The sequence below is a fragment of the Battus philenor genome, unplaced genomic scaffold (genome assembly GCF_028537555.1).
Source record: "Battus philenor isolate CCGP_79_NKW_IND1 unplaced genomic scaffold, ilBatPhil1.0.hap1 SCAF_7, whole genome shotgun sequence".
NCBI classification, from domain to species: Eukaryota; Metazoa; Arthropoda; class Insecta; order Lepidoptera; family Papilionidae; genus Battus; species Battus philenor.
Genome location: NW_027181737.1, coordinates 282396 through 426574, shown reverse-complemented (window position 1 = coordinate 426574; position 144179 = coordinate 282396). Strand labels below are relative to the sequence as shown.

Genomic DNA, 144179 nt, shown 5'->3' with positions numbered 1-144179 from the left:
ATTGGTATCCTCAGGTTGTGCGCCAGTATCTGTACGGCGGTTACCATCGCATCTTGAGTCTCGTCCGTGCAATACACGCACGTGTGGCGTAATATTGCTACCACTGCGTCGCATGATCACAAACATTGATGGCTGCCTCGCTCTTTACCTTCACCTCGTGGATGGTAACGTTCTTGAACCTACCTCTGTTCCGTTGTCTTAGGCTAATGAAAACTTGTTTGTTGACTTGGGTGTGAGTCAGGTATAAAGTGTTTCTCTGTTTAGAATTATTTTCCCTGGAGTAAAGACGCCTACTTATTAAAATAGAAATCTACCAAAGGTGTATGTATACATATAAGGAATAGTATAAAGCCACTAATTGTATTGTTGGTGTAATGTTTCTGTGTTACGTTGATAAATTGTGTAATAAAATAGTAATTATTAATGCGTATGACATTATTTATCGCGCTGCCTTTACGCAAGGAAACGTTTAGATCCATAAAATACAGTAGCTAAAGCCTCCGTCGTGAGTAGAATCTCATTTTGCATCTTAAGGAGATTTCGACTTGTTACCCAGAGATTTGTTTGTTGGCCCCGCGAGCTCACAGCTGAGAGCCACCGCTTAGTTTTTTTATTTCTGTGTACATTTACTTCTAGCTTTCATTTTTATTTTTTTATTATTATTATTAGGGTCTATGTTCCACAGACATTAGCGTCTGTGCCTTTGTTTTTACTTTTTTGTTTGATATTTTCGAATTTTTTTTGCACACGTTTTTGCTTGTTAGTGTTTAAGTAAAAAAAATACGTATCCTATTTGAAACACCCTCTAATAATGTCTATATTTAAATATTACGTTTTATTCGATCGCTACCACATCCTTACTACATATTGCCATCCTAAGGTTGTAAAAATCTTTTATTATTTGTTTATACAGTGTGATTGATTATAGGTACATAAATTACAATGTTTTAAACCTCTAATTTGTCAGTAAAAAGCACGTAATTTAAATCACCATGAATAAAATGATTCCTTTTAAGTATGTTACTATATGTAAATTAAGGTTTTCTATTGAAATGTGACAGGCTAACAACTTCTTGAAGTACAGAGTCTACAGTAACAATAATTAATTTTAATTATTAAATTATGTAAATAATAATTATTTAATTTTACATGACATTATGTTAATTATCATTTCGAAACCTTTGATTTACGGATAGAGTGTACCATTAATTCCTAGCAAATGAGCCATTCATTTATTCCTTTAAAGGTTTTAGAACTAAACCAATCATAAATGAACTTGAAGCGAAATAATTACTGTTGTCAAAATGCTTTCGCTTATCTGTCAATCCATCGGTCTACGCATGCGCAAAATGTACCCGCGGCGTATGATGTGTAGGCGGTTGTCAAAACCGCGTCCCACGCCGAAAAATATTATGTAATATAATTATGGTGAACGGCGTCAAGTCACATATGTGTTGGTGTTTGTGAATTTGTATTAAATCTTCAGTCCTGTGATGGAATATGGAATTAAAGATTATCTTATATCAATTTTGAATTAATGTTCAATATGTACAAATAGGTGGTGAAATTTTTATGTAAAAATTATTTCATTCGCATGACAAATAATTTATCACGGCTCTGGTGTATCTGAAGTTGTAGGCGGATAACTTTTAAATAAACTGTGTCTATCGTTCATCCAAGCGTTTTTATTTTTGTGCTGCAGCTCGTTAGGTATTGTATCTAACAATGCCTACCTAACCTGTTAAACTCCACCACAATCTAAACATTATTTTCAACCTGAACAGGTAGACATCTCTCTCTATAGGTTTAACTGGGTTTTGGTGAATATATCGTATTTACATTTATTTTGACAGAGAACGCCTTTTTGTTTCAATATCGGTAAAAATAAAGCAATAAAAGATTGTAAAAAATTGGTTTATGTTTTGTTCAATATCTGTAAAATTGGTACGACCAATGAGACATATTTAAAAGTGTTTCATTCGACAATGCTTTATACTACACAAAGTCTTTGTTGTGAAACCATTATAATTAGTAGGAACTTTAAAGCTTTGCAAGAAGAAATATTTTTTTTGGGAATAAAACAACTATTTTAGAAGATAACACAGGTTATCATCATTATTTCAACTATGATGTTCTACATCCACTGCTAGATATAGGGCCTCTTTCATAGATTCCTGCAGGTCTAGTTGAAATTGACCTGTGTCTAGCGTCTCCCAAAGTCTTTAAGATCCTGATCTCCGGTCTGACCGTGTATCTAGTGGTCTGCAAGTGTATACATATTGGTTAGTAAATAAAAATATCGTTAAAAAAGTTTCACAATAATTAGTCAACGTTGCTATACGTCTCTTTCATTTCCGATCTTCGCCTCCGCGCCTGTACGAAATATATTTTCGTTGTGTTTTGGGTCGCCATATCAAAACTCGTGGACAAAGTTTGACGGAATATTTTTACATAATATATTCATAAAACGGCCTATATCCGAAGAGAAGTATTTACATATCTTAATTTTTCATTTTATACGTAATGATAAGCATACAATCGGAAGACAATTGCTATTATTTTCTTTTGATGTATTTACAAAAGTAATAACCGAATGTAGTTTATATTCCAATATATGAAGATAAATACCATCTGCGGTTATAAACAAAGGTTAAAATTCATTAATTCAGAAAACCTGAAAGTAGACGCATCTTAAACCTGAATAACTTCAAGTCATGGTTCAATATGAGCTGCATTGCTGTTCAAAGCTGATAGTCGAGTTCTGGCAGGATAACGCAGAAAAACTTACTGCTTTTAACTTCTTTTTGCAGTGGCCCTTTCGATATATCATCTCTTTTACAATGTTACGTTATCGATTACAATTTTCATATTTTAAGCTTAGGTTAGGTTTTTTCGCATGGTTTACACCTTTTTATTTGCTAATAATAACAGGCTTTTAAGGTTTATTGTTATTTAATACTATATAATGCCTATGTCTGCGACTTCGTCTGCGACAAAATTAACAAAAAATTGTATAATTTTTTACGTTCAAGAATTTTAATTTTAATTCTAAATGTACAGAAGTTTTATTTTAAAGTTTAAGAACAAAAATAACAATAATTTCTTAGTTTAACATAGTCAAATTAGCTTATCTTGTAAAACAAAGAAATCAAAATTAAAGGCTATATCTTCTTCTTTTGAGCCGATGAACGCCCACTGCAAAATATAGACCAGTGATTCCCAAAGTGGTCTATATCGACCCCTAGGGGTCTATGGGGTCTAAAATTTGGGGGTCCGTGAAATGAAAATGGGGGTCGACAATAGTGGATCTCAACACATACACTGATAGTACCTATTTACTTACATCATACTATCTTATAATATCAAAACATTTACATTATTTATAAAAGTACCTGTGAAGTAAAAAAATTATTATAAATGTTTATAAAATTGTATAAGTTGTAGGATGTTAGTATTCGCTTTGTGGTCGCAATACATTTTGAACTTGTAAAAACCTAATAAATGTATAGATTAACATGTGTTTTTACTTTAAGTTTTTAACACTAAACTTCACTACAGTTAGAAATTTACAGGAAATCAGTATCAGTTAAGTAGGGGGTTCTACCCAACACGGAAAAACATAGCAAGAGGTCTACGACACAAAAAAGTTTGGGGAGCTCTGGTATAGACCGTCCTCAAAGAGCGCCACGATGACCGGTTCTGCGCTGCCTACATTCACCCACTTCCTTAGACCCTACCTATGTCGTTGGGCCTCCTGCATTTACCGGCTCGTCGTCACCATTCAAAAATCTATCGGCTCCAAACAGCCACCTGGCTGCCCCGAGCGACTTGACCCAACCGCTGCCACTACGTACAAGCAATTCTTAGAGCTACGTCTGTGAACTTAGTTCTTCTATGGATCTCCTCATATCTAATTTCATTTATCGGTGACTTATAATCTACTTCTCTTTTAATAATCTGTGAAAATATTAACTTATTGATTGTTTTTTGTTTTTTATGAAACTGCATTATCTAGTGTCGGCCGCCACTTGTAGCGCCATCTATGGAGTACTGTTACAAACATGAACGATATATCCATCTTACTTATAATATTCTAGAAATATATCTTATGTTTGTATATTTTATAGCTTTATTTTAAGCCCATAAGTTTGTTGTTATAAATAAGCTTAATTTCTGTCGTTTACCTATCATGAATCCCTTATAGTCATTGTGTAAATTCTGAATTATTTAAACTCAGTAAGCATTTGACTTAATTTGTTCTCAAGCAAATCTCCTTATCTACTTAGCAGCTTACCGAAGGAACATCCCGAGGTTATTACCCCTTAAGCCTTTTCAACAAATTATATCTTATTTTGTTAACTTGATCTTAATTCAATTTCTAATTGTTTTCATTGCCTAGTGTTATAAGATCTATGATATTTTAAATGAAACTTTTATGCTAATTATACTAAGAAACATTATAATCTTTCTTTACGAGGATTAAACTTAAAATTTCTCAAGTATTTTGTTAAGTATTTAAAGCATTTATGTTATTAACACTTAATTAATTTTTAATTTTTTATTGAACTGCAATAGCCTAGCGGCAGAGGATTGAAACTTGCGATCGTAGGTCGCGCGTTTCATTCTCGGAATACAATCTCATATAATTTACGTTTTGTGAATAAATATATAGACTTGCCACTATATATTTATTCATTCACAAACAACTTATCAAAAGGTGGGTAGCAGTGTCCTCTGCGTACCATAGTACACCTATCCCCCGATTTACACGGTACTTGTTTTACACGGTTTCGCTTTTACACGGTGTTCCAAATAAATTTTTCTTTTTTAATATCCGATTTTATTACCATCTCTCATAATGTAAATATTTCTGCTTCAAACATCGAATCGGCACAAATAACTTCGAGTGATGAAAGTGAATTGGAACCTTCGATTCCGAAAAAAAGAATGAGAGTAATTTCTGACAGTGATAAGGGATAATAAAACACCTTTGGTTAAAATTTTTGTTCTTCTGTTTAATGTAATGTAATTACATAAAAAACAGTGTTTCCTTAATATATTAAATATTTTAACTTGTCAATGCATTTCATTTTTATTTCTGTGTACACCAAAAAATATTGAAAAAAATCACAACTGTTAAATAACAAAATTATGCATTTTCTGCAAGTTTTACGATTTACACGGTTTTGATTTGAAAATTTTAGATTTTCGATTTACACGTTTTTCTCAGGAACGTATCTACCGTGTAAATCGGGGGATAGGTGTATTATGCTGCGATCATCAACTCACCTGCGAGGTAGCGATTGTGATATATCTTCCATAAATATCTTTGGGGGAGGCCTATCCCTTGTAGTGGACGCCTGTCGGCTGAAACAAAGATGACTATTTTTTTTTATTTACGCCGTGTATTATAAGTTTTAGTAGTTTAGTATAATCACTGGCCTAATAGTCAAACTATGAAGTGAATTGTATTTTTTGTATTTTTTTTTAACATTGTATATATTAAGTGTTTAAAAATAAACATTCTTTTATATCTGTATCTTTTAATATAGTCAACCGTAATTATCACCATTTCAGCCGTAGAACGTTGACTAGAATAGATTTGGTTCAGACGCAGTCGGCATCCAACCTCTTCCGTTTATCGTAACTAGGTCGTTTATTCATATTGTGGGTAGAAGTTCGTTACCTTTGACCGTGGTGTCCGTTTTAGATGCTAAAAGCCCTGAAAGCCTTATTCTTCGCGCCATGTGGCCTGTTACCTACCACTTAAACAGACCACTTCGCTAGGCTATATTACTTACTCTAATTCGATGATGTTAACCTAATTTCAATGGGTTATGGGTTCCTATAATTAACTTCGTGTTAACTTTGAAAAAACAAAAGAGAATTTTTGCTCTTTTGTGAAAACTTTCATTGTAGTAGAAAAGTAAGAGGCAAAGTTTGAAGAATTTAGTTCCCATGTTACTCTTTAGAACTTTATCTGTTAGTAAAAGGCTCGATAGTTTACTTCTGCAACTTGCAGCCTGTACGTGGTGGCAAATGTCCTGCGAATGGCGATTCGTGGGTTTTTGGACAAGAAACGTGTCGATTTATCTTTTCGTGTTTTCCTTCATATTTTCTCAATATTATAGATAATATATAATTCATAAAAATCGTGTGTTGGTCATAAATAAAATCTATTACATACCTTTCTTAAAATAAAGATAAAATAAATTTATTCAACATTGAAACTTTTAACAGAACTGTCAAAGATCGTCATCTTTTTAAAAAAAAAATTTCTTTGACTCTACTCTACTTCGAAAGGTTTTATAGTTACGATTAAGAAGCAGTAAGAAACTCCACAACAACGAATCTTATAATAAAGTTTAACAATACAGATTTATACATATACACTTGATAGACACAGACTAAATGAAATCAAAATAATCAAGCGACTTCATTGCAAGGATACTAGTCGTTTAAATATACATTTAAAACTTAATAAATAAAACTATGTAGAGAAGAGTAAATAAATCGCATTAAATTCGTTCTCGGAACAAATGTTTTTTAAGTTCCCACTTCTAGAGTTAAATTAAAATAAAAGAATCTAGCTGCAGCCAGCGTCAGAGTTATTTATTCTTTATCAGATGAACGGTAACAAAGCGTACAGAACTAATTATGCGTTAATGAAATTCACTTCCGTTCTCGAAGGTTCCGCAAAAAAGTTCGCTAATTAAAACAACTTAAACGGAGTGTTCATTGTGTGCAGGCATTGCATTTTATCCCTTGAAAACTTTCCTATTTAGCAAATTCATTTGATACATTTCCTTAGTACCGACTTGTGCTTTAAAAACGCCTTCAAACTTTGTTATAAACAAAATGAAAAGCTTCAATCTGTTTGCTACGTGATTTAATATCACAGACCGCTCGTTCGATTTCAAATATGGTTCATTTACACAAATTCCTTAACGTATCCAGTAGAGCTAGATCATAGGTCACGGATTCGTTCCACGTTCTACAACCTTTAATTCACACTTTATACATTAATTATAAGAGATTACCACACAAACAAGTTTTCGAACAATGGGCAGCAACGTTCTCCGCGTACGATTATACCACAATGTGATCGCCAACCCACCTACCAAGCGTGGCGATTATGGTATATCCCGCACAGATATCCTTGAGGGATGCCTGGTTATAGGCGTCTACAGGCTGAAATCAAACAGCACTTGTTCATAATAAAAAAGAAGATACTTTTGCGTCGACCAACAAAATTATATGGAATTAGAAATAGCATTCGTAAACAAAAGTTTTATAGGGGTGAATGTATAGATCATCAATTAAATCTCTAAAACTTTGTAAACGTATTTAATCAACCTGTATAAATTGATGACTTTGAAATAAATTGTATTATTTTTTTTTTTCTATAGAAATGCGACTTACAATAATTTCTAGCAGTAAAAAGACAGCAGAACCAGATAGTAAACGACAAATAATTTAAAAATGTAGTTACTTAAATTTTTATAATGTTTTTTCTTCCTATATTCAACTAATATTACTGAAATGATTGATTTTGGTACTATACATTAATTAACAGCTAATGATCTCTACGTTCATACTTTGCAAATAACAGCCCTGCGAATATCTGTACTCGAGTTCGTTGACCTTAAACAAACAAGATTAGCAAGTTAAGTGACAACTTAGGCGTGCGCTGCGAAGTAGCAAGAAGCCATTGGCTGGATCTGTCGCGACTTAGTCAACCTTGTTGTATTTTAAAGAGGTTTTATATTCGTCTGAATAAATTCCACTCGAGCGAGTCGAATGAAGTTTTAAATTCATTCTACACAGATGTGTCAGACGAAACGTATGTTATGTAAATTATATATTAAACGTTTTAAAAGAATCTTATTTGTATTTTCTTCAATGTCATTTAGGCTATCGTTTCGACACCTTTACTGATGGTCACCGGTCTCTTCAAAATATTTACAATAAGACCGGTTGAAGGCGGCCAGTATTGAGCCTCTTCCAATAATCATAACAAGGCTACGCTGAGTTTGATCCTTGGTCGCTACAGATCCTCTGCGGCCATCTGTTGTCTTTCCAATTTACTGAGCTATGTCTATTGCTGAGTATTCAGGTACTTCGAGTCGTTTATTGAGTCCAAAGCTAAATTAGCTACCAAAGAACTGGGTATTGTGGGAATATTTTGGTAGTATTTCACACCAGGACAGCTCTTAAAACTGTATGTTGCATAAGTACAGTTATATGTTGAATAATACAGTCATCTGTGGTACGGATCGGCGAAGTACCAACTCGAAGCTGTACATTCCATACAGAGAAGAGCCAAGAAGTTGATTGGTGACGATGCTTTGGTGGGCGCTAACCTTTAAATTGATTAAGGATCACACCAAATAATTACCCCTGCTCTCCTTTCTTCCATCGGGTATCAAGACATACGGATACAGGACATCCGTACACGGTTTAAATTCCTTCCATCCGCACTAAGCGTTTTGCTAATACTCTTATTGTGCGAAAAGCCAAGGAGTGGAACGACGTACCAGCATTATTGTTTCTGGATAATTATAACATGTTCGAGACAAGAGTGAATAAGTTTCTTCTAGGCAAGTACCATCTTAGACCTCGTCATCGCTTAATATCAGGCGAAATAGAGGTCAAACTCTTCTCGCCTCTTCAAGCGAATAGTTTGACCCAGGATAAGGGAGACATAACATAAGTTATGTCAATATCCTGGATGTTCAAGGTTGATGCTATCGACGACGCTTATGATACATTGCAAATGTTGGCCGTACCGATTTTTACATATATAAGAACCAAAGTGGTCATTTGCGTTGGGTTTCATAAGAAGGCTTCATAGTTAATGCACGTGGAGTTCCGCAGAAGAACCATATAAGTCTAAGAATTGCTCATCTGAAGTTACAGCGGGCGGAACATATCACTCATGCAACTGATGGACGTTGGGGTCCAAAAATTCTCAAGTGGTGATCACAAGCCGGTGGACAGGGCGTTGGTAAGCCTTCTACGAGGTGAACCAACGACATAATTAAGGTTGCGGCAAGTCGCTGGATGTGGCCTGCGCAGGACCGGTCCTCGCGGCGAACTTTGGGGGAGGCTTAAGCCTTCGTCCATCAGCTGAAAAAAAGGATCGGCACCTTAGGTTTTTGAAAGGTTTTATTAATAAATAGGCTATCACTGATTGATCTTTAGTTTAATGGAATCAGGCGTTACCTTTGCTGAAGTCCATCCTAAGTAAGAAAAGGACCAATATACCGATTAGTGTGGAGTTATGTTACACTAATCGGTGTAACATAACTCCTGAAGATGCCCCGTGGAGGGGTGAAACACGTGTTGAGTGATTTGACGGTGGCAGTTGTGTAATTCGTATTGTTTGCCGCATACGCATTTATCAGCATGCTGGCGGGTGGTGCACTTTGTTGCACGACTACCACTGCATGTGCGGAAGTGACTAAATATTGGTCCTTTTCTTACGTTTCTTTCACGTTTATTGAACGTTTTTGTCTTTATCTTTTCTATCAAATCAATGTCATAGTAACACCTTTACTCAATTTTTCAAGTATATGCATGTTTTCATTTATATGTTTTATGAATAAACAATACACCGCTATATATTTCGAAATAATACAAACTTTACACACTATCGTTCGATGTTATCTTAGTAAACGGCTTCCTTGTTGCGGAAATCTACAACAACAACGGTGTTTCATAGTTACGTGTTACGAGTTTATAAATTCCTGAGCTATCTCACCTTTCACATATAAACAACTACATGCAATTAGAAATAGCATTAGTCTAATAAGCAATAAACACAGGGTGATTGGTTACAAGTGTAAACTTTATAGTGTTGAATGCATAGTTGATTTGTAGGAAAAACGCTTTAAAGTTTTTACATCAATTTCCAAAAGTGATCACAATCAAAACCCAATAAAGTGATCTCTTTGAAATGTATTACATTATTTATTTAACTAATTATTCTCTCCTGTAGCAAGATTCAAACAACAATAAATACATTTAAAAAACTTTTAAGTTAAACGGTTTTTTGATACCCATATTGTGGTGGTCGTGGAAAAATATGTACCTAGTCCGCCATATTGGAACGGCGTCCATCTTGAATTTTAAATTTTGATATAATCATCGTGTTTTACTAGTGTAGCCCTTTCATTTGATACCCATAAGGAAGGTTTTATAATCTTCCTCGTGTATATATATGTGGCAGAGGCTTTCGAAGGTGTATAAATGACCATGTAACTTTGAAAATACAATAATTTCATACAAACAGCCTTTATTTCACACTTCTTCTAGGTTGTTTATCTTCATTGCTGAAGTTTGCACCCTGTATGAAGAGCCTTGGTTGACGAATCAATGAGTTTCCTCTACAGGTCTCTATGATCTGCTTTTTTAAGTACATCTTCATTTTCACATCATCACCCGCACAAACTTGGTGACCGCCCTCGTAGTCTCATTCTATCTACTTATCCTTCGACAACAACCTTATCTAGACTCTCTTTTGGCCTCAGAGCTATATGATCGGGATAACCCAGAATCCGTTTTTAAGATAAGATTAAAGTTATTTAAATGAAATAAAATAAATAATGATAGTTTAATTATTTAAATAAAAGTGCTTTTTTATTTAAAAATAAAACCCCGTTTTTCTTGGTCACGACGTAACTTGGAAACCACTCTTATAAACAATTAAGTAATAATTTGTTGTAATATGTTTTATGAAAAGTAATATTTTTATTTATTTTTCGTATATATCATTAATATCTAAGACAGGATGTAATCTGTCAAACGAGGTAGTAGATATAAATAAAAATAAATAATAAGTATAAAAACCCTCTGTAAACGATTTTACAAGCAATTGTAGCTGTGAGTAGGAAATTATTTTTTATTTGAATGTAATTATGAAACAAATGAACTCTGTATTAGATTGCGCGAGAAAAGGAATTAATTTTTGTTTAATTCCCATCAAATAATATCCCGCGACGCACTCGCCCCGCCGTCCCGTAGTGAATCAAGCGAAGGAAGTCGACCGGGAATCTGTGGCGTGAGTTACGACCCACTTCCGCCCGCCATATTTGCTTTGCACACGCGACTTCCGGTGCCTTGCGTAACTACAGCCTGATAAATGCTTTGTAATCGGCTGCACGGACTTTGTGCGCGGCGTGGCTTGATTAAGCCTTTAATGCTCGTCGAATTACCAGCGGTAAATACGATGTTTATAAAGACTGTGTTTACACCAACTTAATTAATTTATATTAACGGCTCTTTTTACCGAATTGCGTTGTCTCAATGGCTTTGTAATGCTAACTTCGTCATCATTATTTCAACCACATGAAGTTCACTATTGGACCTTGGCCTCACACAAAAGTATTCAGCGTGTCCCGATGACAACTTATATGTGGACACCCCACACGACGACGTTCCGTAGATTTAACTCCAAAATCTGATACACCAAGCGGTTTTGCTCGTAGCTTCACTACTGACATTTCATTTTGTTGATTCGCCGGACCACCAACGCTGATTTACTAATTGTACAGTTGTATGCTTTATTTGATTATATGTATAGATTAAATCTTTAGTACGCTCATTGTCCGCTAGATGGCGCTGTACCATTGCACACGTTTTACAACGCGGCGTTAATGTTTGTCACTGATATTGTTGTTATGCAAAGTGATGATTGCACAAAAATAAATCTTCCGTTGAACTGATCTTGGTGTTTCATTATATATTTAGTTTTCTACGAAATCCGCGTGACGTATATATTCAAATATTTGTACATCAATAACACAATGAATTATTTGTGTAAATAAATAAGGAAAAACTATCAGGAAAAATATGGTTGATGAAATATTATTCCAAAAGTTGGCCGAGATCGCAAGCGACTTATAAATCATTATATATACACAGATCTTTACTCAGCCCTTCGAAAACTACGATTATTAGTGCACGAACGCAACCTATGGGCACAGGAATTTAGTTAACAACGTGTAGACAGTTCGATTTTTAATCGAAATATATTTTTAAAAGGGTGATTATATACTCATTAGTCAACTAAAAGATGTAAGGCTTTTTATGATTTAAATTAACATGTGTAAAATAATCATTCTAAAATATGTTACATTAATTTATTTCTTCTATAAGAATGCGACTATCGAATTACTTTTGAATATAAGGTTGATATTTCAGGAATAATAAAATATACAAAATTATGAAAAAGGTTTTAAGATAAGGCACAGCTTATAAATGAACTGCTTGAACTATTAGATTAGAGAAGTTTACTGAACAACAACGATTTATAAATATACAATTCCTTCGGATCAGAACCGAACCGCTGAATCCACCGAAAACAGGTTCAAAAGACGTAAAATAATATAGTTCAAAACAACTTAATATTTTTATGTATTGATTTTTATTACCTATCTGTGAATAACACCTAAATGTCGTTTCGACACACAGGATGGATTTGAAAAAGGCACGCACCGGTTTTTGTGTGTTTACCGAGCTTAGAATAAAGCCTTCGTTTTATTCACCAGTTTATTCAGTTTGACAGGCTTGCGTTCTGAAAGTTGTTTCGAACAAAGAGAATGTTATACCGTGTAATGATTATAACTCACGCTGAGGATGAGATAGGCCATAACGACTCCGCTTCGCACGCCCGGGAGCGAACGAGCGATCTGGATACGGGCTTATGGTAATGACATGAGACTACGAGACCCCGATAACGTTCGTTGGAACATCCTCACGCCGAAGGGACTTACCACTAACACTAGGTATTAAGTCCTAGCTCGTCGATATGTTCATAAATTCACTAGAATCTTCAGTATAGATATAATAATTCGTTGTCGACTTAGCCCATCGACGCCTACTGCAAAGCAAAACCCTGAGATATCTATGTATGTGGAATGGAACGTTATAGTGTACGTGAATAGGAACGTTAGATGGTGCGAGGGAGAGGCGTGTAACAGGAAGGTAGACGGACGACGTTTGAACGACGAAGGAAGCGCGCGCGGTTTAGGTTAAGAGTTCTTTTAGAATAAATGTTTGTGCTCCACGAAGGAGTTTAAAGTCAATCCCTGCATCCCGATTACCACATGTATACAATGATCGCCACGCTTGGGAGGCGGTTTGGTGATCAGTATGATATTTTGTTACGAAGAGGACGCTGCTGCTTATTCTCTGCACACTTATAACAGGTTGTCAAATATCTCCCTTCCGCTTTGTTGCTCTTTATTCAATGCTTTATAAAAAGTGTTACAGTGATCGGATTTAATTCAAATATGCGCCGTTTTGTTCGATAATCTGTTTCCATCTAGACGGCAACTTCATAATACCTCCCTCGTAGAAGCCCCCCTCCTTATTTGCGAAGAACTCGGACAGCCACTTTTCACAAACCTCTTTTGAGTTCAACTTTACACCACCAAGGGCGTTCGCCATGGACAGGAACAGGTGGTAATCACTTGGCGCTATGTCCGGGCTATATGGTGGATGTGATAAAACCCCCCATCCGAGCTCCCGTAGCTTCTGACGAGTCATCAACGAAGTGTGTGGTCTGGCGTTGTCCTGGTGGAACACTATACCCTTCCTGTTGGCCAATTCTGGACGCTTCTGGTCGATCGCCTGCTTCAAGCGGTCCAGTTGTTCGCAGTAGATGGTAGAATTAAGCGTCTGGCCATATGGGAGTAGCTCATAGTGGATGATTCCCTTCCAATCCCACCGAACACACAGCAAAACCTTCCTGGCCGTCAATCCCGGCTTGGCCACTGTTTGGGACGATTCACCGGCCTTCGACCACGACCGTTTTCGCTTGATATTTTATATCTATATATATATATATTCATTTAACGAGTTCAGAACTAAAATGAAAAGTCCAAATAAATTTAGACATCCACGGCTGAAAAATAATGAATTAATTGATGTTATCATTCATTAGACAAGGCCTGCTCTTAAATATCTTACAACGAAAAAGATATAACAACTGTTTATTCCTTATTTTAGTCGGATGTACAACATCCGTACACGATTGAAATCCATTTTACCCGTACTTAGCGTTTCACTTCTAGTTTTATAGTGCAAATAGCTAAGACGTGAAATAAACTTAGGAGTCTTCAAGTTAAAAGTGAATAGGTATCTTCTAGGTAAGCATGTAGCATTGTAGACCTGGTCGCTTAACATCAGGCGAGACAGACATAAAACACTTTTCCCATAAACGTTAAAAAACTGTTTCAACCTATAGGCGTCTAATACTAAGCAAAGATGTGCCTCAAAAATATTTATGGGAAGATACTCGTATACCATAATCGCTATGGCTAGCAGGCGGGTTGGTGATCAGTGTAGTCCTCTAAAAACTTATTGATGCGCAGGGGCGTGCTTAAAGTGTGAATTATATATAATTGTATTCCGAGTATCAAAATATATATATAATACTAGCTGATCCCGCAAACGTTGTTTTGCAAAAAAAATATTTTTAATTTTCAATTTAAAAATAAGGGTTGATGGTAGAAGGGTGAAAATTTAGGGTTGTATGTATTTTTGTATGTTGTATCATAAAAAAATAAAAACAAAAAATTTCGTCAAAAAAAAATTTAAGGGTGAACAACCCTTATCACTTAGGGGTATGAAAAATAGATAGTAGCCGATTCTCAGACCTACTGAATACGCATATAAAATTTGGTCAAAATCGGTCAAGCCGTTTCAGAGGAGTTCAAGTTCGAACACCGTGACACGAGAATTTTATATATTAGATTATGCTATATATAATATTATGTTAACAATAAAACCATGAAATATAATGGCCATTAAATACGTTATATTTCATTTGCATAAGCTTTCCAGTGTCCATTATTTATCTTATCGCACATCGCATTCAAATTGGTAAAGTGCGTAAATATTTACGTAGATTACTAGATAATGCATTGTATTAATATTTTGAATTAGTTAATTATTTACGATACGTGGAAATAGTGTATGTGTATTTTAAACTGATTTAATTTTAATATAGTATTAGTTTATAATATACAATGAATGCATACGTAAGCATATATCAGACGTTGATTTTATGTTATTATATATAAAAGGAAAGTAAAACCATTTTTAGGGCTTTTAAGTGGTTGTTATATTAGTTTTTAAGTTAGATATAAAAAAAAAGGAAATTATTGTAGTTGTTTGTTATTAATATGTGAAATCAATAAATAAAGTAATCAATTTGAAACACTTATATTGTCTTATCGGACGATTAGTTAATTTACTTTCTCTATAGAACTGCGACAAGCCATTAACTTTCTGTCGGGGCGACAAATGTAAGATAGATGAATATATAATTTAACCAGGCCAGCGCAGCCTGGGACATCCAAGATAAACAGACAACAGAACAGAAGATGATGGATAATTACAATACCGTCACAGGCACGCAAAGTGCATAATATATCCACGCAAGCCGCTTCCAAGTGGTTCTTTTATAATTCTAGGTTAAGTGACTAGTTTTGAACATCTCACGGCTGAAATGACCGTGATAATGATGAAATTTCCTCTTTGTGAAGTAAGAAAACTGGTATAAAATTTTCAAGTGTGAAAATAATACGGTTGAAATAAAGGAAATTCCTTACCAAACGACTACTGTGCTGAAATTTTGGCATGAAACGCTGAAATAATTTCCATTAACTGTTTCGGGAACACGTAAAACGTATCAGACGTAACAATAAACGTAATGTAACACGAAAAATACGATTGAGACGAGACGCGATTTCACGAAGATGCTACTTCGTTATCTCGGGGCAGTGACGTCAAAATCCTTGATAACACGTGGACAATTTTCATGGTTTTGATGTTTATTGAATTTTTTTAAATTAAGTTTAATTGTTTATATTAAACATGTACATAAAAAATTTGATTATTAATCTTCAAGACTAAATTTACAAATGCGTATTTAAAATCTTTTGTGCAGAGTTCTGAAATACTAGGTTTTTGGATCGTAACTTACAATTTTTCGAAATACTATAGAAAAACAGTTCATCAATAGTACAGAACAAATGGTACAAAATATGCAGGGACAAATTGTGAATAAAAATTTATTCTAGTACATAATATTTGTAATTTTGAAAACGTTTTTTCTTACTATATTATCCATACGTTATTTATTAATTCCGAAAGTTTGATTTTTAATAGATCATCAATTAGTCCTACGTCCCCAAGATGCAGAGGCAAAGGGCGTCCACAGTACTTCGCCATCCCGAGCGGTCTCAAGCCTCGCGCTTTACTTCGCTCCACGTCATTCCAACTGCCTTCACTTCTGCAGTGATCGTCCGCCGCCAGGTTTGCTTTGGGCGGCCACGTCTTCGCTTTCCTTGAGGATTCCATTCTAGGGCTTACTTCGGTATGTGATCAAGACTTGCGGCGTTTGATCTGCTGGTCGATCGGCATATCACCGCAGCGTTTCCAGAGATCTACGTTGGAGACTTCCTCAGGCCAGTATATACGAAGACGAGAACGAAGACTTGGAGCCGACGCGAGATACCTTTGGTGACCTTCCACGTCTCGCATCCATATAGAAACACGGTTTTCACATTGGACCGGAATATTTTATGCTTAACTCTCATATTCAGTTTCCGTGATTACCGTACAGAACGGAACCATCCGAAAGATGCCTTTTTTAATAGAACGAATCAAATATTAACTGACAGCAAATGGGCTATATATTCACCCCTTTTTATATATCTAACCAACCGCTCTGTATATAAAATATTGACGAAAATGAAATAACACATAAAGAAGTTGTCAAATTTCGACTGTGTCCATTTAAAATGATATGCAATATTATCGTTAAGTCGTAGAAGTAGCGTAGAACATGCCTTTCGTAGCACATTTCGCGTAGCAGAGCTTGCCAGGTGTAGACGCCAAGATCGCGGCTATAGAGCGGTCGCGCTGGAAAAAACAACAGACATTACACACATCACTTCCGGTGCGGTTCACTCGTCCGGAAATATTCGCTCATTCCGGCCAAAAAAAATAACCTAAGCCTTCCCGTAGGCGCCTGTATCACGACGTAACATATGACGCTCTTTGGTGAGCGCAACATAATATATTACACGCGAAATGTATTATGTAAATATGCGCCACATTGAACCAAAGAAACTTGGCCGCTTCTAGCGCGTTACACGTATAAATCAGGTTTACGTAAACGTTTTGGGGGGCGGGGAGGGGATGAGTCGCGCGGGGGGTGGAGGGTTCGCAGGGGGATTATAGATGTTTGTTTCCCGTTATGAAAAACTATCTCTCATATTGTTAGTCACGATTGAATTGTTAGTACTTAGTGCGTCGATGTCGGGGCCGTGCCGACGCCTTTTAATGTAACATTCCATACTAATACGGGCTATAGATGCGGCTCCGAACTAAGTTTTTTCTTTTTAAAGTAACAGGTAAGTGAATATCTTTAGATATGTTTTCAGACTTTTTTTGTGGATAGATTTAGATTGCATTTCGGTCGCCAAACAATACTACTAAAAATAATTTGTTACTTTTCTCTAGGGAATTTATATATATATAGCCGTCTATGTTTGTCTATCTTTTGATACTCAGATATCATGTTACATAAACTTTTTAAATTATAGTATTATTTATAACTTTACATTACCGTGGGTGGACCAATATGACTGTCTCGTCACTTTGTGAAAAGTTTCAACACAAATACTAAAACATTATTTGAGTTATAATTTTTTTACATCATTTTATCTATAAGTAGAGGTCCACTAGGTTACCCAGAGGATGAAACTTGATATCGTAGGTCAAGCGTTCGATTCCCGGTATATAATCTTATATAATTCACACTTTGTGCTATAATTATTTAGGATTGTCACAGCTCACAGACAAGTTACAAGAGGATGAGCAGCACCGTTCTCTGCGTGAGACAAAACGATTATGGTAAATCCCCCTTTAGATTTCTTTGAGGGAGGTCTATACCTTGCAGTGGGTGCCTAGAGGCTTAACCCTTAATAGCCTAGAGTTTCAATTTTGATACCAATCTTTTAAACCGAATGTTCACATTACTATTAGTTTTTTATAGGTATGTGGTACGTATTTTACTGTTGTATAATATTCTTTCCAACGAAATTAAAACAAAATCTAATATCATTATTGTTTTATTTTATCTATGAGTAGTATGAATATTAGAAAAATTACTTTCGCATATCAGGCTACTAAGGGTTAAGCGACGATTTTATAAATACTGTATACATATGTGTAAAAAACTACGGTATTCTTATTACACCTTATGCACATTTTTATTAAGCTTTCATTGTTATTATCTTATGTTTGACATATTTATGAATACAGTCCATAAATGTAACCGTATAGTTCCGGTAAAACAAATTGTTTTTTTTAAATATGGCTGAGTTGACAAGAGAACCAAACAAACATTGTTTTCAGTCCAATTTTTTCAACACACTGTAAGGCCTAGGCCTACTCCGTAGAAATCTATCGGGGGATAAACTATAATCGCCATGCTTGGTTCGCGGGTTGAGGATCTGTGTGGTAATATAGTCTCAGATCAACGCGATTTTTTTAATTCCTTAATAGTTTGAATATAGTTTCTTATGCGAATATATTGTGGCATAGTATTTCGTAGCGCCTTATAAAATTGAAGACTCAACCTTCGAATAGAAGCTACAGTCCTGTAACAGCTAGGCAACTACTCATAACAACATAACACGTAGCAGCGGTGGTGTTGCTTGGAGCTTTTACAACATTTCCGCCGGCTCCCTCTTTATCCACGCGTGATAAAATCGTCCCTGGATCATATTAGTTCATCATATTTTGTTATATATTACAATGGCATTAAGTTCTTTTTTGCATAACCGTTAACTTACGTGATCTTAATGTAATTTAGTACGAGAAATGCTCTGCGTTTATAGTTGCACGAAAAAAATCTCTTTCTTTATGAGCACTGGATTGTTTTTATGTTTATCTCACTGAATTTTTTAACAAACAAATTTATTTTATTTTTAAATGTCGTCTTCGTAGTTTAAGTTCTAGCCTACTGCGAGGCATAAGCATCCTCGAAGATATTTATAAGGAATATAGCATAAGTCGCCATTTTAGCGATCGTTGTAGGAAGACTATGCCTTTCAGTTACTGTTTATCATCTGAAAAGAATATTATTTTTTATATATCAATGATTCAAGTCAAAGAAATAAGAATGTAAATCTTTTAAATTTATTAACAACATCTTAACCATAGATACAGTGACATATAGAATCGCACCTTCCTGTCCATCTTTCTAAGTATGGTTTTGAGTGCAAATTCGCCAATATCAAAACTTTCTCTAGTGCTAGCCAGGTTGCACATTGACATCATTGGTAAAATACTTAAAAAGATTATAGATCGATTTTAGACGAATATTTTAATTTTTTTGTATAATTATCGTATTTTCATTTCTTTATTCGCTTTTATTTCGTGTTACCTTAATTAATATTTCGTATAATTATTTGTTTTATGTTGAATTTACTAGTAAAAAATTGTTGGTTGTAAATATATTATATATCACATATTAACGACATATATTTTCGAATAAGTGTAAACAGTATATTTTTCTATAAAATAACTAATAAGTCGCAAAATTAAATATAGATTTTATAAGAAGTTCCATCTTATGATCCTCATTATGAGTACTCAGCTAAGACAATATGACTGAGGAGAAGAAAGAGATTGATAGTATGTGATTAAGTTATAATTTGGTGCATCGCTGCGATTCAGTGCTCAGCGACTTGGGAAATGTTCAGTTGTAAAGATCTCACAGTGCTCGCAGCAGCTGCGGTGGAAGACAATCTAATGGAGACACATCGCAATATATTACTTGTTACGCGCACCGAGCGGGATAATGCACCGAGTAATGCACTTATAAATAAAGAGAAATTGCACTTCCGTGTTAAAGAAGCGAAATGTCACTTACATTCTTTACTGATGCTAATGTTTTTAGAAACAAAGCATCGGGACGTGCTTTTGTTTTTATTGCACTTTTTATCTATTAACACTTTTTTGAAGACCATAGATAATAACTAAAAAAAGAGGTACCAAAAGCTATGGTACGAGAAGCGGTATTTTCGCTAGAAGCGATCTCTACCAGACAACTATTAGATGGAGATGATAGACGTGAAGGAGAGGGCAGTTAAGGGTGTACGTACATACACACACATACATTACTATGCACACATATGTACAAACATACTCAAATATATATATATAGGCGATGTAATGATTTCTTTAAAATAAAATATGGTTATTAACTCTAATTAATAATTGCCCGTGTATATATATATATATATATATATATATATATATATGTGTGTATATATATACACAAAATATTGTTATAAAGAAAAACACCATTTTTTTTCGAAACATTACTATTACTGTGTTAGTATAATACATTAATATAAAACCATTAAATCATATAAAGAATATTGTAATTAATCTCCGTTGGCTGCAATACAGTTTAAACGTTCAGACCAAATTATCAATAGCAACATGCTCTTTATATGGAAAAATTCTTCGCTGACAATCGTATGGATTGTTTTAGACTCTTAATTGTCTTAGCGTTTAGATCAAGCCTTATTCTCTATAACTGACTATGAGTCCAGTGGATTATGATCAGGACTGGATAATGGTCAGTCTTCAACTCTGATGTAGTCCAGAGTATTCATTTATAACCAAGATGTGTGGTTTTAGATTTGTGACTCACCACCGAGATTTGCTAAAAGGACTATGCTTAGTTTTCGAATACGGTGTTGTTAAGAGACTTAACTACCTTCTCATTATTCGTATATTTATACACTTGTCCCGATGTTTTGATACTCATCATCCCTCATAGCTAACATTGTACCAAACCATCACTGAAGTCGGATAATGCTCATGTTTTACTCTGTTAACTAATTGGAAAGCTTCTTTAGAGCTTTCAGCATAAAACATCAGACATTTTAAGAAACATAATAATCGTAAATTTTATTTATTAAATCTCAATGGTCAAAAAATTCTGGGTAATTTTAATACACAAACAAAATTATCAAAATGATTATTATACCGTTTCGAAGCGGCTTATATCTACCTTATTAGCCGTAACATGTCTGACCGGAACCTTGAAGCCTCAGCTGTCATATGTTCCGCGCGATATGTGGTCTACCCAATGCCACTGCAGCTTACCTAACTGATGAACTGCGTTCATCTACTAGACTTCATTTGTTTATTTATGGTCTCCAATTTTGGGGACCTCTCGTCCTTTCCGCCGTGTATAGAGCAGGGACGTGACATTTGGGCAAATTATCTTTGTAAATTTTTAAATATTTATTTAGGTATTCCTTCCATCCATCATAATATCCTTTATGGCTACCTTTGTTTTTCACACCTTCTATCGTACATGGCTTTTCTTCCTTTATTTATGAAAGAAAAGGACCAATATACAGCTACTTTCGCTATGCAGCAGTAGTCGTGCAATAAAGTGCACCGTCTGCCAGCCCGCTGATAAATGCGCATGCGGCAAACAATGTGAATTACACAACTACCACCGTTAAATTACTCAACACGTGTTTCACCCCTTCACGGGACATCCTCAGGAGTTATGTTACACCGATTAGTGTCAAACAAAGAGTGGCCACTCTGTGTTTGACTGCTACATGGCGGAAGTAGCTATATATTGGTTCATTTCTTGCTTAGAATGGACTTCCACAAAATAACGCCTGAATTAGATATTCCTTCATTTATATTACTTTATCATAATTTTATACTTTATTTCTAGTTTTATCAATTAGAGTTAATATCCATACTTTATATTAAAAAAATCATTACACCGCCTGTTTTGTTTTTTGTATGATTTTTATCAATAGTTTTTTTTTATTTTCTGCGAGTCTTGCTGACCCTTTCAAGACTTTATTAGCTTTGTTAATAGACAAGTAATAACACGTCAAAGTATTATTTGGCGTGTTGCGGTATATAACAACTACCGATGTTCCAAGAACATATAAGACGACAAGTATAACATGAATACTCTTGCCCGTTACAAATTTTCGATCACCGGCACCGCGAGATGTATTTTATTACGAGTTAAGAGTCAAGTGAAGCGGGCGTGAAGGCTCACTCCTCGAATTAATTTCGGAACACGAGTAGTTGGTATTCCGGCGGGCGCGGTAAATCACTGGAGCAAGTCCACTAAGACAAGTTTAATTAACTCCGGCAAAGTTATTACGCGAGAGCACATCAAGGTCGGCGGTCGGAAGCCGACGAGATCGGGATGACTTCTTTGTATCGCTGCCTCCTAAGTTATTATTGTGTCTCATATCAACTTATGATTACCTATTACATAATGTATGACCTTATGTGAAAACCTTAATATATCTTCGTTCAGCTTACCGGACCTTCTCAAGAAAGAATCTTTTGATGAGTTGGCCCGGCACATTGTCCTAAATCTCAAGGCATTTAACGGTCTGTAGCGCTTGGGCAGCGACTTAAATAAAATAATGTAGTAACTAATATATAATTGTGTATTCCAAATTGTATTGTTAATATGTATAAATTTTAGCTGTATTTACCCGTAAGTGAAAATTGTGTAAAAAAAAAATAATAATAATATAAAACGCTGTCGTGCCTCGCAGCTGGGAGAAGAAAGATCCGTATCAAATAGCGGCAACCCTCTCCTAACTGTCTGCGTTTAGTTAAAGCGAAAGATAAATACTGTAAAAAAAAACACCAGCGATACAAATTAGAATTAATAAAAAAAAATTACATAATGTACTAAGATATAGGTGTTAAAGTTATGGTTGTTGAATGATAATTACTGTTTGGAACATCCTAAGGGAAAGTCAATGGTTTCAGATATATCAAATTACGTAATGACAATACAATAGAGAGAATATCCACAAAAGAACCAAGATTACCGACGTACCTCAAATAATTGATCGTATACAGTGGCAGTGTGCAAAACATATCGCTCGTGCCACCGATGTCCGTTGGGGCCGAATGGTTCTCAATTAGCTACCACGTGCCTATAGAAGCGACGTGGGAAAGCCCCCAACTAGATGAAAAGAAGACATAGTTGAAGACCAAAATCGCTGGACGCGGGCAGTGCAGGAGCAGTCATGGTGACGATTTTATGGGGGAAACCTTAGCCTTTCAGTAGGCTTCCATCGACTGAAAAAGAGAGTATAGTAAAAAATACGTTATCAAAAATTAATTATTATTTATTATCTCTCCCTGGAGATTTTGTACTGCCAGAAGTTTACACGCCTAATTATATTATGTCTTTTTCTAGGATTCACAAAATAGGTAACTTGTTTGTGGGCCACCCTGTACACAATACACTACTATTCAATGTCTCTTGATTATTATGGAATAAATTTAAGTAATACTATAAACAAAAATTTAAAAAAAATTGTAAATCGTACAAAGATTTGTCATTGATTTAAGCTATGACTAAGTCTAGGATTACACATGCTTGCCTAAAATAAACCTATTCACTCTTGACTTGAAGACTTCTAAGTTATACTTGGAAGCTACAACGCCATTAGGTTATTGCATACCTTGACTCTTCGTACTATAAAAGCAGTATTAGACCGATTAGTACGTGTTGAAGTGATTTCAAGCATGTAAGGATGTCGTGAGCTCTTGCGTATTATTGACCGATTTAATAAAAGAGATTGGGGAATTATACTCCGACGCACACACTCCAAAATGCAATCTATAGAAAATTCATAAACTGACAACTTTTTGATGCTCAAGGCTTAAATAAGTTTATCACTTTCATGTAACAAACTTCGAAATATAATATTTGCCTTTTGTACACAAGCACAATACACAATAAAAAACCAATATACATACACAACCCTTTCCGCATTTATGCTAGCTTATATCTAAACGCCAATAACTTAATAAAACACAATAAAATTGTGAAAAGTCTCCACAAATGAATAAACAAACTATATTAAATTATAAATAAACAAGATTTTACACTTTCGTAACAGTGATGTTATGGAACAACATAAGCCTGAAAATAATCTAAACTAAATGCGTATAATTTGAATAAATGACCTCTAAAGTAATGTGCTTTTACACCGCAATACGAGCAAACGAAGAAAGATTAAGGGAACAGTAACAGAACTTAAAATGCCCCATTTCAGATGACCCACGGCTCGGGAAAGCCACGAATAAAATTTCACTCGCTCCCCAGTTGATGTCGGCACACAGCGCCGCCGGTAATAAAGGGTGTTTCATTATCTGGAACACGGCGGCCGGTGTAACGTGCCCGGGCCAACGCAATACTGCCCGGTGCGGGGAACCTCCGAGAACACACGGCGCGATAATTGGATCCGACCAAATTATTATTTCTTTCGACTATTAACACCACGTTTTTCAATAATAACTTAATTTTTGAAATCGAAATACAATCAAGAATTTATTTACGTAAAAAACGTTGTTCGAGAATATCTTTAAAACTTATAATGAAAATATTAATTTGATTGTGTGTACGAAAGGACTAAGGCGTTCATCAATAAAGACATAAAAATGATTGAGCGTTGTAATCAAGGAGTAATAGCCCAGCGGTGGACTGAGATTTGCGAACGTCGCGGTTTCGATATCCACGATATTTGTGCATTACACTGCTCACAATTTTCCACAGGATGGACACCGTACCATAATACAAAATTGCAATCGTCAACCTTCCTTTCAAGTAGGTCAAGAAAGTATACCGCCGACGTATAGCGCCATTAATATCTCTGGGAAAGACCTATGTCTTGCAGTGAGCGTGTATAGACACGCTCACTGCAAGACGCTAAAACGACGATTAAACTTTTGAATACATTGAAGAGATCGGAATTTTGCAAATGTACTAAAATAAAATTGATATTAGACTATCTGCGTGTAGCGATTTCGTTCGCGTGAAATTTAAAAAGTATATATATTTAGTTTATTTTGTTTTCAACAGAATCTATTAAAACAAATAGGAAAGGTTTGGAGTTACCTTCTACATTGAAATGAATATATTATTACTTAATTAAATATATAACAAATAATATAGTACATTGTAATATTTCATATAATCCATAAGTATACTTTTAAATATTTTAGAGAAATAAAAGAAAAAGCGGTCGATTTTATTAATCAAATGGCAGTAAAAAACAGAGTTGGTTAAATACATATCTGAAAGAAAGCTATTTAATGGAATCAGGCGTTACCTCGCGGAAGTCCATCCTAAGTAAGAAAAGGACCAATATTTAGCCACTTCCGCACATGCAGTGGTAGTCATGCAATGAATGCACCGCCCGCCAGCCCGCTGATAAATGCGTATGCGGCAAACAATGCGAATCACACAACCGCCACCGCCAAATTACTCAACACGTGTTTCACCCCTCCACGGGGCATCTTCAGGGATTATGTTACACCGATTATGATTTTGAGGCTAAATAGCGTTTAGAACACATGGCCGCTAGAGCCTTAAGATTCTGGAGTGAAGATCTTCTCCATCCAATTTTGGATACTGGCCTTCGTCAAAGATAAATAAAAAATAATATGTTACAGATGTCAAAGTAAGTGCCCGTATGTTCTCTATAACTATCAGAACATAAGGCTGCACGAAAAGCTCCCGGGGCGGGCGGCCGGCCACACTACGTGCGGTGAGCTTTAATTACGCACTTAACGGCGGCCCGACGTCGCGTCGTAATGACGTCACTGCCGGTGCTCGCGTAGCTCATGATTACGCACTAGTTTTTGGTGAGCTCTTAAATGGGCAACAAATAGCACCAGTGCCCAACGGAGCTCACAGCCCGTGTACTAAAGTGTTATGTTACTTTTATTTATAAGGTCACTGACGTAGCTCAAAGAATTGCTCGTATGAAGTGATATACTATAAAGGCCATTGGAATCGAAAGGTTTAAGAAATATTATAATGCATCATATTTCAGTGTGATCATTTTATAAAGGGTGATGAAAAATAAGTGTAAATCTTTAAAGTTTTATAACAAATGAGCTGTACATTCATTCCTTTAAAGCTTTTATACCTGTAACAAATTACTCTGTATAACTTTAATAAAAAATGCTAATACTAATAAAAATGTAAAAATAACAACTAATTTTGGCGGTGTTTTGTGACGCACTTTAGATAATTCTAGCAGTTTTATTGTCTAAGAAATGTCTATTACACAGTCTAAACCTTCTCCGGCATCTTTGCTGTGGTAGTTACACTGAACATATCTTATTTAAAGTCTCCCTGGGCTTGCTGTGGTGGAAAATAGTTTTCCATTTTAATTTATCCCGAAATTGAAAGCGTCAACGCTCTTGGATGTGTTATATACTTTAGCCTTTTTCTAGATAGCAATCGAAAATCTTATTACTCGATTATAAAAGTTTTTCGCACAGAGTACAGAGTTTCAAAGTTAAATCAATTGGCTTTCAGAAGTGCGTTCCACTTCGAAAACATGTGCGACTTCTTCGTAAGTAATGTTTTAGTGATATTTTTTATCTTACTTAGTTTAGTTTTATTTTAACTCGATATTTTGAATTGTTTTTTTAGCCAATGCTTTTAATTGAATCAATTATTAATTATGAAACAAACTGAGCCGGCTGGACTCACTTTTACGTTTTCATGCATTTTTTTTTTTGTTTCGCGCAAAACTCGACGATGGCTCGACCAAGTCGTCTAAATATTTTTAAGTTTTTGTTAAGGTGCATGGAAGGTTACTAAGAGACAAATTCGGGATATATTCTGTACGAATTGCAAAGTAAATTATAATTCCTTTTCATAGCTGTCAAATATATAACTTCAATAAACAAAATTCATATTGTAAAGTTTGTCGGGACTAGTTGATATTATAAATTTCTTATCTTTCTTGATTATCGAAGGTTGTGTCCATCTTGAATGCTATCTACAAGGCCATGGGGTTTCCAATTATTGACTTGACATGATCAGACCAGCGGGTTATTATTTGTCTCGATATTTCAGCCCATAGACTTCTACTACCTCCATATGCCTCCCCCAAATATATCCACGAGGAGATATACCATAATCGCCACGCTCAGCAGGAGTATTGGCGATGGCAGTGTGGTATTATGGTACGCATAAATCGCTGCTGCCGATTCTCTGCAAACTTGTTTGTGAGCAGTGGCGACCCTATATTTATTGAATAATATTTAAGAACCTATCTAAGAAATTGAACCCGCGACCTATAATCTCAAATCCCAGTCCTTTGCCGTTAGGCCATCACTTGATCAAAATATGAGAATCAAAATAAAGTGTAAAAAGACGGGCAGTGACAATTCTTTATAAAAAAGAAAAGGACTATATTTAACCACTTCCGCACATGCAGTGGTAGTCGTGCAACAAAGTGCACCGCCCGCCAGCCCGCTGATAAATGCGCATGCGGCAAACATGCGGCAAACGTGTTTCACCCTCCCTCCACGGGGCATCTTCAGGAGTTATGTTACACCGATTAGTGCCAAACACAGAGTCCTTTATAATTAATACACAAAGTACAAATTATAAAAGATTGTATCCTGGGAATCATACATATGATTTACGATCGCAAGTCTTAATTTTCCTGTTAATTGTCTATTTGATCTTTTTCCACCTATCATTCTTTAGTATATTATTTTCAAATAATCTGATTGTCTGCGAGCGATGTGATCAAAATTATTCATTGACATTTTTCGAAGAGGCTAATTCTGATCTTGTCTTGGATATACTTATCAGTATGTATTGTTGTGGTGTTCGTATAGAATGTTTAATGCAATTGAATTTCGTAACAAGGCTTAATGAGTCATAGGTTTTTGTCATTGAATTTTCAAGCGACACGTCTACGCGATACGCTGTTCGGTTTGTTCATAATTCGTTGAAGCTATTTCCGTCCGCGGCTTCCGGTGCGATTCGTTTATGATGGTTAGTTTCGGGGACGGCCGGGGCGTTCGTGTTTTATTTCGACATAGATCAACTTGACCCGATTAGAGTCGCGTCGTGGAGAGCGTCTATTAGCGCGGTTGGTTGAATACACACGGGGGACACTTCCTGGATACGTTCGGTGCGCTCGTCTGCGATGTGATGATCTAAATATGTTTTATTTTTTAATGATCACGAATACATTTTTTACGTTTTGTTTGCCTATCTACAAATTGCATTTCTTCCATCTTATATAAACGTTTATTTCCACTCAGGATCGATTACTTTGATGAAATGTACGTCATAAAACAAGAGCGACAAGAACTCAATCATGTATCAAAATTTATCACAACTATAAGTAAATTAAAATTCAAAATATCTTCATTCAAGACGGAATTTACAAGCGCTTTTAAATAGTCAATTACATAACATTATAAGCAGTAAGTTACCACCTGCTTGCAATGGTAATCTGTTGAGAAAAGCCGACTAGAAACTAAACATTTGCTCTTTTAAATGAAATTTAGAAATATTTTAATGTATAAATTATAAAATGTACATAAGTGAACAAAAAAGTTCCATACATTTAGATTTTTTTTTTTTAAATGACCCCCGCTGTTGGGGGCCTCTCGTACCCCTATCTGATTTTTAGGACAGGGACCTTTTTTTACAAATATTTTTTCACAAAGTTTTTTATTTCCATAATCATCTGTCATTCATCTTATTATCTTTTATTCTTTTCTCTCTATCATGTTATATTTCTTTTCTTTTATGCCCTTTTACTCTACTCTTCTTTCTTTCATATACATTTAGATTAACTAATAAACTCTTGAATGCTATAGCATAAGATTTGTTAAATAATATTCTTTTAATTATTGATTTAATACTATGGAAAAGGAATGTCTGAAATGGTATAATATTGTCCATACGTATCACTTTCACAAAAGTGTTCTTAAAGCATGTTTTTTTTTATTTATGGCCCCCGCTATTGGGAGCCTCTCGTATTCTCTATCTGGTATGGGACAGGGACTTTTTGTTTTAATTTATTTAGTTTTTCACAATCTTTTTTTATTTTCTTACTCTTCATTTATACATCTTAAGATCTTTCATTCGGTTTTCTTCCACATTTCTTTTTTCATTCTCTTTCGCTTTGTGACCTTTCATTCCTCTCTCTGCGTGCAAGTGTTAGTCACCTCCTGAAATAAGAGAAACTAGACTAGATTTACCAAATGTAAAATCGTGTGTTCTTAACAGTTCATCCCGTGTGCGTCTATTGCATCCACGGGATCACCGCTCAAGTACCAGCGACTAGCACTTCACGCACTTTACAATCTACCTTCTTAGTTACGTAACAAAACAGGAACAGTAGGCAGACGTAAACATCTCGTGTGAGTCTTGTCAATCGTGTTATTCAATTCACTGCCCAAATAGCTCTGGCAATGACAAGCACTTTTGCAGATATTAATCCGCACCATCGTCCATTTTTTCGGTGATTAACACTCTTAAGCTTAGAAGCAGTCATCATCTTTCTTGAATATGCGACCGTAGGATAAAGATAAAAAGAAAAAAAAATATTTGTTCAACATTGGAACTTTTAACAGAACTTAACAAACTCAACGAAAACTTATTTTTTTATCTATTTTATTTTTCACTCTATGTACTCTGCTTTGCAAGGTTTTATAACTGTTGAGAAGAAGCAGGATGAAACTCCACAACAACACATGTTTTGTAAAAGTTTAACAATATAGATTTATTTATATAAATTACATCAGATATAGAATAAATGAGATCAAAATAATCAGGCGACGAATATTGGTTTATTGAACAATATATTGAAAAATATGCTTTTCCGTTAATTTAAAAATGAGATTTAAATTTCTCAAATGGTAGGCTAATAATAGATATCTGATTCCGTTTATTACAAACGAATGAAAAAACTCACTATATCACTTTGTCCATAATAAATAATAAACAAGCGAAAAATTTAATTGATTTTCAAAAATTTATGAAACCCTTAACCAAGTTTACTGGGCCTTAACAAACAAGACGTACCCTTGAAAATAATTTGAAAGTACACTCAGTAATTGCGTGGTGTTCTAGTCCGGGGTTCATTTTTACTCTTTGCCGCTGGCGAGGAAATTCAATTAGGGGAGGATGGCGCCCGTGCAAATTGGTAAAAGATTAGTTCACGGTGTTACGCTAACCAGATAGTTAATATTTTTAATATCTTATTAGTTAACCCATTTATTTAAGTAATATATATTAATGAGTTCTTATTTTTACCCATACAAGTGTGGACTTCAACTGAGATACATAAAAACAATGCTATTTCGTCGACGTCTTGTTTTAAGTCCAAAGACACCTCAAGGAGGCTTTCCTCAAAGATCTCTATGGGGGTGATGGGTGATTGGCGATCGCAGCGAGGTAATGCGGTATACAAACGCTGGTGCCCATTCTGTGAAAACCTTGTTTGTAAGGAGGCAATTCTACGTAATTAAAGAATAAAGTTTGAATTATATCTGAGATTGTGTCGCGGGCATCGAAGCCGCGACCTACCATCGCAAGTCGCAGTCCCGTGCCGATTTATTGTTAGATTTAAATTTTTTTAAGAAAAGTTTTAACTAATTTAAGTATAATGACAAAATTTGAATTAAATATGGATCAGACGTTTTCTATTAAAATTTATTTAAGAAAATTTTTTATGCCCGAATTGTATACCAAAATATTATCCAATATGTAAATTTATAGATTTGCTTTTAATTTGTTGTTATTATAAATTATTTTAGCAAATTAAATATTATCAATGTGTCTATTCGGAAACAGGACTAGATCACGATCTTCAGCGATGACAAAATAAATGATAAAAAATTATATACATTTATAGATCATCGTATAGTTATGCGGTTGAACCGTCTTCACGGCTAAGCCGACATATAAAGGTTTTATTGCCGTTAATACTAGTATTTATTAATAAAAATCATAACGGACGCGGGGCGACGCGCGCGTCTAAATATAACCGGCGCACGCGCAGAGAACGAGTCGCGCAGTCGACCGTCCGCTCCGGCGGGAGCATGCGCGAGACGGGCTTTAGTTCGCGTGTGTCCAACATGCGTAAGGAATGTTCTCCAGCTTCAAGCTGCAGAAGAAGGGCAAGGAGGAGACCGTGCGTTGCTATGGCAGCATCAAAGCGAAGCCGCCCAAGACACCAACCCCCTCCCGATCCCGCCGTCCCCGAAGACGTGAGTCCTTGTTTGATATCCCTGTGTTCGTGTGCGAAAATAAACAGTAGCTTAATTACTCCGACTCGTATACTCGACTCCTCCAGCTCTGCACCGCCAGAGGAGGAGTTATCTATATCATATTGTTTACTTAATATAGATTATTTAACTTGATTCCGACTTTGATGAAGTTATTGGTAATGTTATAGTTTTAATTAGCAACATTATTACAATTTGCGCTCGTTTATTTAACTTTCAAATCCTACATAGTGTTCAACTATTTATGTAAAAGGAGTCGAAGAGTTAAATTATAGCTCATTTAAAGTCAATAAATATATGGTAAACACTACACTACGTAATGATAATATAGCAAGAATATATAATTGTTTACTTTGTGTCCTTGTAGATTTTGTAATGCTAGAAGTCATTGGCCTAAGATAATGTTGATTGTAAATCAACAAAGATAGATATTTTTTGACATATAAGCTATACATTCACCTTTTTTAAAACTTTTACACGCATCATTATTTATTGTCGATAGGATAGAATATGTCTTTTGATATTTTATAACGTAGTAACCTAAATATGAACTTCTCACTGCTACAAGATATGTTTTTAATTATTTACGACTTACTTTTATAAAAGTTTGTATGAAAATATTTGCATATATCAACTTATTTGAAAAACGAACAATTAGATATATCGTCAATGGAAATTGTAACAATATCTCTTTAATTAAATGTTAATTTAACGTAATTAATTTTGAATTTGAGCTTTAAATTATATTCATTATTGATACAGCACACGTACGATGTCAGAATTGTAACATCGAAAATTATATGAAGTGCAGTAAATTAATGCCTTTGTCGAAATTGTATCGTCAAATTGCAATTCAGAATCCAATGAGATTTTTCCCATAGTTCCGTGCTTATGTTAAATTGGCATTGATTATAATATTAATTGCATTAATGATTGGCATCCATGGGGTAACGATAGTAGACTTAAAAATGTAACCTATCCAATAACTATAACAATGAAAAATATTAATTTTACAATTAAAACTTAATTACAAAATCGATTTATATTTGCAAATAATAATGTCAATGTAACAAATACGAAGTTCTTTTATTTAGCAATAGATGGCGCTAGTTGTATTATAAATCACGCACAACATACGCAGTCATATAGATTTCAATAAGACCGTTTAGAAACGGCTTTAAGATGACTTTAACAAAGACTTCTGTGAACCTTGAGGTGGATGGAGCTACACAGTCCATAGTGCTCTGTGGTTTTCTTCACTCCAAAGCCTTAAGGCTCCAGCGGCCATCTGTTCTGCATGCTGTGTAGCTTACTCATAGCCATTTCAACATACCAAACCATCACCATGTATTGGTTACTTTCTTTTGTTTACGAACGAAATCTAAACTAGTATTAAAGTAGAGGGTAGCATCACCAGCCAAGGCTCTTGCTTTATCAAATACACAGAATTTGAATATACCATACAATACACCAGGGACCATTCTTCACAAAAATAAACAAAAACAAAACAATAACTACGACAAGTATTAATTCGTAAGGTTCGTAAAAAATATGTTCATGATTTGAGCTATGGATGTGCCTTAGTACGTGTGTGAAATCCGTGTACAATTTAAACTGGTAAAGGTAAACCTAGTCTTAGAACCGGAATCTGTCTACTATTTCGATTCTATCGGTTATCAAAACTCGCGTAATGTAAGTGCTACCTCTTACAAAGTAATATTTCTGAAGCCAAACTTTGCGCTGTCCAAAGAGCTACACGTCGTCGAATGTCCGAATGATGCGACGACATTGACAAAGACATACATACATTTCGCCCTCATTTGAAAACAAGCCGCCCTCGCTGAGAGGTTGGCTTGTTCACAACAGGGAATTCCAACTCCTTGTCATATTAGATAGAAGCCTTACTGAAGCTTCTTTCATCACTTCTAAAAGCTAACTCTTTTCTTTGTGGTATTTGTGTTAGCTGGGCTTTGTTATCCGACCAGTTAAATGGTTTCCCAGGTGTCATTGCGTCAAGCCAAGGTCACCTCTGGGAGAAGCCGTTGCGCAGGCCTCACAATCTTGTAATAGAGTAGAATGCAGTGGTCTGTGCTGAAGCTACCGAAGGTTATCGAAGTTTTCCGAAGGTTACCGAAGGTTTCCGATGGTCTGGGGGTCGCCAAGAGTAGCCAAAATAGATTTAGATTAAGCTCCATGTATACCTTTCGCCTCGAACCTAAAACTGAAAACGTATTTAAAGAAACAGTGATTAGCCCTGAAAATAAATATTTACATTCTTATCTACTTACTCTTTGAAAGTATTAGTAAACATGATCCATTTTGGTTCTTTTGACCTGGCGTAATAAGGAAAAGCCTTTAGAACAAATTTCACCTGCTAGTACAAAACATATTATTCTTAACGTTGAGATTGTTTTTCACGGATTATCCGTTACATTTTATTTTCTTTAAAAAAACGATTTTTTTAGGCTAGCTTTAGCAATAACACAGCTGTATAAATAGCCTGTTAAATATAGCCGTTATTAATGCTATATATTAATTAAATGAAAAGAAAGCATACATATTTACGCCCAGTGAACGTCAACATAATTCGTTTGATTACCTTAATGTTGCAAGTGACTGGTTGGTTATAAATAGAGTCATTTGTAAACATTGGACCATTTTACGAGGGCAACACGTCCCTGCGACGGTGTCGGTCGGTGTTTTGAAAACACCTTCAGAGGCCTGCCTACGCACGCAAGAGCTTAAAGCCCCATAATAACAGCCTTCTTGACGTGTGCTCATTTTCTTAAGGATTAACTTGTAGGCCACTTCTTAACTTTAAATCACTTTGTCACTGTTTTAATTAATTTTTTTTTTATAAATCATAATCATGTCGTGAGATGTTGACAGGTGAACATACCGATGATTCTAAAGTTCGTGTACACTCTTACTTCAATAAAGATGTTAATTATTGTAACTAAATGCTGTTGTTTCTCACCCAGCGAGATAATTGTCACTCTTTATAAAACCATATTTGTAAAGAGCAACTGTTGAGTTTCTCTCCGGCTCTTACCAACGAAACTGCTTTCCGAGCCGGCGATAGCTTCCTGTAAGGACAACTATGCCGACATTTTATGTTGATTGACAATCCGAAAATGCTGGTAATATAGAATGTTTATTTTGAATTTGAATTTCTATTGCCTTTCCAAAAAATTCCAATAAGATAGATAAGACGAGAAGGCTATCTACGTTGCTCTTGCCAGTTCGTCCCTTTCAAAACCTTAAGGCCTCAAGCAGAGAAGAACATTAAAAAAGTTTAATTTGAATTACAATGAGCTATCCTATTTTGACACTCTTCATCTTGTGGAGTGATGTATAGGAATACTTTTATGCTACTTCTTGAAACACAGCGTGCTGTGTTGACGATCATGTTGTGAACACGATTCGGTTATGAAACAGGAATATTCAGAATAAGGGAAATTAAAATAAAATTAAGTCTGAAGGGTAGAATGCAATTGAGAGATTTCAAAACATTTTATAAAATTTGTTTTAGTGAAAAAGTTTCAGTTTAATTTACTACAAGTTTTAATTTATTTATCAAATATTGATTAAGGTTCTACCGAAACCATAATAAGCTCTTGGTAAATTTTTTAACGTAATTGTTCGTCTACACAAATACCTATAAAAACGGCCGCGCGTGTATACACCTATCCCCCGATTTACACGGTAGGTACGTTCCTGAGAAAAACGTGTAAAACGAAAATTCAAAATTATCAAGTCAAAACCGTGTAAATCGAAAAACTTGCAGAAAATGCATGATTTTGCTATTTATCAGTTGTGATTTTTTCAATAATTTTAGGTGTAATTGAAAAAATGCATTAACAAGTTAAAATGTTTAATATGTTACGGTAAAACTGTTTTTTTTTTTATTTAATTACAATACATTAAACAGAAGAACAAAATAGAAATTACTCTCATCCTTTGTTTCGGAATCGAAGGTTCGAATTCACTTTCATCACTCGAAGTTATTTGTGCCGAGTCGATGTTTGAAGCAGAAATATTTACATTATGAGAGATGATAATAAAATCGGTTATTAAAACAAATAAAAACTTATTTGGAAAACCTCGTAAAAGCGAAAACGTGTAAATCGGGGGATAGGTGTATTGTTCCAACTACAGGACAGTGCGAACTTCTTCAGCGTAGCAGGGACAAAACGTCGTTTGAATAAACGAAAAAAATAAAACACTGGGTAAGATTTTCACTCGATATATACATATGTTTTTTCCCGTCATCTTCCTCCGAATCATCTTCTCGTCCAAAATACCCGCATGTCGGAAGTATGAAGGTATTCGATCAATGTGTGTTGCCAGTGATGACATACGGATCCGAGTCGGGTGCCTCATAAAATGGCTCAAGGTCACTCAGAGAATGAATCTGAAAATATGAGATTCGCAGGACAGCCAAGACCACCGACGTTGCTCTAAGAGAGGGGCACATGACTCGTAGCAGCTTCAAGCAGAAGCGTCGTGAGTAGGGCCGCTATTCGTTGGACCAACGATATAGTTAAGCAAGGAGTTGGATATGGGCAACGAAAGACCGGTCCTGGTGATATTTGGGGAGGCCTGTGCCTTGAAGTGAACGTCTATCTAAATTAATTTAAGAATACAATACAAAAGCTACAAAACACTTTTTGGTTTAACACCTGTAATTTTAATTTATGTTACATTATATCTACCTTTCATGTTTTTTTCAATTCATATTAAATATCTATATTCATGTACGCATTAATATGCAGTCTTCAATCGTCGATTCATCGTTTCAGTCCATAGATGATCACTTCAAGCCATAGACCAAAATATGTCTATGGAAAGATATAACATAATCGCTACGCTTGGCAGACGGGTTGATGATCGTAGTGTGGTATTATGCTACGCAGATGTCGCTGCTGCACACCCTCTGGAGTTTTTTTTTATGAGTAGTAGCAATACTATACAGTTAAAGTACAAAGTGTGAATCATTTTTAGAAATGTACCCCGGGAATCGAACACACGACCTCCGACCCCACGACTAAGTCCTCTATCACTGGGCTACTTGTGGGCTTTTTTAGAGAATCAAAACAGAAGTAGTATATCAAACTAGACTACAAGTTTTATTTAATGTACTTTTTTTAATATACATTATTTCAGGCAGTTCATTAAATTCGTATAAAATTTTGTAAACAATTTTTTTAACAATCAATTAATATTTCTAGAACAATCGGTATGTTTTTGTTATAACTTTGTATACTTCACTGAATCAATGCACCGCACATCCGACAATTAAATTCCGGGTGTACGGATAAATTGTTATGACTTTTGTTAGATTTGTAACCTTTGTTACGAATAACATTTTGATTACTATACAGATATGATTTGTTTTTGGTGCAAAAACTCTTTTGCTGTCAATTACTGTATGGTACACTCTATCTAATTATCAATAAATTTATAAATAATACATGATGTAGTAATTACAGTAAGAAAACACGTTAACAAGAAAAGGACCAATATTTAGCCACTTTCTCACATGCAGTGGTAGTCATGCAATAAAATGCCTATGCGGCAAAAAATGCGAATCACACAACCGCCACCGCCAGGAGTTATCACAGAGTCTCTGTGTTTGGCATTAATCGGTGTAACATAACTCCTGATGATGCCCCGTGGAGGGGTGAAAACACATGTTGAGTGATATGGCGGTGGCATTTTATTGCATGACTACTACTGCATGTGCGGAAGTGGCTAAATATTGGTCCTTTTCTTGCTTAGGATGGACTTCCGCGAGGTAACGCCTGATTCCATTAAATAGAAAACAGGTTTTTATAATTTAGAAATTAAAGTAAATACTTGTTTACTATCTCTCTATTCAGACTTTGTACTGACAGTTAGTTAGGCTTCTGTCTGAATGCTTTATACTTGGTGATTAAAAATAGGTATAAGAGGTTTAAAGTTTTTCCTTAAAAATAAAATACAGAGCAATATATTTATTTTAAAATGTAGTTATTCGAATTTTAAAAACAGTTTTTCTTAGTGTAATTTACGTAACTACACATTAATTGACAGCAAATGACCATTACAGTCACCACTTTTAAACTTTTACATCCATAACCAATGACCCAGTAAATATCATTAAAACCATAAATCATTTGCGACGGGTTAATTCAAATGTAGTTATTATTTAGATAAGATTAAATATAAATGTAAGTATTAATCTATATACATATGTAACTAAACTTAAAGTTATCGGGCAATGAACTTTATACCTGCGCTATTCATAAAAGCTCGCAGCGCAGTGAGCTTTGGGAATAAATCACCGACAGTCGCCTGCGTCTCAAGCCACTCGGCCATTGAGAAGGCGCGGTTATATTTAGTTCCGTTACGTAAAACGTCTGACCCTAATTATGGGACCATAGTCAAAAGACGCAAAAACAACACACTAAGTCTAAATTTATTGAAGTAGTTCAATATGTAGTTTTTATTTATCAGTGCAGGTGCCTCTATAACATGGGTAAAGTGGTTGGTTACAGATGATAGTTTTAAAATGCTGTCTATGATGAAAATATTGGTGGTAATTTAAATATAATTTTAAAAAATCAGGTAATAGTAAAATAGTACGTTAAAACAGACAGACGAAACAAAACGATCACGAAATATTGCAAGGCGTCACAAGCTGTCTGTATAATAAGTATATAAAAGGAATATAAATATTAAAAAAGGTTCTAAATGAAAATTCCAATCAGTCGCCAACATACAGCTTTTATATAAAAAAATTCATTATTTTTTTTAATGTTGCATCCATTTTTAAACATCCTTTTATTAAGTGATCACTCTGAAATATGTTACATTATACATTTTTTTAAAATTTAGAATTAGGTTTATCTTACTTTAATTGACAGCAAAATAGCTGTATTCATTCCTTCAAAGCTTTTATTTCTATAACCAATCGTCCTGTATAAATAGATACCGTGTATATACGAGTATCGCTTATATTATTGTTATTAATTAGAGCATTAAAATGGGTCAATTTATAATTCTTCTATATTTACACCTTTCGGCTTCTTATAAATTTTTAAGGTATCAAATGTGTTCTGATTGGAGAAAAATTCACAAGAGACTCAATCGGATGTTTTTTTTATTACTTACATAAATGTGTAAGTAAGCTGTATTTTCTGTGTTGTCATCATCATTTGAGGTATAGGATGTCCACAGCTAGACTTATACCTCAATAAAGATTACCCACAGGATCTGAGCCTTATGTATCCTATCCTTTTTCACTTAAACCTTCTAATCTATTAAGATGTATCGAATTTGGCGAGAAATCAAGTAAGACTAATTATACCCGTGACCTTTACTGCATGGGATTTAACAAAAAAAAAAAACATTCAAGTGTTTTCTTCGTCAAAGAATTTTTCTTAAACAAAAGAAGCCTAAGTTACTCTTTATGACATAAGCTACCTGCGATTTAAAATCGGTTCAGCTATTTAAGAGATTACTTGGAAAAAGCAGAGACAGAGGGAAATTTAAAAAAAATATTTTGACACATGTATTGTAAATGCATATGCATGTAGTTAAAAGCTGTTATTTAAATATTACAGCTAGACACTTCAATTTTATTTATTTATTTATTTATATATTGTACCTTATTCATAAATTGATGATGTAACTAAATGGTAAGAGAATGAAAGGAAATATGAAGAATGGAAGAAGTTAATAGAGATTGTAAAGAACGGAAGATAGTAGTGATATGACGCCACAAACTGAAAAAAATATTTCAAATCGAAAAGTCTCTGTCCTCAATATAATATGACAGTTCGTTAAAAAACGTGGCCATTAAAAAATATATAGGTCTATGTAACACAAAACAATTCATCATAATATATGTAAATACTTTAATAATTCTATTACTTAAAATGTAAATAGAATCCAAAAACATAAACGCCTGTTTAATACAACATATGACATAAACATAGAGTGTCATCGACCCTTGTTTATCCACAATTATAGTCACGCTGTTCCACGTGGGTGTTTCATTTTTAAATCTCCTTGTACAAATAGATATGGAATGAAAATATATCTCCATTTAATTGACACGTTGCCTTTTCGTGGATTACTCCAGATTTGTTTTGTGTTGTTAACTTGTTGCTTTTTCATCGTATTTACATTTTGTACACACGAAGATTTGTTTAATTTTATTTAAAAAGAATGACTGTTTAAATTCTTGCCGGCTCTTCTCATCAGATAGCGTTTCGAGCCAGTGGTAGCTTGATACTTATTATAACATATTACTATAATCGAAGATTCAAAAGCATATGTAAATGCCTACTCGAATATGAATATTTAATGAAATCAGGCGTTACCTTGCGGAAGTCCATCCTAAGTAAGAAAAGGACCAATATTTGGCCACTTCCACACATGCTGTGGTAGTCGTGCAACAAAGTGCACCGCTGATAAATGCGTATGCGGCAAACAATGCGAATTACACTGCCACCATTAATTCACTCAACACGTGTTTCACCACTCCACGGAGCATCTTCAGGAGCTATGTTACACCGAATAGTGCAGACTCTGAGTTTGGCTTTTGGCAGCGGGCTGGCGGGCGGTGCACTTTGTTGTACGACTACCACTGCATGTGCGGAAGTGGCTAAATATTGGTCCTTTTTTTACGAATATGAATATTTCGATTTTTTTCTAATATCTTTGAATTATTATATACGAAATTTAAAAAGCTTATTTAACAAAAATTTTAATTTTTTTTTTGAAATTTTAAAAAAAATTAAGGCTATTATCGACATTTCAAATTATTTGATCTGCTATTGTAAAAACATATCTAGAGTGTGTTATCGGTTCTTTTTACATGCGTGATAGGGAGTCTCATACTTTTAATTTGACGGACAATTGACAATGTATTATGTAGTATATGTATATTATAAACATTAGGGGGTTATAAAATGAACAACTGAATACACCAGCGACTATATTCCGTGTCCCCTTTTTTAAAGTAAATCTATCTGTTTTAAATATTGTTTGTATGTAAATCGGATGAAAAACAGTGTGTAGCTTCAACGGAATGGATGCTATAAGATTAACGGAATTGGATCTGCTGCTATGTGTTAGGGTTTGTGCAAAAATATTTAGTGTGTTGTATGTAGAAAAGATAGCAGCTGTTTTGACTTGTTAATTTATTAACGGGGAGTAAATGCAGTAATAGAATAATATCGTTAGTGCGATCATCGTGGCGATCTTTGTGGGAAGCCAATGCCTTGCAGTGGGTGACCCTCGGCCGAAAATAGTAAGAAGAAGATACAGTACTAATACACTTGATTGTTCAAGTTACATAATTACCAATAAAAATTGTCAAATTGAATATGAATTACTTTTACTTGCTAATTGATGGACAATATAAATAATGATGCTCGGCACAGAATTGTTAAATATCTCAAATCCTCATAAAACTCTTGCTGTTTGCTCCTTAAGCAAACTCTCTCTCTGCCATAATGTCCTTCTCTACAAAACATGCGTAAGACCTCTCTTAAGCAAGTCTAGTCTTCCTCCACGACCCGGTGTCCACACTCCTACAACTCCAAGTTCTTCAAAACTATTTCACACAGATTGCCACTGGCGCGGAAAAGTACATAAATTTGTTTTCGACAGTGACCACAACGTCCAGGAATTCTTTTGAGGATTGCTCAAAGATCTTTTTTCAATCAGCTTCGACAAACCATTTGGGTTTTAGAACGCACACTACACCCTCCGCAACAACTCCAAGATGAGAAAGAGACGTCTGAAGAATGTCCTTACAGATCCCATCCCTGAGCTTACAAAAACCATTCACCACGCCACAGCCTCGTTAGTCATTAAGAATACAGTGTGTGCAGTAGTGCAGGCCTAAGTTTAACAACAACATATTTAATGGAATCAGGCGTTACCTTGCGGAAGTCCATCCGAAGTAAGAAAACAACCAATATTTAGCCACTTCCGCACATGCAGTGGTAGTTGTGCAACAATGTGCACCGCCCGCCAGCCCGCTGATAAATGCGTATGCGGCAAACAATGCGATTACACAACCGCCACCGTTAAATCACTCCAATGATTGATTTGAGAAAGTTATTTGCACTTTGTTGCACGACTACCACTGCATGTACGGAAGTCGTTAAATATTGGTCCTTTCTTCCTCCTTCCTTACTTCAACAACAATCACTCTTTCCGTGATACATCGCACACAAACACGCATACGGCGCAACAATATCGGACAGTGTATTTCTAACAATTCTCTTCGCGTATAGCGAAGGCGGTCCGAAGTAGTAGTAGCTAATAAATTTTATTTTACTAAAAAGTTTAACCTTGAAATGACATTAGGGTTATGTGATAACGCACCGGAGGCGCCATACGGGCCGCGGGGGAGTGACGCCTTGTCCCGTGACCCGGTACTAACGCAGGGTTAGGGGGCCCGCAGTCAGCGCTGAATAAATTCCCTGCCGATTTAACGGTTCGGGTGTTTGCTCGCGTCGGCACCTTCAAAAGGTTCTCGTCCTCTCGGAATGACGACAGCGTGAGCAATGTGTTCCACGTGTTGTACGGACTCATGATAATATTGAACTTTTTATATAATATTTCAAATTGAATTCCCAATGTAACTTTCACGTGAGTACAATATTTTTTAGTAAATTTTGTAATTAATATTATGCTGTGTCTTTACTTAATAATTATCAACAAAGTTTTAATTGATCAATAATGACATTGTTCAATGTATTAAAAACCTTTCTTATGTGTAAATACCATGTTGTCTTAAAACAAGATGAGAATGAATATAAATGAAGCTGCAAAAAATAGTTTCACTATTGAATTAAAAAAAATTGTTATTACTCCTAAATGTTCAGCGTACTATCTATCCTGACAGACTTTGTAGGCCAGAAGCTATTCACCTATAACATTACAATCATTTTTTTTATTGAATCTATATACGACACATTAGCGTCCAAAACATGGGCACGGACGTTAATGTCTGCTAACTGAACTATTGCCTAACTTATATCTTAAACTATTTTATACTAAATTACTAAACCGCTTTTTAATTTTTCAATGCTTTCAAATTCTGTGTTTTTTTTTTCAAAACGCCCCTGCAATGTCTAGTCTAGTCTTTTAACATTGCGATTTGCACGAATACTTTCTTTTACGTTTTACTTCAATAAATAAAAATGTCAGATTCCAAATTCAAATATTTTTTTATTTTTTATTTTTAATTATAACATTATTTATGGCAAGAATAGAAGTATAATAGATTGCTTACAATTCTTTAGTTTTCAATAAACACAATCATATAATATAAGAAAAAAAAAGTAAGAAAAGGACCAATATTTAGCCACTTCCATACATGCAGTGGTAGTCTTGCAATAAAATGCACCGCCCGCCAGCCCGCTGATAAATGCGTATGCGGCAAACAATGAAAATCACACAACTGCTACCGCCAAATTACTCAACACGTGTTTCACCCTTCCACGGGGCATCTTCAGGAGTTATGTTACACCGATTAGTGCCAAACACAGTCAAGTAAGTTGCTAAATATTGGTCCTTTTCTTACTTAGGATGGACTTCCGCGAAGTAACGCCTGATTCCATTAAAAATCAGGAACTTTTCGGGGTTGTGGCTGACGCGACAATATACAGATCTTGAATAGGCTGTCCAGAAATATAACAAATCGTCTCACGAACGACAGTAAGATATAAAGATCAGAATAATGTGAATGTTATACATTCAACCTCAGATGACACGGAGAGGGAGACACAATTTTTTTCGGATTTCTTGTTCACGACCCGCGACGCGGTAAATGGATTATTCATTCGATTATAGGAGCAGTCGCGGAGGAATTCAATTCAGGCTTCGACGAAATGAAATTTCTGAAACATCCTTTTCTCTTACGAAATAAATTTACAATGTTGCTACACAGCCGCTAGGTGTGCCGATTACTCGCGCCGCGGAATCTGCCTTCATAAATAACGATGATTGTTAACTATCAGAACAATCAAAATTATAATCATTTCAACTATAAAGGTTTTATATCCGTAACCAAGCGACACTGTGCTAATTTAGTTTTAGCTTTGGTTTAATCTAGTCAATCCTACTCCTCGGGAAGTCACAGCAGACCCTTGATGTGACCGGTAATATCAGAAAGGTTTCTTGTTGAACTGTACATGTGATGACAGTAGTTCATGCTATGCACAGAAGACTACCCGTAACATCTAAAGTGAAACCAGAATACGAGAGATGCCCAATTTCCCTTGACAAATGAGAACTCAGACTGGATACGCTTGGCAAGTGGAAATGGAGGTATACGGAAGGTACCACGGCATCCACAAGGAGAAATTTCGACCCGCACGCTGTATCGTAGAGATTGTAGAGGACAGAATAAAAGTGTAATATAAGAGATTGAGAAGGATAAAAGGAGAAAGTGAAATAAAAAAATTAAATGAAAAATACTTTAACTGAGTTATAACGATCGTGCCTGACACATAGCAGGAGGGACCAAAGGTCTCCAAAAAGGGGGGGCCATAAAAATTTTTTTAACACGACCATGTTCATCTAAGACCTCTATCACTAAACAAGTGTAAGCTTTCATTAATTGTATATTCCTGATCATATTTACTTTGAACAGCAAATGTATATATATATATATATATATATATATATATATATATATATATATATATATATATATATATTGCTACATTTACAATGATAGGTTTTATGATATGCGTCGAAATATCTCATTTAATGTTCCATCTCATGATTACCTTTGGTAGAAAATTATATATTTATTATTATATAGATTATTATGCCTGTGTCCAGCGGGAACGTTCGATTTCAAAGAATTTAATTTTATAATTGACCGCAGTTAATTTTGATTTCAATTGTAAAGAACATTTAAATTTTATCTTTTGTATTGACTCAGTCACAGCACCGTGATAAGAACCTACTAAAAATCTCATTTCACAATTCGGCTCATAATTACTTAGGATAGTAAATTTTCGCTGTCTGACGTAATGGACCATCAAAAGAGCGAATTAAACACAGCGAGGGCGCTGCTTAGCGAGCCACGCACGTTCAGGAGCCGTCTTGAAAAGTTTTAAGGTTTTTTCTTTCCCGATTGCTCGCAAGAATGGATTATTCATTCGTTTATTCGACGGCTGTTAGAAGGGAATTAAATACGGAGCGGGAGAAATTAGTTTCCTAATGGTTTTCACCTTCAACTCGTGGAGCAAAATGAGTAAAAACATTTGCAAGATTGTACTCCCTACTTCGACTTATTCTTCCCAATTATAAACTCCTTCGATGGCGGAATAATTTTGAACATATGTTTTTTTTTTTTAATCTATTCTCGCTGCAATGGAAGCCATATATACCTTATTTCTTTTCTTTCTTACTTATCAATTTTGTTAACATTTTCTGCTCTACATCTACTGTTTTAAATACAAATAGAAGGACTTTTTATAGTGCCGTCTTTCACTAGCATAACGTGGCCAAAGTGTTTGATAACGAATGATCGCTGAGAAGCCTTACTTGATCTTAAGGTCCTGGAGAATGAAGACTTTATTTAGAATCTATATTCCACAGACTTTAGAGTCCGTGCCATTGTTTTTACAACTAATTTTAATAATTCCGTTTTTATTTTTGCTCACATTTTTGCATGTTATAGTGTTTTCAAGTATTTTCTGAAGTACTTCCTAACTAAGATCGTATTTTATTATTTTTTAAATTAGTAGTATCATGTTTGTTTTTAACGACGCCTTAACAATGTCCAGTTTTAAAAATTACGGTACTTGCGACTATTCCACTTCCTTTTACCATATTGCCATCCTCAGGTTGTACGCAGATTTCGCCACATCGATGAATCTTGTGATCGCATCTTGAGTCTCGTCCGTGTAATACACGCACGAGTTCGTGTGACGTGATATTGCTACCGCCACGCTGACAATGTTATACAGCCCGAAGGTGTCTGTTGTTCGACAAACAAAGACGTCCGCCTCGCTCTTTTGCCACTGAGCTTCGTTGATGTGAGTGTCCTTGAATAAAATCTAGACCTGTGATTACCAACGTCTCGCTCACGCCTCCGGGGACGCAATTCGAATGTGGACTCGGTACGAGTTTAACCCTTTCGCAGATTAAAAAAAAATTATTACATATGGAGGCGTAAAAATTTTAGACACAAAAATGGTGGAAAACACAGATCTAGCTTATGCACACTTACTATCGAGGGAATCATCAGCAAATTAAGAGAGTACGTGGCTAAGTTTTAACTTGAACATTAAACCTAATCACACTCGCTGTGCGCACGAGAGAAAGTTTCAGTAGAATTAAATTTACGAACTGTAGAGTTACGTACTCCGCAATTGATAGCGCGCGGCGGCAAGTACCGAAGTCCGTAAAGCTGACAATTATGGCCGTCCCCGCCTCACCTGACCTAATCGTTATTACGAACTTTTTAATTGTGAAAGTAGATAGTAATATCACTTTAATGCAAGCGTTTGGCTCGCCTTCTAGAAAATTCTTTAGTTGAAACTATTATTAAATTTTACTACATTTAATTTCAGTAGTAGGCTAGCGGTAGAGAACTTAGATTTACCATCGTAGTTCGCAGGTTCAACCCCTTGGATATACTATTCACACTCTCTGCATTAATTCCTTAGGAATGCCACTGCACACAAACAAAAGCCAAAGGATGGGCACCAGGGTCCTTTGCGTACCATAATACCACACTGTTATTGCCAACCCGCCTGCCAAGCGTGGTGATTATTGTATACCTCATAGATATCTGGGGGAGGCCAGTGCCTTATTTATAGTGGATGTCGTTGTGGTAAAATGACGACGACATTTATTTTAGAAATGTTGTTAAAAAATAAATAGTAAGTATGTTTATCATTAGGTGAAGCCTTCTACTTCTTTTTTCATATCTCTTTGTCTGTGACCCACATGTTTTTCCATTTTGGTTAAGTTATCAGCTCACCGTCTATTTGTTCGTATTTTCTTAAGGTAGTCTTCATAACTATTTGCGTTTGGTCAACTGCCACCACATTTAAGGCATTTGTAAGTGCGTCCGTTATTTAAGTTTATGTCTTAGTAGTTTGTTTTCAATTTTGTTCACATGTTTTAGTTGTTCCAATCTTATTTTTTTACAAATAAAAGCTCATGTCTGTAGCCATACAAAGTGCGTGGTAAAAGGGACGTATCAAATACAATTTACTTTAAATTTATTTGTCGGTTTTTGAGTCGTTGTGTATATCAACAGAACATTTTCAGGTAATTCTCAACTTTTTATTTTTTTATTAATTTTTTATTGCCCGTTTCATTTTAAATAATTTATTTTTAGTTGCCAATTCAAATTCGAAATATCTTCATTCAAACGGGCATTTATAGACACTTATGAATCGATAGTCATTTTTAACATCATAAAAATGGCAATGTAGTATGTCCATGAGTAATATTAGCAGCTCGGAAAGCTGATCAGATGAGGAGAACCGGTCAGAGCCTCAATAGTTGTTCTATTCAAATAATTCGTACCCATTTGAATATTTTTCTTTACACATGGGTGTTAATATATAATAAAGCTGTCTTCCAGATAATTGATAATTTATGTAATTTATTTTGGATCGCCAACAAGACTTACAATATTACGTGCAAATACAAATCACATGAGAAACGTAAGACGGTTGCAACTTTAGTAACAGACAACTAAAACAAGACAAATACAGAATACCAAAAAAAAAAAAACAGAAGACATCAACAAAAAAAGAATTGAAACAAAAATCTTTAGAATATTTTATAGTTTATCTTTGACCTCTGTCTCGCCTATATTAAGCGATAACGAGGTCTACGATACCATCTACATATTTGCCTCGAATAAACCTATTCGTTTTTGTCTTGAAGACTCCTAGGCTATAGTTGGCTGGAAACAACGAGTTCGGTAGGTTGTTATACACCTTGGTTGTTCGCAAAATAAAAGTACAAGCGAAACGCTTAGTGCGGATGGAATTAATTTCTACCGTGCACGCATTTCATAAATCTGTGCGTCTTATTATTCTATGTAAAAAAGATCGGTAAATTATTTGGTGTAATTTCGACGCACATTCTCCAAAATGCAGCCTATAGGATACTGATAAACTGGAAATTTTCATCAACGCTCTAACCTCTGTAGATTAGTGCACACCATCTTTACCGATCAGACTTTTGGTTCGTCTCTGAATGGAAGGAATAAGAGTAAGAGTAATTTATAGGTCATCAAAATCTTCCACCACGAGGGCATATTACTGGATGTCACATATATTCGAACAGAATACACAGTTGGTACTCATTTAGCTAACCACAAAACACTAAAATACCAAACTAGAAGGTGGGTGTAAAATTAAACTTTATTAGTTTAAGTTGGGTGAACAACAGACTGAGAATTTTAATGTTGAAGCAAGTTGCAGAACACGTCCGCCCGCCGCGCTCCCGGCCGCCATTTTGTTCACTATTCAAATTGGAACTGAAAACAATTAAGAGGTTTAACTTCTTACTCCACAATGAAGTGGGATATTTAGGCACGGCAGCATTGTTTTAAAATAATACCAGAGAATTCCTTCACTTCATTTACAGCGTTGCTTACAATTTTACTTTCTGCGCGGATACGTGAATGATAAAAAATATAGAAAGAAATTGCTTCGATTGATCAAGATTCGAATTATGTGCGTATTATATTAAAATCTAAATCTAAAATATACTTTATGCAAATAGTGTGTTACAAGTAACTTTAAAACTGTCAATCAAAATGTCTACATTGTCAGCCCTACATTACCTATATTATCCTAGTATGAAATAATATACGTTTTTCATTAGTATGTTTTTTATTGATTTCAAAATCTCTCCAGTTAGATCTGAAATTAATTGTGAAATTTTATTGTATCTTGTGCAGAAATGATTTATTTAATTTTTCATGTCAAAAACGAAGTGTACACAGATTATTTTTTTTAGAAATACTTTATATTAACACCGTGTCTATCACTGTTTGAGATGTATTGCTATGCAACCGTAAAAATTTCAGGTTTATTAAAAAGTTCTCGCAATGAATCTCGTGCTCCTTTGCAATAAATAGCTCGCCCCTTTTTAAACTACAAATATTGACTCAATATCTGCTATAAAAGTTGCCAAAATAGACGACTCTGGTTGTGTTAGCGTCTTACCTTTCGAACAACATAAGTAGCAAAGAGAAGAAAGATGCGGGGTCCCACTGAACACTTTTCCTGTGTTGTCACTCGAAATGCGTTTAGTATTCTTATTCAAGAGTACACAAGAGGATCTAACAAAGTTTCGGTTGCTTCATCGTCATCATCACTTCAACCAAAGGATTTCCAATAGGACCAGGTGGAGGCAGCCTGAATACATCGTCTTACGATCTTAACAAAGTCGCCTATGCTCTTAAATATTTTCTATTCTACATTCTCAAGGAGCTTAAAATCTAGCACTCGATAAGTAGGACTGTAGGCTATAGAGGTTTATTAAGGCTCCGCTTATATGTTGGACAAACTAATTCGGTCAAATGAAAGCCGCTTCCAACCAATTCCATTGAAAACCTGTGGGGGAGGCCTATACCTTGCAGTGGGAGTCTACACGCTAACACAATAATGATTGCCTGCTAATACTCTCTCCGGATATTGAAATTGTATTTGTTGTCTGTTCTCTGAATCTAATCAAATATCACGTTCGAGAATTTCACCTGAAAATATATGGTCGAACTATAAACCGTTTTATGCCACGATACGAAACTGTATTAAAGCATCGCGGCTAAAAGAATTCACCAACAGAAACGGAGTAAAATATGAAACGTCGAAAATACAATCCAGCTCGCCGCGCCAGAGCACGTAGCGGCGGCGAGTCAAGAATTTTTGCGGATTTCTGCTCATAATTCCCGCGGACGACCGCGGCCCACTCTGAACGGATTATGTATTAGATTGTAGAATCGGCGGCGAAATGCAATTCTATTTTCAGAGAAATATAGTTTACGAAACCCTTTGTGTGAGTCTAATACAAACCCGAGCTTTTTATTTGTGGAATGTTATGAAAACACTATTGCAATTTTATGCACGTACATATACATACACGTACACACACACAACTGCACAAACTCACTCACACGCACATAGATCAATTAAAAATTTAAATTAACAGTACATATAATGTATGTATATAGCCATGCGGGAATATATGTACAAGACTACTACTACTACTACTCCGCTGGCTCAGTGACCCAAAGTTGGTCTTGGCCTCCGAAGCGAGAGACTTCCACTTTCCTCTATCTTGCGCCATCGTCTGCCATTGGTTGACATTCAATTCGCGCAAGTCTGCCCCAACGCGATCGATCCATCGATATCTGGGTCTACCCACTGGTCTTCGACCCCTCGGTTTTTCCAGGTGCGCTACCTTCACGCTCCGATCCGATCCCATTCGCTCCAAGTGACCAAGCCAGCGGATTCGTTGAGCTTTATATTCGCCTATGATATTTGGCTGTGCTACTAAAGTCTCAATTTCGGCATTCTTACGGAGCCTCCAAGATCCGTCTTGATTTCTCGCTGGTTCCAAGATCTTCCGCATGATTTTGCGTTCCGTCACTAGCAGTTTTTGTTCTTCTTTCAAAATTAGCGTCCAAGCTTCACAGCCATACATCAATATTGGTCGTATTGCGGTTTTGTAGATACGGACTTTTGTACTTCTGCTTAGGAGCCTAGACACTATAACCTTGTGAAGTGCTGCACTGCATATGTACAAGACGAGAATTTCAATTCTGTTGTCTGAGAATCTAACGGTAACATCACAGTTATTGTATGTTATTTTTAATTATACGTATTTTTTATTTATATTCATTTTCTTTTATTATATAGTTAAGTATATACACTATATATAGAACGTTTAATAAAGTTTAGCACCTAGGATATATGTTTTGCTTTTACTTACCTTATCGTTATTTATTTTATCTCATCCTAGTATCATTATGTCGTCAGGTCTCCTCCAAAGATGGCTACGATGACCAATCCTATGGTACCCTTATCGAGCGCTTTCTGGTGACTTAAGCTATGCCATCAGTCCGTCGGGACCTGTCCACGACACGTTTACCAGCGTAGAGTCGCCATTCGAGAAGCTTCCAGGTGCAACGAGCGTTTGCACGAACGAGGTTTCTTTCCCCCAACGGCCAGTTCAGACGCGCATCCTTTGCTGAGGGTGATGATCTTCGCCTTCATTTTATAACGCCAGCGGTTTCTGTATATTTTTTCAGCATTTATAGATCACAAGATGTAATTATTTATTTCAAAATTTAATCAATTAATTATCACTTGGAAGTGATTCATACTCTTGTTTAGTTATAACATTATGTTTATTTGATTCCAGACAGTTACTATCTATTACATGTCACATTAATTATAGAGTGAATGAAAGAACTAATAATACAGAAGTGAGAAAATGATAGAGAAGTAATAGAGAAATGAGAGAATTACTAATGAGTGAAATGTATGAGCTATCTATATAATTTACTCACATTATATAAACATACATCTGTACACGTATTGACGGCAATAAGAAAAACTACACATGCACGTACAATTTTAGAATGCTACAGGCAAATAATTTCTGACAGTGCATTGTTGGAACAACTAGTGAATGTTGTTAATACATGTCAAAAATGCATTTTCCTAACTAAGAATGAACATAAATAGCCGCGCCTTTGAGTTCGGATTGCCAGCTACCGTGAATCGACATAAAAGTCAATGGAGGCGCTAATTAAACACGCGGCCTCTGCTTTAAACGTAATTGAAGTCGTAGTCTTTTCTTCGTAGTACTCCGTCCCTTTTAGTTGAATGCTGCATTTAAGAGTTAGATTTTATTAATTTATAGCGTTTATTACTTAATTAACGGACTTAGCTCGAAGGATTGCTCGTAGTGGCAATAGGCGAGGCATATCACTCGTTCAGCCAACAGCCGTTGGGACCAAAAGGTTGTAGGGTCACCACCCTACCCACCCTTCCCACCTTTAGCCGGTCAAAGCGGCGTGGCGATCTTTGGGAAAGGCTAGGCCTTGCAGTGGACATCTATCGGGTGACATGAATGAAATACCTTAAATTTTAAATATATCAGCAGAAGAATGTGGTTAACAAGACAAGCAATATATGTTTAGTGGTCAGAATTCTAGTCATAACAAATAGTTATAAAAAGCCACGTCCTGTATAAGAGACCCAGACATTCCACGAAACACCAGGCTAGGTGACCGATCGCGTCTAGGTAAACGGTTAATATATGTTCGTTGGTGTAACAACCTCGGGCTATATAACAGTGTCTATCGTGCGGTGGTAGTAATATCACGTCATACGAACTTGCGCGTGTTTTGCACGGACGAGACTCAAGATGCGATCGCAAGATTCGTCGATGTGGAAAATACGGCAAACGCCGCGCAGATACTGGCGCACAACCTTATGATGGCAGTATGGAGTAGGGATAAGAAAGTGGTCGCACGAACCGGATTTTTAAAAATTGAACATTGTTAGGGCGTCGTTGAAAACAAACAAGACACCAATGGTTAAAAAAATAAACATTATAATTAGTTGACTTCAACTTAGTTTTAAATAGTTGACGACTTAAGTTAATAAATAGTTTAAAAGACTTAAACAATGTAACATGCGAAAACGAGTACAAACTAAAATTGCGGATGTATTAAGTGTTATTTTAAAAAGGGACATTAATGTCTGTAAAATAAAGATCCTAAAAAAATTGCGTAACAGACACAACCAGGGTTCACGTGGAAGCATCGAATTTTATTGAAGAATATTAACAATTCATTAATAAAATAATTAAGAAGGTAAAAACGGATTATCAATTAGTTTTGATAAGCTGTTATAAATCCTAATTGATTAATATAATTCTACTACAAACTAATAAAACATGGGGTATCAGATAAAATAATTTGGAAACTTTGAAGGTAAATTATTTTGAATTTGTCCCTATATTTATTCAAAACACAAAGCTTTATATCATATTCAAGATTGCCTTACATTACAAGACATACGTATACATATTTATACAATGTTAATATATCTGTTTATTCGATGTATTTGCATAAAAAAGTTTTCTCTCAATCCACTGTTACTTACAAAATTGGAACTTCAACCCGGCAGAAGCAGTTGTGTTAGCTGATGAAGATATGAAAAATGAAATGTATCCAATTTAGAAAAGGAATCCAATTACTCTCAAAGCTGAAGTGAATTGTATCGGGAAGGCTCCGACGCTCGCACTGGCTTATGATAATGAGGGGAATGGCCGAGGCTGCGAGCGCTGCCCGGTTATTCTTTATTGCCGCTGAGAGATGAGACGCGGTAAGCCTGAAAATTCTCCAAACTCATTTGTTATTTAATTGTTTTTAACAATTATCAAATAAAAACATTGTTGTAAATAGCATCACCGTCATTATTTTAAACGCAACATTGTTCTCTCCATAGTTATCTAATAAAAAGCCGCAAACATCGCGATAGAAAATTTCTCGTTTTTCAAGGCTACGGTACAAAGGCTACAAGAACGCCACTACCCCACGGGACACAGGAGCTACAGATCAAGGCGGTCATCGTTATTGGTCAAACTGCGGACATCTTGGAAGTGTAAAACAGTGTATATCATAATTGGTAGCAATATCACGTCACACGAAATAAAAGAATAGGTAGGTGATTGAAATAACTTGATAATACTTGGTCGAAACTTATTCGAACTAAAAAACAATCTATATAAATTGATCACCTATATAGCACTGTTACAGAAAACCACACAGATAATGTAAAACAAACCAAAAAAAAAACCAAAAAAAAAATGTGAGTTAGACAAAGATAGGAAATAACTTCATACGCAAAAATTCTGGTTTACAAAATCCCGAGATACGTTCACAGTTCCGTTAATCCAGAATAAAGTCCAGCGTTCTTTTCAGTCTCTAAGTTACAATCTATCAAGAAAGTTAAACCTTAGGTCTTAAGTGAGTTTAATACTTTCGTTACTCTATAAATCTAAAAGATACAGATTCGAATCGTTTGCTGAACAAATTTTCAAACTATCTAATGGACCGTGTTTTTTATAGTATTAGATACACTCTTGTTAATAAGAAAAGGATTCCTTACAACTCAATTATGTTTGGCATATATAAATAGTTAAAAACGTTATACAAAAAAAATAAAAATCCAAATATACAATAACAAATGTGATAAAATGTGATAAAATGTTATAAAATAAAAGTCAAATGTGACATATAATGTATTATAGAAAATAAGTAAAAATGTAAAATAAAAATGTAAAATGAAAAAATGTAAAAAGAAAAGAGGAAAGAATGATAGATGAACAGAGCAAAAGGGTAAGAAAGTAGAAATGTAGCATAAAAGATAGATAATAGACCGAAAGAGAAAGTAAAATATGAAAGAATAAATAGGGGTACGAGAGGTCCCCAATAGCAGGGGTCAAAAAAAATATGTTTGGTAATGGATTACGGGTTGTTGTAACGATTAATAATTTCTTACTGTATAAATGCAGAAATCATTATTGCATAGAGTACTGTGTTCTAGTAGAGATTCCTATAAAATCATCACCATATAAACCGATAGACGCCAACTGCAAGGCATAGACCTTCCCCAAAGATCATCACAATGGCTGGCCTGACGCTGCTTCAGCGCCTTTCAACTTTTTTATTTGCATGGTGGCCATTCGACAACCTTTCGGTCCCAACATTGCCCCATTTCGAACGGGCAATTCTTCGAACTACGTCGAAGCCCTCATTTCTTTTGGGTATCTTCTCATTTCTGATTTCGCAGTCAAGCTCTGACCCGACAATGATCTCTCTATTGGTCTCTGAGTGACCTTGAGCCTTCTTATAAGGGTCATCGTAAAAGACTAATTTAGGAGAGTAGCTAGCATGATCAGAGCTACGGTCATAAACGTCTTAAACAGATGAATATATTTAAATACATGCAATGTTATGTAACCTGCTTATAGGTTATGCTGTTTCCGTAACTAAATAAAATAAATGTAACGTTAAGAATCTAAAAGTCAATCATTTGTTAATTTTGTAATGTTACAATCTCTCTATACCTTATGGATTTTTGATCCTAGGATAGGCTCCTTATTTTATGATATTTTTACGCTATTTGTAAAGTGATGTTATGTATCTAACCGACTTCAATTTTTTTAATATCCCCAGCTTTTCATTCTGCTAACTCTTCTTATGTCCTGTTAATACCTCTCGCTCATTCTGCTTTCCATCTCTCTATCTTTCATTCTTATTCATTCTTTTACCTTTTATACCTCGCCTCTTTTCCTTCGTCATTTCTCTTGAACTGCTATTTTACATTTTTTCAATTTATTTCTCTAAGACTTATGTCTATATGTCAACTATCCATTATTAGTACTTCTACCTTTTCCATACTATGGTTATCTGTAAGAGATTGCCTCGTTTAATAAGAGCACCCTTTGTACTGTTTTGTATATTATTTTAAACTATTTAAATGTATCATAGCGTGCACAATAAATAATATTAAATTAAATCAAATTTAGAGCCTACATCACTATATTATATCACGTAATTTCTTTATTTCATATTGTTAGCTTCTTTTCTTTCTCCACTATTATTGTATTCTTCTGCCTTCTGGCCGACGGCCACTAGGTGCGAGCAGCGCAAATCCGGAAATCTTTCCGGTCTTTGAGGAAAGCCTATGCCCTACAGTGGGCATCTATCGACTACCATGATAAACCTGTTGTTATGTAATTTATACATCTGTCTCTCGGAAATCAACCCTGCACCGTACAATTAAAACCCATTTACCTTGACCACTAAGCGTTTACTGTTTTAAGAAAACGTGACCGAAACGTAAATTCTGTCCCAAATCGCGCTGTCTGGAGATTTAGGACAGCGAAGGTCGTCCCCAATAATTGGAAACGGCGTTCGAAGCAGAAAATATTTTGTTAAATTTTTGTTCAAAATCAAACTCGATAAATTTAATTTACTCGATGATTTAAATTAGTATAGACTCTGTGTTTGGCACTAATCGGTGTAACATAACTCCTGAAGATGCGCCGTGGAGGGATGAAACACGTGTTGAGTGATTTGGCGGTGGCAGTTGTGTAATTCGCATTGTTTGCCGCATACGCATTTATCAGCGGGCTGGCGGGCGGTGCACTTTGTTGCACGACTACCACTGCATTTGCGGAAGTGGCTAGATATTGGTCCTTTTCTTACTTAGTATATACAGTATTCGATATATTAGTCTTAGCCTAGTCTGTAGACCCCTTGCTAGGTTAATACCTTGATATGATCTTGAAGACGGGTGATCATCGTTTGACATGGTGATGATGATTATAATACAATAATCTCTATGACGCGGTACTTTTATAACACGTCCGTATAACAATTCTTTCATGTAACAATTTTTTTCCATTCACTATAAAATTGATTTCTGGCGTTATATTTCCGTGCTGTCAGATTTATTGTGATTCCCACGCACTCGAAATAACGAGGGGATTTCCCACTTTATTTTTGTGGACTGTGTAATTTATTGTGATCTGTATAGTTCGTGATCAATTTTGCGTATATCTGCACATTGTGGCGGTTATGTTCTCAAAAAAAAAAACATTATGTGTTTTTTATTTAACTTGGACAATTTATCGTCTAAATACTGTAATGTAACAGACACAGATAGTCAAAGACTCAACATTATCAAGTTGAAAATTTTTATATTACTATATACAGTATTCTTCTTTCTTTCAAATTCTGTATGAATCTAATATTCGATTTTAACCGCATTAATGAGAAAAGTTAAACGTAAATCTTTTACATAACGCGCTTTACGAGGCCTTGTTAAGAATATTTGCACAAACTCTTATACGCGAGACTAACAACCGTGTTATAAAATGGTATTAGTGCATAATTATATCTAAGTATTTGTAATGTTAAATGTTAATTCTACCATTTTCTTATAATTCGTATTTGTATATCATTTTCAATACATCTATAGCTCTTATTTCATGGTGGTTGCATATAGTTATCAAAGCTTTGAAATACATTGTACACCGTTGTAGGGTATACCTTAAAATTATGTTAATAAGAGAAGCAATGGATGTTTCATTTTGGAATAACATCATAGTGGAACGCAAACATAACCACAAAGAGTAATTTTGAATAATATTAATACCTTTGTATCAATCCATCGCTAGGCGCCGGGGCAGGGGAGACAAGTGTGAGGTATCTCATTTGTACATCCGTTAATAATTCTCTTTGATTGTCAATTTTGATATTCAGATGGAAGGGTGCTGTAGGGGACAAATTATAATCATTACCATTTATATAAGCAACTGTGTACGCTTTATATTACAATAAAATTAAAAATTAAAATTCTATCATACTAAAATGTTTAAAATCAACCTACCCTTCTCAGACCAATTCCTAATTTATAGATTTGAGTCCCCAAAGTTCTCAACCGTTAAATTATATCAATGGAAACAGAACTATAAGCTGTCGGCTCTCTAAAGGCCTGCTCTGGCTGGGGACCCTACTGCGCCTGGTGGCAGAGATCTTAACCGTTTATCGTCTTCTTAACAAACATCTATTTACATGAGGCGCTATTGACAGTCCTTTGTGCAGAATGTGCCTAGAAGATGACGAGCCTGCTGCTCACGTATTATTTCGGTGTACAGGTGTAGCACCTTACAGGGTTACCCATCTCGGATCATCGAGGTACCTCCCCAAGATCCTGCAACATCAAGGGTCTGCTGGGCTTTCTCGAGGAGTTGTGTTAAATCCGACGCAAAATGAACGCAGTGCCGCTTGACAAGAACAGCAGACAAGAACAACAAGACAGTACATCCGCCCAAGAGTAGGAACCTATTTACGGCAGGTCTTGTCTCTATCGTCCAATAACCAATTTAATGTGAGGGTTTCATGCCCGAAAGCATTACCTGATTCTCTAAGAAGGTGATAAAGTTGTAAGGTTCAAGAACACACTAACGATTTATTCCTCGCTCGGGATGCCAGATAAGCTGGCTCCAATATTATCCGGATATGGTACCTGAATTGCGGGTACACTCATCTATCAATTACCATCAAGAGATCTAGCCAAAATTACACCCAGCCGTTGAAGGTATTATCTAGCACATACCTCTTTCATTCGCAAGACAAGTGACGATGACCAAACAGTCCACGCGACGAAGTCAAACAAACATGTCCGACGTCTGGTGTTACTCACATGGCCACCGCAGTAGGTAGACTACTGGAACCTGTAGTACTCTAGTCCAAAAAACCAGACCGTTAGCGCCGGTTGCGAACCTAAAGCCGAGTATCTCTTCAGCCGGAGGTAAAAAAACCTAACCTTTAATATTTTTAAATACACGGCTCTAGAATGATTTCTCCAATTATTAAGTTTTGCGAAATATTAAAAAAAAATAAACTCGCCTGAGTTTATTGTAGACTCAGAACTGGACGTGTTTAGAACCCTCGTATATTTAAGTTGGATAATGTCAAGTTTTCTTCACATACATGAATTATTATTATAATTAATAGTAAAGTGAAAACTAATGCGAGAAATTAATATCATGGTGAATAATAGATGATATACAAAAGAAACGAAAATGAAACTGTCATTACGGACTTAAAATGAGATTAAGTCATTTACGCTCGTCTCTATGATGTAAACACTGAAAAACTTGAATCAATTGATATCAAATCAAAAATAAAATTGATATTAATATCAATAATTTTGACGTCATTATATATTCACAGAGTTTACCTTCGTCTGAATCGGTTGCCTCGGGAGTTGGATTAACTTCGTGAACAATAGAAAGTATGATATTAGATCCATCGGGAACACGCAGATCGAATGTTCCAGATATCTGCAGAATCATAAAAGAGTTTAGAACTAGCCAACAATAAGAGTAATTGTATAAAATTGGAGACGACTACGCCCCTGAATGAAATATTATAAAAGAAACTCGAATAACAGAAAATATTTATTGAAAGAAATGCAATCAGTTGGTATTTTGAACAATATTGCCATATATTTCATTTGTACAACCACATTTTATTTTTTATAAAGTTAAAGTTTAAGATAAAGTTAATCTATTCAACATTTAAGCTTTTAACCCTTTCACGACCACGGGGAGGCCGGTGTCCCAAGCAAAAATGATGGATTTATTAAATATTTACGTAACCATTGTAAATTATTCTTTTGTTTTAATATTTCGGAAAGTACCTTTTTATTATTTTTTACTAGCAATATAGGATAACTAACACCGTTTGTTGTTTATCGTCATCGGAACGTTAGAGTTCTTTTGGCGCAAATGATCTGCTGTTTGGAATAAATAATTGATATTGTAAAAGTGCTTTTCAAGTTTTTACAGTGTCAAATTATCATTACCTGGTAAGTAAATTGTTATTCTAAATATTCAGTAGTAATGTATTTATGTTGTATTCTGTCATAAATCGTTATAAAGATTATGGGACACGGATGTCCCTGTCGGCGTAAAGGGATACTTTTTATACGGAATTTCTTAACTTTTGGCCTGGTGATATACCAAAATGCTATCATTTTCTTACTCATATTTTTCTCAGAATATGTTTCGTAAGGGACGTGGAGTTTTTGAACTTCGAAAAAATAAAATTCTTCAAATTTTTGTGGGCGACAACAGCGATGAGGAAGATGACTTAGTGCTTGATGACGAAGACCAAAGACTTCTAGTACAGGATGATGACCAAGGGGTATTTGATGTCGAGGTTGAAGAGACGACGACTCTTCAACGGCAAGAATCACCCGAACCTTCAACGTCTCAAAAAAACAATCATTCTAATAACTAACCAATCATCTAACAACAGGAATTGTTTCGCCGAGTACCACAAATAATTTGCCCTATTATATTTATATTATTCATAAACAAGTAAAAAAAAGTACACTAAGCAACAAATGTACATTATTTACAACAAAACAGACTTACCAACAAGTAAACCAAAATTTAGAGTTTAAGTAGAAAGTAACCCTTAGCGACCATAGGGACATATTTGTCCCATAAATTTCCAAAAAAAATGTAAAACTTTTTTGAATTTTTAGTATAAATTATGTTTTTAGGATGCCTATTAATTCATTACATCTAGCTAAATTAATTAAATAAGGTACCGTAATCTTATGGTCCTGAAAGGGTTAACAGAACGCTTATTGATTATCAAAATATAATTTATTTACTATTGACAACTCGGCTTCTCAAGACGCTGTACATGTAGAAAAGAAGCAGAAAGAAACTGCACAGCAACACTTCATTTGATAAAGTTTAACAATACAGATCTATACATACATACTTTATCAGATACAGTTTAAATGTTCGTTAATATGCGTTTTGAATTTTGTAAATGTTAGTCCAATAATGTATTCCTGAATTTTGTCACAACTAATAAAATATTAAAACAATAATACTGGAAATTATAAGAGCGTAAACATAGACAAGAGACAAGAAAGTCGCAGTGGAAGTATCTAGAAGACTTCTTGTAGGAAAACTAATATAAAAGAGAAAAATTTGCCAGCCATTCCGCATTCCGCGCACGAAACAATTTTAAAGCCATTCATAGAACACTTCGAACGCGACGCGATCCGCGCAAACTCGCGAACAACACAAGACGCAATGAAACATTCTCAAGCGGCATTCGTTTAATGGTCTCATTGTGTTCCACATCATACGTCACCGTTTTACGTCTCCGTGTAAAGGAGTTTTCTTGTCACTTAAGTTGCAACTTCCATAATCTCACGCAATTCATAGCGAGCGAAGTTTTAAGTGGAATTAAATTTACGTTCAGCTCCTTTCAAGCGTCGAGGGAGCTGGCGCCTCATGGGAATTGATAGTGCTCGAGAAAAACTTGAAATGACTTCCTTGAACTTTGTAGTCTGATTTTAAAATATCGTTTGCGAAATTGTTACACCATTTTCTCCCTAGCTTTATCTCCTTGGTTATAAACTTGCAATCTACGTGTTAGATCATCTATATATCAATTAAATAAGTGGCGGTTAGGGCCGAAAGGTTCTCGAATGTAGACAATAAACGGATAGACGCAGCGTGGGCAAGACTCCCATTAGATGTACCGACGCCATTGTCAACTAACCTATTAACAAATACAGATCATCGTCGCGATCTTTGCGTGAGGCCTATACTTTTCACTGAGCATATATCTGCCGACATAAAGACAACGATGATGATATATAAAGTATATGTAACAAGAAATCAAATATTTTTATTCCTAATCATTCATAATGTCTTTGATTTTATTGTATGTTTCTAATTTAGATCTTATCGGATTATAGCGGTCGTTACAATTTATATCAATAATAAATACATTTAAAAAACTATTAAGTTAAACGGTTTTTTGATACCCATATTGTGGTGGTTGTGGAAAAATATGTACCTAGTCCGCCATATTGGAACGGTGTCCATCTTGAATTTTAAATTTTGACATAATCATCATGTTTTACTAGTGTAGCCCTTTCATTTGATACCCATATTGAGGGGGTTAAGGAAAAATATGTAATCCGCCATTGTGTATCGGCGGCCATCTTGGATTTATAATGTTATTGATTTTATTATATTGTATTGTCATCTAAATTAAATGTGTGTACAAATTTCAGATCAATCTGACAACGGGAAGGTGCTTAAATTTCAATTTCTAATTTTGATCCAAATAAATTCCGTACGGGTCGAACTAAATAAAACCGTTTAAAAAAAACAACGTACACGTTAGTAAAGTAACAGTGATATAACACATGTTGCACAATAACTATAATCAAGCACTAATGACAAACAGCAAAAAACCAAAATGCCAAAGACCAAAATGAAATCGCAATAATTTGTTGCAATGAGGTATTAGAAATTAGGACGGAATAGAATCTGGTAGATAATTTCAAATTGTAAAAGCTCTCGTGCCAACAAATTGGTGGACTTGGACTTTTTGACAAAAAGTTTTGGCACATTCCACATAAACCACTCTGAAATAGCTTTATTGGACTTATATTTTCTTATAAATATATAATAAAATAATTCGAAATATACAGGGGATTGGATATACGTATCAAGTTTGGATTCTATTATTGTATGATACAGGATGTACTACAAAATCAATAGTTTACGAAGTAATAATGGTATAATCGTAATGATAATATAGTAAGATGTAACGTAATCAAAATTTGATTTATTGCATATAGAAATTAATTTTTGTTTACTGTCTATCCCTGCAGACTTTGTACTGCTAGAAGTTAATAGCTTGTCACATAAATAGAAGAAAATAACTAATTTTAACACAGGCATAAAAAAGCTTTTAAATCACAAGTAATCACTCTGTATAAATGAATTATAAAAAAATTGAAAAAAGTGATTTTAAATTTAAAAAAAAAAAAGTTTTCAAGATAGGATTCATTAATCATACAGTCGTGGTTTGAATTTCATGTTCGTGTATTAAAAATGACCAAATATTGAAAATATTGCAAATTGATACAAAATTTTTGGACGCGCAATTGACGGCTGCGAGTGGATCGTCAATTGGCGCGTCAACCTCGGCCTCCAGGCGAGCCAATTGCTCGCAACGCGGACCTCGTGTTTTAATAGTAGCAACACCCACTAGCCACAGAATAAATTTATTTTATTTTATCATAATATCTCCTTTTTTATCTAATTACGAGTCAACACTATAGTATGATACAAAACAAACATCATCACTTTTCGAATTCGAGTGCCGGTCTGGCGTAAAAATCAGGGAGGAGTCAATAGCCTCCCTGATAAGCGGAATAGATAAAAACTCATTCATAGCCCTCTGCAAAACAATTGCAAAATGTACCATTGAAAGGAACAAAACGCAAACACAATAAATAAATATAAAATAGATAAAAAAAGATAAAATAGAAACAAAGTGATACATAAAACTGCGATAGAGAATTATTATAGGATAAGTAATAATAATGTAAAATAAAAATGTACAATAAAAAAAATGTAAAATGAAAAATGTAATAACAAAAGAGGAAAGAATGAAAGATTGAACACAGCAAAAGAAAAAGATAGAAGAACTGTAGCATGAAAGATAGATAATAGACCGAAAGAGACAATAAAGTACGAAAGAAGAGAAAGAAAATAAAAAACTATGTGAAAAAATAAATTGCAAATAAAGTCCCTGTCCCACCATAAATAGGGGTACGAGAGGCCCCCAATAGTGGGGGTCATAAAAAAAAATCATCACTTTAGCCGTAAGACATTCACAGCTGGGCATAAGCATCGCCTTTAGATTTCCAATAGAAGCAGTTGGAAGCACCCTGTATCTAACGTCATTCAAAGTTAACAAAGTTTTCTTCTCTAACTTGTATGCAGGAGTCCCGGACGTGCTGTACCGTGGCTTTCACTCAGGAATCAACGCCTCGACGACCATCTGTTCCGCGTGACGGGTTAATGAAATCTGGAATTTACAATTTGACATCACAAGCTGATAAATTATAACAAAAACGCACGTGTCATCTGTTAAGGGATAACATTTTGTAGTTCATTCTGATGTCTGGGTCAAGATTATTTGTGTTTTAGTCTTGTGTAGTTTAGCAATAAACGTGACAGCGGTTCAATAAATCATGCAACAAAGTTTCAAATACCATTTGCCTAGCTCTATCCAAATATCGTTATTTTGTAACGCTCCCTTGAGCTAGAACGAAGAAATAAACGGATATTTATTTGCTGAAATTCAGTAGACCAGATGACGGTCCCTCCCTTTGTTACGAGCTCCAAGTAAACAAGTTACTGGAATTAATAATTATTGCTCTCTGGAAGACTGAACATACATTTTTTCTATTTTCTCCTATACGATATTAAAGAATTAAAATTATTATGTCGACTTAAGAAATTTAATTCGCATGCCATTGAAAAACGTACTTAATTGCATAAAGATAAAACTCAATATTAAAAATTGTAGTAAATAATATTTTTGTTCCGTCCGGAGCCAAAGTCGATATTTAATCTGGCCTGCATTCAAGTTAATGTTCCAACAAATACAGTTTTAATTTCTAACTGGACTTCATATAGCAGTCCGTAGGATTTGTCTCGTAGACAACTGTTCGGTAATAATTATCCTTGTAAAGCCGCAGAATTATCCTTATGTAATTTGAAAAAAAAATACTTGCTTGAGTAAAATTTAGGTATTTGTGTTTTTTTTTTTCATGGTCCCCGCTATTGGGAGCCTCTCGTACCCCTGTTTTGTTTGGGACAGGGACTTTATTTACAAATAATTTTTCAGGGTTTTATCTTTATTCTACACTCACTTTCACTCTTCTCAATTTCTTTTATTCTTTCCTTTTATCCTTCACAATATCTTGTAATTATTTTTTGTTCTTGCATTCCTTCTTGCTTTCATCGCCTTCCTTTCCTGATCTTTTTTACTCTTAGGTGGATAGGTACAATTTTATTTCTAATCGTTATTTAATTCTTACATTTTCTTTCATTATCTTTTGATATTACATTTGTTTAGATTATACTTTTTAATACATTAGAGTCTTGTCTTACATTCTATTCGGTATTTGTGTTAAAATCGTTTGTGAGTGCGATCACTGAAATTAAATTCGACTGAGTTTATTATGGGCGCTTCTCGGAACAGGACATCTTTGGAATTCTCATATCATTTATTTTAATTATTGACCATGTTTAGTTAATTATGACTTGTTTTATTTTTTTATGGCACCCGTTTTGGAAGCCATTCTTATCTTATAGCTATAACAGGGATCTTTTTAGACCTCAATTACCATTTTCTCTTCACACCAACAATTCCTTCAACCACCTGTCCTATTGAAAATATATTCAGTAGTAGCCCAAAGGTAGAGGACGAAGATTTGCGATCGTAGGACGCAGCTTCGGTTTCCGTTTTGTGTATTCATAACATAGGATTGCCACTGCTCACAAACAAGTTTCTAAACGATGGGCAGTAGAATCTTTTGCGTATCATTCAAACACAATGCGTTCACCAACCCGCCTGTAAAGCGTGACGATTATGTTATATCCCCGCAGAGATATATTTGGAGAAGGCCTGTGATCTGAAAACAGGAACCTTTTCAAGTGTATCTTTGTTATCATGGCATAAATTCAAGAAGTTTAATTAACAAGAATATGTTAAACAATCTTATAGTATGAAAGACTTTTTCATTGATTATAAAATTTGTAAATCAATTGCCTTACAACTTTTTTTGAAATTGTGAAACTGACAAAAAAAAACACCTTGTGAGTTTGTTGTGGGCTCGTCAAAGAGAAGAGCGAATTTGAAACAGGAATAGGAGAGTTTATTTCCGATTTACATCAAATATAGATATAGAACATTTCCTTCTAGCTTTCTTTTCGTAACGTACACGCGGTGTAAATAATCCTAGGTAGATAACAAAATAATTAAACAACAAGATAGATTATAATTATCTTCTAGTAGGTTACTAGTGCTGATCGTCTTAATGGAAAAGCTATAGAGCTGCAACACTCATTTGTCTTGTATCTGTTCAGCGTTACGTCAAACACTGAACGCTTTAGTGCGGAACTTTTAAATCTAGCACAGTATTGAAACTAGAGTAATCTATTTTAATTAATATTAAAGCTCATGTTTACAGTTGCAATATGTAAATGGCGTCGCGGTTTTTTTTTTGTAGAAATTTTCAAGCATCGTCCATTTAAGTTTTACTTATTACATTTGATAATATATAGAGTTTCGATGGTTTAGTAAGTAAATATTTTTTTATTATCATGGCAGAATGGCAACTGTTATGATTAAAATTTGTTCAAAGCTTACTGAAAACGTCTTGGAATTATAGGTAAAACTGTTGTTTTATATGTGATAATGTGTTTTATTAAAAATGTTTGAGTATAGCGTTCTCGAACTATTTAGGAGTGCTGTGGGCTTCTACGGGATTAAAAAGAAGAAGGCTTTAAAACTAAATTACCTCACTTACTTTAAATTTACAGAAACAATTTTTTTGACATAATTTTGAAGAAAATTACCTAATTCCACACTTACGATAGTTAAGGTAAAGTTTGTACAATAACAAACAATACAGCCTTCGGTAACTGCCCGAACACTAATTCCGGGAACATTTGTAAAGATTTACTATCAATTGTTTTCGCGAATACCGTCCCTTGTTTGAAGCGGAGGGGTCCACCAATAACGACCCCTCGTATGATAAAGAAAAACTATTAAAAGACTTAGTAGGTGCCTCTCCCCACAGCGGAAGCGATTACACCGCCATCTTGTGTAGACATCCCTCATAAAAGCATCGATTTCCGGCTCTGGGTTCGGCGGTGATTAGCTTTATAGACAATTGTCATGAATGTTCCTCACTCACGTGACAGTGTAAAAATTTAACTGCTTTTGCGTGTTTTAAACTATCTCATCACAATATACATTATACTACTACTATTATAATATACCTTTCAGTTTGTAACTGGTGATGCGCTAGTGGGAGACAATCTAATTGGACAACATTGAACCTAAACCAGGAAGGCTCAAGGTCACTAAGAGAGCAATGGAGAGAGCTGTGCTCGAAGTTTCCGTAGAGATCCGTAGAAGAACTTAGATCACCGACGTAGCTCGAAAAAATTCGGGTCTGAAGTTGCACTAAATGGGGCTCTTTGTTCTTGCAATCGATGGCCGTTGGGGCTGAAGGTTCTCTAGGTGCGACCACGAACGGTAGACGCGGCCTAGTTAAGCCTCCAGCTAGATAGACCGACGACATATTTAAGTTCACGGGAAGTTTCTGGATTCGGTGATCTATACGTTCTGCTTTTGCGATATTATTTATTTGTTATTAAACCGTTGTAGATTAGTTCCATCTTCATATTTTCCTTTCTTTAATCAATATATGCCTACAGCAAGGCATAGGCCTCCTTAAAGTTGGCCACGATCACCGGATTTCTGCTGACCACACTCGGCAGCTTCCTCCCACCTCAACTATGTATACCTATTCCTGTAATATTTAGTTCAAGTTTTTTATACTATTATGAATGAATAGATGAATGTAGTATACCAGAAGTAGATGTAAATATGACATTTAATTTGATTTTACTCTTCTGAACTTACAAAAATGTAAAATTTTCTGTTATAAATATTTTTTACAAAGAAGCAATTTGAAAGTTAATAAGCAAATTAAGTTAATGTTGTAGTAAAGCGTTCAATGTAGAGCGGTCACACCATCACACCGTCACCGCTTCCCCTCGCGCCGACACGCCACGTTACAGGACGGCTGCAATAACACTAATACGAGGGTGGCGCCCGGCACTTCCACTGAACCTCAGTGACTAACCTCAGTCACGCGACGAACTGAGCGATGACTCAGCAATTACTTAGCACGCGTGTATTCTGATGAATCATTTTTTTATCACATTTTTATTGTTAACTTTTCATCGTTTACAATAAACTCGTCATAAATATGTACTAGAACAAGTCTCCTAAATACTTTCTTAATATCTCCCTTATTGCAGCATCTCGTTCAACCCATATAGTTAGTGTACATGGTCTTTAATTACATTATAATTTTTCATATTTATCTTTCGTCCATCTTAATTTCTTTCATTCCATTCCATACATTCCATTCCATACATTGGCTCACTTCCATTCAGAGTTTTGGAACGTTGTTTCTAAATTAAATTTAATTCATGATATTCGACACCAGACAATTAGACACAATACAAGACTGTCTAACCATCGACTCTAGTACTAGACGACAATAAAATATAACTTTTTATTACAAACAATACGGATTTTTGTTCACTCACATGGACATATTAATAGAAAGATTCAAATGATGCACGAATTTTATTTACTTACTTTAATGGTAAACGTTTAAAAGTGCTATGCGTAGACTTTTTTGTATTTATCTTCTTGATCTGGCTGCTATTCAATCTATGACTCGACGCCCACTGCAAGTATTAGGCCTCATCCGAAGATATCTATGGTGGGATTTACCATAATCGCCAGGCTTGACAAGCGAGCTAGCTATCATAGTGTGGTAATATGGTGGACATAGGACGCTACTAGCCATTCTCTGGAAACTTGTTTTGTGAGCAGTTGCAATCTTATATAATTAATGCAGAAAGTGTGAATTATGTAAGATTGCATTCCGAGAATCGAAGCCGTGATATACGATCACAAGTCTCAGTCGTCTACCCCTGGGCTATTACTTTTCGCCCGTACCATATAAAGTACTCAAACCAATTATATATATATATATATGTGTGTTTATATGAAATTATAAACTTGATATTCAATCATACAAAAATCTCTTTAAATCCAAATATGAAATGTAAATATATTTTCCGTCAGTTTCCGCACTCTCTGAAATAATCCAATATGAAAATGTATAAAGAATCCATTCTCGGGATATTCTTATCTCGAAACTCGACTCTTTCGAGTTGGCTCCGTGTGAAAAATATTGAAATATCCGGAGACAAAAATAAGTCTATTAACGCCGGGCCGATGCAGGCGCACGCGGGTCTTTGAAAACTTTCAAAAATATTGCGTCAACACCTAACTTGAACGCTGGGATATATAACTGATATTAATAACCAATATCACTATAAACTGGTTAATTCAAATTAGATAGGATAAGCTTTAAATGAGTGAATGTACAGATCATTTGACGTCAATTAATGTACGGTACACCCTATCCAAAAACCAAAGGTTTTAGAAATTTTAAAAATGAAAATAGTAAAATAAATTATTGTTAACTAATTGTTTCTACAGGCTTTGTATTGCCAAGTTAAAGGTCTGTCGCATTTCAGTAGAAAAAAATAATTAATAGGCATAGGTAAATAAGCTAGGCCTCATCTAAATATATCTATTGAGAAATATACCATATATGCCACGCTTGGCAGACGGTTTTGCAAAGTGTGGTATTATGGTACGCAGATAACGCTGCTGTCCATCTTCTAGAAACTTGTTTGTGAAAAGTGATCTTAATAATTAATGCACAAAGTGTGAATTATGTAGAATTGTATCAACGGAATCGAACACGCGACCTCCGATCGCATGTCTCAGTCATCTATCGCTGAGCTATCACAGCATACTGGGTCAATTTGGATTATTATAAATTCTGATCTATCCTTCTATCTAGGCTTCCTCTAACATAGCATAGCGTTCAATTAATAACTGTGTTTCGTCAAATAAACAGAACAGTGGGCATCCTACATAATTAATGCATAAAGTGTATAAGATTGAACCCACGACTTAAAATCGCTAATCTCACTCCTTTATTGATGGATTATCACTGTTCTATATGAACCTAAAGCTAGCAACACCCTGACACCATCGCTACTGGGGCTATTTTTTACTATCTGTTATCAGAAAAGTTTTTTTTAAGTAGTTTTTGTCATCGTTTCAACCATACAACGCTTACTGATTTTATTTATTCGTTAAAAGTACAGTACTAAAAATGTAGTTAATAGTGAAAATAAATATTTATACAGACAGATAGTAGAAAAATAAAATCATTTTAAATATTTTAAATTAAAACTAGCTGTTCCCGCAAACGTTGTTTTGCAAAAAAAAGGTTTTAATTAACAAATAAAAATAAGGGTTGATCGTAGAGGGGTGAAAATTTAGGGTTGTATGTATTTTTGTATGCAGTATCATAATAAAATAAAAACCAAAAAAATTGTCTAAAAAATAAAAAATAAAAATTTAGGGGTGGACCACCCTTATCACTTAGGGGTATGAAATATAGATAGTAGCCGATTCTCAGACCTGCTGAATACGCATATAAAATTTGGTAAAAATCTGTCGAGCCGTTTCAGAGGAGTTCAAGTTCGAACACCGTGACACGAGAATTTTATATATTAGATTAACAGGTTTGAACACTGAAATAATGCAATGAAAACCTTTTTAATGTGTGTTTGGTAAATTTTCGCGATCGTAAAGTTCAATGAACCGCTGGGAGTACGTGACGGCGAGCTTAGCTGGTAGCTGGCCGCTTATCGCGGGCTCCGCTCGGCCCGGCGCTCGGCTTTGCTCTGAGCTGCTAAATTAAAGATAGCACACGAACTCGCCTCATCGCGGCGCCTCCCGGCTCTGGCGTCTCTCTCAACAAAACTCCTGGATTTGTGAATCCTCAATCCAAGACGTTAAATTCAAAAAATAGTCCACTTAAATCTCTCTCCCATAGTACCGACTTTACTCGCGAAAGGGTCGCAATACAACCTATTCTTCTCTGGAACGCGCTCCCCCACGACATTAGGATGATCAGGAATCGTTGCGTATTCAAAGCGAAGCTTCAAAAACTGTTCCTTGACAAGCTGACGGAAATATTACGTTAATTGGATTTTATTACTTATTCTCTTTTCTCACACTCTTTAAATATATGTATTAAAATATATCTACATATGATTATAGTTAGCAGTAGCCTTTAGTATATATGTATGAGGTGTTTTTTAATTTGTCATTTTGATTTACCTTTCTTTCTCTTTTATCATATTTACTTATTTCACGTACCTTCATTAATATATCTCTGCACCGTCTAAACGGTGAACTGGTAGAGAAGGTATTGAACGGTACTGTAAGTAATAAGATTTATACAGGGTGATTGGATATTGATCTAATTTTTTTAAATCGGTGAAGGTATAGCTCATTCACTATGAAATCGAATCAAATATGAGGATATCCGTAGAACAACAATTTAGCTAGGTAGCTCGTGAAATTTCTCACATCACTCGTGTAACCGATGGATGTTGAAGCTGAAAGATTATCGAGTGGCGACCACAAGCCGGTGGTCGCGGCGCGGATAAGAACTAAGTGTTACAATGATATTTCCGCATTTCCATTATGGATTCAAATACAATTGAAATATAAGACAAGGTATTTCCGTGTTATAGCTACTGTGCAAGCGCCAAATATCGCTTCACTAATTCCGATCCTGTTAATAACAGTCGTGAAGCAGAATTGTTCCGGAGCACGTCCCCCTACCACGATAACATACGCGAACTGCGATAATATATTGCAGTTAAACTCTGCCAAGAAAATTTTGGAATGGGAATATTTTGCACGCAAAGTGTTCCTCATTTACATATCATTAGGTATGGCAAACGGCTCCGAATTACGCGCGAAGCATATTTCATTGTTATTCGACTGTTTAATATGCGTGTACACATTTATATAGTGTCATTTCCTGGTAATTTAACCTGGGTGTGTATAAGTTAATGTATACGTGCGAAAGTAACAAACATTTACCAGTTAATTAGCAAGTGTAAAGAGTAGTTCGAATGGGCTTAAAGTTCTGAAGTGGGCACCTGTGAGCTCGGCTTAGGACCTCTACCAATAAAGTAAATACACAGTCTTCTTAAGTTGATTGGAAGAGATTGGATGCAGGTCGTGTACAACTGGTCCTATTGAAAGTCTCCTAATTAGGCTATAGTTCAGCAGTGAACTTCCGACGGCTTAAATGGCGACGATGATGAACTCATAATGATAAACAATTTGTAAAGTAGGAGGTGGTGCATTCCCCGAGTAGGAGTCCATACTCTAGGGAGAGTATATATAAACAAGTTCTCATTAGCCAAGATCAGCGGTACAGAGGCAGGTCCAAGGACGCTCACCGTTCACGAGGCTCAGAGGCTAAAGAGCGAGTCCAACAATATACGCCCTCAGGCTGTATGACATTGTCATGAGGTGGTAGCAATATCACGTCACACAAACTCGCCTATTACACTATTACACGGACGAGACTCAAGATGCGATCGCAAGGTTCATCGATGTGGCGAATACGGCAACCATCGCACAGATACTGGCGAACAACCTGACGATGGCAATATGGAGTAGGGATGAGGAAGAGCTAGCACGAACCGTAATGTTAAAAACTAGACATCGTATGGACTTCGTGAATAACATAAACATCAATGATTTACGAACTTATTAACTTTTAAGTTACGAAATACTTTAAGAGACTTAATAAATACTGGGTTATGCAGAAACACAAGCAAAAAAAAAGAAAAGCAGAATTGTTAAAACAAAGACATGGACGCCAATGACTGTTTAACATACAATGAAAAAAATTAGAACATCTATATCTAATAAGTAGAATAAAATAAATACGAAATTACCGAGTTTTTTTTTATTACACTTGTAGATGGCGTTTAACATGATCATCATGTTAAATGCTAACAACTATACTAACTACATATACTAACACATAGCTTGTGTGTTTTTATATCAATTATTTAAATCTCTTTTACTTACTTTTTTTTTACTTGATTAACTCTTTCTATCTTTATATCTTATACACTAATATTGCGAGCCAAAGGTTGGACTCGTCCTGTTCTAAGAAAAGCTCAAAACAAATTCAATCGAGCTGACTTTTATCATAGGTTTCATAAACTGAAATAGATTAAAATTGTCATAATCATAGCCAACGTCTGGCAGCAAAATGCGGCATAAAGTTTTGTAAAAAAAAACTAACTTCAACGGTATAATATTTATTAATTTTAAGATTCGACTACATAATCCTTTATTTTAATAAATGTAGATTCAGCATTATTTTTGTTTTGGATAATATTGTTTTTTTTTAAATGACTGTCATGTGTCATTTCTATTTTTGAAAATCTTACGTAAGAAAAGGACCAATATTTAGCCACTTCCGCACATGCAGTGGTAGTCGTGCAACAAAGTGCACCGCCCGCCAGCCCGCTGATAAATGCGTATGCGGCAAACAATGCGAATTACACAACCGCCACCGCCAAATTACTCAACACGTGTTTCACCCCTCCACGGGGCATCTTCAGGAGTTATGTTACACCGATTAGTGCCAAACATCTTGTGAACGACCTTCTAAGATTTATGTGCGTGCTATTAGTACTATTTATTTTAATGTAACTGTTAAGTAAATAAAGAAAATTAAATTTAAATGAAGATTCAAATTAATAAGATACTTTATCTATTTAATAAACTACTTGAATTGCTTCACTTCTAAATCCGTAGCCAGTTTCAAAGTAACAAGGTTTTCGAAACCGTGACTGAACAGTACGGGCGGCTAGCCGACAGTTGGAGATACTTGCAACCATTGTTTCCCAGATTTCATTCCTTGAAACTTCCATCACTTTAATATTTCAAAACTTTAAGGTTTTAACTTCGTATTGGCAGAGAATTATCTGGAAAGTTTTGCGTTTCTTCATTCATACCGTTAATTTAACTTTTGAAAGTATGAATAATATAATACACTTAAGTGATAACTTAAAATATTATTCAGACTTTCGCGTGGATATAACGCGCTAACATTAACAAATTTTATGGTCACAAGTTTATTTACCATATTCACAGTATATCGAATCTCATACCAAATAAGAAACCACAACTTAAATATCTTCATGTAAACACATCCTTGTAAATGTCATTTCACGATATATATATTATATTTCTTCACCATCATCAGCTGCATAACGTCCAAAGCTGGACATAAGCCTTTGCAATAAATTAAATCAATATGATCTCCTGTAAGTGGCCTGCTTCCAATATCTTCTGTCACTTTTCGACGAACGTTCTACGCTGAACTTGCTGAACCATGGTCTCGGCTCCAGAATCTTATGCCCCCCGCCGTCATCTATTCTGATCACAATGATTTGCCCACTGTCATTTCAAATAGAATCAAATTACACTGCGATGTAATTACATAGTTCGATTAATAAATATCTACGAGTGTTTCTAAATAGTTGACACAATTGGGAGAATGATATATAATATAAAGGATGACAAAGGGAAGAAAGAGAAAATTGTGAAGGATGAGAAGGAATAAGGCTGAAAATAGGACGGGTCCTTGTCCCAAAAATGAGATGGAGGAATGAAAAAAACTTAAAAGCTTCGGTTAAAATTCAGTATATTTTCTCACACGTCTGAAATACGGTAGTTGGAGGTTTTAATTTATTACCCTCAATGCATGTTATTGAGTATTGACTTAATCCAGTCACATTTAATTTATTATTAAAATCTCTTATTACAAAGGACTGAACATAGTGTCGCAGTGATTTTTTAAAAATTAACCACACGATCTATTTTCGTCTTACTAGTTGAATAGAGGTCCACTTTTATAAGTTTAGCCATTATTTGCTGCGTAAGAAAAGGACCAATATTTAGCCACTTCCACACATGGAGTGGTAGTCGTGCAACAAAGTGCACTGCCCGCCAGCCCGCTGATAAATACGTATCAAGAATTCGGAAGAAAAAGTCGAGAATATTTTATTTGTGAAAAAATTAAAAAACAAAGACCATATTAACATGACTTTGATGCTAGTATATTAATTAACATAAACTTTTGAAAGGCAGGCCCAGCGACACGTGATCCGTCGTCAACATTTGAATATGTAAATGACAAGTAAACACGGAGAACTAATGAAATGGAAATGTGGATATACAGCCGCGAAGCCAACGCGGCGCGTGTTTACGAACTGAATATTAGAGTCCTGTTTGCGAACCAACTCATCAACAATTGTTTGATCGGCTTTGGGAAGAGCCGTCCCGCTAATTTGGCCCCGCGCGCGCGACCCAACGTTTGTCGTACAAACAAACACTTTTCAAAGTAATTAGTACGTATTTATACTAATTAACTCTTTACCTGATACTAAACAAGGTTGTCGAGTAGGTAAGAATAAAACGCTTCGTTACATCCACCGATTTTTGCGTATCTCAATAGTAAAAATGTCGAGTACTCGTTTTTAGTTTTATTTTATGTATATGTCGTCACTAGCTGTGAAACCAAAAACGATATTTCTGTCAATTTTTACGCCGAACTACTTCGTGTTGTGTAAATTTTTTAGCCCATCGCAGTAAAAAAAAATTGATCACGTATTGTCAAGTGATCGCTTTGTTTAGACAATTAATAACTTAAAAATAGTTATTAACAATGACACATAAAAACAAGTTTTATATTCTATTCATCGCAATAATTGGGTAAAAATGTAAGTATAATAAAAGTCTTTATTAAAATCTTCCTAACAGTGTATTAACGAAAATGTTAAAAAATAGAAGAATTGATCCAAAATTTATCACAAACACGTTTAATTATTCATTTTTGTCTACAAGCTGACAAGTTATAGTTGTAAAAGTTTTAAACATTTGAATTTATCACTAATTTTCTGTCAATTCATGTGTTGTACACCGTATTAAAAATCAATGGTTTCAGAATTATTAAATAATGTAATGATAATATAGCAGGGAAAATCGTTTTAAAATTCAGATCACTACATATTAAAATTAAATATTGTTTACTATCTGTACCAGCAGACTGTACCGCCAGAACTTATTGGCTCTGTCGAATTCCAATACAAATAATAAAATATATTTCAGAGCGATCACTTTATTTTACATTAAAACTAAAGACTTATTAAATTTTAAATATATCAGAAACCTAAATTAACCTCTACTGGTATTTTTATATATTATATACCATGCGCCACCTTAACCTTTATTATATTTTTGATGAAAAGATGATGAAGCGAAAGAATTAAACTCGTGTAAAGTTCACTTTCAATTTGCTCCCCAGTGGGTCGTGGGTCCCACGTCGGAAAACACTGATCTAAATTGAATTGAGTATCAGAATATTTAAGAATGAAAACGTTGCACCAGATCACTAGTTCCATTGATACTGTTATTTGATCGGAAACAGGTGTTAAAGCATTTTAAACGAACGAACTATACGTTCACCCTTTAAACTTTGATGCCTATAACCAATGACGTGTTTAAAAATATTTAACACGTTCACTGCGGGCCCAATTTTGAAGAACTTTCAGCTGGTGCGGCTGAGGTCGAATCAGCCTCAAGCTGAACATCCTAGTAGTGCGGTTGAGGCCTTTTCTGCCTCATGTTCATCAATATTTTTTACAATATTGAGTCAATGCTTCGCAGACATAAAGAAAGTTATATTTGTCTTTGTCATACCTCATACGGTTAAGTGTAAACAGCCGCCGCACTAGAGAGAAAACACGAGTTTTACGCACCGCACCAGTGCAAAGTCTACCATGAGGCTGAATCGACCTCAAGCCGCAGTGAACGTGTTAACAGCCGCTGAAAAACAGGACGGTTATGTCCACGTGTCCTTACGTATCCTATTTAAAATATAAATGAATGCGTTGCAGGCGAGCGAACAGTCGTTAGCGATTATTGGTGCGTTGAGTAAATTACAATTCGGCGCGCGCGGGCCATTAGCGCAGGCGTCGCGTACAGAGCGTCGGCCGGCGGCGATATATTTTGAATTATACTCGCGAACTGTTATCGGCTGATAACGGGCGCGCGAAGTTTAAATTAGTTTTGCAGGTTCGTTATTTATGTTGCGGTGACCTCCGCACTTCGTGCACTTGCTCGCGTAACAAGCGAACTACTGGATAACGTTCCACGTGAACTATTTTCACTCTAATTTATTTGGTAACTTTTACTCGGTTTTCGTATGACTCTTAAATGAATTGCAGTTATCTTATCATCATTTTAGTATTAACATGTCGACTATTGAACTTTGTCTTCCCCCATTATAAGACAATTTGGAAGCGGCCTTCCTCCAGCATTTCCCAAAGACCTTAACAAGGTTGTATGACCACCTAGTAGTATATCTTACGCTTCTGTTACCTGTGGTTTTCATTCTAGAATAGTAAAGTTCCAGCGACGATCTGTTCTGCGCTTTATTTGGTCTTTTCACTTCTACCTGCCAATCTACTGAGTAATGTCAGTTAATTTCGTTTGTCTATCGATTCCTAATTCAGTTTTTGAAGTTCCGTGCTCCGCCCGTGGCGCAAAAATATGGTCTCTCTCCATGTCTGGGGCTCGCAGTGACGGACCATGTATTTATGGCGCAAGTCATCACTGGTGACACATTGGTGGTAGACCTAAATAACCCGAGGGCAGAGAGATATATTTAAAAATTTACACAGAAAAAAATACAATCCCAGACTTAAATCCCAGACAATGTGTACTGTCAAATTGATAATAAGTAACATATTCATTACATAAAGTATTATTAAGTTACATTACAATTAACGGATTAAGTAAGCCCATGCTTAAACCATAAGCAACACAGGTACAGGGGTAGTGCCACTTTAAAAACAGTGAACATGTAACAATTGTAATTATGTAAGTTGTTTTTAGTGATAATCCTTATAGAAGTGAGATTCCTGAGATACAATCTTATACATGTAGGATGCTCAATGGAAAAATACCCGAATTTATTTCTAAAACTTTTGATATAACTTAGACTTAACAAGTACTCCTCCTAATCACAACAACAACAGCCATCTGTCAAAATTTACCGGAAGATATTAGATGCTTTTTTATAAATGTTGCTGGTCAAACTAAATACACCCATATATAATTCACATTTTGTGTATTAATTACATATGTTTGCTACTGTTTACAAACAAGTTTCTGCGTATCATAATAGCACACTGCGATCGCCAGCTCGTCTGCCAATTGTGGCGATTATGTTATATCCCCCCATAGATATATTTGAGGGAGCTCTACAAATTTTTGTGCAATTTGTTGTATTCTCAGTTGATGATGCCATATAAATAAAATAAATATAAAAACAGCCTTTATCACTACTACGACTTATATTTTATATTTAATAATTTAAATCGCTAAAGATACTATTATAGATCTTTTTTATTACTGTATATACTTTTTCATAAAATAAGCATACAGTGGGTTAGAAAATTTAAACTATTTGTAACAATAACTGAAGTAAAAAGTTATTTTGAATATTATAATTAGTACTCGCCTCTGGGTTTAGGCCTCTTCTAAACCTTTCCATTTATCACCTTCCCTTTGATCCAATATGGATATTAAAAAAGTAATTATAAAGTAAAAGTAAATAAAACCAATTTTAACCCTTTATTTATAATTAAATAAACAAGTGAGTGTACTCATTACGCCTTATAATATGCTCAATAATTGTAATTATTATTAAAGGTTTAGTTAATGTGCCCTTTATGTATATTTTCCATTAACTTGATTATTTCAGACTTGTTAATGTAATTTTATATTAGTAATTTCTTGTAGAATAATATTGTTATTGAGTAGATGTGTCTTTACGTTTATTGAGAGACTAACAACAGAAAACCTTAAATGCTATTAACTATTACTGTATACTATATAACGCATTATATGGCGGTGCGGATTCTTACTTCTTTCTCTATCTCTCTTCTTGCGTCGTATTCCTCACTACTTTCTTGATGCCTTTTCCCTTTTTTATGGCGCTCGTTTTTGGGCACCTCCCCTGCAATGAGTAAGCGAGGGCGTTACTTGTTACATGGCTGAATATTCTTATAGTCTCTAATATACTGTTTACGTAAATTGAACATAAATCTTATCTTGCAGGTCGTTCAGAGCCGGGCGTAGTGCCGTCGATCGTGGGCTTCACGAAGGACTCGGTGGCCCACGAGTCGGACCGCCTGGCGCCCGGGGACAGGATCTGCAGCGTCAACGGGATCTCAACGGCTCGGCTCACCAATGACGAGGTGCTGCGGTTACTCGACAATGTGGAGGAGCGGGCCTCCCTCGAGGTCGAATATTATATGCCCAATTATGGTAAGATTTACTTCTATTACCTTTTAAGTTTGAGATTTCTGTACTTCATTACTCTCCACGAAACAAACCCTAGCTACAAGTGTCAATATATATAAAGTTCTCAATATATCATCATGATTACCAAGCCGGCCGACGCCTACTTCAAGGCACTGGCCTATCCAAAGATCGACACGACCTTGCGCCGGCGCCAACATCGAACGACTTTCCGTGACCTGAAACATGTCGTCGGTCGGTAAAATTTAATTTAATAAAACTATAATATAATCAACACACGTTAGCGGAAAATTCTTAATTTCCTGTAATATGATATAATTAGCCAAATGCTGTTGTAATTAAAAATAATCTAATATTTCTTTTGAATTTGGAATCTGTTTTTTTTAACATTGTGTTCTTTATTTGCGCGTCAATATATTACATTAAAATATTTTGTGATATTAAAATGGAGTGAGGTGATAAAGAGAACCGAATCGCTGTGATTGTATTACATAAAGTAATATAAATTTTAAACCGCATTTAGCGCCATACCTATTTGCACATGTATAGTGAAAGATCTGGTCGTCTATGTAGTGTTCATGTGAAAGAGGCGTTTAAAGCAGTACGGGAAAGAATTCGAAGAAAATTAAATAATCTAATACACTAAACTACACTAAAACTGGTCTTTACATCATGGTCTTATGGTACTAGCTGACCCAAACAACTTTTTCTTGCACGTAATAAATTCGGACCTATGCCAGATAATGTATAAAAAAGTTACATGGAAACAAAGACATTATCGTAATTTCTTTTGATAAACAAGGTTATTAGTTCTGTTTTCTCGTGCGTAAATAAATAACATTGATTGTTTTTCTAACACGGGATCAGGCAACATACAATGAGTAATTTGATATATATGGATCTACAAGATGGTTGCCATACTCAATGACTGCTCTTGCGATATTTATGGAAATTGCAAATGCAATCCATAGTGACAGTTGTATCGTTCTTGTGTCACAGCGTGATCAATGGTTAAAGGAGTTCATTTTTGTATTACAAGTTATGCAGCAGTGCTATAAGTCTAATTTAACTAAATTACTTAAGTAATGTATTATTTTTTAGCGTCCCAAAACTCATTATATATCACAACAAAACTGGCGGAGGTCCCGGTGGAGAAAATTAATGGTTCCCTTGGCGTGACCATACGGGGCGGGCTGCCGGAGAACTCGGCCCCAAGCGCAGACTTGGTCCTCAACAGTCGCTCGCTGGATGCACTGCCTCTGGTTGTGACCCACGTCAGACCTGGTGGCGCTGCATACAACACTTCCAGGATAAAGCCTGGCGATAGATTCCTCAAAGTTGACCATGTAAGTGATATACATTTATTGACTATTCGCGATATCTCTGGAAAAAATTTATTTTATTTTGATTTTCAAAAAACTCTTCTCATTAAAAAATGCTGTTATATTATTGTTAAAGATACACAAATAATAAGGTACGTCCATAGTATATTTACAAGGACCCTGAAAAACTGTCTGTATCAAAGTTTCGACTGAAAAAAGTTTCTAATTCATTTGTAATAAACGGAATAAGGTTTTTTTTAATAAAATGTCGACAAACATTATTGGCTAACATTAAAAAAATCAGAACGCGAAATCAAAATAAATTGACGGAAAAAACTTACCGTTCAATAAATTAATATTTAAAAGATAAGAATCTTTGGCGGTGATGACGCGTGTTTGTTTTGATTTCCTTTAGGCTATATGTAATTAATTGTATTTGTATAAATCTGTATTGTTAAACTTTATTAAAGATGTGTTGTTGTGGAGTTTCTTCCTGCTTCTTCTCCACAACTATAACACCTTGCGAAGCAGAGTAGAGTCAATAGTAGAAAAAATTATAAAAAAATAATTTGTTGACAATCAATATGAGTTTTGTTAAAATTTGAATTATGTTGAATAAATGAGTTTTATCTTTATATTTATCAAATCATAGCATTATTTCGTAGGTTTGGGCATTTAAATATAAACAATATTCAAGAGTTAATTATTTTATATCACCAGCTTGTTATCAGCGGGCTGGCGGGCGGTGCATTTTATTGCATGACTACTACTGCATGTGCGGAGGTAGCTAAATATTGGTCCTTTTCTTACTTAGGTTGGACTTTCGCGAGGTAACGTCTGATTCCATTAAATGCTCTATATTTATCAAATAAACTGTATAATTATCATTCCAGTTCTAAGACATCCATTGATAGACACAGACCCAGTAAGAAGAATTTCAGCATCTTCTGATGAACAACAAAATATTTCTATCGTATTTAACCTTAGTAAACTGTATACATATCTTCGATTCCTTGAAATAATATTAACACAAATATTCCTTACAGATATCCCTAACAAATAAAACGTTATCCGAGGTGCACCAGATCCTACAGAACTGTCCACAAGTGACAAGTCTCACGATAGAGTACGACGTATCTATAATGGAGTCCGTGAAGCTAGCGACCGGACCCCTGCTGATAGAGATAGAGAGGCCGTGCAACGAGGACTTGGGCCTGTTCCTCACCAATCAGCGGTACTCAGACGACGTCTACAGCTCCGGTTCAGACACCTACCAACGGGTTGGAACATGTAACGCTATATATATAGACAGCATACTTCCGGCGAGCATTAGTGACAGGTAGGCGAAATAATACTAGAAATATAGCACTTATTGACCTTTTACTTAAAGTATATTTTTCTGCATAAGGTTGTTAAACATTAGGGCCTTCTTGATCCTTCTAAAAACATCTAGGGTTTTAATATAGCAACAACATGCGTCAATGGCATTCGGGGGACTTAGATTTGACTTTTAACGCCAGTAAGGTAAAAAAATATAACGAGCCTATTAATCACCGAAGCTAATAAATACTGCAGCTTTTGAATTTCAAACTTCAAGTTTTATTTCTCATATGATAATAACATATTTTTTTAAAATATTTATTTACAACAAAATTATTTCGATTTTTTTTATTTATATCCTTTAAAACCAGTACGTCCGTTTTTGACTGTTGTAAGCGAGTGTGGAATTTTTTAAATACTCATCAGCTAGGGTACCACGATATAGTCACCATCTCTTCGATGATTTCTTCTTTCAGTTCTCGTATCGTATTTGGTTGTGTAGACATGACTCTTAAATAATACTTTAAAAAGAAGTACATTGTGCATTAAGAATATAAATATCAATGTATCTGATAATGTACAAAATAATTAATTATAAATTACATACAATTTACACTACTCTTAATTACTACGCCACAAATCTTTACCTGACATGCCGGTCGATAGTCGAATGCATTACTGTACTAAGGTATAAGACGTGTTAAATCACAAGCTATTTTTAAGAAAATGATTATGATATATTTACCAAACCATTGATTATTTGTCCTTCAATTCAATTTTTTTCTCTGTTGTTTTATTCTTTCTGGGGCGAATGCGATCTAATTTAGTTTAATGTTTTTTATTTATTATTTAGTATATATAATAAATTTATGTCCTTATATGTATATATGTTAGTATATATGTATGTTCTATCTATATGTAAGCGTTAACTACCCCTTATTTATCCCTCTACTGTTTTCATACTAAAGCTGTGTTGAAATTGCATCGTGCGATAAGACCGCCCATTGTACTCGTCTTTACTTATTATGCAACTATGTTTATATTTTCTGGCATATACAATAAAGAGTGTTAAATTTAATTACAATATCTCAATTTGAGAAGATCCTCTTTGTTGTTTTCACATTTGCATTCTGTCATGAAGGTGTGGCGCTCTGCATCCTGGTGATCAGCTGCTGGCTTTCGATGACCACGTGATCGAAGGCAACAACTACACGGCCGAAGAGGTGATGTGCTACCTGGAGAATTGCGAGTCCGGCTTCACGAGGCTACACGTCGCCCCTAGACACGTGTTAGCACACGGCGGAAGGTTCACCAGTCGAGGTTAACATTTCAACTTCTTCACTTATTCAAATTCATGAATTCTTTATTCAACATACGTTGAATTACATCTCTTATTGATATGAAGTTAACTCTACCACCCGTTCGGATAATAAATGTTTCAGACGAGCGAAGAACTGACGAAAGAAACTCAGCGATATTACGTATTTTTTCTTTAACATAATAGTTTCTTAAATTATTTACATTTAAACTGCGATTTGTCCTGTATATAATTGCTTTGTATTATATTTGCATGTAATATTGTATAAATTTTCTTGGCAATCCATTATAAATAAAACATAATGATAAACATTAAAATAGCTTGAAGGCGTACACATCGTTCCTAAAGTGTTCTATTAAGTCTTTAATGGAATCAGGCGTTACCTCGCGGAAGTCCATCCTAAGTAAGAAAAGGACCAATATTTACTTTTGGCTATTTACGGTTGACTCTGTGTTTGGCACTAATCGGTGTAACATAACTCCTGAAGATGCCCCGTGGAGGGATGAAACACGTGTTGAGTAATTTGGCGGTGGCGGTTGTGTGATTCGCATTGTTTGCCGCATACGCATTTATCAGCGGGCTGGCGGGCGGTGCATTTTATTGTACGACTACCACTGCATGTGTGGGTGTGGCTAAATATTGGTACTTTTCTTACTTCTATTAATTCATTTACAGAGTAGTTACACCTAGCATACAAAAGTTCTTTGTCAATTTGTTTCGCATCTTACAATGTAAGCTATTTAAGCATTATCTGGTATCCTATCGTATCCTAAAGCATATTCATCGGTTATTGAAAGATTTGCTAATCCTTTAAATTCCAATCTCACGTAAACAATATTTCCTTCTGTAATTTAAATGTTGTATGTCATACTTACATGCCCATGAAAGTAATGTCTCAAGTGCATGTCGCGCCTGTTCAAGTAGCTGTTGGAGGTGCTATGCTCGAACTTGTAGACGACTATATATACATGGGACAAACCTTCCAACTTCTAGAAAGAGATCACTCGCCGAATCTAACCAGAATGAGTAGCGTTCGAGAAGCCGAAATATCTTGTAGTGTAAAATACAACAATGTTTGAATACGAAGGTCTGTGACCGATGTGTCTCGTTGGGCCTTATAAGAAAGCGCAAGGTTACTAAGAGAGTAACAGAGAGGGCTATGTTCCGAGTTTCGCTGCGACATCGAATCAAGAATGAAGAGATCCGCAGAAGAACCAAGATCACTGACGTAGCTCGAAGAATTGCACGTCTGAAGTAACCGATGAACTTTTGGACCGAAAGATTCTCAAGTGACGACCACTAATCGGTAGACGCGGCGTGGGCAAGTTCTCCACTAGGTGGGCCGATGACGTGGTCACAGTACGTCGCTGGACTCGGGCAGTGCAGGACAACGGTCAACGTCTTTGTTCCTTTGAGGGAGGTCTAAGCCTTGCAGTTAGCTTCCATCTGCTGAGAAAAAGAAAAAGACGGATAATATCACATTTCCTATGAAAATAGTTAATGTATTTATTGACTTGCTATAAAAAGTACTATAATGGATTTAACATATCCTTTTCTGCATCACAACCGTAGTTTTTTTATTTTATCTTTGGCTACCAGAGTGAAAATAGATTAGTTTTTTCGTCTATCGTTTAAAATATGTGATTAATAACTCAAAATAGATATTACATCCAACTTTAAATAACGGCGTAAATTTTGACATTTAATGAAATCAAGCGCTACCTTGCGGAAGTCCATCTTAAGTAAGAAAAGAACCAATATTTAGCCACTTCCGCACATGCAGTGATAGTCGTGCAACAAAGTGCACCGCCCGCCAGCCCGTTGATAAATGCGTATGCGGCAAGCAATGCGAATTACACAACCACCACCGTCAAATCATTAAACACGTGTTTCACCCCTCCACGGGGCATCTTCAGGAGTTATGTTACACCGATTAGTACCAAACACAGATGACAGTAAATTTTGATTATATGCATATAATACTCTGCAATTATCACGTGTTTTACAACTTCATTTATACAGACATTAAGTGATTTATTTAAAATTAGTTTGTTGTTTATTTTCGTACATCCGGTCTCTGTTTAATCTGGTTACTAACGCTCGATAGATATGTCAATACAGCGGCACTACGGCAATGCTATTTGCGTATTGTTATGTGCTATTTGGTTAAACATGTATAATATTTTCTAATTTACACATGTATCCTATTCTTTATTCTTGTATTTTTAGTTCAATAATTGAATAATAAAAGTCACTAAAAGGTTAACAAAAACGGTATATTATACTATACTAGAATACTATACTGATGTTAATGCGTAGAGTTATATGTTGATGGGTTTTTTTTTATAAAACTATATTTGTAAAGAACAACTGTTGAGTTTCTCGCCGGTTCCTCTCAGCAGAACTGTCTACCTGTAGGATAACTTTCTGAAGGGAAAACAATGCCGACATTTTATGTTGATTGAAGATTCGAAAATGCTAGTTATATCCTATTTGTATATATATTTTATTAATTTTATTAACCTGGTCTGAGTTTGTAGTTGGCTTCGCTCAGGTGCCAGTATAGGAAAGCCCTGTTTTCATGAACTACATAAATGAACATTTTGAAAGACAGTAAGATAATAACGACATGAATAAATAGATAGTTCTTTATCCTACGATAAGATATATCTTAGTATTCAAAAATTTTCTGCAATTATAACGATTGTTAAGTTAAAATAGTACTCTATTGAAGTAACTCTCGGGAATAATTAAAAAAATACCTTAAACAAGCTGCGAACAAAGCGAGACAATGGAGTGTTCAGATAATACGTATCCGAACAAAAGACTTCGCCAAAGTGTAGTGTTAAGAAAATTTAATTTCTTGTACCAATTATTGTTTATAATTAAACACTGAAGCGTTCACTTCTTTATTTTTTAATTAACATAATTAACTTTTCAATTCACCGAATCCAACTCGAATGGGCAGCGTTATTGAACCTCCGAAACATCTCGTCCAAAATATCGCGAAGATCTTTGTCATTTAACAATTAATTTTATTGTAAAGTATCATCACGTAATAAACTAAAAAATTCCTTCCCGGATGGACTAATTTGAAATCATCGTAGCGTTATTTTAAGTTGAAAAATATCTGGAGTTCCTCTATTTTCTGGATTCAAAGAAGAAAATCATTACCTCATCCACTACAAGTATTATCGCCACTATGACTTCCAGTCTTGCGCCGCCTGCATCCACCGATTTCCCGCGACTTTTACTATGTTTCCGTCCTCCTAGTGGTGGGATTATAATATTAATAGGAACTTCTCTAACTATTACTTATTTATTAATTAAGTTGACCAAGTAGGAAAAGTATACCTGCCCGAAAGCCTGGAACTATTTACAATAGGTCTACTTGCCTCCACCGTCTCCGACAGGAATACTCTTCAAGGTTCGTGCCCTGCGCAAGCGCACTACCTAATTTCACCTAACCATCGGATTCAATTCTCGTTGATAATATGAATAATTAGATAAGTTATGTGATTAAAAAGCCTCTTAATTATTTATTTAATAATAAAGCCTCGTTTAATGTTTCAGAGAACTCAATATCCGGCGCCTCCACACTCAATACTAAGAAACGACAAAGGAATTACAGACAAAGCTCGATGCCGAAATTGGGTTTGCAGGATGACTACGGTAATCAGAAAATATTATCATATTGAAGCACTTGATTAATTTTTATGTTATTTTAATTGTATATAGAGTGAAGAATGTCTTCCTATCTTCTTTTCAATGTTAAATAAGAATTATTTTTAATTTGACCACAATATGTTGCTTGTTCAGTTCCGTCATCATCATCTCGTCCAATAATCCTCAGTGTGTGTGCCAATGATGATTTATGGCATAGAGAAGTGGGCTTTATTAACAAGCTAACTGTCACTCGACGTGACACGGAGAGAGCTGTGCTTGGTCTCTCTCTTCAACATCTAATCAAAAATGACATCGTAAACGAGAGATTTTAAGTTAACCTTGAAATTGTCATCAATGGCAATGAGACGCAATACATTTATGATAAAAATTAAGAGAGAAGTTTAAATGTGGAGCGTAAATATGATTAATTTTAAATGATTTTGATTTAAAAATATACATTAAAAATTTGCGGTCTCTTTCCTATCTTTTAACATTAGCGCAAAACAAACTTTGTCTCTATACATAACATAGTACTTTAGTTTTACATTGATATTAATATCAGTGTTGAACATTCTCCCAAGATATCTTTTTTGCAACGGCCGGCAGTAAAAATCGTTTTCAATTTTCATTTTCCAAACAAAAGCGTACTAAGTGAGTCGACCCAAATATTTTTTCTCTATACAGCAAACAAGGGATCTTTATATTCGGGCAGCTCCGATGTTTGTTTAGGACTATTGTCTCTCAGCTAATTCCTGTAACTAGTTTACTAGTTTGCGCGCAAACAATGTAATGTATTTACACGGAATGTTATTTCGATGTAATGAATTCAACAGATAATCAACAGAACTACATGAATTTGGGCGTCTGTCGCACCGAGTCCTTGAATATACAGCTGGACGTGCCACCTGGACAGAACAGTGGTCTGGCAGTCCACGAGGAGAACTCGATCCTGGTGATATCCCATGTAGTGCCACAATCGCCGGCATATAGGTAAGTATAGACCACATTGATGGATGGGCCTGTGAGCGTAGTGCAGGGTAGATGGGCCTGTGAGCGTAGTACAGGATGGATGGGCCTGTGAGCGTAGTACAGGAATCAACAGTAATGATATCACCATACACGTCGACTGACCACCCCATTGACTGGTAGACTGACAGCATAGTTCAGGTCGCGGGAAGATTCTGGATCCGGGCAGGGCAGGATCAGCCATCGAGGGTATCTTTGGGGAGTCCTATGACCTGACCTGTCCTATATTAATTAGTTATATATGTAAAAACTATATTTCGGTGAATATATTGCTGATTTGGCAATTCATAAACGTACACTTTATGCAAAAATTATGGTTTCAGAAATATTCCAAAACACATATTACTACATTTAAAATTAATTATTGTTTACTTTCTATCCTTGCAGAGTTTTTACTGCCAGAAGTATTGAACCTGTTGTAATAAGATATAGGAAACATGTAAAATATTTCAATGCGATAACTTTTACATGGTTAATGAAAATAGATGTAAAAGCTTCAAAGATTTTTTCTTACAAATGAGCTATAAAACTTATATACGAATCATATGTATAATACAAATAAATTATATTAAAATGATATATTTCGTTTTTAGATCAGGTTGTTTGCAAGTTCGGGACCGTGTGATGTCGATCAATGGACACGAGAACCTGACGCTCGACGTGGCCAACGAGATCCTGCAGCGCAGGAACGACTCGCACAACCCCAAATACCTGACTCTGAACGTGGAGTTCAGCATGCCCAACACCATCGAGGCTTCCAGCGGTGTGTTTAATGTGAAGCTCGCTAAGACCTCCGCTGGTCTCGGGGTCACAATAACTGGTAAACCTTTATTCTACTTCATTTGAAATAGAAGCAAATTCCATTAAAGTTAACATACAAGTAGCCCTCCTACAACACGGTATCCTATAACACTGTTTCGCTATAAGGGGTTGAGAAAACTGGAAATATTTTGTAGAGACAACACTGCATGTACTCCTACAGCCTTGGCTAGACTTGCTGGCCTAAAGATAAGACGTAGCGGAAATATATATTAGTTCTTAAGCGTACGTGTAACCAAAGCTTTATATAGTGCAAGATATTGTGAAGGATAAAAGGAAAGAATAAAAGAAATTGAGAAGAATGAAAGTGAGTGTAGAATAAAGATAAAACCATGAAAAAAGTAATTGTAAATAAAGTCCCTGTCCCAAACAAAACAGGGGTACGAGAGGCTCCCAATAGCGGGGGCCATAAAAAAATAATAAAATAAGCTTTATATAGTAAGTTTAGCGCACAAGGCGGTACACCTTATACGTATTATGTATCGCAAGCCATGAACCTGCATTTGAGATGGTTTCCAACAGAGACGGTTCACTACCTTGACCTTAGAGTAATTTACGGTCGGATGAAATGGCCGATGCAGCTTTGCGAGCCACATGCACGATGTCACTTCCGACTTGCTAGAAGAATAACACGGTTGTTCTTCTTGTCAGGGCTTGTGTCCTCTGTAGGTCATTAAGTTATGCCCAGTTAAAGTGGGAACACTAGACACTAGATTGCTACTTAATAAGCGACGCCTACAAAAGTTCTAGTTTAAGACACGTGTGTGTTTTTCTCGAAGAGTCAGTCAATTTTTCGTGTGGTTTTACTTACGTTGGTTGATTATACTGAGCAGTGTCAACAAATACAGTCATTAAATTATAATTGCGCTACATTAAAATATTTTTTTTTACTTTGTGTTGTTTACACATAAATATTTTTAATAAAAATAAACTTATGTCGAATTAACAAAAAATAAACAATAAGTTTTTGGAACCATTTTGACTTTTCTTCACACAACACTGCATTTTATAGGAATCTAGCTACCGTGTTGTAGGAGGGCTGCCTGTATGTTTACTGTCTTTAAACTATTTAGTATTAAATTTTTATACAATTTAAATGAATTAACTAAATTCCCAAGTAAAATTAAATTGATATGTACTTTTGATCACTTTTTGAATGTCAAGGTTAGATTGCTAGAAAAACCAAATTAGATGTAAAGTCAAATTGGGCATTCCTATAACGATATTATTTTACTTAAAAAGCTTTATGCCAAACGCGTAATATGAAAAGTATTCACAAAAACCTTAGTTCATGAGCATATAATTTGAAATAAATAACCCTTATTTATGTAATGAAATAGACAAGATAGATGAACTGTCGTAGAATGTAATTTAAATATCTAAAAGGCTCGATAATATTTCAGGCTGTAAGCAAAAATTACTAAGCAACGAAGAGCCAATGATGATTTCTGACATAAAAGCGGGCTCCGTAGCGCACCGCAGCGGCGCGCTGTCCCCGGGGGACCAACTGCTCGCAATAAACGGACAACCCCTGCATAATTTATCCCTGGTAAATAATACAACTTCTACAATGTTCCTTATTGTTGCAATGTACACTAATATTTTATTAATTAAGCCAAGATGTTGCTGTGTATATCGAGATATATATATCTGCTAATTAAAGTTGTGTACAGCATTAAGATCTAATTTAATTAATCAAGCAAATGTGCCAATGCTTTTTGTTTCGAACTTTCATAGCGATGTACCAAAGTTGTCGACTCCCGGCAACTTATTGTTGACTTCATTGTACTGTATATTCACCTGATATTCTTAAAGAAGTAAAAAAACTAAAATAAATATTTTAATGCAACAGGATACGGCATTCAATATACTTCAGAACTCACCGGACGACATCATAACTCTCAAAATAAGAAAACGTGACCTCACCGAGGACTGGTCCAGCCTCCACAAGCACAATCCGAAGCTCAGCCTGCAGAGCTTCAGTAACATAGAGACGAAGGCAGTAGTTCACAGTGGAGACGACTCTGGTCATCACACGGACAGTCCGAACAACAGCGCAAAGGACAGCGAACGCAGCCACGGCAGCTCCAGCGACAACGGCAACACGGCGGTCTTTATAGTGGAACTCATACGGCAGGACAATGGTCCTTTGGGTTTGACCATAGCCGGCAGCGAGGATATCACACAACCGATCCTACTCAGTGGACTAGTTGAAGGTTGGTACAGTAAAATTGCGACCACATCATTTTTCAAGTCGTTCGTCTTATCGACCAATGAGTTAGTTTATGAGTATATGACTCTAATTTTAAGTTGATTAAATCAAGGATAAACCTAAAAATATATAGATAGATAGAGGAAAGGTATATCTCGGCCATCATGCAAGACGAAGGGGAGAGAGAATGTTTCCTCAGCTACTGCAGGAAGGTGGTAATAAATGCAATAGGTAAAAATAAAACAAACTCTAAAATATAGAAATAAAAGGAATATAGTAGTACCAAAAATAGTGCAATAAATAGTATAATATAAGATGATAATTACAAAGAAAATACGTGTTAAATATTTGAACAATAATTAATGTTGCAAAATAAAATAGTTAGGAAACCTAGAATGTAGTGGTTGAGGATGGATGTATGGCTAATGGAATGAAAGAGAAAGACTGGGAAAATTGTAGAATGAAAAAAACAGTACGACAGATAAGATGATACATGAAAGAGAAGAATGATAATAATAAATAACATGAATAAATTACTAGAATTAAAAAGTCCCTGTCCCACACGAGATAGGGGAACGAGAGGTCCCCAACAGCGGGGACCATTTGAAAAAAAAAAATACCTAAAAATATAATACTGTTTTCGTCCAAAATACCGCAATGTTTGAAGACGAACGTCTTTGACCAATGTGTGTTGAGTGTGATGACGTATGGATCCGAGAAGTGATCACTTATTGCGAGCCTTACAAGAAGGCTCATGGTTAAGTTCGTTGCGAGATTGAATTAGAAATGAGGCGATCCGTGCAAAAATCAAGATCCCCGACATAGCTTTAGCAATTGCTCTGTCAGTATTGGCAGTAGGCAAGGCATGTCGTTCGTGCAACCGAAGGCTGTTGGAACCGAAAGGTTCTCGGGTGCGTACCACAAGCAGGTAGGCTCGGCGTGGATAGGCCTCCCACTGTGTGGACCGACGACATGGTCAAAGTGGCGGGAAGTCGCTGAGTGCGAGCAGCGCAGGACCCGTCATCGGGGTGATCTTTGTAGGAGGCCTATGACTTGCAGCAGGAGTCCATCTGCTGAAAAAGAAGAAGAAATTTAATTTTTACATATCTCATGTATCCATAACATAACTGTACCATCAAACATTCCATTAACACTTCGTTACGGCTGACATGTCCAAATAATGGATATACTTATGTAATATTTTTACATTTCTCAAGTACTTGATTATTAAACTAAAAACTTTTTTACGATTTGTACGAAAAATGTCTTTATTCACAAAAAATGTCATTATTTACATAGATAAGAAATAATTATTTTCATCTGAAATTTAAAATTTAATTATACTGTTATAATTATTGTGGGTTATAATTTTAATTTAGATTAATAATTATTATTTTTAAGCATTACAGGGTGGGCTATTAATTAGTTAACATTTGAAAAATTCCTATTAAAAACCCGTGTAATATTTTTAAAAATTTATTTATTTACAGGAAAGGTTATACGTTGAAATTTAATTTTCAAAAAATTATATCTATATAACTAAACATGTATTGTAAAAGAATATACGATGTTTATATTTGGACATATTATTTTTTAATACGTTAGATTAAATATAAAAATTTAAAATCATTATCCTTTCGTGTAACCATTTAACAGCTCTAATATCGGTTAATATAGATAAGTAGTCTGCGTCGTACGTAATAGTTTAATAGTTTTTCAAAACGATTTTTTTATTTACACAAATGCAATTCATCCAGGCGGCTTGGCAGAGAAGTGCGGTAAGCTGGCAATAGGCGACGAACTGCTGAGTATAAACGGTGAGAGTGTGCTCAACAAGCCGCTGTCAGAGGCCATCAAACTCCTTCAGCAGAGCGGGCTGCGCGTGCAACTGCAGCTCTGTCGGAAAGTTACCGGTAACTCACTGTCAATTAATTCCGAATCGCCCCGGCTGCGGCGTAGCAACCGTAACGCAAGCTTTGATCAATTTATTGCAAGAAGTGAAACACTAATCTGCACATGGTAATTGGTTAAACCAGTCAAAGGTTTTAAGGGGTGAATGTGTCGGGAATAGTAGGTTTTTTTCTCAAGCCTTCTGACCTTTACAGTTAAATAACAAAGACTTTTTATAATATAAGGTTAATAATTTTTCGGTTTTTATTATTTTAACTTATTCAGTCTACTTTATTTTTTTTATTTTTTAAGTCTTTATGCCAACCTGTTTTTATTTTTACATCGTTTTTCCGTTTGCCTCCTTTCCACGCAATTGTGGAAAGCCTTATGGTTTTTATATCTATATTTACTTTATACTACTTAATCTGCCTTTATACGATACTATTTATTTATTCTATTATTATTTTATTTTATTACGTGTGTTAGTGACAGTGGGTTAGAGCGTAGGGAACAAACAAACTAAATATCGCTAAATCAAGAATAAAAAACAAATGAAATTGAATAGCTTAGTTTAAAATAATTTAAGGTTTCAATTAAGAAATAATTTAAGAAGAGACTAGAGTAAACTACTTTAGTAAACAAAAAAAATACGAAAAAATCAACTGTTATTCTAAAAACAAAGATGCAAACGCTAATGTCTGTGGTATATAGATTTAACAAAAATAAGCGGTACATGTATAGCTAACTCGTCAGCAAAAAGCTTTAAACATTTTATATTTCCCATCACAGTATTAGTGGTCACTTTGAAATATTACATCAATTATTTTTTCAATTGAAATGGGACAAATCAATAACTTCTGGTATTACAAAGTCTGCAGAGACCGATGTTTAATATGTTATGTTAAGTTTAACAAATAATGAATTACAACGTGTAGTAATCTGAAATTTAAAAACGATTTTTCTTTCTTTATTATCATTAAGAGAGCACCAGGCAATAATTGACAACAAATGATTTAATAATACATTCACTCTTTTAAAGACTTTACACCGATAACCAATCATCCTGTATAACTGTGAGCATTTAGATTCAAGTCAATTTATTTTGTGTTTAAATGGTCAAAAAGTGTTAACTAAATTTAAAGATATGATGTTTACGTTATTACTCGTTTTCATTTTATGTCTGGAAGAATCTTTATATCCCATCAGTGGGAAAGATGAAAAGTGAAATAAATACTGTGCTATGTATGAATTAAATAATTTAAAATCAATAAAGGATCCTTGGAAAGTGCGGAAACAAGTGCAAGAGATTCAAGCCACTCCACGTCCAGTCCAGGGTTGTCGAACGACAGTGCCGTGGAGTCCTGGGATCAGAACACGCCAGTCAGAACCAGCGCTAATTGTGGTAAATTTTTTTACTTCATTACATTGTATGTAACTTGTTTATATCACAGACAAAATACCAAAAATGTAAGATATTGCAAGAATAACAATAATTGTAATTTTGCTATTTATTAAAAATCTGCTATATTTATCTTTCATTGCTGACACTTTATTATTAGTTTGTAAGCTTTCTTAATATTATATAAATCAATAAACATTAAGTTCACATAATTAAGTAAACCACCCAATTCTCGATATGACGACTTAATAATCAAGAAGAATTTACGCCAGTTTTATCATCGCTATTGTAAATAAAAGAATAAAGTTCGTATTTGAATTAAGTAAATATTAAATATTTGACTGATAATTCATTCTACACCGTTAACATTAACTAAACAACACCGTTCAACATTTTTCATTCAATTCACGCGTGAGATTAACTTATGATAATTTACTCACTGGAACCATTTGTCTTATTCCAGCTCAGTGTTTTACTGCTCTGATACAAAGAACCTTCATGTTTTATTCATGAAGGCTACGTTCAATTTTCAGGTAATTCGGAGGTAATTGAATATGCAGTACCCGACAAGAGTAGAATAATGGATAAGCAACCCTATTCGCCTACCGACGAGGACAAGCTGATGGCTTCAAGCTTCAGCTCTGCCGCTCCATACAGCGTCCACGACCTGCCACTGCCTAATTACTCCCTCAACAACTCCCTGAAGACCTTCCACTACGAGAACACCTGCATCATACCTGATAATACGCTGAAGAACAAACAAAACATAACCAGAGAAGACGACGTACACCAAATTGAAATCCTCACTACAAACATGAAGGACTGTCAGCTGCACAACGTGGAGAAATCCTCGTGTAAATGCGACTACGTCCAGATGGGGCCATACGGGATAGTTTCCCCGAAGAGTAGGCGAGCAAACTGGGAGAACGATTATCTTAATAGTGGAATATACACAGTCGCGACGCCCCAGAAGTCACCGCTAAAGCCCAATGCCCCTGGAACCAGCTTCCAATTCTCCACCAGCCCCATCTACGAGAACGACGTTCCAGGTCAGTTTATTGTTCCAAAGAATCTAGGATTTTTAAGCAGGAAGAAAGTCCACATGAAAAGCAATTAGACAAAAGTCAAAGCCCAAAGCAAACGCCTGACACGCGGCACAGATTACATCATCAGCACACTCGATACCTCAATCATCTACTAAGAAGACACTGGCACTAAGACTTATTTGTACCTTTCAGGTCAATGTTAAACTGTTAAGTTGCTACCTACTGATATTTACCCATCGATTACCGCAATCGTTACATACTCTTTGTTTAATATTTAAATAATTATTGATCTATGTTTCAAAAGTGTGAGTATTGTTTCTTTAAATGGCTTTTAAACTTATGAAAATTTTGAGGAAATATTTTATAATCTTTCCAGGAGCACACAAGCACTGTATCTCTAATGATTACATTTTAATTAGTAAGTTTACGTACAAAACAAATCAGCATAAATTCTAAGATCAAATTCACAGCTGGAGCGCGCCTCGAACTTCGTGCACCTTTCAATAGAATAACTCTCAAACTTGCAAACACTGATTATATTTCCTGCCGCTGTTAACCGGTTGCTTTGGACTTTTGCTATAAAATTGTATTTATAGGCGAAATATCCATTCAGTACAGCTTTTACAGCGATTTAACTAATTTTAAAGCTTGTTTCTAGGTCCACGAGTAAAAACTAAGAGTAGTACTTGTGGAACTTTACTATACTTTATGTGACTATATCTGCCCTGAACCATTTTATATCTGTGCAATAAATTCATGCAGTTAAATCCTATAAGACGCCGGCAGACGTAGCATGGGCACCTTTACCTCCTCGCCCCTACTAGGTAGACTGATGATTAAGTCAAGGTTGCAAGTCATTCGAAACTTAGCACAAGACAGGTAATTGCGGCGAAACTTGTGGTACGCCTTAAGTGGGCATTTATCGGCTGGCATAATGATAATGATGAAGTCTAATCAGAACCTTATGATAAATCTATGTTTTTTTCTTTCATTACAATCTGGTTCTAGTTTTAGGGTACTATCCTCCCGTGTCAGTAAAAGGTACAGGTATTGTAATAACTTTGAAAATCGAAGCTGCTTACTAAAGTCGCCACTTTGAGACACAAGAAGACACACAGATTAGCTCAGTAACTTTCATACTAGAACATAGAATGCATGGTGATCTCTAATTTTACTCGTGGGAATATTTTTGTAGTTAAAATGTGATCAGGAAGAACTTTGGCCTATTGAAGCCATTGAAGATCTTAGACTTGCACCTGAAAACATACGTAACTATACCGCTCGGTGGTTAGTAAAATTTTGCATTACTAGGTAACCAGTTAGCGACTGTATTTTTTTATGGCTAACTTTCGTGGGGGACTCTCGTTTCTCGGTTTAAACCTATAACAGGGACTTGAATTTGTTTCAGTATTTTGTTCCTCATTTTTTACTTCCATCCTTTACATAATCTCGCATTGTATCTTCTTCCTTCGCAATATCATTCACTCTATTACTTTTATTTACATTCTGTTATTCACATCCCCCTTCTGTCACCATATTTTCGTTATATTACGGTTTTATTATTTTTTATTGTTATTTTTATAATCACACTTCTTTGTCTCAGCTGTTAAAATTTGGTTTTCTTATTACTCAATTACAGCAATTTATGACCATTACCCAACCTGGGGTTTTGTTCATGTTATTCTTAAATTCTGTAACAGCATCCTGTATCCCCTTCGACTTTATCTTCAGGTTAATGGGAAAAGGCTTTTTAATGATCCTGTTTTTAGAGCCTCCTATTGCTATCACATTAAGGACAGGGACTTTTCTAATTTTAATAGTTTTTTTTCAGTTTGTGCTTTCTTATCACTCCTCTTCTTCCATTCTTCACATTCTCCTACACACTTTTGGTACAACATAGTGCAGTTTCAATTTTAATTTTTATTTCAGGAATCTTACACCTTTGTTATATTATTTCTATAGTGGAAAGTGACTATACCACTTGGCGGGTGACCAGGAGATGACTCAAGAGAAAACGGTTGTACCACTGAGTAGATTTTTTCACAGGTCTATACAGCAGCGAGACTCTATCACCAGCTCGTGGTTCCGTACACCACGTGATCCTGTACAAGGACGCGATCTACGATGACTACGGGTTCTCCGTTTCGGACGGGCTGTACGAGCGCGGCGTATACATCAACAGGATTCGAAAGGGCGGCCCCGCCGACATCGTGGGCTTACTTAGGCCCTACGACAGGATCTTGCAGGTTCGTTGCTTCGTCAATTGTTTGCAATGGTTGCTTGCATTCATAGTTTTGTTTTTAAAATCATTATTCTATCATTTACACTTAAACAAATCAAGATAAGTCTTTTTTGTAAGCTCAAAGACTTTTTATGGAAAGTGTTTGTGAAGTTAAATGATGATAATTTTTGTATGAAAGCCTCCTCCAAACGTATAAAGTTAGGGATAAGAGAAATGGATACTCAGTTAATGCTAGAAATAAAAGCAAGCTTTTATACCTTTCTCTAGGCTTTATAAAATTGTCAGTCTGTAAAGAATTACTGCTGTGATCAAAAAGTAAGGTGAAATTGCCACTTAACATTCCCAATCATTAGGAAGGCAGATGAGTTTATTTTCCTAGGTTGGTAGAACTGTCTATAACATTTGCCGAGCGTCTGTTTATCAAAGGTCATATATACAAATTTAAAATATTTATCAGAAAAATGATTAGTAAAATCGATAACTTAGAATTTCAGGTGAAAATACAGCTTGCGAATACATTGCTCAAGTATTAAATATCTTTGTAGAAGTGATTACGTACAATATTTTACTTGAAATCTAAAAACATGACACTTAAAATTCTAATAGCTTAAGTTGACGAGTAACGTCATACTGTAGCATAATTTGATTCTAGTTTCTATCAAGTTTGATTCTGATATCTTTTTTAATTGACACGATTGTTCTCTATAATTACGTCATAATGGATAAAGATATGAAATTAAAATAAACAGGCGGAACAAACTTAGGATATGATCTAATAGATTTTATTGGTAACAATGTCTATATCACAACTCAGTGTCTTGTCGAGATTTAGCCTTACATGGTAAAAATTATCAAGATAGGGAAATTGCCCACTTTTGCTGGTTATATCTTCGAAACAGTTTCTTTGTTCGATATTTTCTCTGTTAATGTCACGCTCGTTCTATATAATATCTAATCGATAGAGACCAAAAAAAAAAAAAATCGATAGAGACTGTTCAATTCGCATGTATATCGACCATAATTTTTGGACAGTTAATGTGACGATTTCTATTTCCATTTTTACATTTTCACTTAGTCATATTTACATAATTTTATTAGGCTTTTATTACGCTTGTGCCTATCCTAACTTTGATCTACAAATATACAGTATAAAATCATTTACTATTATCTATCTTAACTCAATTAGGTTTTAACATTCTACACTTATTTAACATATATCACTTACGTAACTTAAACCTTATTTTGTATACGTACCATTTATATTCAAAATGGCATTTGGCAAATTCGGAATCCTTATATGTTCGATGATACTGGCAGGTAAATGGCACGCGGACGGTGGACTACGACTGTTGTCTGACGGTACCACTGATCGCGGCCGCCGGGGACAGGCTGGAGATCGTGGTGCAGCGACTTGTCACCTCGAAGGTGAGTGATGGTTTCTGCTGTGCTGTAGGAGACCGTACAAGCTATAACTTTTTTTTTTTGGATAGGAGTGATCTTTTACGTCTGCACAACAACCCATTTTGCCGATTTAAAAAGAATTTCTATCCACTCATTGATTGACCTCTTTGTGGGCCAAAAATTTTTGCAAATAGCAAGTTTCCAAAGTTTACGTAGTCGATTACAGGAGTACCAACGGCGAGACGGAGCACATCTCGACGATGTAATTTTTAAAAAATAAATTTTAATAAATGATAATTACGGTAAATAAATCATAAACAAAATGGCATTTGTACTTTTATTTCTACACATGTTTCAAAAGTGCAAAAATTTATGGCCCACCCTATATGATTGCCACAATGTCAAGAAACGTTTCCAAGAGAGAACAGATCTACCATGGCATCTTCCCTGTGCCATTATAACGCTAGCCCAGGTTTTCCTTTAGTCGACAATAAAAGCCCCCTCTCATTCACGAACCTGATGCCCCTTTATGACTGACTGTACCTGCATTAGCTCTTTTAATAATAGCAACTTATCTCAATAAAACAATCACAAATTAATCATTGTCCAGTAAAGGTTTTTGCCCATTACCTCAACCACTTCCAGCGATGTATGTCATACTTTAATTAGGTATCTACCTAAAATATATCTATATTAACAGAGCAATGTTAACTTTATTATTATATGCTTGTAATACGTAACATGAAAAATCCAAGAAATTAGTTCGAAACATCGCAGTGTACTATCTGTGCTGCCTCTTTAAAAAGCGCTCGATGTTCCATATCAACATTTACACGTGGTATAAATTAATTTTTCTAATTTTTTCAAGTCGACATGATCAGTTTCTTCCGCGTACTTGTATATATTTCGTTCATAATTACATACATACCTATCCAGTGATTTTCAACCGAAAATCACTTTTCGTACCATAATATGAAAGTTTAAATTTCAAATTGATTCTTCATACCCCGTTCGACGGTATACGGATAAGGTACCCGCGAAGTGGGGCGCAGAGGACACGCGAGATGAAGGATACCATTAAAAGTTCCTGCCCGGACATAAATCCGGCCGTTACTCCTCTCCTTGCGAACGCGTAATGGAACTTTGTTGTTGTTTCCTCAAATCTTTATAACGATGTGCCATATAATTGAAACACATTCGCTATGTTTAACAATATAACCAGTGTGCTGTATATCATCATAATTTCCGTTATTTCATCTGTTGGAAGTCCATAGCTGGACATAGATCTAGCGGCCAACATCCAACGACTTCAAATGATGTTACATAGACATCTGTTTTTAATTTCTCATCTATGTATAAGTTGGGAATAAATTGTTTTTATAATTGAAACAGAAAATAGATCTATGTATTGTGTCAAAAATCATAACTGTAAACACTATGTTTTTCGAATTCTTTTTTTTTATTTACTAATTTTCGATTTGACTTTTCATAATTAAACATAAAAATTGTATAATAATATATTTGTTTCCCATAAAAAAGTACCGATAATGAATAGATATACACATAATATAAGCATTTCTTAGTTGGTCCAAATGAAACGGTGTCCTTTTGTATATATGTGTGTATAGATGTTATTGTCTATGTGTACAAGCGGACATATTCAGTATGGGAACGCGGACGCTGCCTTCCATAGGCCCGTAGCTTTGATTATATCACTATAGTACATAGCCATAAATACACATACACACACACATATGTGTATATATGAATATATATAGTATATATAGGCGTGTGTGTATGTTTATACCTGATAGAATCAGGCGTTACCTCGCGGAAGTCCATCCTAACTAAGAAAGGAATATAAAAACTACTAGGAACTATAAATATCTAGCTACTTATGTATGTTTATGTGTGCGATAAAGAACAGATCGCCAACCGACGAAGACGACTGTCAGGCTTGTGTTTACTTTTATTAAATCCTGTCCTTGTAAATTCAATCGGAATGCAGTAAAGAGTGCGGAGAGTATATACACAAGTGTGACCTTAATGTTTGCTTGCAGGAGTTGAAGAGCCCCCGGTCCGACGATAGTTCCAGTCCGAGCGACAGCAGTATCGTGACAAAAACTATCTAGTGCATAACCCGCCTCTAGTGGGGTCATTTTGAACAATTCGTACTGTGTTTTAGTGCTACGAAACATTGTTTTGGTGTTAGACTAAACATAACATATACGTACATAGATTTATTATTAAAATTGTTTACTGTTTTCGGACAAAATATTTTGATTTCAATTCTGCATTTCTACTGATGTAATCAATTGTTACCTTTCAGAGGAATTGAACAATTGAGCATTCATGTATACGCTACAAATCGATATACTCAAATGATAGAAAATGAAACACTCAGTTGGTGCATACTTTTTCAACGAACACCGTGTCATGAACCACTTTAAGGGCTGACCACGTAATTTTTTTATAAAATAAACAATGTTATAACATTTAATATTCCCTGTGTAAAAATTTAAAAATAGTTTTTTAAGATAAAATATATGTTTAGTTATAAGATCGTTTAAGAATGAAGGCGTTTCATATGATTTTTGCTAAACTGTATTAACTGTATTATTTCCGATACATTTACCATAATATCACATTGCAATCGCCAACCTGCCTACGGATATTATGGTATATCCTACTATAGATATCTTTGAAGAAGGCTTTGCAGAAGGCTTCTATCGGCTGAAAATATAAGAGGCCATACATTGCAGCTTATATCGTGACGTTACTTACATCTACTAGCTTTAATTCTTCCTTATTTTGAAACTTAAAATTATAAATCACTGTACGCTCTCGAAATTTACTTAGTAAGGTTTTATATCCAAGATCATACAAATGATATAAAACCTTCTTTTTGTAGGCGTGCAGTGGTTTGTATAAGATCGTGAAAATTAATATTACATTAATCAAATTAATGTCTGTCTTACTTGGAACTATGTAAAATTTAACTCGTATATCGTATATTTTGAAATAAAGTATTTATTTTAAAAAAATTGTGTGCTGCAAGATAAAATCTCTAAATTTGCCGTCTGAACAGACGCCGTGCGGCTTGAGCCTCTGCCAAATGCGCTATCTTTCGCGGTTGAATCTTCTAAAAATATTGTTTAAAATTACGAGGTTCTTGTTTTAGATTCATGCCAGGAAATGCTGTATGCCTAAATTGTTATCGAATTTTGTTACGTCATAGCCTAATTTTTTTATGATGGCTAGAACTTTAATAGAGATATGAATTTGTATCTCAATTATTCAGAATAAAACATATAACTTCATATGGCTATGGTGTTAAAATAACTTGAAGGGATATTCTAATGAAATAAAACTATCTCTTACGCTTCCAATATTTCAACTGCTTTGCGGCGCCTCTGGTCATAGTGACTGTGGTCTTAGATATCCCAGTCCACAGGGTTAAGGGAGACGGACTTGTCAGACTAAAAGCTGACAGCATGAGAAAAGGGCTGCTGAGCTACCTGATTACCCTGTCCTTCCTACGCTTACTGGAAGAGTAGTCGAGGCCAAACTCTTGTGTTCACCCGCTTTCCGCCTTAATTACTTTACTATTAGTGGGACTGGAAAGTAATGTCGTGTTTTTAACCTAAATTCACACGACTACATTTTAACAAATTTTTATTTCTAATCAACAATATTATTAATAATAATTCACCTTCGTCAATCAATGCCGGAGCGGTAACAAATCAATCAGTTTTTCTGTAAAATATGTCGACAGAAACGACATTACTTTTCGGTCCCTCTAATACTTAAATACTTTCACTTTATCCGAGTCGCTTAGTCTTCACTTACCGCTTGCTTTGGCCCGATGCTTACATACCTCTCGAAACATGTTGTACAATCATTGTTCGATTTATATTTCGATTTTTTTTTGTTAATTTTTTATCTATGACACTCTTCTAAAATCTCATCATCCCGTTTTCTAGAATTTTCTATAAATTTTTATGGAAACTTTAGTTATCCAAATGTATGATTTGGAGTCCGAGACTGAATTTTAGCACTAATGCGCCATTCACTTAGTTAACTGACGCAATCAAGTTTTGAACCCCTTGTCAATTTTTTTTAAGTCTACCTTTGCAACATGCCATAAATATTTCTAAACACATTTGGATTTGTTGATTATTTTAGATCTAATATAAATACAATGAACTCACGGTTTTCCGAGGTTTCTTAAAGTTTCATAGTTTCATCTAGAACTAAACAGCAATGCCTTCGTCGTGACTCTGATCCTAGGTCATTATTATCATTTCAGACGTAGAAATATCCCATAGATTTCCAATGGGAAGCTCTCTACATTCAGAGTCTTCCAACGTACTTGTCAAAATGGTCTCCCCTCCAGAAACCTCCCTAAGCTTCTTGTTTCAGCGCTGCCCACTGCTACTTCAATTTGCCAATTCCCTACACTTTGCCAGTTCCTTTCTTTCGTCTATGAATCTCCTCTTTGCTCCAATCTATAGCCAGTCCTCTTCATGGCTCATTGATGATTCCGAGGTTGCCAATAAGTCTCACAGTAAGAGCTGCTCTTGGGTGACAAAATAATTGCGGAACAGTCCGTTGAAAGTTAGTTTTATTTCATGAGTAATATTCCCGTAAAACTAAGAAGTATTAAGATTTAAGATATGTACAATACAGTTGGTATGAAATTTATTAAGAATGTGTAAGTGTGTGAGCAAGACGGTTTGGGATATCGATGTAAATATACCAACGCGTAATTGACGTAGTTGAACGTTGAAGTCAGACTGATAGGGACTGTAATAGGCCATTAGATAGAACACGAAAAACTTAGAGTAAACACTAGTTAATGTCAAATGTTAGATTTTTCTATCGTGTAAAAATAATGCTTCTAAATATCATTCTATCCCGAATGTCGAAGTGGTTCGTTAGGCGAAATTTTTGTACGTAACACTTGTATATTACCCATACATGTATGTCTTTTCAAGTAGCTAGTTATGAATATAAATTAGCAATTGTTTGCATATTAAATTTATCACAAATTTTTAATAAAGATATATATATATATATATTTACGCGTAAGATTGAGTTGAAACATGAGCTTATTTCAAGTTTGGTAATTGTTATAAAAATGATTTCTTTCAATAGATTTATTCACAATAAGGTGCAAGCGAAAATTTTTAAACTAATTCAAGTATTGTTTGAATCAATTTTCTGAAAATGCCCAAATACAACACTTGTTTTATATAAAAAATATCCTCGAATGAATTGTTTGTTTACATTCTATAGTTATGTTTACAATGGAACTAGCACAACTTTTATATCGCTAGATTCATTGTAAACATATTCGAGAGCTCTAAGGGTCCGCCCAAGAGACTTAGATAGCGACTCTGTTTTATTTTTATACCCTAAATTAAGACTAATTTATATACGGTCAATTAATGTAAATTTATTGAGATATAGACAAAAGCATAGCTATCACAGACGACTTAATAAAATGGTATGCGTGGTTGAATTGGACTTTTAATTGTAAACCATAGCTTCCCAACTGTCTGGCTGACATTACTTTTACAAGAACAACAAACACAAAGTAAGGTTCAGGAGTTGTTACCACGGACAGGTAAGTACAGCGTCGAGCAGGGTTTCTCAATGTGGGATCCATACCCTACAGGGTGGCAATTTGATTGTTTAGATGAGCAATTCAAAAATGGAGTCGACACGAGTTCAAACATTTCGCTTTAACATAAAAGTTATCTAACTTACATAGGGGGGCGTAAGAATTTCAAGGTGGGGGTGGTACAAAAAAAATTGGGAAACACTGGTCACAATACCTAACTTGTCTTAGTGAATCCAACGTCCACCCACGATGTGAACAGATGACCTTTTTAAGGACGCCGACAAACGCTGCATGCCGGCCGCTTCTTACCGGCCTTATTGTTAGTCTATGAAGGAGGCTTATATCCCGTGTGTGATCGCAATTATGCTGATGAGTATATTGCCAGTAGTTTGTTTTGTTTAGCTACTTATCTCGGATCACTGAGCATCCTCGCCGAGATCGCCGGCGACATCAATGATTTGCTGGGATTTCTCGAGAAATTGGGTTAGCTTGAGTAAGTTTAACCCTGACGCACCTGGCAGCTCTTCACAGGCACGGAAGCTTCTCTGAGTACCTCCACAGGTTCAAGCTCAAGGAGGACCCCTCGTGCTTCTGTGAACCAGGCGTGGACCAGACCGTAATCCACTTTGTGGCCCAGTGTCCCGCATTCGGGGGACTCCGGCTCGACTTCGAGTGCCGGTCTGGCATTAAAATCAGGGAGGAGTCAATAGCCTCCCTGATAAGCGAAAAAGAGACCAAAGTCGACTTCCTCTCATACTGCAAAGAAATAATTATAAAAGTAATTAACAAAAATAAAAGTTAAAGAAAATTAATACAAATGTAAATAAAAAATAAGAAATGTTAATGTGGTGTGTGATATAATGTGATATTAATGTGAATCGAAAAAACAATGTAAATAAACAGAAATAAAATTACAAAATGTTAATGTGTAACGAGAGAGGAATGAAAGGTCACAGAGCGAAAGAGAATGAAAGAACAAATGTGGAAGAAAACCGAATGAAAGATCTTAAGATGTATAAATGAAGAGTAAGAAAATAAAAAAGATTGTGAAAAACTAAACAAATTAAAACAAAAAGTCCCTATCCCACACCTGATAGGGGGTACGAGAGGCTCCCAATAGCGGGGGCCATAAAAAAAAACCCTGGCGCAAAATGAGCGCAGTGCCGATTGGTTGGGTACACAAGCTCGCAGAGACAAGACAATGTTCTGTTTTACAACTTTTACATGTGTGCCTGGAGGTTCAATTTTACAATCTATCTCTAATACAATTATTTTTTAGCAATTTTTATAATTAAATGTAGTTTATCTAATAATTAATTTAAAACTGTGATGGAACAGACTAACAAAAGGGAAAGAAAAAGTGATTCATGGAAGAGGAGAATTGAACAAAAGAAACGATTGGAAAAACTGATAATTGTAAAATATAGTCTACATCCCCCCAAGTGATAAACGAGATGTCTTTAATAACGGCGGCCATAAAAAAATAATGCAATTAATATACAGGGGTGATTGGATTGTAAAAGCTTAAAAGTTTTATAGATCATTTGTCAGTAAAAAGCATTCTACACCAACTTCAATCTGTATAAAGTGATCACTTTAAAATTTCTTACATTAATTTGTTTTTAAACTTCTGGCAGTACAAAATTTGCGGGGACGTAACTTTTGATAATAGACGAATACAAGATGATTGAATACAGATAGTAGCAGCCAATTGAGCTATATATTCATCATTTTAAAGCTTTTACACCTCTTTCCAATCATACTGTATAAAGTGATCATTGAGAAATACACCTATCCCCCGCTTTACACGGTAGATACGTTCCTGATAAAAACGTGTAAACCGAAAATTAAAAATTTTCAAGTCAAAACCGTGTAAATCGAAAAGCTTGCAGAAAATGCACAATATAATAATAATATGAAAAAATAAAATGCATTGACAAGTTAAAATATTTCATATATTTTACAGAAACACTGTGTTTTTTATTTAATTACAATACATTAAAAAGAAGAACAAAAAATAAAACCAAAGGTGTTTTATTATCCTTTATCACTGTCAGAAATTACTCTCATTCTTTTTTTCGGAATCGAAGGTTCGAATTCACTTTCATCACTCGGAGTTATTTGTGCCGATTCGATGTTTGAAGCAGAAATATTTACATTATGAAAGATGATAATAAAATCGGTTATTAAAACAAAAAAAAAAACTGATTTGGAAAACCGTGTTAAAACGAAAACGTGTAAAACAAGTACCGTGTAAATCGGGGGATAGGTGTATATACAAAAGTAATATACATTCCAGTGAACCGCGAAAGACCAATAACTTCTGGCAATACAAAACCTACAAGGATATACCATAAAAATAACTAATTTATATTATGTAGGACTACGAATTTTGATATCGCACCAATCTTTCTTCTAAATTATATTATTTATTCTATCTCATACTATGGATTTATGTTTGAAGTGTATTATACCATAATTGACAGCAAATGAGTTATATATTCAGCGCTTTAAAGCTTTGACATCTGTAACCGATCATCCTGTATAGATAAAACAGTTTTAAAGATCCTAATATAAATTCACGTCTTGGTAACAACAATAGAGAGCGCAAGCACGTCGACAAATTTAGTTGAAACATTTTTATTTGTTAAAGAAAGACACTAAAACGTCTCGAAGCCAATAAATGGCTTCAAAATCTTTCGCTCCGAAGCGAAATGGAATGCAACGCTCTTGAGATAAAATCCGGGAAACAGTTTTGTGAGCACTCGGATCAGTTTAAGTATTCAGATCACTTAGACGAAGGAAACTCTTAGTGATTTCTCTGAATTAAACATGGTACGACTCTGCGCCAACTGCTCCATGACGATGTACGAGTATTTACAGTAATAGGCAATCATTTATAGCTAATTACATTATGTAAGTAAATACAAAGAAGAATCGATGGAATGTTTTACTATAGCCATTAACAAGAACTCTGAAATAGGAGAACCAATTTAATTAGAAGTAAAAACAGTTTTTTAGGTAATTTTATACTCACACCTCTTTTTAAATGACTTTACATATAGATAACCTAATTTCAATCTCCAAGCAGATTTATACTATACCGTATACCGTATGATTTAGAATTGTCTGCTGAATTTACTTATTTCTACTACTTCAGTTCTTTATAAACAGTTGGAGTGTATTTCGCGGTGTAGTTTCCTTACGTTACGAATACGTGTGACTGTAAACCAGATGTAAGTTATAACAAAGCAATAAATAAATTAAAGATTTAACTTTTTGATTTCGGGTAATTACAAAGAAATTGTAAGCTAATTATTATAAAAAAAGCTTTAAATATTCGTTTTGAAAATTAGAAATTGCAAATTTAAAGTATTGTTCCAGACTTGGGAAAGGAAATATAAACCAGTCGTAAGACATTTATATTAACAAGATATTTGATATTTAACTACAAAAGGATTTGATTATAATGACAAAGTGGATACATTTAGACACATTGAATAAATCGTCAGGATCGTTTCAGTGTTTAGACGCCAACTGGAAAGTATAGGCCTGACCCAAAAATATCTATGGGGACATATACCATAATCGCCGCGCTAGGCAGATGGGTTATCGATTGCAGCTGGATTAATGATGAACAAATCCAATACAGTGGGTCAGTATACACACTGTACTGAACATGACAATACAGTTGTTCTAAAATTGTATTCCATGACGTGACAACAGAACCTTTTGAAAGGTCACGACCCAGAATTAAGTAGAATTATAATTAAACAAGCAGAATCTGTTAGCAAGAGGTCTTCAGAACAGAAACATCTAAATATTATTACAATATAATATCAATAAACATTGTTAACAATTCATAAGTTTACATTACAAGTACCGGCTCAGACTCTTCGAGTTGACTTAATTGAATTAGCAACAAGATGAACATTGTTCGGAAGAACACAATGGAGCGATCTCAAGGGCTCTGTCAGCGTTACGCTGTTTGTTACTGCGTTTAATATTTTTATGGAAATTGGACCCCTACCCCTTTTATATGAACCCTTTTTATTGTCTAATAAGTATTGTCTTGTCTCAAAAACGTTTTAAATTAATCTAAAAATCGATTTCTATCTTTCATCACTAGCTCCTATTTGAAACGTTCTCAATATCTCACAAGCTTTGTTACCTTTGTTTGTTAGAAGAAATTTTCATTATTGCGTTACTTTTCGATATAGAAGATTTGTGGTGGAGTTTAACAGGTAAGGTAGGCAATTTTAGAGACAACACCTAGCGAGCTGGAGCACAAAAATTAAAACGCTTAGATGAAAGATAGTTTATTTTAAAAGTCATCCGCCTACAACTTTAGATACACCGACGCCATAATAAATTATTTGTTATGCGAATGAAATAATCTAATATATAAAATTCTCGTATCACGGTGTTCGAACTTGAACTCCTCCTAAACGGCTTGACCGACTTTTACCAAATTTCATATGCGTATTCAGTAGGTCTGAGAATCGGCTACTATCTATTTTCTCGTACCCCTAAGTGTTAAGGGTGGTCCACACCTAAATTATTATTTTTTTTAGACAATTTTTTTTTTGGTTTTTATTTTATTATGATACAGCATACAAAAATACATACAACCCTAAATTTTCACCCCTCTACGATCAACCCTTATTTTTATTTGTTAAATAAAAACTTTAATTTTTTTTTTGCAAAACAACATTTGCGGGATCAGCTAGTTTTTATATAAAACCCACCACTCATTTGTGCATATATAAAATCGATTTAAAATTGGAATAAGATAATAATTCTACATTCCATCAAGCACTAAAGATTTAATACAAATTCACAAACAACAACACATATGTCATTTGACGCCATTCGCCATAATTATATTTCATAATATTTTTCGGCGTGAGACGCGGTTTTGACAACCGCCTACAAATCATACGCCGCGCGTCCTCAGTTTTTGCGCTTGCGTAGACCGATGGATTGACAGATAAGCGAAATCATTTTGACAACTGTGATTATTTCGCTACAGATTATTACAAAAAATAATTACCGGCTTAAATTATTATTAATTACAGTTGATATGCACATGAATTATTATTATATTATAACAAAAAACATTGTGTTGTTTACTCTATTAACTGCAAAGATTGTGTTCCTATACTTACTATATATTGGTCTAATTTCCACAAACGTTAACACCGGTGGCTTTGTTTTTATCATTACGTTTAATATTTCAGATTTTTTTACTGAAATATTAGCATGTTATATTATTTAAGTATAAAAGTACGTGTCCTAACCTATTTTAACGATGCCCTGGCAATGTCCAGTTTTTAAAATTACGTTTCGTGCAACCACTTCCTCATCCCTACTCCATATCATCTTCAGGTTGTGCGCCAGTATCTGTGCGGCGGTTGCCTTATTCGCCACATCGATGAATCTTGCGATCGCATCTTGAGTCTCGTCCGTGCAATACACGCGCGAGTTCATGTGACGTGATATTGTTACCACCGCGAGATGGACACTGTTATACAGGCAATGATGATCGTTTCACTCTATAGCCTCTGAGCCTCGTGGATGCTGGGCGTCCTTGAACCTGTCTCTGTACCATAGCCTTGGCTAATGAGAACTTGTTTATCGACTTCGATGTGAGTTAGATCAAGGATGTGCCCCGGCTTATTGCCAATGCTTTATTAAAGTGCACTTCATGAGGAGGGCATGGCCTCAACGGCGGGCTCATCCTAGTCCATCGTTGTCGTACCAATGTAAAAAAGGCACCCTCCCATTACTCGTTTATCAGCTCTTTCTAACGATTAGGCCATGAAAATATCTATCATTTATAATTTTGATGATAAATAAATATCACTTTTAATAACTTTTTAAATTAATAAACAGTTGCTCGTACAATAGTATTTACCTGCGAAATTCCTAAACTATTCAAGTGATTTTTTTCTCTCCGAAAATTCTGTTTTTTGGTTGTTTTGTTTTTTTCGTGTTGTGATTGTGTCAATAAAGCTACAATGCTTCTGTATTTTTATTTTTTTGATGAAATTCAAAAAAATAAAGTCTACTGCTGGAACATAGACTTCATTCATTAATTTCTAATAGTACCATTAAATGTGGTCTGCATTACAAATGCATATAGATAAATTGTTTTTTTTGTAACATCACCCGTGCTGTCGTAGCTCAGCGGCAGAGGACTGTAGCTTTCGACCGTATGTCGCGGGCTCGATTCCCAGGATGCATTCACGTATAATTCACACTTGCATTAATGATGAAATTACCACAGTTCACAAATAAATTTTCAGGTGATAAGCAGCAGCGTCCTCTGTGTATTTTACCACACTGCGATCGTGGACCCTTCTACCAAGCGTGGCGATTATAGTTCGTCTCTCCATAGATACCAGTGTGTTTCTACGAGCTGAAACAACGATATGATGTCCTGTAAAAGGATGCTTCTTGCATTGCAATGAATTCATTCATGACTATTTTTATGAACGATTACTGTTTCTTTACATAATTTAAACATTATAAATTATATTGTAAAAAGGAGCGCCGCTTCAACAAAAATGTTCTGTACAGTAACACACTTCAAAAGACAACGAAGCCGTAAACGACTTAAGACTTTTCAACGTAAATATCTAGGATAGGTAATGGTAATTTTCTGTGTCCTATTTTTACATTATACGAGTAATTACTTTAAGTGGTAACTTAGTTATATTTTATATAAAGTTTTTGTCGTTCATTATTATAAATAATCTAATAAAAACACTTCTTGTTACCACGTAACATTGATTACATTACATAGGAAGTATTTAAGTTATATCGAATGAAAATTCCATGAAAAATAACCGGGAAATCCCTGTACATGGCTACACAGCGGCGAGCTTCCGCGGCGTTCTCCTGTTGAGGGCTCTCGAAGCTTTTTACTCCTCGAAGCATGCGTCATTGAGAGCGCTGTTTACTTTGATCGAATTTACGGAATGCCTTTCAGAGATTTTTCCTCATACGTCCCTCTCACTAACCAGTTCCTCCGTGCTTCCTGAAAACCAAACAGGGTTACTAAGAGCCCCAAAATAAGCGTATACTATACATAAGTCGACGTCCTTGATTACACTAAGTATATTTTAAGTTACCGAAGTTTATTCATTACATATTTCAACAACTTTGTGAAGGGTATGACTAGTTTTTAACATATTTAAATCTACTTTAATAAACTACCTAGTTCTGCGTATTAGAAATCACTACACATTTTCATTTAATTAAAACAAATACATGACTAATTGAAGGAGTCATAGCTCCCGTCATGACGGGCTTACTGCGAAGCATTGGAATGTAGCAGTGGCCCGGCGCCCAAGGCTACGTTGGGCCGCTAAACTGAAAATGTCGCCTTCGAGTCGTAGTGTAAGTACGAGTCATGGTGAAAAATGAGAACTTCAGATTACATCGCTTCCTCCGAATAAAATAATAAGTTGGTTATACCTCAAAAATAGATACACTTAAAATTATAATTACTGTATAATTTAAAAGATAATTTCATACCGCACAATCATTGAATATTAATGTTTAAAAGAGCGTTTCGCATAATTTTTATTATTATTTGTACTTTACTTTGTTTACTTAGAGGGAAAAAATAATTTTACCTATCTTCGCCATTTTCAGACAGAAAATTATGAAAAAAAAATAAAAGGTTTATTGGACCTCGCAGATTGCAAATATTTAAAAACCAGATTATAATAATAACAGTGGGGAGCGGATGTGATCGATTTCTTTATAACTAATTATTATTATTCCATTTACTATTATTTATTTGTTACGATTGCTGACAACAATTACTTTTTAAACTTTAGTATCCAATGACATTTTGGCACATTGTACGCGAAGAAGCAGGTGTTAATTAACTGCTTTGTATGATAAAAGAAAAATGTTGTTTGAAGTTTTTTACCTGGATTTTGTCACTTTAATAAAAAAATTAAGAGAAACCTCAATTTGGTAGTTGATTTTGAATTTTGCGAACAATGACACATTTTGGTGATTCATTTTCATTTATGTTGGATTCAATACATGCCCACAATGCAATGATGTAAGTTAGGTGTAGGCCCTCTTATAAGAAATATAAGGGAGAGGCCTATGTTGGGTAGCGGACGTTGAATGACTCAAATGGTGAAAACGTTGGTAATAATGGTGTAAATAAATGGTGTCAATAACCGTGATATTCTACGTCATTCACTTGCAGTACATATTTTGAAGTAAAAACACTAATTGATATTCCAGCTGCCGAGGATCTGTCAGACGGGGGTCAATCGGTTCGAATCCTGAATTAATTTGATGAGGTTTCAGACGGATGCGCGATTAATTTACTCTCCGAATCGTATTACTGGCCACATAGTGGACAAGCGAGCGGATTTTAAGATTTGATTATTTTATGTGAATATTGAGTCTGGAACTACTAGGTCCATTTCTGGTCTTTCGCTTATGTTCACTGTAATGGTACCACTATAGGGTAGCTGCCAAACTTATTAATGTATAAGAACAAGGAAATTAATGAACCGGCAAAACGGTTCTGCTGTAAATAGGAAAGTTATAAATAGTATAATATGAATAGTAAAGAAATTTGTATATTATATAAGATATAAAGCTATCGTTTTATTATCTTAAATAAAATAGGGCTTCAATCAAAATAAATTAATTAGATATTAATAAGTTAAAAAAAAAACTATCTTATTTTCCGCCGATGGGCGCCCATTGCAAGGCATTGGCCTACCCAAAAGATCGCTACGATGAAAATTATAGCATCGAAAACATGTTAATACGAGTAGAAGTACGATACACATGTGTGTATGTGTGCATTAAATTGATATATTAAAGATAAAACACTTTGGTTTTTAACCTCTTGATAATTCTCTGGTTGCAGAATTTGTCAGTAATCCTTTTAATTCGGGTTAATTAGTGTTTTAATCTCACGGTTTTGTTTTTTATTGAACTCACAATTCATTAAAACCACAAATGAACTGTATGTGGCTCGCGCGCAGCATGTTGACCCACCTTCTCACCCCCGGCTTTATAAAATATATTTCAAGTGTTGTTTATAATTACGTCAAAACTTCCGTCCATACGTCTCGAACCTTCTTTTGGAAAATATGAATATTATTCTAGTTCAGAGTTCCCCAAACTTTTTTGGACCCCTTAGACCCCTTGCCATGTTTTTCCATGTTGGGTAGACCCCCCTACTTACCTGATATTAATTTCCTGTAAATTTCTAACTGTAGTAAACTTTAGTGTTAAAAATTTAAAGTAAAAACACATGTTAATTTATACATTTATTAATTGAATTTAAATTAAAACTACTCAAAATAAAATTTTGTATCTGTTATGTAAATTATACGTAACATACTAATAATTTTTACTTCATAGGTACTTTTATAAATAATGTAAATGTTTTGATATTATAAGATAGTATGATGTAAGTAAATAGGTACTATCAGTGTATGTGTTGAGATCCACTATCGTGGACCCCCATTTTCATTTCATGGACCCCCAAATTTTTATTCGCTGACTTAGACCCCTTGCAGGTTGTCATAGACCCCTAAGGGTCGATATAGACCACTTTGGGAATCACTGTTCTAGTTTATCGTCAGTCGCAGTCGGATTTGTGAGAAAGACATAGTAATGAAAGATTATTTCACCATCGCAGATTTCTCCCATTATTTTATAACAAAAATTAAAATTTTGCAGTTCAAGTAAAGGGAAAAAATTGAAGGCATCGAATATTTTAAACCAAAAATAAAAATGGTACCGAAAACGACATTAATACAATAAAGAATATACATAACAAAAAGAGACGTCTATATACAAAAAAATGTTTCACGTGTAAACTAAGTACTCCGCTGTCGCTTCCGCTTACGTCAATGCAATGCGACCGCACCATATACGAATGAATTATATAATTCAGTTCTATCGAATTCAATTAAATCGGTTCAGCCACTTCTAATTACGGTCGGGATTTAATTCCAATGAAAGAGTGTTCAATTATGTTCCACATGTAATTAAATTCGTATTTCATATCGTGCCGCAGAGACGAATTTTTACCATCTCTCTTCATATATTTCTTTCAAATAAGCACACCAGACGCAGAGGCATTAAAATAATTGCAGTAAATTTTAAACGGATTATATTTCTGATGTTCATTAAAATTTTATAAAAGCTTAAAAAGGGGCGAATGTACAGCACAATTGTCAGCAAAAAGCTCTAAGCCTTTTACACTTACCAATGGTTCTATATAAAGTGATTAGTTTAAAATATGCTACATTTTTTTATTTATTTTTTCTATTGCAATGCGACAAACAAATAACTGCAAAAAGTCCACTTATACACATTGTCGAATTTCCCATAAACGCCCTACAAGGCATAGGACTTTTCCAAAGATATCTATGAGAGATATTCCATAATCGCCATATTGTAGGCGGGTTGGTGATCACAGTGTGGTATTAGGGTACGGAGAGGAAGCTGCTGTCCATCCTCTGGAAACTTGTTTTGAGCAGTTGAAATCCTATATAATCAATGTACTAAGTGTGAATTATGTAAGACAGTATCCCGGGACTCGTATCTGCGGCCAACGATCAAGTCGCAGTCCGCCACCGCTAGGCTACCACTGCGCGTGAAGCTTTTACGTCAATAACTTATGTTACTTTAAAAGAGTTTCAATAAAAATGAACTTCGCTGAATCCGATCAAAAGTTATAAATTGCTAAAAACACATTTCTGATCGCTGAAAAACTACAGTCACTGTATTAAAAGGTTTCCCAAACCACGTGGTTATTCTGCGCCGGACTGTTATTTGGTATCATTAAATATCTTGCGGGCAACGCATCTGTGTCAAGCGCCTCTCGAATGTTCGTATTCCGGAGCTTTGAGCTTGGCGCCGATATAAAAGGTTTTTTCATCAAAACGAAAGCACCGCGCAACTGTTCAATTACGTACTTAGCAACTTTTATTTATATCACAGTCTTTACAGTATTTCGACATATTGTGTTAGTGTTGCGAAGTTCTTTGACAGTTCACCATTTTCGAAAAATTTGTCACTATTCGCAAGCACTGTTTGCAGTCTATGAAAGAGTACAAAAAAATTCCTTCGTATTCTGAACTACCGAATGCATTGCCCCCGGGATTCCTTTAAATGTTTTTAAACAGATACCGAATGTTATCATTGAAGAATCGACGTTCTCTAATGGACGCCACTACACTTAAAAATATTTGTGCTGGCAATGTTAACTGTTCGGAACTGTTGTCCGAGGTAAACTTTCGAATTCCTGCAGCAAGAACGCATTCTAGATCTCTCTTTTTTTACCAACGACTAAGACAAATATCGGTAAACGTGCACCCTTATACAGAATGTGTGACCTCCACAATTCATATATTAGTGATATCGATATATTCTCGTGCTCACTCGTATCTTTTAAAAGACAATTTCGTTCGAAATTATTGAGTACAAACAATACAGTTTAAACCTCGTTGGAACGTGACGGCTTGCTGTGACTCGTAATTATTGCGATGTGATATGCAGAATGCGCTGGATCTTTGATCCCTGTTTAGTAATGTTTTTATTTGTTTGACTATAAATCATTAAATGTTCTAAATGAGATAGTTATAAGGTAAAAATTGTAACTAATTTTATATTTCCTTTTTATATTTCCTTTATTACAATAAAGTAAATAAATAAAGCCGAAATTAAAAACGTATAAAAAGGGTAGTACTCAAAAAAAAACACCGGTTATATTTTATGAAAACATTTAAATAAGTGCACAAATCATGTGTAATTATTTACTTTATTTACACTTTAGTGTACATCATATAGAATAACTAAAAAAAAACTTATATAGATGTACAAGAGGCAGTCTTATCGCTCGAGGAGATCTCTACCAGACAAACCTTTGGGTGGAGACATGAAGGAGAAGGCAGTTTAGGGTATACATACATACAAATACTTATATTACTATACACACATATGTACATACAAACAAACAAACTTTTTTAAAACTGTGGTGTGGCGCATCTTATTGATTATGGTAGCTCAAGCCATAACCTGATAGCGACAACAGTAAAATATTTTTCTATAAACATAGTAGAATGAACAGGCATAGTCAATTTCAAGTCCTCTGATGACCTTAGCAACTATTCAATTCTAATATTAAAATAAATTGAACTGGTAAAATTAAAATAAATTTATTTTACATTTACCGTTATTGAATATTTGGTGATAGTACGTACTTCTCCGTATGTTAGGTTATTAATTTCAACACCTGATATTGTTTAATGTTTGTATATCAGGATAATATGTTGTTAAATGCAATTACAAAGAAGCGGAGGGAATCGAAAGCCTCAAATAATTCTATATGTAACCTAATGTGGCTCGCGAACAACTTGCGGTTTGGTGGTCTGTTACATAAAACAACAAAAAAGCTACCACAGCTCAGAGTCTCAACGAATCCAGAGGTTACTCAACTTTGCGATAATGTATGTAAACTCTTTCGGAATCGACCCTTGATCTATACGTACGAAGTGTATGGAATAAGCAATGACAGCAGAAGACTATGAAACGTAGTGGCCAAAAGTTCTTTGAATATTGTCTCGCATCACATTGATGACCGACATCATATGAAAGGTCACGGGAAGACGCTGGATGTGGACGGCTCAGGGCGGTCTTCGTGACGATCTTTGAGGGAGGCCTATGCCTTACAGTGGGCGTCCATTAAATGAGAAGGAGAAGAAGAAGAATTATAACCCACAAGAAGATTTACTATTTCAATAAAGTCGAGTCTGGACTTCCTATGATTACAATAATATGTGTTTTATCAACAACAGGAAAAGCATTTAACCTCTGTCTTGCCTGAAGTAAAGCGATAACGGGATCTCCGATGCTACATGCTTGCCTAACAACAATCTTTTCACTTTTGACTTGAAGACTCACAAGTAATAATTAGAAAATTTGTAAAAAAAAATTGTTAATGAAGAATATAAAATAAAAAACAGAGAATGTAGACGAGCGAAATAAGGTGATGTCAAAATTAAGATCAAAATGTTATGAGAAAGAGATTGTAAGGGTTTTAAGGAAAAAAGAACTTTTGAAGAATAAAAGAAGGATAAATATTGAACGCGATATTGTACCTTCCTTGCTCTACTACTCTAAAGCAGGGGGAACAAGACGCCTCCTAAAACAGAGACCATTGAAAGAAAAGTAACAATTAGGAAATTACGCCGGCAAGTTGTTCCATACCTTGGCGGTTCGTACTATAAAAGTTGTTTTAAAACTTTTTTGCTGTACAATTTGTACATTTAGTCTTATATATTGCTTATACTTTAAAAGGTATTCGTAGTTTACTATTTTTTTTAAATCCTGCTCATATATCTCTATTACCCGCATTAGAGTGTTCACATTCGTTGGCAGTACTTCCAGCCCTTTGTTTAATGCGGTACCTGTGTTCGTGCCCGGACGTAAATTTAAATTTACTCCTATTAAATACCTTGTAGGGGCAGCTCGTAATTACTGCGTGAGATTAGTTCAGACCTGCGCGATTTAAAGGCGAATTAAATGAAGTTAATTGAACCGGCTCCTCTCGACAGAGATTCTTGTTTAAACTTTCACTATATTTATTTATACACCTACAGCAGTGAACTTAATGCCCATGGCAATTTCTAGTAGTTTAGCGAAGATATAACGTAATAAAGGGAAAGTAAGAAGGTAAGCGTAGCATAGAAAGTCCACCCACACGGTGGACAGACGCCATTTCAGCCTACCGCGTGCTCCGCAGTGTCGAGATGGATACTGTCTTGGCCCAGCTCTTCACGGGTCACGGGGGGTTCTCTGAGTACCTTCACAGGTTCAAGCTCAAGGAGGACCCCTCGTGCTTCTGTGAACCAGGCGTGGGCCAGACCGTGGTCCACCTTGTGGCCCACTGTCCGGCGTTCGGAAGACTGCACGCGGATTCCGAATGCCGGATGGGCAAAAAGGAAAGGAATATCTCGGCCATCATGCAAGACGAAGGGGAGAGAAAATGCTTCCTCAGCTACTGCAGGAAGGTGGTAATAAATGCAACAAGTAAAAATAAAACGAACACTAAAATATAGAAATAATACGTGTTAAATATTTGAACAATAAATAATGTTGCAAAATAAAATAGTAATAGCTAATGGAATGAAAGAGAAATACTGGGAAAGTAGTAGAATGAAAGAAACAATACGACAGATAAGATGATATATGAAAGAGAAGAATGATAATAAAAAAAATTAATAAATTACTAGAATTAAAAAGTCCCTGTCCCACACGAGATAGGGGAACGAGAGGTCCCCAACAGCGGAGACCATTTAAAAAAAAAACACGGTGGACAGACGACATTGTTAAGATTGTCGAAACACAACAGATGCAGACAACTCTCCTTCCGCGTTATTGGAAATCTAGACAGTAGCTCTATGTCCAGCTGTGGATGTCCTGTTGCTGAATTAATGATGACGGTGATGTCTTTCTTCAGTTCAATTGACGTCATTTTCCTGGCGCTTAATTAGATTAACTTCTGAGTTACCCTACTTACATGCTGACCCATCGACGCTCGCTCGAAATTGTATCCCGATATATTACGCCTGTTCTTTGTCTCACAGAGTGACCTAAACACTTTCTGTTATTCGCTTTATTTACCATTTCACTTTACACTATTTCTTATTTCCGAATCACCTCGTCTAATATCTTAGGCTTCTAATTTCAGATGCTGATCGAGAAGTTCTCGTTCAAGAAGTTCTTGTTCAAGAAGTTTCGTTCAAGAAGTTTCGTCAATAAATTTCTTTTGCTATTTATTCTATAACTTCGGATATATTACCTTAAAGCTTCTAGTAACGTTTTAACCCCCGTTCGATGCCCACAATTCTCAAGAAATTTCTATAAAAACTTGAAATACGTAAAACTCTACTATCATAGTCGTGGATCGAAACCCGGATTTTTAACTTACTGATGGAGTCTTTTACTAATACGCTATACACCTAGTTAACCTATTCTCGTTAATTTTATAAATATCTGACTGTTAACCGTATTCCCAGTCAATTTTATTTATATAAAACGAATGCTATTATGGTCAACATGGTTTAAAGCAGCCTCACCAACCTTCTTTGTGCCATACCCCACCTAAACTACCTTTAAGTTCTCACGAGCCGAGCTACTCTATATTAAACTAAACACGTTAAACTCTCGTCGAGTCCATTTTCGAGTTGCCCGTCTTAAACTTACATTTACAGACCCTTCCGCTAAGTGAACTCAGTTCCGATGAAGCTGTAAAAGCCTCCGGGCCAAGCAAAGCCTCTTAACAATCGAATTGACCCCTTATGGGCGTGGGCTACGATGGAAAACACTTGTCTAGATTATAGTTTGGTAATGTTTGTAATGACATTAATTGACATATTAAAGTAAACTTAAAAATAAATACATACGTCGACCGAACGATGTACATAGCTTCTGTATAAGCTATTTAAAATAGTTATTGAATATTTGTGTGTGATAATAAAAGTAACATTAAAAACCACTCCTGTAATCACAAGAAACGTTCGTCCCGAACAAGTACAATCAATATAAGTGAACTTCACCGCGCCTTAACTTGTGTAACGTACTTTGTGATTCAGATCCAGTGCACGCACTTCAGAGATAAGCGAACAACTGAAACTTGAACGCATCGCCCTTTAACAGTTCCGCGTGTGCCGATTTGAAACACATTTTAATATTTTCAATAATTTTAATGTTACTTTCCTTTCTCCTCTAGTAATATTTTGTGCAAAATTCTCCTAATACATGCGTTTTATGCATTTATCATGATTTGTTTTATGTATGTATTTGTCAACTTACACGGGTTATATGTTTCTATACACATATTTATATGTTTTAAAGGTTAAAAGTGTTAAATTCACAGCATATTTCCTTTCAAGTAACGTAAGACATATCCTATACAAAAGTGAATACTCTAAGTAATAAGAACTAACGGTAATATAGCAAGAAAAATCGTTTAATGATTCAAATGACTAGATATTAACATTTATTATTATTTACTACCTATCCCTACAGGATTTGTACTGTCAAAAGCAATTGATTTAATTAGAAAAATAAATTGATGTATATTTCAGAGTGATCAATAACGTCATACAGGATAACTTTAAATAGGTGTAAAGTCTTTTAAAATTTTAGACAATTTAGCTTATTTCACCCATTGAAAACATCTATAACCAAACACCTTACAGAACTCAAATATTTAATCGAAAATAAATGTTTCCTGCACTTTGTAGTTCCGATAAGCACTACATGTTGCGGCTTAAAATGAACACGTCACGTCTCAACCGTTTGACACGTGTTGACCTGTTGAACAACTTGACACTGTACTTTACGCTTTGAGATATTTCTCAGTGTTTCAATGTACTATTAGATTAGATACAAACATTGAAAATTAATCTTGTAGGTATAAAATAACTACTTCTTATTTATTCATGTCAGCTGTTTGTCGCTTCCAGTCCTTCTGCAAAGACAGCTGCAACGGTTAGTCTTGCGCTGTGAGCATGTAGCGACTTTGAACGTGATTACGTCATCAACCTTAGTGGGGGGCGCGCCCACGCCGCGTCTACTGGCTGGTGGTAGATACTCGAGAACCCAGCGGCCATAAAGCCATCAGTTGCACGAGCGATATACTCCTTCAGCTGCTACTCCTGGCGAATAATTTTTGGAGCTATATCTCCTCATATCTGATTCGATCTCGCAGCGAAACTCCGTGCCATGATTACTACCAATATTGTAGTTAACAATGTATAATATTTCTATAATTTACATTACAGAATATAACACATCGTTATTTTGTAAGCAAAACTTATCAATTTGTGCATTTAATTATAAACTCTACACGTGAACACTTGTAATAATAATAAAGATAATAATATCGGAATATTTAAATTTGATAGAAGTAAAACTAAAAATAAATAGATGTAACATGAGAAGGCTCTCCCGCTAGGCGTGTCGATGACATGTCGGTAAAAGGTCGGTGAAAGTCGGAAAGTCGTAGCGCAAGATTAGTCATCACGGCGAACTTTGGAGAAATTAAAATTAAACAAAAAAAATTAAAAAAAAACTAAATGAACAAAATAATTAAAATGAATAAATGTAAATGTACAATCCGAAAGAGAAAGCGATGCATGTATGGAGAAGAATATAAAGGAATGAGAGACAATGTGAAGTGAAAAATGGAGAACGAATGGTAGACATTCAGAAGGATGTCAGATTATAATGAAAGTAAAAGATTACGTATAAAAATTATAATTGTAAAAACTATCCCTGCTCACACATGGTAGTGGAATACGATTGGTCCTGAAAACGGGGCAATAAAAAAACACCCCTCATTCTATCACTTCAAGCTAGTCGCGAGTATTCAGCACAGAAAGAGTGGTCGCCTGAACCGCTGGAACTAAAATTTCTCAAGAAGTTGAAAAAATATCGACGCACCGACGATACAAAAAGGAAGAGTTGCTGCCAGAGCTTTCTGACCTCTCAAGGCGGTGTTACACTGTTAGTCACATCACTTTATCAATAGGACGCCTACTGCTTGACATGGGCCTCCGCCAAATATTTCCAACAACTGTAGAAAGAATAAAGAAGAAAGAGAGATAATAAGAAATATGAAAGAAGAGAATGAAAATAAATAGAAGTGTGTGAATATATTAATAAAAAATTAGAAGTCCCTGTCCCACACAAGATAGGAGAACAAAAGGTCCCCAATAACGGGGATCATAAAAAAATATTTCCAACAGAAAGTAAAGATTTTCATGAATAAAAATTATTTATTAAGACTACTATAAATTTTAAAAAAATACAGTATTGAGGTAGTTTTGTTAAAACTATTAAAGCTTTCTTTTAATTACGTTCCGTTTGAACATTTTTTAATTAAATAAAACTAAACCGCGATTTAAATATAACCAGCACTTGACATGCAATGTACATTTATCGCGGAGAGCTATTTACAAGATAAAAACGTATTTAATTATGAATTTTAATGCGCCGGGGTTGCGGGCGCATTTTAAAACCGAATCCGATTTTATTTGTTCGCTGCAAGGCTTTAGTTAATTTTGTTTCCTTAACGACCGCGAAGTAGAATGCTTTTATAATTTCGTTCGCTAAATACATTTTATAGGTTAGTTTTAAAATTAAAATGTACTTTGATATTATTTCAAACGGAACTTGAAACGTTCAGTTTGTTGAGTTTACTCGATTATTTATATAATTTTTTGCTTTCATTTATGATCACTGTAACTTAGATCATTACTACGTGTTGTGCCAATGCTAGAGGAGCCTAGTTTGGTGAAAACTAATTAAATCGCCTTTAGTAACATTCTTCAATAAGAGTTTTAAATCTCGCACTAATCTGAGAATATCCTACAATACAATTTTTCTTAATATATTATTAATGTAATTAATTTCCAAGCTGTATTGTCTTATACATGGTGATTCATTATATTTGTAAAAGCTGTAAATGGGTATAGTAAATCCTATCCAAAAATCAACTATTTCGTGAATAATTAATAAAGTAGACATAAAATAGTAAGAAAATGTATTTTCAAAATTCGGATTATTACATATTTAAATTAATTATAATTAACTGTCTATCTCTGCATAAATTATGGGCCTGTCTCATTTTATAAGAAGCACTTAATCAATATAACCTACTTCTGAGTGACCACTTTATGCAGTTTGATTGGAGACAAGTGGAAAAGCCACAAAATTTTTGCTTATAATCGCATCATACATTAAGCCTTTAAAGTTTTTACACTTAAGCCCCAAAACTCAATTGAGCCTTCATTACTGTTTACTTTTATCAACACAAATAATTATGAATCACGAAGAAACATTGTGGAAACACTTATTAAAGGCAGTCACAAAACAAACTATTTGTGATTTTTTTATCATTCGCCTTTGACCATCAACTCGCCTGTTGCATAGCGTTCTTTGTAACGATTTGCTTTATTGTTTATGCGTAATGGAGCCTACACCTACAATCGTTTATATTCTATTTAAAGTATAATAAGTCGTAATTTTTGCTCTGATAGGTAGCTTGTTGGCTGCTGAAATATTAGGAAATGACGAAACTAATACTTATTTGTTCGAAAAGATTTAGCTAAGCACATTCAAAGTGTTAAGACATTGATATGAGGTACATTAAAATATTTGTTTACACGAAGTATTTATTCAAATCTTTGGCACGTGCAACAATTGTAATGTATATTATAGCAAATTATACTTCGTACTGGTTATTTCTCTTAAAGATGGAGGTTTTTGAAAAATATTTTTACAGAATTTTTTATGAAGGTTCCATGGTATATGGCATTTTTATGGAGGCATGAAAATTGCCATTAAATAAAAACCACGCAATGGAGAAAATGGGAAATCACCGATCGCGGGCGCCGGGGCCGCGCTCGCAGCGCGCTGTGAAGGGCACTCGAAGTTTTTACTTCTGGAAACTCGCGTCGCCGAGTGGCCTGTTTACTTTGATCGAATTCGAGAAATTCCTTTCAGATATTTTTTTTCGCGCACATCCCTCTCCTCTGAGTATCCAGCTCGTACTCCGAGCGCGGCCAACTTTTAAGAGCCTAATTAGTGGTGAAACTTCACACAGCAGAAGTGACTCATTGGTGTCAAACTAAATTATTTAATTGTTAATATCTATTTATTCTTGACGCATAAAACAAAATAGCCAATTTAAAATCTAAAATTGTAACGAACATGTAAAAGACCTAGCGACACAAGCTGCCAATATAAAAATTAGAAAAAACAAATAAAAATCTAAAAAGGTTTTAAGTGGCCCCGTCAGTCGCTAACATACTAACATATTATATCTCTAAGGAACATTTTTTCGGTTTTTTCTCACATAGTGTTGTAAAGTAAATTTTTCAGTATTTCATAAATAATTCTTTTATATTTATTATTTATGTAAAAACGAGGTAATTGGTTATAATCGTAAAACCTTTAAAAGGAGTTAATGTATATCTCATTTGCTGTCAGTTATTGATACACGCTATCCAAAAAACAATGGTTTCATAAATAATAAACAACGCAGTGCTAATGTAGTAAAAAATGGCGTTTTTATAATTCTTAATACGAATATTAAAATAAATTATTGTTTATTATTTTTTCTTGCAGACTTTGTACTACTAGGATTTATTAGCTTATTGCATTCCAATATAAAAAATAAATAAATGTAAAGCTTTTTGCAGACAAATGTTCTTTATATTCACCACTTTAAATATTTTACACTTATTCCCACACATCCCATTTTAACATATTCGCCATTTCTTTGGATATCTAAATAGTAAAAAGCATGACTTCTATAAATCTACCATAGGGTCATGTTCAATATTACAGGCTCACTTCTTTCATAGAAGAAGAAACTACACGTAACTTACTATAATATATATTATATAATTTATATAAATATATATATATATATATATATATATAACATAAGCTCATTCGCTCCCGCTCCCGCTCCCGCTGCCGCTGCCGCTCGTCGCTAATCTCGACAATAAGCATGCCGCCTTATCGAATGAATTACATAATACGGTCCCATCGAATTCAATTAAATCGGTCGAACCGCTTCTAATTACGGTCAAGATTTAATTTAATTGGTTCTCTTAAATTGGGATTATAAATTTTAATCCTAACCAATGGAAAATCCGGTATCACAATCGATGTGTAATATTCAGGGTTGTCATTCATTAATTAAAAACTTTAAGCATTTAATATTAAAAAGAGAAAAAAATGTTTTACATATATTTTTTGGTTAAATATGAACCCGGTGTAAACACTATATACTGACGAAATAGTTTTCTTAACACTGCATACTGTTCAACGAAGTCGAAGACGATATTTTTCATCTAAAAATAAATTACGAAAAATTTTACTGCTTAATTTTCTATTGCTGAATGAATAATTATGACATATAATATAGATATATTTCATATATAAAATAAATAAATTTTTAAGTGTACATTAATATTAACACTTATTTGTAAACAATTCAATCACTTCTTGTTCTCTCTTTGATGATTGAGGTGTCAACGTTGGTGGTTTTTTTTCTTTTTCTTTTTTTTGCTATTGGGGACCTCTCCTTCCACCTCCTATTTTAATAGGAACAGGATTTTGTATTTCTTAATAATTTTTTTCACTAGAATTTTTATTCTTGTTCTCGTCTTCCATAGTACACAATATCTTTTTTCCTTCTATCATTCTACAATTCCATCTTCCTTTCTCAATGATTCCATTCGTTAGGTACATCCCCAAACACTTCAATTATCCATTTCTATTACAGTATCACAGTTTTAATTGGTTTAATTACATTTTGCAATTTACATTTTGCGAATTTAACGTTTTGTGAATTAATTATATAAGATAACCACTGCTTACAAACAAGCTTCCAGAGGATGGGCAGCAGCATCATGGAACAATACCACATAATACTAGACTGCGCTCGCTAACCCGCCTGCCATGCGTGGCGTATCCCCCCTATAGATATTTTTGGAAGAGGCCCTAGAATGGGCGTTTATGGGCAGAAGCGATGTTGTAGATAACAGAATTGTATATTTATGATATCGTCAGCATAACTATACAGTTTTTTTTTATATTTCTGTAAACTTTTGAATATCCTTCCCATATTTATGCTCTTTGATTGTTATTTAATCTAACTGTTAGCAGTAAATAAATAAAAATAAATACTTTGACATAATAATAACAACTGCGCTGTCTAAGAAAAAAGTCTATGACTATGTACGTGGCGACTTTCTCGTCTGCTTTATATTGAACGTTCAATATTCGACGTCACTTGTTCACGCGCGCTACTTAAAGACACATGACCCGCATTGCAAACAACGAGCTGTTCGATTTTACTCTGGTTTTATATAACATACATTATTAGTAACATTATACGCGACATAATTAATTATTCTAGTGTAAGTAATTATCCTGTGAGTAGATGTTATCATGGAAACATAAGGCACAGAGAAAAAGCCATTCACACGTAACACGCACATATTCAAGGGTGATGCTGCGAGGATCCTGACCTGATCGATCAGTAACTAGCCGAACAACCTCTGCTTCATGGGACATTCACACTGAGAGTGAGAATCATGAGTGAGTTTCTGAAATATAATGTCTACGTTAATTTCGTTGAGATATGTGTTTGAGCAATTCATTGTACCGTGGGCAACTAGACTCTCTGTGGCATTTTTCATTCCCATAACGTGGTTAAATGATTTTAAAATTTCTATGATGTCATGATTTCAAACCATTCAATTCACGCTGCTCCTTTCTTTTATGTTCCCCAAAAAGGGGCTATTCAAAATCTGATGAAGTTCAAGGTACTTTGTAGCATCCTTAAGTTTGCAATGCTTCGAGATTACGCCTCCCTGTGGAGTGCCTCATCAATGTATCGTAAAATATTAACATACACGCTTCAAATGTTGCGGCTCATCGCACCGAGCCATCGCCGCGCAAGAATAATATCAGCCGTCATTAATTATCCGCGCCGGCTCTGAATCTATGCCAAGCGCCCTCGAAAACTCTTGCTGCTCGCGAAATTGATTCCGACGCGAATCTTGCTTGCATTCGAACTCCAAACCTTTTTGCTCCGCGCAAACGTTCATGTGCGAGGTTTTGAACTCTATTGATGTCTGCAGATCATACTGGAGCGAAAGATTCAGTTCATGCTTAACAGTTTGATTAAAAATATATTTTGGTTTTTAAATGTATTTACTGATTTATATTCAAAACGAAATAGCTTTAATTTGTATTTACTTAAAAAGTTACATGGATTGTAATAAAAGCAACACCAAAGAAAAGCAAAAAAAAAGTCGAAATAGAGAATAAAACTTTGGCCGGTGAAATGAATTATTAAGAAACTCGGATTAGCCTCATACCTACATATATACTCTACAATTTACCACATAAAGTGACATGTTTTGAATCATAATGATCTCTGCAATACATGCGACAGATTTTACAAGTTATATAAAACTAACAACATCAAACGAACTCAACTAATGCCTTCAGAAACTGTAAAGACATTTGCTTCCACGAATTCTGATAACACTCATATACCTGTTGGCAGATAAGCCGCTTGACAATAACTCTCCGCACAGGCGCTTTAGGCAAGGTACTCCAAGTCTAACTTTAAAACCAACAAAGTTCGGGGCTCAGCGATAAGTTATTAAGCACGACCGCTTCACCGGTTTACTTGAGCGATTATAACGTAAGGCCTTACTGAGGCATTAATCTAATCATTCAACCTATTTGATACTTTGCATCATTAATGGTGATCATATATGTAAAAAGGTTGCTTTATTCGACATAAAACAATGCTACGAGAAATCTAAGAAACAACCGCAACAAGCTCAAGTAAGAATTTTTTGATCACTTTCATAAATATTTTTTATATTTTATTTTCTAGCCAAAAATCATTTACATTTGGAATAGCCCGATAGATGGTGATGGCATGCAATTACTTCACGCTATAGTTTAACCTAATTTGTCGTACCAAATGACACCGCACATTTAGCCAGGCAGTATTAACGGACCAAGTCTAGGTCGAAAAGCAAAGCAGGTATATATAATAATACAACCCCTGATCCCCTCTCAAGGGTCTTTACGTCAGGTGGCCTCGGTGGCAGCTACATCTGGTTGCCAAACCAAAGCTATTAAGCCTCCACTGGGATCGCTGTGCTCTTTCAAGCTCTCGAGCTCTGTTGCTATCTATAAAAGAGGCTTTAGGCTATGTGCTGAAACTGCAAATGAAATTTGCTCAGCGATTTAGGTTCAGATATAAAATAAGTCAACATAAAGAAGAAGTAATATTCTAAAGTAACAATAGTAGAGAATTTAAAAATAGATATTATTAAAACATCTCGCAATACTCCCGCATTATATATAAAATATCTGAAATATGCTGTTACAAATTGCGCGGGCCAAGATTCAAATTTTTTATTTTGGTATACGACCAGAACGAACTGTTTCACGAACGAACTTACAACCTTTACCACAAGGGCAGTCTTGCAGATTTTACATCGGCGTGACCCAATTAAATAAGTAATGTTGTCTGTGCGGCACCAAATAATGTGTCGCTAATTTGAGAGCCCGCGGCGCCTGCTATTCAATTTGTCGACCCTTAAATTACACCACAATTTGTGCTCCGCCATAACCAAGTGATTACGTTTAATTAAAAATTAATTTATTGTAGTCTAGATTTTTCATCATAGTGTACATTATTTTAAGTTAACTATGTAGGTTGAACAGCCTGCCGTAGTCAAGTTGTATTTAAGTGACAGTGATTAGGCGAGATAGCGGCCGCTGGGACATTAAGGTACTAAAGTGGAGACGACGAACCATCCACCACTCACAATGTAGATAGACCATAATAGTGCCGTCAGATGATTCGTTATATAGGATGGGCCATAAATTTTTGCACTTTTGAAACATGTGTAGAAATAAAAGTACAAATGCTATTTTGTTTATCATTTATTTACCGTAATTATCATTTATTAAAATTTATTTTTAAAAAATTACATCGTCGAGATGTGCTCCGTCTCGCCGTTGGCACTCCTGTAATCGACTATGTACGGTTTTGGAGAAATCAAGTGTTGCTATTTGCAAAAATTTTTGGTGCACCCGTATATGGAAATTGATTGGGCAGGCTGAAGTCCAGCTGTGGACATCCTACTGCTGGTAACGTTAGAGATTTGTATCTGCCCAGAACAAAATCCCTAAATTACTAGCTTTCTACTCCGAACTGTGATGAAACGATAAAATGCAATTATTCTACATTAAAACTTTTAAGAGAAATGTTATTGATTGTGACCTTATTTTTTTAAAATATCTATTTTATTTTTGACACTACTCTGCTTCGCAAGGTGCTATAGAAGAAACCCTACAATTAAACAACTCTTTACTACAATTTAAAAGAGAATTATACATATACACTTTATCAGATATAGCCTAAATGAAATTAAAATAATCAGGCGACGTTATTGACAAGGATTCTTATCACTTAAATATTCGTACGCTTTTTTAATTCTTTGTTTTGAATTTAGTTAAAGGTCCAGTAATGTTTTGCAGCTTTTATTACAAAATCTGAATGCATTTATTACAAATAAAAATGATAATGGTATGTTAATAAGTGCATCTATTTATATTTTTCTTCATTTTGAATTATCTGTGAGAAGTAACTTATTTGTAGTATGAGATAAAAGATATAAGAACCCAACGTAATTGATTCCCCTCAAATTAAAATAAAACTACTAGGATTCCCAGCGTGTACTGATTTGAGATGGCCTCACAAAAATGTGTGATCTTGTTTGTTGATTAGTTTCACATAAGTCCGCGCTGTCTCTATTATCAATTGAAAATCATTTATACCTAAGTTTTTACTACTCATTGTCAGTGTTTTATTTACTACTATATACATTCATATATTTATTTATTTATTACTATATGTAATAATTTGTTGACTTAGATGTGCTTCGCCTGATGCTACACCCATAACATATTTTAATTCATTTTTTATCACATCGTTACTTAAAACAACATTAAAGTAAAAACGTACAAAAAAAATCATTAAAAATTATTGATTTGACAATATCACGTCAAAATGTATCTCGCAGTTGTCGTGCATTTTTACCAAGATTGATTAGTATTCAAACTGTGAACTACTATATAAACTGTATAAAGGATATTGTGAAATTAATTATAAAAAAAAAAACTTATTTTGTGGGCTTTTCTTAGAACAATGCGGGTTTGGAATTCGTGTATAAGTTTATTAAACGGTTTTATCTAGTTCGACCCGTACGGAATTTGTTTATTTGGGTCAAAATTAGAAATTGAAATTTAAACACCTTCCCGTTGTCAGATTGATCTGAAATTTGGTACACACAATTAATTTAGATGACAATACAATATAATAAAATCAATAACTGTAAATGGCATATATAAATAAAAATGGCGGATTACATATTTCCTCTTAACCCCCTCAATATGGGTATCAAATGAAAGGGCTACACTAGTAAAACACGATGATTATGTCAAAATTTAAAATTCAAGATGGACGCCGTTCCAATATGGCGGACTAGGTACATATTTTTCCACAACCACCACCATATGGGTATCAAAAAACCGTATAACTTAAAAGTTTTTTAAATGTATTTATATTTTACTATCAAAATATGAAAAGAAGTCAACAGTTATTTTCCTGCTTTTATTCCATTGACTTTTTGCTTTAGTACGGAAACACCGCTCGCCGCCGGAGCTTTCTACAATTCAACGGAAATCAGGAGACAATGAAACCCATTCCCGGGGCAGGTGGGCGCGCCGCAATTAGCCCAGCGTCGGTCAGCGTCGCCCCAATAAATCTGCACGCCGCTCCGGGGCTGCCCGTTTGCGGCAAATGGTATGGAAAATGGAAATTTTGTGCATTCCCTACCATCGGCCCCCACTACGGATTCACTCTGTAAACTATGATCAAAGCTATACCGATTCAAATTTCAAATTGAACTTTATAAACCTATCGCGTAAGACTCATATTACAATAAGACAAAGCTCGAGTTAAATTCGCGTCGGTACGGCGCGTGATGAGAATATTAGCCTCATTTTTAAATTAGCGAACAAATCCATTCATAACACAGAATTATAAAACGATAGACAGATTTAATTTCATGCAACTGTCGGCCCGTACCGACACATTGAGTTACCCACAGTTGTTTTATGATCCCGTTTTTTTAGGCCTCTCGTTCAATTCCTATCATGGGTGGACAGAGTAAAGACTTACATAATTAATCTCTATTTATATAAATAATTTAACAATTTTAATGAATTCTTTACAATATCTTACATTCCTTCCATACATCACCTTACCTCCTTCGCCTTTCTTCCAAGGTTCTACATTTTATCTTCAACATTTTAATCTTTTAAAAAAAATATTCTTATTTCTTATTTAATTTATTACTTATCCATATCGCACTCAACTTACATTTCTATTGTAACATCTATTTTTTAACTCTTGCTTATAGTTTTCATTATTCTTCTTCTATTTTATTTATTTATCGCCTTTCATGGTTTTTCCTAATTCCTTTTTCCAGAATTGTAGAAAGGTCTGGTGACACTTCTCTACTCGTCAGTGAGGCGATGTTCTTCTCTATCCTCTCTGCTAAGCGAGACAGCATTCAGCTCTTACCGCGCTATAATATAATACGGGACAGTCGGTGATCAGGAACACCACGAGCTGGTGTTTCATATATATTTAGCAGGTAAAGAAGGTACAGTGACTTCAACCTTAAGTCGTCTAGTACCGATGGTACGATTTTAATGTTGTTTCACTTATAAAGGAACACATAAAGGAACCATTATTCATACAGTAACAATGTACTTTAAACTTATGTGCACTGCTGGTGTACTGTAATAAATAAATAAATCTCCCACTATCGAGGACCGTGAAAATTTGTCGCATAATATGTTATACCAGACATCTGCGGTGTGTATTGCTGTGAGTGCATTGATATTGACCCTAGTTAAAATCTGATCAGATCAGCGGATAAGGCTGTAGTTTCGTGGTCGCCGTCGAACCTCTCGCTTTTCCAGGTCATATGACGGGAAAACTCAAAAACCAGGCAAAGGGTAATAAAAATTATAAAAAATATTTTAAATAATAACAGACGTGTAAAGAAGAAGAATATGTTTGTATAATTTGACACTCTTCAAATCTGTGGCGACATTTCTGCCTTCGGCGTGAGCAAATAGTATAGATTCAAGATATCCAACAGGTCAACACGTGTGAGACGTGTCGTGTTCAATTTAAGCCGCAACATGCAGCGCTTGTAGTAAGTGCATAGTGCAACAAAACATTTCCGAACGGCGTTCAGTTTATATATCCAACCGTTTCGTATCAAGATTACATGTGCATTCAAATTCTTGCTTGTACACATCGAATATGGATTTTTTGGTTGAGTTTTTTAATCACAGCCACAAAACATGGCGATACTACAGTGGCCGAAGCAATAGACATCCGGCCTTCTCCAGAAATCTGAAAGCTGACATATCTTGCGCGTCCCGCGTCTTAAGTTACAGAATAAATGTATACAATTTTAGTATTAAAATGAGTAAATATAGAAGATATGTGTCGGTAACATAGTGCCGAAAAACACTTGTTTTTGAGTTTTGAGCTCAGCGACACTATCGATGGTAGATTGTACACAACACCAGAATTTTAAATTTCAATTTCAATTTAGTTTAAAAAATAATTTTTCGCAAGTTTAAGAGAAGATTTTGAAGCAATTTCTCTCACGAATATACTTAATATTTCCGAGTAAAAGTTGGGCACGCGCGGGCGCTGGAGGCTGCACAAATTTCCATTTTCCACTCGATTCACCGCAAATTAATGCTCAAAATCCGTCCTCGAGTCGGCCAATTTGCAGAAGGCTCTGCATCCGACCAATCCTGGAGCACGCCCGGGCAGGTGGGAACACTGCGCAGGTTATTAACGAAGGCTGATTACTTTCTTTCGGAAGTTTACGACGAGATTAACGTAAGATTTTTCCGGGAAAACTCTGAGGGTTGAACTTGATGTTTTGCATCGTTGACGATTGACTTCTGCCTCGACATTATATCTGCATACAGAGTGTTTAGCTATAGGCGTAGAAGCTTCTATGAGGTATATCTATAGCCCATTTGCTGTCAATTAATGTATTTTACATACAATAACCTTATGATAATATGTAAGAAAAAACGTTTTCAAAATTCTTATTGCTACATATGCAAATTAATTATCATTTACTATATGTACTCTTTGGCCTTATTATAAATAAAAACAATATAACCTATTTTAAAGTGATCACTTTATTCAGAGTGATCATGTAATAGATGTAAAAGTCTTAAAAGATTATATTTTTAATGTCCCATATAATTCACCAAAATTATAAAAAACGTCTTGAAAATCGAACCTGTACAAACGTAAATGGGAGTTTAACTTCTGGGCTGCGGGGTCGTCAGGGGGCATATCAAAAAGAAACCGTAGCACGCCCCGGCCGCATTACGAACGGCATAATAGTTAAGTCGACATAAACTAGAATTACTTACGTCCCATTGAGCGGATCTGCGAAGTACACGACGTGAAATAATAATGAATCTCCTTTATACGCCGGGATCAAACCTGAGCCCCCCCCCCCCCTACGGATTATTTTGCGTACACCTGCCCGGGGGGGGGGGAGCGTCGGAGACCAGCGGGATAACTTAGGCCACGTAAGCTAATACCATAAGACCAATCAGTGTACTTAAGAAACGGTTTCTTTTGTAAGTAAAGGACGTACTCGTGTTTATTCATATGTTTTATTTTATATTGACATTTTTATAGATAAGAGTTCCGAAAAATCATTTTTTATCAATTATTTCAGTTTTAATCATATTATGAAATTTAATACAAATCTGTGAAGTTTCTAAAAGCGAGTTGCAACAACAAATTTAATCGATTTTTTTAAGAGACATGACAACAACCTAAATATTTCTAATGTCAACCAGCCCGAGCTGAGGCCCCTCGTAGGGACCCTTGACCTTAATCAATCCATGGAACGTTCACCGAAGCCATCTAAGAGCTCGGCTACCTCCGGTAAAATCTGCTATGAACATTACGATAGCCTTAGAGCAGAAGAGCAATAAAAAAGAGAAGAGAGTGGTCGAAAATCTATCAATATTTTTTCTTTCGTCTTTTATTAAACAATACTAAGAGGTACTGCATTCAAGGACCTCCAGCCCCTTCGGTGAGGCATATTTGATATATCTAGTTAGGTCTAAATCCTACAACGGACTATCTACGGCTGAAATTAAGAGGAAAAGTATGCAAAAAACAAAAATAAAACATCTAATCTTATTATGAATATGTAATATTTATGAATGTACATGCGTGCTAATTGTGTATTTCCATCATTGTGTGTGTGTGTGTGTGTGTGTGCAAAACAAGAAACCTAGGTGAAAAATAAGTTAGAACATGAATATAATACACGATGTAAGAAAAATAATGATATCATAATGTAAACGCAAAAAAAAGATTTTCAATTTGGACTTTCGTGGTCGAAGGCAATTGTCTCGAGCGATGAAAATTTGGTTAAAGTTGAGTGCGTATAAAAGTAATTTAACCTTAATTTGCTCTCACAAACCTAAGAGACCTGGTGAATATTACAAGATGTTTCAATTTACCAGATTAAATCAATACAGACGAAAAAGGATACATAGAGGTTATTTAAAAAATATTTTCATTTTACATAACATACTTTTAGAACGAAGTCGTTTTAAAATGTCACTCAATATGCGTTAAGCGTTACGATTTAAGAATTGATCAACGACGTAGCTCGAAGAATTGCTTGTCTGAAATGGCAGTGGGTGACGAAGTGGCAGACGAAGCGTGGGTAGGCGCCCGACTAAGTAAATCGTCGACACTTTCAAAGTTGCAAACAGTCGCTGGCTGCACAGCGCAGAACAGGTCATCGTATAGTAGTAGCAAAAATAGTGTAATAAATATTAAAATATAAGATGATAATTATAAAGAAAATATGTGTTAAATATTTGAACAATAAATAATGTTGCAAAATAAAATACTAAGGAAACCTAGAATGTAGTGGTTGAGGATGGATGTATAGCTAATGGAATGAAAAAGAAAGACTAAGAAAATTGTAGAATGAAAGAAACAGTACGACAGATATGATGATATATGAAAGAGAAGAATGATAATAATAAAAAATACGAATAAATTACTAGAATTAAAAAGTCCCTGTCCCACACGAGATAGGGGAACGAGAGGTCCCCAACAGCGGGGACCATTAATAAAAAAAAAAACAGATCATCGTAGCAATCTTTAGAGCACGCTTACGCCTCGTAGCGCCTGCCAACTGACATGATGAATCAAAATGACTAAGCTTCGACTTAATCAGTTGCAGAAGGTTTTTATTGTCGCCATCTGAAACCTATGCCTCCTAATGGCAGTCTTTTTATAAATAAGTTAATAGGAATAGGTTTTTCAGACTTTTTTAGTTTTATTACAATTTGATCTTATTGCTTATTGTTTAACTACTTATTTTTGGCAAATTTTATTTATTTACAATTTTTATTTCAATTATTCTGTTCTTTATAATCAATTTAATTTTTTATATTAACTGTCCCTACCTGCGTGGAAAAAACGTTATTTTAATTATAAGCAAAAGAAATCAAATTAACTTTGTTTAATTTGATTTCTTTTGCTTATAATTTTCCTACTTGCTTTGTGTGCGTAAGATTTATCTAAGAATAGATGAAGCTGCTTTTAAAACTATTCATAGTCGACTGATTTCCTATTATCGGAGAGAACCTCCGGGAACTCGTCGAGGTATAATGCACACCTGCACGCAACCAGTTGTAGTCGAGCTTACGTCGAAAGTAGAAAAACTAGCGGAAGAAACTCAAACGACGCTTCTATCTACGGCTTGACAAAACCCATTTCGTTTGTTTTGATAAAAATGCACAATGTTCATACAATTGTGCAGAATCGTAGTCTAAAGGCAACTAGTGATCTTAATTTTATATATCAATTTGCATCGCTGTGGAAACGTAGGCAAAGCGCTGCGGAAACGTACCCAAAACGCTGCGTAAACGCTGCGAAAACGCAGCGGAAACGCTGCGAAAGCGCAGCGATCCGACAGCTCGACCGTTCGTCCCCGCTCGTAAACTTGATTACGGGCGGGCACGTGCTGTCGCATAATGCACGCAGCGCCGGTGCATCGCTCTGCAACTGGAGGAAATCCGATTACAGTATTTACTTTGCCGACAATTTTCACTTAAGCTTTTCTTGCATCTATTTGAAAACTTAATTAATTTTCTTCTGTTGTTTAATGACCTATTAGCATATTAAACGCTTGAATTATTTTTCGGCAAATTTGTATATCAAATAGATGAATAACTCGCCAGTGGTCTTAAAAAAATCACGGATGCACACACACACAATTATTCCGCCACGACACTAATCCCAAGAGACACTATTCTGTTCGGGATAATAAAGGATTTTTATATGAATTCCACCTAAAAAAAAACAATATGTGTTTATCATAAGTGTAGTTTTTTGTTAAATAATTGTAATTGTACTGTGCAATAATTATAGCGTTATAATTAATAATATTTTTAAAATTATTTTAAAAAAGTTTTTCCAGTGGTTGTCTGCTAAAATGTTGATTGCGACAAGATAGCCCTTTGTACTTTTTCTTTCAAATGATTTAATTTCTTGTCGTGGTGAACAGTAAAGATTTAAATAAATAAAGGACCAAGCCTTAACACGAGACCGCCGACATATACACAAGCAATATACGCCGCTGAAGAGCGGCATAAATGACATAGATGCATGCGTAGACGCAAAGAAGGACAGTGATTCACTCCTAAAAGTCAAAACCATCCATTGAAACTAAAGTAATTCTCATGCATTACATATTGATTTGTAGCGACAAACATCTCGATAAGATCTGCACATGAGTCCCAGTGCCATGTCATTCGCTAGCTCCGTGCAAATCACCGAACGAATCCCTGGTCCCTCATTAAGAACAGCCTCCGATTTATTCGTAAGTTAATGTTAAGTACAGATCGGTATATATTCTTACAGAGACCCCTAATGAATGTAGGATAAAAATAACATAATGATATAATTCAACTTAAAACATGAGAGTTTTAAGATAATTCCACTACAAATTAAATAGGAATATTTTTTGTGATCAATTTTTCAAATCACGTTTGTGTACTAGGGTTTCCTACTATAGCAACCTACTCATCTGAGGTTCAGCCCTCTCGGGCGCCCTTGTATCAGAATGCTAAGCAGACGAGTGACAGCTCAAGCTCTCGTGAAGGCTTTTGAGATAAGTTACTTCATAAGCGTTCAGGGAAACGATCTTAGACAGAGAGAGACAGAGAGAGTCCGGTCAAAAAAAGACAACAAAAAACCCTGGCAAGTAACGCGATAGTTACTCTTTTAACAAAAGCTTCAACAATTCAAATCCATTCCATCATCAAAAGCTTTCATTGACGACATATAGATTTTAATTATCACCGTATTACGAGTGAGCGAGTCGGCCGGAACTCTTTTAATGTGGATTAACAATTAATTAGCGGGTCCGGGCGGCCGCCGTGTTTTAGAACGAATCGAAAAAATTATTTCGCGTTCCGCTGCGCCGAGCGAACCTAATCCGACCGATTAGCTGCAAAATTACCAACCGCCCAAGTGCAAGCGGACGGCGGCGGGATAAGCGGGTGAAAAAGATTTAAATTTTTTATCACGTAAATATTTTTGTGTTGTCTTTTGGCAGTCATGTTACCGTCAAAAGAACTAACCTTTCTTTGAAACCAAGGAAAGAATTCTCTACAGGTGTAAAATCTTTCAAAGTATCTCCCTTGAGCACATCTTATTTGTCAGCAAACTTATAGCAAGCATTTACATTCATTCACTACATGGTACTATTATGTTTTACAAAATAATTTGATTAAAAAACCCTTCCCAAATCATAAATAAATTATTTTAATATCATCATTACGTCATCACAATATAATTTATAATTTACGAAGTAAAATGAAAGCTTTTCGACGACGCGAGAACTTTTGGCAACATTTCATAACAATTTATTCTTCAGGCGACAAAAATTCGGTAATTTTTAATGTTATGCGCCTAAACTTTCCTCTATCGCGGCAGATGAGATGGGACGAGATAATAAACTAGAATAAATTGCCTCTCGCTTGGCTCGGCCAAAACAAATCACGCTCCGCAGAATTAGTTTTGGGTAAACAAAATTTTCATCAAATATTTACTTTTTGTTTATTTTCTGTTTCACATAATCATTGTTAGTATCCACCACGCACACCTCAGGCTATTGTGAACTACGGTCCTGTGTGTGAAAAATACATATATAATACATATACAAATACAAATACGATACAAATATTTAATCTAAAATGGTAACGGGTCGTTTATATCTCGCTAACAGACAATAGATTTTATTCATTTCATTTTTAAAATGTCTCTTAAAAATAACATACAATATATAATTGAAAGTTAACATTGAAAATACGTTACGATACAATTTTTATCTTAAATCTAAGAAGACTCAGCGCTTGAGACTGCGTATTCCTCTAGAGCATGGTTGCACAGACTTATTAAGGCTAGGGGCCACTCGGGCAAATCATGAGCTGATGGCGGGCCGGCCGCCAGAAGTATAGGTAATTAAATTTTTTGGTTTTATTCTGGAACAGAATTCAATATTTTTCGAATGTACGAGAGTATTATTCTTGCTGTCAACAGGCCACCAGTATTCAACCAGCGGGCCGCGGTCTGTGCATTCATGCTTTAGAGTAATATTTAATACATTGCATCAATTCAAAAGTAAGTCCTGTGAGCTACTGCCATGTGAACGGTAGACAAAACAACTCTGAGATTGTCATTTATTTTGACGTGGTTAAATTAGTGCCCCGCGATTAGTGCGCAAGATTTGCGTTGACCAATCCCGGAGCGGCACGACACCGCTAATTCAACAAATAATTTTATCTACTGCACCAACACAGTGTGCATTAGATACAGAATAAAAAATAAAGTAGTCATCAAATAACTAATCTTTAGTTATTAGTAAGTCCAAAATATTGTCATTTAAAAATATTAACACGTACAATGCTATAAAAATAGACGGATCCGAGTGTCGAGCACTGTATATGTCAAAGACAAAAATTAAAAAAAATTTTGACACTTAACAAAATTAAATGTGAAAATAGCACTTCACAAACACATACAAAACATTTATGCAAAATTTACTTTTAAAAATGATTTAATGGAATCAGAAGTCCATCCTAAGTAAGAAAAGGACCAATATTTAGCCATTTCCGTACATGCAGTGATAGTCGTACAACAAATGCACCGCCCGCCAGCTCGTTGATAAATGCGTATGCGGCAAACAATGCGAATCACACAACCGCCACCGCCAAATTACTCAAGACTCGTTTCACCCCTCCACGGGGCATCTTCAGAAGTTATGTTACACCGATTAGTGCCAAACACAGTCTTTATCATATGTCAGAGATTTTAAAAATGACGTTTACAAATTTTATGAGGCGTGAGATATTACTAATCTGAAAGTGAAACATTGGAGAGGATCGCGGGAGTAAAGAATTGTCGGAAAGCCATCTAATCTGTGGATTCCCGAAGCGAGCGATCTGCCTCTGGGGATCTAACTCGGTTTCATTATCATTAACATTATTAATATCGCATTAATGGAACAATGTGATCTGAGAGCTCATACAAGTAAATAATTAATTTAGATTAGAGCTAGTACAAGTATTATTTACTGGTAAAGATGATGATAATGAAGACTTGACGAATGGATATAATATGGCGAATGCGATAAAATTCGAGTGTAAAGTAGCGAGGCTTGATACTGTAGACCAGAGTTCCCCAAACTTTTTTGTGCCGTAGACCCCTTGCCATGCTTTTCCATGTTGGGTAGACCCCCTACTTACCTGATATTGATTTCCTGTAAATTTCTAACTGTACTGAAGTTTAGTGTTAAAAACTTAAAGTAAAAACACATGTTAATTTATACATTTATTAATTGAATTTTAAATTAAAACTACTCAAAATAAAATTTTGTATTTGTTATGTAAAATATTCGTAACATAAAATAAACATAAAATAAACTATAAATAAAATAACATAAGCAATAAGTCAATATTTTTAGTGAGAAGGATGAACCTGATGCTATAATAATAAATTATCAACATTTGGCGTCAATTCAATCTGTTTTGATATTATAAGATATTATGATGTAAGTAAATAGGTACTATCAGTGTATGTGTTGAGATCCACTATCGTGGACCCCCATTTTCATTTCATGGACCCCCAAATTTTTTTTCGCTGACGTAGACCCTTTGCAGGTTGTCATAGACCCCTAGGGGTCGATATAGACCACTTTGGGAATCACTGGTCTATCCGGTCCCGTTTGACGCAGCACGACTACAATTAACCAAAATGCTGTTCAAAATTTCGTTAACGCGTTCATAAAATTTAAATTCAATATTGAACGCGTCGCTGGGCAATTTCCCCGCGCGTGTTTCGTCACCTTCAGTACATCACCGGCAGACGCGGTGCAATGTAAAATGTTGCAAAATAATTTCTCTCCGCTCCCAATATTCAATTTCGTGCACAACGGTACTTATCTGCACGTCACGTTTGGCGTAAAATATAATTTTAATCATTTTTTAATTCAAAATGCGCAGCACTGAATTTATTACGTTGATTGCTTATTTCCCCGATTTTACGCAGCTGTTTTCCAGTAACACTACAACTTGCTATTACTGTTTCCTGATGCAATCCCTTGACAATGAAAGCGTAGCCGCTTCTCGTTGAGTAACTATGAACTTTATAATGAGTCCCAGAGCTAGAGACCACGTTTCAATTCCGCAAAACAACACTAGCAACACATATTGGTCAAAGACCATTTTTATCTCGTTCCCCCTGCCATGTAAAGGGCAGTGACGTCACAACTCTTAAATTAAAATTTCTCTTCTTTACCTACCTTTCACCACATTAAAATCGCCTTCCGTGCATCACCTTCGTTTCCTCATCTTTGTACCTAGACCACAATTTACTACATTATCACAGTTTTTACTTAATCTTTCGAACTTATTTATATTTTACTATTAGATATAATTTTTATTTTTATAAAATTCTAGCTATTATATCATTTTTTCTTATTTACTAAACTTATTTTGCTTTATTCATAGCTGGCTTGAGATCCTGCTCGACCCTTATTGACTTAATTCTGGGTCTTTTCCATTTTTATTGTAACTTGTACTACTTTTTTAGTGAATTCTAAGAATATAGGTCGACATCGGTCGTGGCTCATGAGAGAGGCGATGCTGCCTTCTTCGATCCTTTTCCCCATCTCGACCTCGGAACCAGAACAAAGCCTTGGTCAAACACTTTAAGCATCGTTCACTCTAAATTAAAATATCTGTGCCACATTATGCAGAAGAAAGTCGAATCTATGGATAGACATGTCCTAGATAAAGTGAATGGCTCAATATATAGACATCAAACCTTACGATAGACTGAAGTGGAAATCTCCTCGGAATTAAGTGAAATTACTCAGAATGGAAGTAATGATGGTGGATTATAACGAGGATCATGATATTACCCTCATAATCAGGATTCAACGAGTATACGAATAAGAAGAAGAACATAAAATACATTTATAAATCTAAAACTCATTTATCTTATATTCAGAAACAAAGTCGCTCAAATTAACTTTGTTCATTCACATTATTTTTATTTTTGACCAATGGTAACAATTTGTAATGTTGTTTGAGTGAATGTTTTTTTTTCATATTATCCTATTTATTCAAGTGATTTTTTTTTATTTTTAAATACAAAACAAACACAAACCACTGAAGTCATATTTTGGACCAACTTTCGGGGCTCAAAACATTTTTTTTTCATAAACATTGTAACCAATGTTTATGAAAAAAAAATGTTTTGAGTTTGAGTTTTTAAATTACGTAGATTTCCAAAAAGAAACGAACTACGAACGAAGATAAAAGAGAAGAAAGGTAAAGCTATTTTTGCTCTGCCGTGCCATATAAAGGTAACTAATGGAAGAAAAAACATCACATCATCATTGGATACAGAATTGTATTTAATAAAACAGTGAAAATTTCTGTTATAAAAAACCGCAAATCCTCTTTCCGGCCTGCAAATTAATTTTCCTTATTTGACTTTATTTATTCATGACGACATTAATTTTTATTAAATTTAATTCACAGAGATTACGGCTTCGCGACGTGATATTCCCGCTCAGTCCTCGGCTCGGATCTGCGAAGTCTTATTGTAAACAGAGCACGTACCAATAATACCGGCTACGGAGCGCACTTAGTCGTCAAGGACGAGATATATTTTTGCAAAATTAAGTCCCACTTTAACTTAAATATTGAGGTATTAAAGAGTTCGCTGCAAAATTCGTACGTGCTGAATGGCTCACTTAAGTTATACACGAGGAACTTGCTGTTGGATCTGCAAATGGCTTAGTTAAGCAACATACTTTGTTAAATTGTGTAAACTATGTTAAATACGACTCTGATGAAATTACAAGTAATATTGTACTTAATTCTCCAAGAAGTAAAGTGTAAATATCCCTGATGATAATGACATCAGACATTTTGGTAGCATTGCAAATATTACATCTAATCGAAGAAAATTAAGAAGTATTTTGGTTTCTAATGATTGAATCAGTGTTACCAAGAGAGTGCCACCAATAAAGAATATGGCAGAATAAGACAGCAGATTGCAAAAAGGAGTGAGTAAGAACCTTATTATCATAAAAGAAACCACACGAAGCTGCACCAAACGCTAAACGCACTGTTTATAATATTAAACCTTACAACAAAAATGAACCAGCTTGTATGGGATGTGATTTCTATATGAAATGTTTTAAAACCGCCAAGATGTATCTGAATAAAAATTTTATCGCGAATATTTATTTTATCTTCGAAATGAATAAATAAACCCTGTTATTGTATATGTAGTGAAAAAGAAACTCTCTCTCAACATTCATTCAATACACATGTATTTATATTTCCACAGAACAAACACAAAACCTTACAATTTAACAGGCCTTTATTTACAGATGGGATTTAAACTGGCTCCGGACTCGGATTTCTAAATGTCTATGGCCCTAAATTGTGAAACACAGGATAAACAATAAATATTGATATAAATGTAAATTTTGGCTTAAAGAATAAATAAGACAATTTATTTTAGATTACACTTTTTTAGCTGGGTAAATATTTTAAAATGCTATTTAATAAGAGCTTACTTTATTGGTCATTGTTATATAACTAGCAAACGTAGTGATGGAGGTCCATTCACGACTATCAAGATCGTTTCTGTTAGAAAACTATGAGAGCATAATGTCAGCTACAGGTTCTATGGTTGACATGGATATATTATATATCTTTTTATATCACTAATTTGCCGCAGGCTTACATATATAAAATATTCATTGCATCAAATTTGACCACTAAAATTTCGTAACAGTATTATTTTAAATAAGTTAGATTACTTGGTAGCTCTTACTATGTGTTAAAAGAGCTAATAGCGTGTGCTATTAATATATCTCAATGTAGTTAAATTAATGGGAATTATTGCCCATGGTCACAAAATGATAACAACGATTCCTTCCGTCGTTTTTAACAAGTTAGTTATTTGAAAATGATTCTTATTTTTAAAACAAATAACTTCTAGTGCACTTTGAATCTCTTGTTTATTCATACATCAGAAAGTAAGACTGATGAAATGTTGTGTATCAAAAATCATTACAACAAACAGTGTGTTTTAAATAACTTTAATTTCCTTTTAATAAGATACGTGTTAAAAATTAAAACTAAAACTAAGACAGCGTTAACATCGGTCGGATAAAGTAGGTTTTTTAGCAAACAAGCAAGGCACTGGCTTCCGCCAATGGTCGCCACGATGACCAAATATACTTTTTATTTTTTTTCTATGCTCCAAAAACATTAGCATCCGACCCTTTGTTTTTAAAATTAAATTTAAAATTTCCATATCGTTATAGCTTGTATTTCTGCACATCACAGTATTTACTAAGTCTCTTAAATTATCTCTCAACTTAAATCTTAGGTTCTTAAATCATTGGTATCTTGTTTGTTTTTCATGATGTTATTGCAGATTATAAATTATTAACACTAATCATACCAGAACTTACTAGGTACCTATTTCTACCATAGCGTGTCAAATGACCCGACTTTATATTTCCTGCTTGAATGTGTGAAATATGGTTGTTTGGAAGGCAATAATTAAATAGAATAATAAAAAGGAAGAAAAAGAAAAAAAAGTATGGCAATTGAAAATAGATTTCTAAGAAAAAGTAAATAAAAAATGTACAAAAGCAATAAGATGATACGTGTATTTTCAATACTAAAGTTCAAAATGGATCATTTGACCCATTATGGTATGTTTAGTGTTAAATAGATTACTTTTCTCATAAATAATTCTATAAAACATGACTTTAAACTTTAAATACAACTCTTTTTATTAACGATAATAGAAAGCTTCAGTAATTACTCTAGAGTATTAAATTATCATTCCACATAAAATTAAAAATTTGAATTATCGATGAGAGAAACCCCAACACGAATACGTAAACATGATAAACGAACTTAATGCATGCTTATTACTGTTTTCTCTTTTAAATTTGCCTTTGAAGCTTTTTAATGTTTAATCTCATCTCGGCGCCAAAGCTATTTGGGAGGCTGAGTCGTGTTAATAATTCTTTTGTTCGTACCCCACGAGGTACGGAGATAGAGCTTCAAAAGCTCCCCGACGTAATTACGCGCCAATTCCCGGTGACTGATGGCCACACGCGCGCGGCTTCAAACATTTAACTCGCTACATCTCACCCGACACGTATTTATTGATTCCGCAATAATATTCATTTAATTATAGACATTCTGCTACAATTTGCAAGGTCAACATATGATGTAACCTAGAAGATAAATTAAATACTAAAAAAAGACACCAAAAATATTGAACTTCGTCTAGAGAAAGGGAGGTTTTTAAAACGGTTTTATTTAGTTCGACCCGTACAGAATTTATTTGTTTATTTATTTGGGTCAAAATTAGAAATTGAAATTAAAGCACCTTCTCGTTGTCAAATTGATCTGAATTTTGATACACACGTTTAATTTAGATGACAATACAATATAATAAAATCAATAACATTATAAATCTAAGATGGCCGCCGATACAAAATGGCGGATTACATTTTTTTCCTTAACCCCCTCAATATGGTTATCAAATGAAAGGGCTACACTAGTAAAACACAATGATTATGTCAAAATCTAAAATTCAAGATGGACGCCGTTCCAATATGGCGGACTAGGTACATATTTTTCCACAACCACCACAATATGGGTATCAAAAAACCGTTTAACTTAAAAGTTTTTTTAAATGTATTTTTTG

General features: G+C 35.0%; 1 protein-coding gene across 1 annotated transcript; it reads left to right on the top strand.

The window, feature by feature from the left end:
• The first annotated feature begins 31034 nt into the window (after window positions 1–31034).
• Window positions 31035–100231, top strand: Grip (Glutamate receptor interacting protein). The gene is made up of 16 exons (XM_068774525.1): window positions 31035–31155; window positions 77582–77791; window positions 78887–79131; window positions 80154–80446; window positions 81569–81747; window positions 85319–85417; window positions 86245–86401; window positions 87031–87257; window positions 88660–88805; window positions 89109–89472; window positions 91226–91381; window positions 92632–92760; window positions 93291–93806; window positions 95850–96049; window positions 97363–97470; window positions 99507–100231. The coding sequence occupies exons 1-16, from the start codon at window positions 31035–31037 to the stop codon at window positions 99576–99578; spliced, it is 3222 nt and encodes a 1073-aa protein (XP_068630626.1). The 3' UTR covers window positions 99579–100231.
• Window positions 100232–144179: the final 43948 nt, after the last annotated feature.

What these genes read in the sequence shown, in the direction of transcription:
- Grip (XM_068774525.1), top strand. Translation starts at nt 31,035, where the DNA reads ATGTTCTCCAGCTTCAAGCTGCAGAAGAAGGGCAAGGAGGAGACCGTG. An exon ending in GGGTTTGCAGGATGACTACG is followed by an intron (nt 85,418 to 86,244) that starts GTAATCAGAAAA and finishes TGAATTCAACAG; the next exon opens with ATAATCAACAGAACTACATG. An exon ending in CAGAACCAGCGCTAATTGTG is followed by an intron (nt 92,761 to 93,290) that starts GTAAATTTTTTT and finishes TTCAATTTTCAG; the next exon opens with GTAATTCGGAGGTAATTGAA.